At 32.9% G+C, this 144179-nt stretch overlaps 3 protein-coding genes and 2 long non-coding RNA genes across 6 annotated transcripts in view; 3 read left to right on the top strand and 2 right to left on the bottom strand.

Annotated features, from left to right (window-relative positions):
* Positions 1 to 10519, top strand: part of LOC127728186 (uncharacterized) — a 13772-nt gene extending 3253 nt beyond the window's left edge. Inside the window, exons 4-5 of the long non-coding RNA XR_007994023.1 lie at positions 6388 to 6557; positions 10329 to 10519. This is a non-coding gene — a long non-coding RNA (uncharacterized LOC127728186). The remainder of the gene's footprint in view (positions 1 to 6387; positions 6558 to 10328) is intronic.
* A 34432-nt stretch (positions 10520 to 44951) lies between these two features.
* On the bottom strand, positions 44952 to 46786 carry LOC127728192 (uncharacterized). Its single transcript, XR_007994031.1, has 3 exons — positions 46640 to 46786; positions 45745 to 45861; positions 44952 to 45257 (listed from the first exon to the last, which is right to left on the bottom strand). It is a non-coding gene; the product is annotated as an uncharacterized LOC127728192 (long non-coding RNA).
* Positions 46787 to 59781: 12995 nt separating this feature from the next.
* LOC127728129 (juxtaposed with another zinc finger protein 1-like) lies at positions 59782 to 73430 on the bottom strand. 2 transcript variants are annotated; one of them, XM_052235369.1, is made up of 6 exons: positions 73236 to 73430; positions 66007 to 66079; positions 65074 to 65153; positions 63150 to 63246; positions 61362 to 61490; positions 59782 to 61082 (listed from the first exon to the last, which is right to left on the bottom strand). In XM_052235369.1, exons 1-6 carry the CDS (start codon positions 73333 to 73335, stop codon positions 60659 to 60661), a joined length of 903 nt encoding a protein of 300 aa, XP_052091329.1. In that variant the 5' UTR covers positions 73336 to 73430; the 3' UTR covers positions 59782 to 60658. The 2 variants fall into 2 exon arrangements, with proteins under 2 accessions (XP_052091329.1, XP_052091330.1); XM_052235370.1 differs by lacking the exon at positions 73236 to 73430 and adding an exon at positions 72888 to 73227.
* Positions 73431 to 73483: 53 nt separating this feature from the next.
* On the top strand, positions 73484 to 79838 carry LOC127728152 (ATP synthase lipid-binding protein, mitochondrial-like). The gene is made up of 6 exons (XM_052235402.1): positions 73484 to 73574; positions 73781 to 73855; positions 74883 to 74942; positions 76887 to 76979; positions 78077 to 78173; positions 79505 to 79838. Exons 2-6 carry the CDS (start codon positions 73814 to 73816, stop codon positions 79666 to 79668), a joined length of 456 nt encoding a protein of 151 aa, XP_052091362.1. The 5' UTR covers positions 73484 to 73574; positions 73781 to 73813; the 3' UTR covers positions 79669 to 79838.
* A 19112-nt stretch (positions 79839 to 98950) lies between these two features.
* LOC127728077 (cyclic AMP-dependent transcription factor ATF-2-like) lies at positions 98951 to 133767 on the top strand. The gene is made up of 11 exons (XM_052235278.1): positions 98951 to 99017; positions 106427 to 106495; positions 107008 to 107134; positions 109474 to 109604; positions 117932 to 118209; positions 119851 to 120109; positions 121647 to 121861; positions 122713 to 122790; positions 124385 to 124481; positions 127594 to 127702; positions 132120 to 133767. Exons 2-11 carry the CDS (start codon positions 106448 to 106450, stop codon positions 132365 to 132367), a joined length of 1590 nt encoding a protein of 529 aa, XP_052091238.1. The 5' UTR covers positions 98951 to 99017; positions 106427 to 106447; the 3' UTR covers positions 132368 to 133767.
* Positions 133768 to 144179: the final 10412 nt, after the last annotated feature.

Genomic DNA, 144179 nt, shown 5'->3' with positions numbered 1-144179 from the left:
AAGAGACAAAATTGGAACGGGTTAAAATTTCCCGTCAGTCGATGTAGGTATTTTTTAAAATTCAACTCCTATTTAATAATTCAAGGATGGGAAGGCCATTAGACGTGACTTCACCGTTATCAGATTCTGCATTTAAAGTGAAACTGTGCACAATGGATAGCACATTGAGTTTAACACAAAGAAAATGCAAATGTCCGATTTTAAGTCCAATGAGTCCAGTTTTCAAAAACTGAAATATTTTAAATTATCGTATTTCTCTATGTGTATATCAGTTCTTCAGATAATCCATGATCACGGTTCGTCAAGTTGAGAAGTTGAATTAACGATAGAGTATACGACGCCATACTGTATTGATTGGACGATATTAAATTTAGACCCGAAGCAATAGCGAAGGTTCAAAAATATTTAAAAGAACTATGTTACGGGTCAAGAAAAAGCTGAAATCAACGCTATAAACAAATTAACAACTTTTAATTCATAGATATTGTAAAGTATCAGTCGCTCAACATAATTTTAAATAAATATGTTCGCTGCACTCACTCTTAAAAAATCTTAACGTAGGACTAACCGCAGATATCATACCCAGAAAGCCTAAAATTTATTGATATCATCTTCTCGACACAAAATCAATCAAATTTCACTTACCAAAATAGCTTTATATTGTTGATTTGCGGCTGATATTTTAACAATATCTACATTGTAAAAAAACCCAAAGAGTTGACAGATGTATAGACATATGGTCATCCTCGGACTTCCAGTGTGACAATCTGACGCCGCATAAAATTGTGTGTGCCAAACTCTCTTCACGTTAAAAGAAGACTGAAATAACTCTCTGAGGTGTCTGTATGTAACCAGTTACAAGGCAAACTTACCGCTTCTATCCAACATACCCTTATTTGTCAGTGGCAGTCAAAATTTCTCGCCCTTCAGTTCGGGCGGCTCACATTGCAGAAGCTGAATCTACCTTCTGTATGAATATTAATTTGTTCTCGTCCTGATTATTCACGAAATAATTCCCTTTAGATGTTAACAAGCAGCTCTCAATCATGTAAAATATCGGACTATTTAAAAATAAAATTAGCAACAACAATAAATTTGGTAAAAAATGTGAATAAATATGGTTAAGGCTGTCACAGAGACAAATTTGGCCGCCTTTGAAATAAACTAACACAGATTTTTAATTTATAAAATCAACAAAATGAAGCTGCGCTTAAAGTTTGATACAGCTATTCTAACGTCAAAATAAAACCATTTCCTATGGAACTGTTGCATTATGGAAAGTTGACATAATGTATGGGTTCCAGAATCGACTAATAATACCTAACTGTAAAATGAAAGCATATGAAAAAATGCATTGAGTGGAAGAATTAGTGAATACACATGGAATAAACTGTGTAGTGGATATTGAATTTGTCTTTCTTTAATTTTGTATTTTCTTAAAAATGCATCAAATATTTGGTAGTGGATGTTCTGCAAACAGCAGCGGCGGAGCTACACTTTTAGATATATCGTGTCTTTGATATGAAGCAAGAGTAATTTTATAATTTCTAAATACAAATATTACTTTTGCTACTCTATTGCAAGTGGATTGATAGTTGCCGATGATACCATCCACCTAAAAAAAATGCGCTTTTGGTACTTCATTTGAATGATTAAACCATACATTTTTATTGAAACTTCACTAAATAAAATTATGTAATGAATTGAAATAAAACTTAGTTACAACCATGAACTATGACGCTATTAGCTATTCTGCTTAGGTCCCGTTTTGATTTTTATCCTCCCAAATGTAATGATCTGGCTAAAGAAACTTTTGTCTTTAGTTTACATTAGAGTTTACATTATGAAAAAAATATTATAGATACACATGTCGTGTGTATGTAATTAAAGCGGTACAGGTATCATTCGTACATAATGATACCTTGTACGCATCAGAGACAAACTGAGCACTTTACTGTTTAAGCGAATTATTGTTTCTTAAAAGATAGGATGTGCTCATTTAATAAGATGAAGGAATAGAGCGTAGTGAATTTGAGAAGTATTGCGTACATTTAAACATTACTCCGAAAGTAATAATGTTGCAGAACAATCCGGGATATTTGGTCAAAACTTTATATGGTCCGATAAAAATGTTAGGAACTATAATTAGTTTATATACTTTATGACATTTAGGACAGTATGAAATTTTGAATTGTTGTTTGAATATTTATTTTAACTTTTTTACTTGCTGCTGTTCTTTAGGTTCTAGTAAACTCTGAATTCAATATAAGCAACTAAATGCTATGCCATAAGAAAAGGTTGCAAGGAAGCTATTGAACCACGAGTTCCAAATGGTAAAGTTAAAATCATCCCTTCGAAAATTTTACGGACGCCATCACGAGTTGGTTATGGAAAAGCTGTTTCACAGATGACGACGGATATGTTCAGATTGTTGTAACCACAATCCCTTCCTCCTTTCCTCGAATGTGACCTTCCGAATTAGACTTATCACCAGGTTTAAACTTACATGAGCATTACGACGGGTACCACATGTGGAGCAGAATCTGCTCATCCTTATGGCGCACCCGAGATCACCCCGGTTTTTGGTGGGGTTCGTGTTGCTTAGTCTTTAGTTTTCTATGTTGTGTTTTGTGTACTGTTGTTTGTCTTTTCGTCGTTTTTCGTTTTTTGCCATGGCATTGTCAGTTTGTATTCGACTTATGAGTTTGAATATCCCTTTGGTATCTTTTGCACTTTTAAAAACTGTATCCGGCGGCGTAAGTTGCAACGCGCAAATTCTATTCAACGTTGCATGTGATTACTACGAGCTGTTGTTCATTCCCCAAACCAGTACGATTTTTAGCTCACCTTGCCGAAAATGCCATGAAGCTGTTGCCATCACTTGGCGTCCATTTGTCCGTTCTCGTAAACTATTAATAAATCTTCGCCTCGAAACTACTAGACCAAAATGTTACCCAACTTAACCTGGATGTTCTTTAGGGTATCTAGTTTAAAAACTGTATCTAGGGATTTGATCCATACACACTCATGGCCACTGTTTCTAAAAATAGAACAGGTGGAAAATTCAAAGTTTTGGGCTTATATCTCAAAAACTAAAGCAGTTACAGAAAATCTGACATAGTATAAGATTGATCAGCAGGTCAAGGACTAGGTCTTGCAAAATTTCGAGAAAAATCGGACAATCAATTTTGGAGTTATTGTCTCTGAAATATTATTTTTTTCAAATTTGGAAAATTTTGGTTATTATCTTCAAAACTATAACAAATATAGAGATTTTTTAAACAATAAAAACGACCACAACCATAAGATCTACATTAAATCATATTAGGCAGAAATCGTCAAATGACCCTAAAAACGAGTTATTGCCTTTAAATAATTATTTTTACCCTTTTGTAGAAAGTGTCTGTATTGTTTATTTTCATTGTTTTACTGTATTATATGTATATCATGTATAATGTTTGTAAGCCATTGGCCCATATGGGCGTAAAGTGCCTTTTCAATAAAGAATAAAGAATAAAACTCTAGCTGATCGAGATAATCTTTTGACAGTAAAAATGTTCAACAATATATGATATACAAGTCAACATGGAAGAATTCTTGGTACTGAAGTTGTGTATCTTTGTACATTTGTATTTACAAACAGTTTTCCCTTTATTTGTATTCGTGCTATTATGTTCCTTTTGGTAGAATAATTCCTTGCGTGACTCTCGGTATTTATACATCCAGCTATCGGGTTTTTACTTTGGGCGTTCCTGATGCAAGTGGGTCCTGAGGTGAGATTTAGACGCAAAATGATTTTACAGTGTTGTTTCCATTTTTTCCCCTTGCATTTATATTTCTTTATCGAGAAAGTGTATACTATATGTGGATTGTACTATCAACTACAAATTTTTTTTATTGGCGTCTGTATCAATTTACTATCAACTAAAAAAACCTTTTTGTTGGCGTCTTTGTCAGATTTACTATCAACTACATGTTTGTTTGAATTTTTTAGTCAGTTGTGTTGTATGTCTGTGATGTATGTTTACAATCTTTAGTTTTTCTATGTTAAGTTTTGTATATTGATGTTTGTCTTTTGGTCTTTTTATTTTTTTGCCATTAAGTTGTCAGTTTATTTTCGACTTATGAGTTTGAATGTCCCAATTATTATCACATTAACTTATTATGCCTGTTTGGGTTGCTCAACCAATGTTGTCAAAAAAACGGAACTATAAACAAATGGCATACAAGTAGAAAGTTTAGCTAGATATAAAACCAGGTTTAATCAACCATTTTCTTCGGAAAATGCCTGTGCCATGTCTATAATATGAAAGTTGTTTTCCATTCGTTCCGTTGGTTGATAACGTTTGATTTTGTCAGTTTGTATGGACTTCCCCTTTGATTTTTTTTATACTTTTGTTTACCCCATATACGAGTTATTGTCATTGTTTGTGTTTTTTACAGAAACTGTAAGTACACTCATCAGAGATACCAGGCTTAAAATTTGAACCAAAGAAGCGCGTTTCGTCTACAAAAGATTTATCAGTGATGCTCGAACCAAAACGATTTAAAAAGCCAAATAAAGTACGAAGTTGAAGAGCATTGAGGACACAAAATTCCGAAAGGTTTTGCCAAATACAGCTAAGGTTGTCTTTCATGGGGTAGAACATTCCTTGTATTTCGAAAAATTCAATGTTTTGTAAACAGTTAATTTTTAAATTTTGACCATAACAATGATAATTCATATCAACACAGAAGTGCTGACTACTGGGCTGATGATACCTTCGGGGAGGAAACCTCCACCAGCATTGGCATCGACCCAGTGGTTGTAAATAAACTCATCATATATACCATCATCTTGGCCAAAATTGTCAAATGACCGCTTATAGCAGTTATTGCTCTTGAAAAATGGTTTTATCTTTTGCAGAAGCCATTATAGATATAATTAACGAAAATCTAAAGCACAATAAAATCTACAATTAAGTCAACATGGCCGAAATTGCCAACCTACTCATATTTTAAAAGTGTTATTGCCTTTGAATGACCATTTTTACCAATTTAGGAAATTTTTTTCACAAACAAAGATAGATAGAGAGCAACAATATATAGCAAACATGTTCAGCAAAATAAGATCTCTATAAATAAGTCAACATGTTCGAAATAGTCAATTAACACGGAGAGGAGTTATTGCCCTTAACAGATGATTTTCCCCATTTTTGTAGTTTCAGCACAAACTATTATCAGTCGTTATGACCGAAATTGTCATTCGACTCCTTATGGAAGTTATTTCTTCTGAATGATGATTTTTATCACTTTTTGCATTTTTGTCAAAAACTATGAAAGTAAGAGAGAAACTTTAAAAAGCAAAACAGAACAGCCAACATGGTCAAATTGTCACGTACACTAGTTATAGGATTTATTGCCATTAGATGACGTCTTTCGTATCCCAAAAACTTCAAAAGACTTTAAACTGTAAACAGTAAAAATGATTATCAATACTAGACTTACAAAAATGCCATTAAATAAGATCAACAAATAAGCAAACATAACTGATTGCAATGAAGGAAAACAATAAATATAAAAATGGCATATTTTGTACCAGGTGAGCGATTCAGGCTCTTGGGAGCTTCTTGTTCTTACACAGGCGTACAAGGTATCATCACTATGTGAACTATTTTAAGAAATTAAGGACTGTTATTCTAGAATAAAGAGTAATTATACAATATAAGTCACAACTATTTTATATATCAGGCTGTTTTGGCTATTAAAATACCCAAAGAGTTATCTGGGGGTATAGCAATATGACAAACATTTTTCCCATTTGGCAGTACAACTCAACTAAAGTCCGTTTGGTTGTGCAGAATGTATAAAAACACAGCCATGTCCTTTCAAAATTAGGCGTTTTAATTGTATCATTGTGTAAAGAGAGAATGTTACACTCTCTGCATGTTTAACGTTCGTCGGTGACCTGTTGTAAGGCAATATTTCTGTCAGTTTCCAAAAGATATCTTGGGTTTTCCAAAGGCAGTCGAAATTTCCGTCCTTCATCCAGATCGACCATAATTCAAAACCTACCTATAAAATGTTTTGTTCTAGTCCAGCATGAAATATTTGCCACTTATTTGCGTTAATTAAAACAACAGTCAAAATGGCTGATTGTTCCTGTAAATTAAAAATTTTGGCGTTAACGATTTAATATTTAAAAACGATTTGGCATATTCTCAAAGTTGTGCCTTAAAATATTCGTATTATATAGTTATCATAAATACAGGTTGATTTGCCTTGTACATTTTCTGCAAAGTAATATGCTTTCTCAATTGACATTTAAAATTTTATTTCGATTGATGTATACATTTAAAAAGTATATCATGACTATTTTAATTTACTATTCTATCATTTTATGTCCAGAATTCCATAAAAATTGTGCTCGTGGATGGCTTTTAAATAGTGAAAAGGAAAGATGCTGTCTTTGTCGTTCCTCCATAAGTTCATTTACGAATTTCGAACTAACAGACGCCAAGAAAGAAGAAAAGAGTTTCATTCAGTCGAATTCAAACACATGTCGACCAGCAATACAGGTCAGTGTATAATATGTTGAGCTACTAATCCCTTTTGGGGTTCTGTGTCCGGAGCTATTTTCTGAGTTGGCCACCCTCAGAATCCCTTATCAAGCCCTATCAAGTATATTCGTGAAAATTTTTGAAAACTACCTCATCTCGAACCGATGCCTTTTACGCCTACTGCACCATTCCGTACACTCGAAGTAGGTAAGTTTAAGGTAGTTATAGATATAGGGCTTAGTTAGAATCAGTAAAGCAACATAGACAATGAAAATTTGATCAAATCGATTCCAGTGTTAATCGATGTTGTCGGAAGGGATAATTGTGCCAAATGTAGAAAGTCCTTGAAATGATATTTTTACACTTTATAAATTTCGTGCGTCCGAACCGCGGTACTTGATTCATTTTCACCAGGAACGCTCAAACCCAAACATTTGAAAGCCAATTATGTATAATCACTATGAAATATTAGGCGCTATACTTCCAAAAGTGACATAACAAGAATAGCCAAGAAAAAGGAGTTGAACCTTAAGATTCTTAGTAATTTCATAACGGGGAAGTTCTAGAAAAGTATATAATACCTCATGTCAGTGCCGAAGCACTGACTACTGGGCTGACAACACACTGTCCCCAAACAGTGCTATCGACCCAGTGCTGGTAAATGAAAATAAAACTTTTTAAATTTCGTGCGTCCGCATCTCCAAATGGTGAAGTTGAAATCATCCCTTCGTAAATTTTACATATGAGGCCTTTAACCTCAAAGATGTGAAATCTAAGCCTCCGGATTGCTCATGTGCATCGTCGCAATACAATTATAGTCCAGCGGGTCATGTTATTACTGGCGACCTTGGCATCGTTACCAATGAACAACTAAGAGAGTTGTTAGCCAAGGGACCAAAATATAGAATTCCCCAGCCCATCAACTGGAAAAAGAACTTCAGGTTACTGATAGATGCAGTTGAGGACTATGCAAGAAAATGGGTAAAGCGCGAACCAGACGAACCAGAACTGGACACTTTGTCTGAATGGATCAAAGCTATTCTATCATGCATTCAGAAGCGCATTCAAAAACTACGATGTACTATGAGCACAAGAGTTACTAACCCTTTCAAGAATCCGGATGTTGTGGATGCTTTATCCTCTTTGCATGACAAATATGTCGTTGTTCCAGCAGATAATATTGTCTTCATATGTAAAAACCATTATTTGCAATGTCTCACAACAGAGCTTGGAATAAATAGAACTACTGGTAATCCTACATTTTCTTTAACATCATTTACCAAGGACGAAATTTTACAAAATCACAAATCTGTGCTTCTTTCTTTTGGTATCAACTTCAAAGAAAAGGAAGAAAATTTACCATCATTATACTGGATACCTAAACTTCACAAAACTCCATATAAAGAACGCTACATAGCTGGTTCATCAAAATGTTCGACTAAACATCTTTCTAAAGTACTGACTACTATTCTTTCTACAGTTAAAGATGGGCTTCAAAAATATTGTGATGAGATATATTCTACCAGTGGTGTTAACCAGATGTGGATTCTCAAAGATTCGAAAGATCTACTGCTTAATCTTCGATCACAGTCTTTGCAATTTTGCAGCAACATGAAGACTTTTGATTTTTCTACTCTTTACACTACTATTCCACATGCTCAATTGAAAGATCGACTTCACCATCTCATTAAACAGAGCCTTTTCTATAAAAATGGGAGTCGTAGATACAAATTTCTTGTTTTGGGTTACAATAATTCATATTTTGTGAAGAACCACACTGAATCTACCAGAAAATATACTGAAGATATTATCAAAATGCTCATTTTTGATCGACAATATATTTGTTGAGTTTGGAGGATTTATTTATATTTCAACAGACAGTCGGTATTCCAATGGGTACTAATTGTGCACCCCTACTGGCCGATTTGTTTTTGTACTCGTATGAAGCAGAATTCATTCAGTCTGCTTGGAAATAATATATAATTTGGATGAAGTTCAAGATTTTTACAAAATTGGTAGTTGACCATCAGGTTCTAAAGTGTGGAGTTGGTGGATTCAAAAATTCCTCATTGAGCTGCAAAAGTTTCTTATCATCTACATCCGATTTCACCTGGATAGATACACGCTTGATAAAGCTAGTTAGGCTAGCGAAATATTGCGTTTATTTTCATCATTTTGTAAATATTTTAAACATTCTTATATTTACATACTAAATAGTGTGTTAAAATTACATTGTTAGGCAATCTATATATTTATATAAACAAGTTTAAATTGAAAACAACGTTCAATCCTATGATTGCGTTTGATAAAAACCGCAATTTTTATACGTGTGCATGCAAAACAAATTTCTTGGTAGAGGAGTCTAAATACAGCACAAACAACATTTTCCAAAAGACCAAAAAAGTGAAAAAGTATATTTTAACAAAACGCATTTGACCAGCAGGTCCAACAACTGATGTTCTTAAACCCTGCTGACTGCCATTGGCGATTGCCAAATAAACGGATAACCAGATGTAACAAAATGGATCTTATAATAATTTATTACCAAACAGAAAACAATAAACCTGCGGAAAAGATGGTATACCGCAAACATGAGGTGCAAAAATTTGTACACCATATCCGGATTTCGACAATTAATGTCTCTTCAGTGATGGTAGGAATCGAAACGGTATTTGGAAGGCCATATAATTTACCTCAATTTAGGATAGACTCTTGAATTTTGAAAGAGTCGAAATAGGGTGAACGGATCATATAAACCCGAAGGCAAATACAAGCCCAAACGAAAAAATATAAACAAGTCTAAATTGAATACAACGTTCAAACCTATGATTGCGTTGGATAAAAACCGCAATTTTTATACGTGTGCATGCAAAACAAATTTCTTGGTTGAGGGGTCTGAATACAGCACCAACAACATTTTCCAAAAGACAAAAAAAGTGAAAAAGTATATTTTAACAAAACGCATTTGACTATATATATATACCTCTAAACATGTGACAACTTTATGACAGACATTCTCCATCGGATAACACGTGGTTATACAGGGCTAACATCATAATATATATATAATTCGTCTAAAATTTAGCCCAATAATGTTAGATCTTTAAATTTGCGTTAGCAAATTTTTGTTTTTCCCTCAGCGGGATTCGAACCCATGCTTCTGTGACATCGTGGCAACACCGCCTGTACCTTGTCCAGCGCCCAAGACCACCCGACAGGCTAGGTGGTCGAGTGGTGCAAGGTTCGAATCCCGCTGAGGGAAGAACAAACATTGTTGGGCTAAATTTGATACGAATTATATATATAATGGCCGAAACGTATGGAAAATTGTGTTATAGTTTTTATTATATATATATATATATATATAGAGAGAGAGCGAGAGAATAAACTATATGATTGCCAATGAGACAACTACCCATAAGGACAAAGCAAATACAGGTCACGTACGGCATTCAATAATGGACCAAAACAACTAATAGTAAGCTGTGAGAGGTCACAGTATGACAAAATGTGAAATAATTCAAGAGAAAACCAACGACCTGATTTAAGCTAAAAACAATAAACGAAAAAAATATATGGCAAATTGCAATCTACGACAATCACTTATTTACAGGCTATTGGCTAAGGAACGGGGACATACGAATCTTGCGTGGTTAAACATGTTTGTGAGCGGTAAACCAGTCCCCTTACCTAGAAGTTGTGTGACAGCACAACACAAGAATTATTTATTTTATACGCCTTAAATTATTCTAGTATAGTACTCTTTATTTTTTTTAATTATTGTTGCAGATCAGTTAAATACTGACAAATTATAGTTGTCAAGTTGGGTTAAAAAGAGTTTGACTAGGAATCATTGATGGCTGCGCACTTGACAAAAAACTTGATGTTGAAAAGGCCTACATGAGTGCCATTTGTTGCCGTTGATATCAGAGTATAAACAAGTTTTGAAGATTGTTAATGGTAGTGACTGGATTCGGTAGTGAAAGAAAATGAAAACATAAGATTGTGAGATGGTTATATCTTGAAGCGTTTATATAGTTTTTCTATATAGTGTCGATTTCTGACAGAAAAACTTAAATGTACACCATGGAATTGTTAACTGTGCATAACAGAAACAATAAATACTAATGTTATAGATAGAAAAAGGAAATAGTTGTCATGGAGGGAAATTTCTTTCATTTATTTTATTAACTTTGTTATATGTTTCATTTATACTTTCTGTTATGAAATACCATTTTACATACTAGTAGTTATCGATCATACCCTAATGGATACACATTGCACTGCATAATGACGCCTTAATATCTTTCATATATTAATGTTAACCATATAGATTAGGTCACTACCGTGTGTTCCAGAATTCACTTTGACTGACTACTCATGGTTATATTTAGCTTAAACTTATGTTATCGCTAGAAACTATCAAGTGAATGAGTCGCAAACAATTCGATTTGGTTGCTGCGCAATAGTGTAGTTCATGCAAGGCAAGTAATACGAAAATAAATCTCGATAACTGTAGAGCGTCCGAAAAAGTCATCTAGATTTAACTTATTAGGAACACTCAAACCTAAGAATGGGAAAGCCACGGATGTATAAGTACGTAGAAACGTTACGAGCTATATCACCAAAGGACCATAAAAAGAATAGCCTGAGGTTGGAACTATTCTTTAAGAGCACCTTTTGATATCACTTTCATGTATTGGTATCCTTTAATTTCCTAAGCTTTTTGGTATATCTGAAGTTTCAACTGTATTGTAGCTACGTTGATTTTGATTTGCCTAATTAATGTATTGTTCCCTGGATTTCTGTTTCCGGTCTAACGCAGTTAGTTTTGACAGCTTACCTAGATGATTTACAAACATATATGGCAAATAAAGTGATTCGTTATTTTATGTCCGACTCGTCTAGACTCAGTCCACATGTTTTTTTTAATGTATACCAATTGATATAGAGGACAATAGCAACTCTGTACGTTGGATTGTTTACAGTTCATCAGAATATTAAGAAACATTAAATGAGTTATCAAATGAAGGCAACATTAGGTCATAAATCGATTTAACTGAAACAAATCCGGGTAACAAACCAAAATCGAGGGAAACACATCAACTATAAGAGAAAAACAACGGAACAACATAAACACTGAAGCATACATAGAAACGGACTATTTGATAACAACTGCCATATTCCTGAATTGGTACAGGACATTTTAAGATAATTTCAGGAATATGGCAGTTGTTATCAAATGGTGGATTGAACCTGGTTTTATGGCTAGCCAAAATGCTAAAATGACAACATTACGTGACAGGAATACATTAGAACTAAACGCAAGAACACTCAGGACAGAGACATAAAATAAATAATATAATAGTACATTACAACATGTAAACCACAGAATAACAACGAACACCTCTCATTTACACCACAATAGAATTATGAACTGTGCGTCACACGAATGTATCAACGCCACAAAAAGTGACGTCTCAGGTAAATTTCTGAAAATAGAATATAAAATTGGGATTAAGTTTGTAACGGTGTTATTTTATGTATTTTCTAACCATTACAAGAATATTAATATAGAATTGTGTTAGTAATGGTGTAATTATTTGTATTTTTTAACCATGTCGGTTTTTCTTCTAAATCAAAACTGTAAAAACAAATTAATCCTGTGCATATAGTAGCTTTAAACTATAAATCCTATAAATGAACTAGCTGATTAATTATCTTAACTTTTATATACATGTAGAAAATAAAAATAGAATTCAAACCAAAAACGATAAGACATAAAATAATATCCAACCAGAATTACAAACGAAACATCGTAACTAAATACATGAATGTTGGATGCATAAATACCGAGACACGTCTAATAGCAATGCGAATTCACACTCGGGGAAAACAGTCATATTCGGGAATAGGTCACGTTCGGTACTTAGCAACCAGACGACGTAGATGGTAAACCACAATCTAAGGCGTAGTAAAAATGTCGTTAGTTAGTTTAGACACAACCACATCGTATAGATTAATCAATTCGTGATGGTGTCCGTAAAATTTACGGAGTGTCATTTTTAATCTTTCCTCCTCATAACTCTGTTTGAGCAGTTTTTACGTAAGGAGCACACTCCTGTATATGCAGTCCTTATAGTGTGAACATGCACGAGCATAACGTATCAACTGAGATTTATAAACACCATGCGATGGGACAGAAGGTATGCTACTGATGAGAAATGGGAAATTGATAATTGGGAAGTTGAAATCGTCCCGTTTGTCATAGATTTTCGTGTGAAGTCGTCCATCTGTGTCAATTTTGAGGAAGAGATCAAGGTATGAAGCAGTCCTTCTAGTATCAGTAGTATCCTTAATTATATATGATATGAGATGTAAGTACTGACTGATATATGGGTTATTCAGTGATAGGACATCATCAATATATCTGAAAGTAAAATTAAAGAATTTCGCAAGGTGCTTTTTCTTTTCGTCTTTTAGAAGGTTCTGAATGAATTCTGCTTCATACGAGTACAAAAATAAATCGGCCAGTAGGGGTGCACAATTAGCACCCATTGGAATACCGACTGTCTGTTGAAATATCAATCCTCCAATCCAATAATATCATCTTCAGTATATTTTCTGATAGAATCAGTGAGGTTCTTCACAAAATAAGAATTACTATAACCCAAAACAAGAAATTTATATCTACGATTCCCATTTTTATAGAAAAGGCTGTGTTTGGTGAGATGGTGAAGTCGATTTTTCAATTGAGCATGGGGAATAGTAGTATAAAGGGTAGAAAAATCAAAAGTTTTAATGTTGCTGCAAAATTGCAGAGATTGTGATCTAAGATTTAGGAGTAGATCTTTAGAATTTTTAAAAATCCACATCTGATTGACACCACTGGTTGAATATATTTCATCACAATATTTTTGAAGGTCATCTTTTACTGTAGAAAGACTAGTAGTCAGCACTTTAGACAGATGTTGAGTAGAACATCTTGATTATCCAGCTATGTATCGTTCTTTATAAGGAGTTTTGTGAAGTTTTGGTATCCAGTATAATGACGGTAGATTTTCTTCGTTTTCTTTGATATTAATACCAAAAGAAAGAAGGACAAATTGGTGATTTTGTAAAATTTCATCTTTTGTAGATAATGTTAAAGAATATGTAGGATTACCAGTTTTGCTGTTTATTCCAAGCTCTTTATTGAGACATTCCAAATAATGGTTTTTACATATGAAGACAATATTTATTGGAGGCTTTATCTGCTGGAACAACAACATATTTGTTATGCAAATAACGCATCCACAACCTCCGGGTTCTTGAATGGGTTAGAAAACCTTGTGCTCATAGTACATCGTAGTTTCTGAATGCATGATCGAATAGCTTTGATCCATTCAGACAAAGTGTCCAGTTCTGGTGCATCTGGCTTCCGCTTTACCCATTTTCTGGCATAGTCTTCAACTGCATCCATCAGTAACCTGAAGTTCTCTTTCCAGTTGATGGGCTGGGGAATTCTATATTTTGGTCCCTTGGATAACAACTCTCTTAGTTGTTCATTGGTTACGATGCCAAGCTCGCCAGTAATAACATGACCAGTTGGACTAAATGACAAAATGACAGCAAACCGGGTTTTTTTAATCTTGAAGGTAAGAAGGTTGAACTTAAGAGGGCACCTAGTACATATCGCCGTTCTAGAAAATGATAAACTGTACCAAAGCCACTGTATGTAATGACCAAAGAAGTTTGTCATTTCTTTTGTTTCGCTATTTACGCTCGAATATATTTGCCAACCCAATCAAAATTTTCTAGATTAAAGGCGGTTCCGTAGTGAAATTGTAGTAAATAAAAATACAAATTTCTTTCATTCAAAACGCTTTTCTGGAGTTACCTTCATCAGAAAAAAAAACAAAACATTTGAAGACCTGGGCTCTCGGTCATGAAACTTTACTCAGTACTCGGAGTACAAAATTTGTGCTTGAAACACCAAATCCAGGATTTTGATTGGTTGATTTCTGAGTATGAGTACGAAAATCGTGATGGAAAGTTTTTTATGACCGCAAGGCCAGGGATGTATAAATACGTAGAAACGTTATGATCTATACAGTCCGCCAAGAGTTAAGCACCACCGAAATATAACTGGCAATATTTTTTTAACTATTGCGAAAAAATTATTAATGTTTGGTGTTATGAATTGCCTTTAACATGCACTAAGAAAATGCATTACGACCAAAAAGATTGAACTCTGATAAACCCGACAAGGAACTTTTTATTAAAGGTCTTCTGAACTTTTACAAATACACTGTTTCGATACCTTTAAATCATCTTCCTACTGTTCCGCGTACAGGTGAAATTTGACCTTCATCAAGTCATTGTGTAATATGGTAAGGCGTAAGTTATCTGTGGCTGAACGTTGGCAAGCAATTGGCATGTCAAATGCCGGTAGGAGCACTAGGAGCATAGGTTACAATTTTAATGTTAATCACACCGTCATTGTCAGACTTTTACAACGTCATGTTGACACAGGAACTGTAAATGATAGACCAAGGTCCGGAAGACCCGTTTAACCACCCGTCGTGATGACAGACTGCTTATTCGTCGTGCTAAAGCCAACCCATTTACTCCTGACCCACGGCTTAGACACCACTGGCTTCCGGGTGGTCGTGTTAGTGTTCGAACATTGGTCAGTCGACTTCTTAGAGGCAACCTAAGAGCACGTCATGTTGTCAAGAGACCTGCCCTAACAGTCAGGAACCGTATAATCAGGTTTCAATGGGCTAATGACCATCGACGCTGGAACATGAGAAGCTGGCAAAAAAATCATTGGTCAGATGAGAGTCGGTTTCTGTTACGACCAGTAGACGGCATAATACGAGTTTGGCGGGAAAATAAAACTACCTATGACCAAAACAATATTTGCCCAACGACTGCATTTGGTGCTGGTGGTGTTACAGTATGGGGTTGCTTCTCATACCGTTGTAAGCTGGGTATGCATATTTTGCAGGGAAACATGAACGGACAGACATACAGGGATGTGGTGCTTAGAAACATTGTAGTCCCTCATTTTGATAATCACCCACTTTCGTAAAGACCCTTGTACATGGACGACAACGCTAGACCACACAGGGCAAGGATTGTAACCGAGTAAAAAGAGTAAGAAGCCATTGACAATATCTTTTAGCCTTCAATGTCTCCAGACATGAACCCTATCGAACATGTCTGGGATGCCATCGGCAGAAATCTCAATCGCAGAGATCCACCTTTGCAAAATCTTGACGATTTAAGAGTGGCAATTGTTGATGAATGGAGTATATTTCTTCAACTAAAGTTCAGAAGGCTTGTACAGAGTATGTGACGCCGTGTTATGGAACTGTACCGGAAGAGAGGTGGTTACACATCCTATTGACTCAAATATTGACATTAAATTTGCCGAACACACCAAAGATTATTTGTAGATAATTTTAATAATGTTGTGATTAATTGTTGTAAAAAAAATAAAATCACAGTGAAACTTAAATTCCGTTTTTGATTTGTGTAATTTGCACTATTTCTATGAACGCAAAATTTAAATGCATAGAACCTGCATAAGTGAACAATCTTTAGTTTATGGTTTGTTTATGGTATATGTTAGCAAAATTGCTACATGAATGTTTTCTCTTTTTCGAGGAATAACTGATTTTTTTAAATGTAAACATTTTCGATACAATAAAAGTAGGTGGTGCTTAACGTTTGGCGGACTGTATATATGACCAAAAAGGACATAAAGAAGAACTTTTTAGTATTGTCGTCTGGATGAAAATTCAGAAAATGACAGGTTTTGGATGAAAAGTTTGAGGGATTTTTACAAAGTGACAGGCTTAGACAACTGGGAATTAGATACAAATACTTAATCAAAGATACCAGGCTGATAATGTTTACGCTAGACGCACGTTTCATCTACAAAAGACTCATCAATGACGCTCGATTCAAAATTGTTAAACTGCCAAAATCAAGTACGAAGTTGAAAAGCATTGAGGACACAAAAGAGAGGCGAAGGATACCAAAGGGACATTCAAATTCATAATTCGAAAATAAACTGACAACGCCATCGCTAAAAACGAAAAAGACAAACAACAGTACACAAAACACAACATAGAAAACCAGAGACTGAGCAACACGAACCAATCCAAAAACTGGGGGTGATCTCAGGTGCTCCGGAAGGGTTAGCTGATCCTGTTCCACATGTGGCACCCGTCGTGTCGCTCATGTTAGTATTAACCCGATGATAAGTCTAATTTGGTAGGTCACATTCGGGGAAGGGAGGGGGGCGGGATTGTATTTACGACAATTGGAACATATCCGTTGTCATTCTTCCTTGTGAGCAGCAACCCTATATCAAGAAAATCATGATAGGAAATACAAGCTTTGGAATATCGTATCAACTTGGAGATATTTACTCCGTATGCAGGCGCTGCTGGAATTCACATAGAAATGGAAAGTACACAATTGGGAAGCTGAAATGATCTCTTTTGTCGTAATGTTTTGTTTTCAACCGACCAGCATTGTCAATTTCTAAACGTAAGCTATGATATGAGGCAGACTTAACTGTATCTGTTGTATCCTTTATCTGCGTTCAACAGTCACCAAAGTTTGAATTATTTAGTGAGAGAACATCATCTACATAGCGGAAAGTGAAATTAAAGGATACTGCTAACTTTTTTCTTTCTTTTCCTCAGAAGTTCCTGTATGAAGTCAGCCTCATACGAATAAAGGAACAAGTCGGCAAGAAGATGATCACAGTTGGTTCCCATGGGAATGCCGATTGTTTGTTGAAAAACACGTCCTCCAAACGTAACAAATATGTTGTCAAATTCCGAAAGGTATTGCCTAATACAGTTAAGGTAATCGATTTCTGGCGTAGAAAATCCTTAGTATTTCGAAGAATTTAAAAGTTCTGTAAGTTAATTTATAAATATGACCATATCAATGTATCAGTAGAGCTGACTTCTGGGTTGGTGATATCTTTACCAGCAGTGGCATCGACCCAGTAGTTGTAAAAAACTTAAAGATACGCTTATAATTCTGTACACGACGCGCGTTCCTCAACAAAAGACGCACCAATGACGCTCGAATCAAAAATGTTAAACGGCAAAATCAAGTTCAAAGTTGAAGAGCAGTGATGACCCAAAATTCCGAAAGGCTTTTGCCAAAAAACAGTTAATGTAATCTCTTCCTTGGGTAAAAAATCTTTAGACAATTAAAAGTGACAAAGACTTTTTTATGACAATAACCCACTACTGATGAGGCCGGTACTACTGAAGCTGATGGATGCCACGACAATTTTAGACATAATGAAAGGAGGTTGACAATTGTTTCTTCCTCGGTGGAATACAAGTTTTCGTTTTATAAAAGGTCGTAAATCGTGAAAAATTACCGTGTTTTCGTTACGCGACGGTTTCACAATTACGATTAACGATACTAATTAGTCGCAAATTATCAACTCGGTCATAGCAGTCGTAATTCGGAAACTTGAATAAAGCGGGGAAAATACGCGTAATTTTTTGCAAACATATTACATGGTGGATCATGTATACCAGAGTACTATGCTACGAACAGCAAGAGTTACTCGATGTGAATCTTTTCGTAACAAAACAATTATAACTTTGACATTTTGTTTTTCCCTTCCACTTGTCACCTGAATATAAAGAGAAAAAAATTCTCAGACACGTATTGAATGGGATCCCTATTAAATTAACATTGCAATATTAATGTTTAATTCGTTATGCACTTGAATGGATTGACATTATACACTCTTGTCTTGATCACCATTATTTTAAACTTTCAGTACAATTTATTTCTTTTATTTTTCCATTCTTCGCCATTTACATTAAAGGTACCAAATTAAATGCACCAGATGCGCATTTCGACAACTGATTTCTCTTGTGAACAGTAAGACACCACGCCAAATATAAAATATCTGAAAATCCAGAATTAATTTTTAACGTTGCAGAGCTGATAAAACTGAAAAAAAAAATCCAAGTTATAGCAAAATCCCGCATAGAAATCCCAGCTTTCCATGAGGTAGATATATTCCTCAATGTTTTGTTCATGTAACTACAAACCCGTTGATAAGTCCAGATATGAGACAGACTTAATTGTATCTGTTGTATCCTTTATTTAAAGTTCGAAGGGCTAGATACGTTAAACATAGTCCCCAAATTATTTAGAGAGGACATCATCTTCAAGCGGAAAGTGAAGTTTCTTATCAATCTTACTAAGGAACTCCTGTATAGTGCAAAATTCATATGAAGAAAGAATCAAGTCGGCAATAAGAGGAGCATAATTGGTTCTCATGGGAATGTCGATTGTTGAAAAAACACGTCTAACGTTCCAGAGAAGTTTTTGTTTGATGAGTGAATTTTACAAAGTAAGACTTATCACTCTCTAAGACAAGATACTTGTACCTACGTTGGTCAGTTTTTTTATGAAACAAAGCATGACCAATTCTTTCGATGTGTCATTTAGTTTGTAACGGGGAATATTTGTGTAAAGGGAAGAACAGTCAAATGTTTTAATACTATACTATTGCAAGATGAACGATTGTATGTACTTTAACAGATCTATGGAATTTTAATGATCCACATCTGATTCACGCCGCCCCTAGAATACGTAGTTTCAAAACAGCTTTGAAACCCGGCTTTTATTGCTGATACAATTGAGGACACTTATGTAAATCAGGTACTAGTGCTATCAAGTAAGTGTAACCAAAAATTCGATTCAGGCAGATTGATTGTTGCTTGCGTAACGTGCAGAGGCTATTGGGCTAAACATTTTAGGACGAGTTTCGATTTAACATTGAATCTAATAGCTAGGATCAGCAATATGGGTCGACATGGAAATATAGGCTACCACTGGAAACGGTATGTAAGAGAGAAAAAAATATTGTTGCCCTGCAACAGGCTATTGATGGACCCCTCAAACAATTGTTGCTGCAAGGGCTTTTAATACGTGCATAGATGTGATACTCTTAACTACGCCAGATATTGGATGTGACGTCCCATTCCGACCGGATGTAACTGTGTATTCATATATCCCGTACAGCTAAAGGAGATTAAACAATTCTCAATAATGGTGATAAAGACGGAATGTCTGATATAAATTGTCGACACAATCTTGGGCATTAAGGATTCCATCTTTCGAAAATATTTCCAGTTTCATCCAAAGAAACAATTCAGACACGCTGTAATTGACGTGAAAACATTAATGTTTCAATGTTATCTAAGTAGACCTATTACTGTTCGAGGGATTGTTTTTCCCTTTTTATATGTGGTTAGTAGTAATGAAAATAAAATACTGATTCTAATTGTTAATTGCATTGCAGTGCAAAAAACCAAACGCTCAAATGGATTGGAAAAAGGGTGAAGATGAAGTCATTACGAGTTGGTTGACTTCATATAGTTCCTTCACTACTATCAAAGAACTTATCACGAACTTTTGTAATAAAACATATGAAAGTAGTGGAATTAACTATGTTTGGAGTATAAAACAGTCTTGGGTGTTTTAGATAAATTACGTGCCTTTGATGGTCCTTTTGATTCTGTTAACAGTTTTGACTTTTCAACTCTTTACACTACACTTCATACAATTTTATCAAACAAAAGTTTTCCTATTTAATTCAATGTTCGTTTGATAAATCTGATTGCAAAGATATTTGCTGCAGCTCATTTAAAGCCTTCTTCTCTAATGAGAAAGGTAAATATGCTAGATATACTTACTGGAGGTGTGATGAGATGATTGAAGCTGTTAATTTTCTCCCTGATACATTTATGTACGTTTCGGCAATAAAGTTTATCGACAGGTTGTAGGTATTCCTAAGGGCACCAATTGCGCCCCTTAAATAGCAGACTTGTTCTTGTACTGTTATGAATCAGTTTATGACCAAAATCAGTAAAGACTCGTTCAAATTGCATTTAATTGATAAATTCAACACATCAAAATTAAACTGTAATAACTGTCATTTCCCAGATTTAGATATTTCAGTTTTACACGGGAAACGCTACACAATATTTACGACAAAAGGGACGATTTTTCGTTTCGTATTGTTAATTTTCCTTTTTTGGACGGTGATGTTCCTTTGGCAACATCTTACGGTGTTTTTATATCACAACTCGTTCGCTATGCCCGTATGTATTACTGGTAAATAATTTTTACGGAGATGTTGTTTACCGAGCCCGGAAATTTAGATACGATCCGGGTACACTTATCGATCCTTTAAATACACTTATCGATCCTATAAACAAAATTATCGATCCTTTAAATAATTTTAATCTAAAAGGTTACCAATTCAACGCTGTAATTAGATCTTTGGATATTGTTTCTATTGGTATAAATAATGATTTTGTTATCAGTCAATTAAAATCATATTATATATTATTTTTATGTACATATGCACATTCATGGCTCTACAATCTTTCGATACCTGCATCTAGGCATTGCACAAAAGTCATGTTTTCTGTGACTGTTAATGACGCCTTTACATTAAATCCATAGGATGTTGGATGTGTACTGATTGATATTTTAGTTTTAGATGCATGATTTTTTTTATCAGTGTTATTGGCTTTAAACTAGCTGTCAGTAACGGCGAGTACTCTCAGATCTGTACTTAAAGAGTCTTTTTTGTTGTGGGGATGTATAAATACCCTGCCACGTTCGGTCTGTGTGTCCGTCAGATGTTTTTCTGCTTTGTATCGATCTGATGAGTTAAGCCCTTTTCAACTAATTTTTATAGTTTTTTCTTATGTTGTACTTATACACGACTGTCACAGGTTAGCGGGAGGGTTTGGTGCCAACAAACTGTTTAACCCCGGCATATTCTCTATGAGCCTGTACCAAGTCAGGAGTCTGTTATTCAGTGGTTGTCGCTGTATATCATATTTGTTTTTCGTTCATTATTTTGTACATAAATCAGGCCGTTAGTTTTCTCGTTTGAATTGTTTTACATTTGTCATTATCACCGGGTTTGTACTTGTATGAGCAACACGACGTGTGTCACATGTGGAGCAGGATCTTCGTACCCTTCCGGAGCACCCAAGATTATCCCCGGTTTTTTTGGTAAGGTTCGTGTTGCTCTGTCTTTAGTTTTCTATGTTGTGTTTTCTATATTGTTGTTTTTCTTTTGGTCTTTATTTCATTTTTTGCCATGGACATTGTCAGTTTATATTTAGTCTTATAAGTTTGAATGTCCCTTTAATATCTGTCGCCTCTCTTTTACCTGATCAGTGCAGTATGATAGCTGGTAAAGTCTCGTTCTTTCCTTATATGGCCGAAAAAGTCAATTTATTTGTTATATGAAATAAAGAGCGCAACTTCCGACCATTGTGGAATTCATGAGAGAATTATCTAGGTTAGAGCTATGCCACTACTTAAATCTATGTGGTCAAAGGTTATGGTTCTTACGAATCTCCCAAAATCTACAGGGGAGGTAATGACTTTGCTATAACGTGAAATGTAATTTTTCGCGACGCCAAACTATGTCATATCGAGGTTTTAGGTAACAATACACAGTTAGGAGTTTGGTGAATTTTATGAATATGAGAGTTATTGTGCAATAAAACTGATTTTTAGATAGCATAAGAATAATATAGCTTTCAAAGTGGGTTTATATGAACATCAAGATTGATTTTTGCATGTTTAATAGGCCAATTTCTGTTTGAGTCCGTATTTTCACATCCGTACCGAAATTATTGTATTTTTTTTTCAACAAATATTTGCCGCTCGAACTTTTCAATTCAATTTTATGGAAAAATGCGGTGAAATGCATATAATTTTTTTTGGACCTCTTGATAGATAAATGTCAATGGAAAAGATATCACTCTACAGGATTGAAATTCTACTTTGGACCAAATTTTGGGAACTTTTGTGACATTTTTACCCCCCTTTTTGCAATATTTTGTATCAAATGAATGCAGATTGCTGCCATGGTTACACCAAAAAGATATTATATTTTACCATTTTAACTATTGGATATCAAATCTATGGGAGATGCTGTTTCTATACATATGCACATACATAACACAATTATTAAGCCTTATTTGTTAGAAAGCAAGGGAAAGAGGGTAGTTAAAATTATGAGTGTTAATTTATGTTTTTTTCCCAACTGTGTATTGCTTCCTTCATCATTAGCTTAAAAACGAGTACACGAACCCCTCTATTTAAAACTGACAGATTATTTGTACCAATTTTTATGAACAAACCACAGATGAAATTTGTTTAAACTAGATAAAGATACAGCAAAAATGCCGTTTTTTCCATAAAATCATGACAATTTAATCAAATTGATTTATTTCCAAAGAATTGTTACACAACTTTAGAGCATAGTTATGCAAAGAAGACATTCCAAATGCTTTTTACCAAAATCCGCTTGCGTTTATCTTTTGAAACAAAACAGTTAGGTATATATGTCTGTCCAAGGAACCGAAATTTGAGTAAATGTCTAATATTTCGATCCAATTTATCTCGAAAAGTAGCACATGAAGGTATATTTTGTATTACATATTTGAATTGACTAGGTGAAAAAAAATTATAGCTTGTATGCAAATTTTCGTCAAAAATTCACCTTGGGATCAAAACTGTATTGTATGCCCTTAAAGAATGCAACAACATGCTAACAGAAATTAAACCGATGAGTCGAGTATCATTTTGTTATTCGATACTCGGTACTGCCGAGCTATACTTGAGTACTCGTTGATATCCCTAAATGAATAGAATGATAATTATATGTTTTGACATCGACAAAAACAGTAATCTTGAAAAAGATACTAATTACTGCAATGAAATGACCGAGGCTGGCACATACTCTTGGGTTTAACTGATGTCCGTAACATCCGAAGGTGATAGATGGAAAATTATCATGCAGAAAGATGAAAGGAAACACAGCGATAAAATCTATTGATCGCCATTTTCTATAAAAAAAAAGCGTAAATGACATGGCTTATGACGTCATTATGTTGTCACTCTTCAGACGAGTTGCTTGAGATGGTAAATATATATGAAAGCAAAATTTAAGAAAAAAGCGATAAAAAGTATATCTTATGTCAGTTGCAGTGATTGTTGTACACGTAAATTATCTATGGTTATGAAACAAGAGAGAGTTTCTTTAGTTGAAAGACAAAACTAATACTTGTTTATCACTAGGCCACTCAAATTAATGGCGTTGGCTAATGACATCAAGTTCTCATTGTACCAAACAGATGAACCATTTCAGTTGAGTAGATTGTGATGGAAAATGACCACACAACAATATCTATTTTATATATTGTAATATATATTTAATTTCAGTATCACTGTTTTCTACACTTTCTTACAGGTATACTTACATGTAAAATGGCTGAACTTGGACATATAGCATTTAGTTGTACTTCAGGATGGTCCATTTAAAAGCAGATGCCCTTTGGAGAACGGGTTATCTCTCATATACTTGTCAGACCAGGAGGGAGTGATAAGGAGAATGAGAATATAAAGGAAGAAATTTCTTTCAATAAACATGAAATGCTAAGGCAGTATTACCAGCTGGACTGTCCAACCTAACAGAAAATTCAATCATGAATGAAACAGATTTGAGGTCTCTGAGCTGAAAGAAATGTATTCAGATTTGTAAGAGCATATTAAAAATGACAGTTCACTTTGTTTCCATTGTCTCAACTTCCATCAAGAAATATAGAGATTTTAACTTTATGAAGTTGATTGCAAAAAAAGTGGACACACAGTATGCTTTCTGATTTGGAAATTGACCTGATGCAGAAAGCTTGAGTTAGATACAGGATATAACATAAAAACAGGCAGATTGAAAAAAGCGACAGAAGACACCAATCATTTCGTCTTTTTCCATGGCGTCAGTTATTCTTCCGACTTGTGGGTTTGGAATTTCCCTTGGTATCTTCCGCCTCTTAACCATACCACTACAGTAGCGAACATAGGCTACATTATCGTATCTACCCGAGGGAAAACTGGGGTAAAGAAATATGGTTACCTGATTTATCCCATTCAGTAGTAAATCCGTGTTGCAGATGGGCATCCGTTTTGCCTTTCGGGATGCTTAAATACACAGCCACGTCTAGTCGGAACAGGACGCTAATTACGATGTCGTGCTCTAAGCACTTGCAAGAACTCGAGCAACAATTCTTTGAGGATTTCTTAAATGGCCTGTTGCAAGTCACAATTTCTGTCATATCACATTTCCCTCATTTCTAGTAGCATTCTTGATTTCCTGCTTTTGTCTCGATCGATACACATTGTAGAACCTATACATATTGATTTATTTGTGAATTTGTTCTCGCCCTGCCTATGCATTTAAAATATTTGCTACTTGACGTTAGGTTTACAAAAATCAACCTTTGAAGAGAAAATGCATTCATATCCCAAGATTAAATTGTAGTTTACTAGTAGTCTAGATGTTCTAAAAATCTATGTTTTCGAATATTGAATTATGATAGACATAATTATGAACTTCAAAGTATTCTACATTTATTTTGTCTACCGTCGGAACCTATACTGGAAATAATGTAAAAGCAAGAAGAAAATAAAATAAATATTGCAATGTTTAGTTAACTAAGATAAGGGCACCTATCTCACTTCCAAAAGATGAGCATTTAAATAGGCAGTGAAGTTCGTCTCCTACGTTTTCAGGTATTTGGCTTTCAATTTTTTTGGTTTGAGCGTTCCTAATGAAGGTAAATAAAACTAGAGGCTCTCAAGAGCCTGTGTCGCTCACCTGACTCTACTTTGGTTTTAGAAATCATGTAAAGATAGATAAAAATCATAACAGATACCCAAATAATGATTGAGGCCAAATTTTGATTAATATTGGTCCCGTTATTTAATAAAATATCCTGGTGGCCATCTTGAACAGTAAATCGGCAACAAAGTAGCAACACTTGGTCAGCACTTCATAAGGAACATTCATGCCATGTTTGGTTTCATTCCATTCAGTGGTACTCTAAAAGAAGACATTTGTATGTATTTCCCATAGGGTCCTATGTTAAACTAAGCCCCCCCCCCTAAGCGGCCATCTTGGATGATGGATCGACTGCAAAGTAACAACACTTGGTCAGCAACTCATAAGGAACATTCATGCCATGTTTGGTTCAATTCCATTCAGTGGTTCTCTAAAAGAAGACAATTGTATGTATTTCCCATAGGGTCCTATGTTAAACTAAGTCCCCCGCTGTCGGCCATCTTGGATGATGGATCGGCTGCAAAGTAACAACACTTGGTCAACATCTCATAAGGAACATTCATGCCATGTTTGGTTCCATTCCATTTATTGGTTCTCTAAAAGAAGACATTTTTATGTATTTCCCAAAGGGTCCTATGTAAAACTAAGTCCCCCGCTGGGGGCCATCTTGGATGATGGATCCGCTACAAAGTAACAACACTTGGTCAGCATCTCATAAGGAAGATTCATGCCATGTTTGGTTTCATTCCATTCAGTGGTTCACTAAAAGAAGACATTTGTATGTATTTCCCATAGGGTCCTATGTTCAACTAAGTCCCCCGCTGGCGGCCATCTTGGATGATGGATCGGCTACAAAGTAACAACACTTGGTCAGAACCTCATAAGGAACATTCATGCCATGTTTGGTTTCATTCCATTCAGTGGTTCTCTAAAAGAAGACATTTGTATGTATTTCCCATAGGGTCCTATGTTCAACTAAGTCCCCCGCTGGCGGCCATCTTGGATGATGGATCGACTGCAAAGTAACAACACTTGGTCAGCATCTCATACGGAACATTCATGCCATGTTTGGTTCCATTCCATTCAGTGGTTCTCTAAAAGAAGACATTTGTATGTATTTCCCATAGGGTCCTATGTTAAACTAAGTCCCCCGCTGGCGGCCATCTTGGATGATGGATCGGCTACAAAGTAACAACACTTGGTCAGCACCTCATAAGGAACATTCATGCCATGTTTGGTTTCATTCCATTCAGTGGTTCTCTAAAAGAAGACATTTGTATGTATTTCCCATAGGGTCCTATGTTAAACTAAGTTCCCCGATGGCGGCCATCTTAGATGATGGATCGGCTACAAAGTTACAACACATGGTCAACACCTCATAAGGAACATTCATGCCATGTTTGGTTTTATTCCATTCAGTGGTTCTCTAAAAGAAGTCATTTGTATGCATTTCCCATAGGGTCCTATGTTAAACTAAGTCCCCCGCTGGCTGCCATCTTGGATGATGGATCGGCTACAAAGTAACAACACTTGGTGAGCACCTCATAAGGAACATTCATGCCATGTTATGTTTTATTCCATTCAGTGGTTCTCTAAAAGAAGTCATTTGTATGCATTTCCCATAGGGTCCTATGTTAAACTTAGTCCCCCGCTGGCGGCCATCTTGGATGATGGATCGGCTACAAAGTAACAACACTTGGTCAGCACCTCATAAGGAACATTCATGCCATGTTTGGTTTCATTCCATTCAGTGGTTCTCTAGAAGAAGTTCAAAATGTAAAAAGTTAACGCCGACGACGGACGACGACGGACGACGCCGGACGACGACGGACGACGGACGCCAAGTGATGAGAAAAGCTCACTTGGCCCTTCGGGCCAGGTGAGCTAAAAAGGCACGTCGGACGAACGAATTTCCCAACGTGTTATTGTCATCCCCTCCCCCCTTTATTTTACAATACCCTGACTTGATACAGGCTAAAAACTATTGTAGGGTTAATGGTTTACCCGAGGTTCAAATCTCATAAAGCGATTAAAAAGAGACAAATGAAGGTAACAAACAAAATCGAATTTAACGTTAGTCTCTATGCTGACCGGACGTTGCTGCGTACTTGTGCATCCCGCTGAACCAAAAGGACACACCACTTTGACAAGGGGTTTACTGCCGGTTGGAAGACCAAGAGTTGCCATATATCTATTCCGCGTTACCTTTGGGGTGCGAGACCGCAAGCCTCGATAAGGTATATTTCCTTGGCTATGCATGCATCTATGCGAATTGACACACAATCGAAATATCACAGGTTAAATAAAATTAGACGACTTAATTAGGACCTAAAGATCTCAGACTGCGAAAACATGCAAATGAGATGATACACCGACTTATCGTGTAGGCCAACCGATTCGTGATGGTGACCATAAAACTTGTGAAGTATCGATTTCAGTCATTCTTCCTCATAACTATTTTGGTGCAGTGTTTGTGTATGGAGCACATCCAAATTCTGACTGAACATTAAACCAGTAGAATAGTATTGTCTTTAATTTATAAATGTTTAGCTGAAAAGTGGGGAAATAGGCTGTAATGGAGGGGCTACCGTTATCTTTCAAGAGTTCCATAACAACTCCCTCTTAAAATTACCCAATAACATGACATTGAAACAAAATCATTTTTTATTATTTATACATAACTGGTATATTGATATTTATTTATAATGCTTATTTCTTCATGTTATGATAAATTTATTAATATTAGACGTTTCATTTTATCTACAGCTAAAATTAATATTTGAGGGTAACGTCGATGGACCTTGACATGTAAGACAAATTAAAGACCTGTCTATTGCAGTTTTTTCTCATTGTTGCATTTTGTTTCAACATATTTTTCTTATTTGTTGGAAACGAATGAACAAAACGATGCAAAAGTAATCACCTTTGAATGTGTGTGGTTTTCTGTTGACAGAATGGCGTAATGTGTACTATAATATCAATTTAAGCACCCAATGGTAACATGGTATTTTTTCAAATATGTTGAAAATGGATTTCTACAAATCGGCAGTAAAATGCATAATAAAAAGAATAAGAGTCTGTTTGGCTGTGCGGGATGTATAAATACGCAGCCACGTCGGGTTGGAATATAGATGTGTATATACGTCGTTTACGGAGAGTGCCACATTCTACACCCATTAAGGAGATCTTGCAATTCTGATTATGTATTCGATGAAATCTCTATAATATGTTTAAATATTACATCCACGAATATCGATTCTTTGAAAGTTAAGTCTGGGACTATTATACTATAATATCAACTATTTCGGGTGTCCGTAGGTGACCTGTTGCAAGGGAGGTAAAAGGTATTAACAAAAATACCGAACTCCAAGGTAAATTTGAAAATGGGGAAGTCCTTAAAATCTGACAAAATCAACTACTCGACTATATCAAATAACGGATGGAATGGAAAACAACTGTTTTATTCATGACTTGGAACACGTTTTTTGTAATAAATTGTCATATCTCGATGAATATTATATTTTTATTCAAATTTCCAACATCATGCCAATAAACGTTCCTTTCAGCAGCTGCAATCTATCTCAATTGTTCTCGTGAAGATCTGTATAATTTTGACATTGCAGATAACTGGAAACTACACGTAACTTTTAAAAGAAAATAATGCGTCTGAAGCGTAAGATTTGTTATTGATTTCCTTTTACATATTTATAATTTACAAAATCGCCTTAGTTGTTAAAAAATGTGCCCAGATCATTTTATAAACAAAGATTGGAAATATTGTTTGAATCACTTAGTAATTAGTACTTTTACATGCTTATTTTTACATCTATTACGATGCGTTTCCTTTAATCAAAGGTATCGATCGAATAAGACTAGTCCAAATTAGATACTTATTTTCTCTTATATATATATATATAAACAAGTCTTAATTGAAAACAACGTTCAAACCTATTATTGCGTTGGATAAAAACCGCAATTTTTATACGTGTGCATGCGAAACAAATTTCTTGGTAGAGGGGTCTAAATACAGCACAAACAACATTTTCCAAAAGACCAATGAGTGAAAAAGTATATTTTAACAAAACGCATTTGACTAGCAGGTCGAACAACTGATGTTCTTAAACCCTGCTGACTGCCATTGGCGATTGCCAAATAAACGGATCACAAGATGTAACAAAATAGATCTTATCATTAATTTATTACCAAACAGAAAACAATAAACGTGAGGAAAAGATGGTATACCGCAAACATGAGGTGCAAAAATTTGTACACCATATCCGGATTTCGACAATAAATGTCTCTTCAGTGATGTTAGGAATCGAAACGGTTTTTGGAAGGCCATATAATTTACCTCAATTTAGGATAGACTCTTGAATTTTGAAAAAGTCAAAATAGGATGAACGGATCATATAAACCCGAAGGCAAATATAATACAAGCCCAAACGAAAAATATAAACAAGTATAAATTGAAAACAACGTTCAAACCTGTTATTGCGTTGGATAAAAACCGCAATTTTTATACGTGTGCATGCAAAACAAATTTCTTGGTAGAGGGGTCTAAATACAGCACAAACAACATTTTCCAAAAGACCAAATGAGTGAAAAAGTATATGTTAACAAAACGCATTTGACTAGCAGGTCGAACAACTGATGTTCTATATATATTTAAATTTATCCCTTTTTATACATATTGAAACCTAGTGTAAGCTTTTTTATGTTCGGTTGATTGTTTTGACAACAGCGTAGCCTAGCTGTTGTCAATCAAAAGGTTTCGGTATAGTATTACAGAATAAAAGGTTTATTCCAATATTCCAACATCTCAGTAGGAATAGGAACCAAGTTCACAGGAAACCAATCCATTGCCTGTGAAGGAATTCTCTTAATCTTTATTGTTATATTGAACCCATTGGACAAATATAGAGTAAATGAAAATAACACTTTAATTATAGATTTCGTATGTCCGAAGCGCTTTTCTGGATTAACCTTCATCAGAGACGCTGAAACCTAAATTTTTTTAAACCCAGGGATGTAAAAATACGCAAGACCAACCGGCATTAAAACCCTTGAAAGTGAGGCGTCCGATATGAATGGTGACGTTAAATCCGATGTATCGGATAAAGAGAGTGCCACTCTCTTTGCACGTCAAGAACCACCCTTACAACAACTCTTTGAGAGATCTGCAGGTGGACTGTTTGAAGGCAAATATTCTGTCCTTAACCAATGAATCCTCATATTCTCGTCCTGAACATGCATGAAATAATTGCCACTGAGCAACCATCATTCAATTAATCCTAAACGAGGCACCGGAATTAAATTCCACATTCCGAACGTGGCTGTGTTTTTATACATCCCGAACACACCCAAACTCAAGTCAGCCAATATTGCATTCATTACTCAATATAAGACAAGAAATTAAATTTGTGAAATAATCAAATACTGATTTGTAATAAAGAAACAAGAATGAATTTTGAAAACAGGTAAATAACAATCCTATTTATTCTTGGAATACTAATTTATTCGAAACCTTACGAAAAAATGTTTTCACGCAAAACAAATATCAAAATATAGTGATTCTTTTTAATGTGACTACGAATTTTCTGTAAATGGTCATATCTTTCTGAATATCATATTTTAAATTCATTGTGATCTTGTTACCAACATTCTAACTCCGTTCTTTCAAAAGATAAATAGCGGTCACATGTTTGCCTCGTAGAATCTTAACAGCTCTTTTTCCTGTTAAATAACACTCTATATCTTTACCCGGGGTCTGAGTAAAACTTGTTGCTTTTTAGGGCCACTTAAATGTTCCACCTTCCTGTCAATTCTTCTTATCAGCACCTACAATATGTTTTTTTTAACTTGTTCTTGTCAATACCTGCATGCATGTCACTGCAGGTAACAGGAAATACGCAACTACAGCAGCTCATACACGAAAGTAACACCTAAAAATTGTGTGTATAAGATTCGTAATTTTTAAAAAAAAAAATTTTATAAATAGTCATTATTTACAGAATCACCTCAGTCGAAATAAAATGTGTCCATATAATTATATAAACAAAGAATGAAAATATTGTTTGAAATGCATAGTAAAATAGTACTTGTGTATACCTATCGTCTTTTCCTCATCTTTCTATTCCATTGTCTTTATTCTTTTATGAGCATCTTTGAATAAATACTCGATCCCTGTCTTTTTGTCTTTTCTTTCATTTCTCTCGTTATTTTGAATCAAAGCAGTTTGTCTCTGGAAAGACAAATACGAACAGTAAAAACTATTTTGATGCGAGTTCACATCAAAAACAAGAGAAGTAAGTTACCACGAAGGAATAAACAGATCTTAATTCGAATGCAAAGTCCGTTTTATTATTCGGTGGCCAAAGACGGTATAAGTCCATCAGTGAGGATAGTATTTAAATACTAGTTTGGAGTGGTTTTTTTTCAGTATTTAAGACAAAAACACTATGATGTGATAGAATATAATTGATTTTTATTCCATTTTGAGAAAGATAATAACTAAACATGTAAAAGATGTATGAAACAATGTTGTAGAAACAAAAATAACTTGTCCAAATAATGAGCAGAAACGCGGAAACTATCTTCATTTTAAATATATCTTTATTTCATTGGATACCTTAAAAGCTGTTTTTAATCCATGTAGGTTCTTCCCTTTGATGGACGTTATCTATACAGAATTGGGATCGGCAAACAATCAAATAAAAAACATTCTGAATTATTAAAATCTACAAATTTCAGATAAAGACAATGATTTTTTTAATTCCGTTAAACCCCACATTGCTTGGTGTTTAATGAATACATTTGACTTAGAAAAAAAAACAAAGTGTCGGCAGTCCACGTGGCACACTCAAAGCACTAATTCTCTTTTACATTCTACACTATCCGAAACAAAACCATGATTGCTGTAAAAATAGTAATAACTTTTCTAGATCGATTTATGAATTGTCTCATTTGACTGTTGGTTAATCAACTTCCTGTGGCATATATTTTTAACATATTCTGGAAGATGAATTGAAAAAATACATTTTGTCTTTTATTAAGCTTCACTAGTCTAATTCTTATTCTTCTCTACTTTTTCACCTTGTGTTAAAAGAAATTGCTCACCGGCCGTCGTTTTTTTAATAAATTGTTACATTTTAATAAAAGGTAACCTCTTAACTACAAAAAGTATGTCTAGAATCATTGGCCATTCTATCTCTTATCAGACATACCTCTGTAAATATACTTTAATCCGATTGTTCTTGCTGAATTTGTTGTTTTGTATTCTTCAGAGATGATTTTGTCAAATGTAGATTGTAGTACATTTGGTTCATGAAATTTTCCTACTTCATTGTTGCTTGTACTCATTAACGATATGCTGCAAAAAGTAAAATAACAAAAATACCGACCTCCAAGGAAAATTCAAAACGGAAAGTCCCTTATCATATGGCAAAATCAAAAGCTCAAACACATCAAACGAATGGAAAACAACTGTCAGGTTCCTGACTTCGTACAGGCATTTCAAATTTCTCTTGAAGAAGTGAAGCTGATATTGTCAGCTGTTATTGTCGAGCTCTGGATTTTGGCTTCCAGTGAATTCAACAGTTCTTCATCATATATCGGTCATGTATTGCTGGATCTGTATTTGTTCCGCTTCCTCTTCCACAACTGGTTTCTATGTTTGTTCCAAAAATATCTTTCATTTCAAATAATCAATATAAATAATATGAAATGCCGAAACTTGTAGTAATTACGGAAAATCTTTAAAATTAACCACCCAATGGTTGATTTGGTGATAGAAATATGGTCAAAATGGATTTCTCCAAACCAGCAGTAAAATCCGTTTTGCTGTGTGGGATGGATAAATACGCAGGCACGTCCGGTTGGAATATAGGGAAAACGGCAGTATTAATTTTGATTTAATTACATTTACTAAATTTACCACTTTTTATAATAAAAACATGGACAAAACTGTTATGGGTGATAAAAGTACTTGTGTTAGAAATTGAAGTTAAATGGTAGCATGACCATCTTCGCTCTAAGCTAGTTAATGCCCACCGTCATTATACATCAAATTTATGAAAATTGTGAAGCCTTTTCGAATAATTATCAAGAAAATATTTCAATGTGTTACAAAGTTTATATTGTTAATAAACACACTGCAGTTATTCATAAATAAATTAAAAAATATATTATACCCTTACATCTACCTTGGGTACACACAAGGCCAACTTAAATAAAAGTTAACATCCAGTAACTCTTTCTTTGGTAGCGTGGTACTCTGTAATTCCTGGTATTGTTGGTTCCTCTGGTAAAGTAATACAATAAAAGGAAAATATATTTTTGGGGGTAAACAATTTGACCTGACCAACTTTGACAGTCCTGACCGTTATCATGACCAGGGAAAATGACTATATACCTATTTATATGTAATAGGATTTGCTTCAAATTTACAGAAACATTAATTTTATCAAATAAAAAAAAAACTAGAAAAAAACTTGACCTGACCAGTGTTCCCAATGTTCAACTTGTCCAGACTAATCTAATTATATCAGTTTATTGTAATTAGATTACTGGCTTCATCAATCCAATTATGATCAATGGACATCTAATAGAGACTTCAAGCCAAAGTAACGTTTAATTCAAATCTCAAATTTGTTTATAACCTAATACTGATTCTGTAGCATAATTCAAACTTTAATTGTATAGATCACAATAAAAAACTACGTCAATGTTTGAAAGTATAAGAAAGCAAAATTATGTAATAGAAATTATTTTACCTATAAGAATAGCTGAAAGGTAATGCATGTAAACGATTATCCAACATGTTAATAAACGATAAATTTATTGACTTTCGGGAAAATTTAAAACTAAAAAATATATCCTGCACAAGGCTCGGTCATACCTCAAGTAGTCCACGAAAATGTTTATTTATTTTTATGAAAATATTTATAACTACCAAGTTATCCTGCACAAGGCTCGGGCATACCTCAAGTAGTCCGCGAAAATGTTTATTTACTTTTATAGAAATATTTTAAACTACCAAGATATCCTGCACAATGCTCGGGCATACCTCAAGCATAATCCGCGAAAATAATTATTTACTTTTATGAAAATATTTAAAAAAAAAAACTATATATGTTGTTAATTACAGTAGTCACAAACTATATTGGGTTTATCAACTTATTTATGGCTTATTTCACACCTTTTGTTTGTTACTTTATAATTGTGATCAAACGTGTCAAATCATGACAGGTAGTGGCATCAATTTAATGGCGTCTTTAACCAATGCCCACATTTGATCTTATTAAATATGGATCAAAATTTAACAATTTAAAAATTTCGATGTTGGTCAGGTCAATGTCAACGTTGGTCAGGTCAAATTTTTCTTTACTTATTGAAACTCAATTCTTTCTCCGGTTTTGTCTATACAATTTACAGCCACCATATTGCCATGTATAATCTGACATGCTTATTAGTTTCGTTGAACGAAAACATTTAAATGAAAAAAAAAAATTTCCCGATTATTTTCATAAAATCATATTAATTATGGATCAAAATTTAACGATTTAAATTTTTTAAAAATAAAATAACAAAGAAAGTAGGACTTTTCATTGGTCAGGTCATTTTCAACTTTGGTCAGGTCACGTTTTCGCAAACTTTGAATATCTTTTTTTTTCATATTTTTCCCTAATATCTAATATTTATGTATTAAATGATGAAATCTTATTATATTTCAAACTTGAGATAATTCCTTTGTAAAAATAAAAAAGATATTTGCAATTCCATTTGGTCCTGTCATTGCCGATGTTGGTCAGGTCATTGTCAACGTTGGTCAGGTCACGTTTTCGCAAGCTTTTAATATTTTTGGGGTTTTTTTTTCCTTATATATATGTATTGAATGATGAAATCTTATTATATTTCAAATTTGAGATAAATACTTAGAGAAATAAAAAAGTTATTAGCATTTCTCATTTGGACCTGTCATTGTCCTGTCAACGGTCCAGTCATTAGTGTAAACCATATTTAGATAATACTTTGTAAGAAAGTTTTTGATTGGTTGACAAAATTGCAAAACTTACGGTATGGAATGAAAAACTTACGGTATAGAATTGAAAACCAATTGAAAGTGAAAACCAACGCGTTGGAAGTAAAAACCAACGCGTTGAAAGTGAAAACCAACGCGTTGAAAGTGAAACCCAACGCGTTGAAAGTGAAACCCAACGCGTTGAAAGTAAAAACCAACGCGTTGAAAATTTCATACGGTATGTTTATACCGCCAATGACACGAACGGCCATTCATAGTGTTCTTGCTGAATTTGTTGTTTTGTATTCTTCGGAGATGATTTTGTCAAATGCTGATAGTAGTACATTTGTTTCATGTAATTTTCCTTCTTCATTGTTGCGTGTACTCACGATATGCTGCAAGTTTCTCTGGAAGAAGTTAAGCTAATATTGTCAGCTGTTATTGTCGAGCTCGAGATCTGGATTTTGGCTTCCAGTGATCTCAACGGTTCTTCTTCATATATCGGTCATGTATTGCTGGATCTGTATTTGTTCCGCGTCCTCTTCTACAACTGTTTCTATGTTTGTTTCAAAAATACCTTTCACTTCAAATAATCAATATGAGAAATTTGAACTGCCGAAACTTGTAGTAATTACGGAAAATCATTTTTAAATATTTTTTATTATGCAATAAAGAGGTATTATTTCATTGAAAACATTTTCGACAGAACATAATTCATTTGAAATAATTTGTCGTTTGGAAATACGCTTTTCTGCTTTAGTTTATATTGTGCCTACAGAAATTGTCACGAAAAGAAACATCTCCGCTTTGAATCGTATTTTCTTTTCTTTCCACTTGTTAAGTTTAAAATGGTACAAAACAAATGGAAGTACGATGATTCTAGTGATTGTCAGTGACAAATCTAATTGGGGCTTTGTCAGCTTTTGCCATCACTTGTCGTCCATCATCGTTATCCGTTAGCATCCGTTAATTTTTACAGATTATCTTTTTCTGAAACTACTTTAAAAATTAATCAAATTTGGCCACAATTATCATTGGGGTATCAAGCTAGGTAGGTAGTAAGTTAGGGCAGCAGTCCTCTTTCAAGGAAATCAAGATAATAGGAAACGCAAATTGTGTGAAGTAAATTTATTTTGACATAAATGTAAGAGAAGTATTTATTCATAGTTATCAAGATTTTTCTTTCATAGACGGGAACGAAATCATATTACATAACCAATCAAGGTTTGCTCTATTGGAAGTAAAGTGATGGATTTAGTTTTTCTAAAGTTCCAGATTGAAAAAAAAGCGGCTGAAGACACCATTTCTTTTTTTGTTGTTGCTATGGCGTCAGTTATTTTTCAAACTTGTGGGTTTGGAATTATCCTTGGTATCTTCCGCCTCTTAATCATATCGATAGAGTTGCGGCTACAGGCCATGTAATCGTAGCTACCTAAGGGAGGACTGGGGTATAGAAATATGGTTACCTGAATTTATCCCAATCAGTAGTAAATCCATGTTGCAGAAGGGTATCCGTTTTGCCTTGCGGGATGTATAAATACACAGCCACGTCCAATCTGAAGGGGACGTTAATTCCTGTCTTACGTGTAGTGTTGTGACACTCTCTATACACGAGACGTCGGATTTAACGTTCCCAGTCTAACCGGACGTGGCTGCGTACTTGTACATCCCACAGAGCCAAACGGACAAGGTTTTACTCCCGGTCGGAAGACCAATAGTGGCCATATTTCTATTCCCCAATCATCATTGGGGGTTGCGATACCGCAAGCGTCCACAGGGTAAACGTCTCTGGCTGCATGCGACTTCTCCCACAGTCGAAATGTTAGAGGCTAAATTAGATCAGACGACTACACTGGTACCTAAAGATCTTAGACCGCGAAAACTTGCAAAAGTGTTGAGACACCGACACATCGTATTGGCCAACCGATTCGTGATGATGACAGTGTAAAACTTGTGTAGTGACGATTTCAGTCTTTCTTCGTCAGAACTATATTATTTGGTGCAGTTTAAGTGTAAGGAGCACATCCAAATTCTGATCGGACATTAAACCAGTTAAAATTATTGCCTTTATAAATGTTTAATTGAAAAGTGTGGATATGGGCTGCAATTTGGGGGAGGGGTCTACCATTATCTTTCAACTCCCTTTCAAAATATATCTAATAACATGACATAAAACAAAATCATTTTTTATGTTTACACTTTACTGTTGATATTTATTTATGATGCTTATTTCTTCATGTTATGAATTCTTAATTAATAATAGAAGATTCATTTTATCTATAGAACAGTTAAAATTGCTATTTCATGGTGATGTCGGTGGACCTTAACACTTAAGATCATCAAAACACCTGTTTTCTGCAGTGTATTCTCTTGGTTGCAGTTTGTGTGTAAATACTTTTCTTATTAGGTTGTTGGAAACGAATAAACAACAAGGGTTAAAAAGTAATAAACTTTGAATGTGTGTTGTTTTTTTGTTGTTGCAGTTAAATGTTGACAGAATTTTTACTATAGTATCAATTTATGCTTCCAATGGTTGAATTAGTTTTAAAAATATGGTCTTGAGTGAATTTCTCTAAACTGGCAGTAACAGAAGCTTCCGTTTGGCTGTGCGGGATGTATAATTACGCAGCCACGTCCAGTCGGAATGTAGTTGTCTATGTGCGTCGTGTATATACATTAAGGAGATCTTGCAACAACTCGTTTGGGTGTCCGTAGGTGACCTGTTGCAAAGAAGGCAAAAGGTATTAAGAACTCTAAGGTAAAGTCGAAAATGGGAAAGTCCATAAAACCTGACAAAATCAAACGCTCGACTACATCAACCAACAGAGCAATTGGAAAACAACTGTCATATTCCTCACTTGGTACATGAACATGGTGGGTTATATATAATTTGATAGCTAGCTGAACATCCCACTGGTATGGCAGTTGTTCATAGTTCTATTGTTTTTGGCAAAATTTGAGCTATCTAACATCTGGGCTAGCTCACTTTTGTAGAACCTTACTATTTTATTTTTACTATTAATTTGTTTTCGTCATATTTGCAACTGGAAGTTAAGCAAGCAAAAGTCCATCGATTATAATCTTAGGGGAACTTTGTGTGATGTCATATTACCAAATCCCAATATTTCGAATCCATACAACCACGACTCGCCTAAACCATTTTATCGAATAAATCCAGATGAAATTTTATGGAAACTTTTTTTGAACGCTCATACATTGCTTTTAAAGCAGCTCCTGTTAATCTTTTCTTTTTCACACTAAAATTGCACGTTTTTGTAAAAATTGTTTCAAAGATAACTTTTAGTCTTTACAAACTGAATATTGTCGCTGTAGAAAGTAAAATTGTGATCATTCGATATTCTACAAAGGCAAAACACGTTTTCTTCAAACGTGTTAACATTAACTTTATATTCCACTTTTTACAGTACTGAAATCATTCAATCTGCAAGGCAAGTGGTTATCTGCCTTTCTATATAATATGTATACCATATAATAAGAATCTTGCTAAAAGGTCGGGGTTTATTTTGAGACCATAAATATTTTTATTAATAAATATCTTCCTAATGATTTAAAAATAAGGATAATAAAAGAGAAGCATTTTCTTTTTGTCTGACACCATTTAAACATGCAAACTATTCGAATATTAAGGTATTGTAAGATTTAGTATAACATCATGTTTGAAATGACCGTATAAATTTTCCTATTTATTTGGTCCGCCAATATCTTGTATAAATATGAAACTTCTCAACACGGTGCCTTCCAAAAATCTATGAATGCACAAAATGTTTTTTTTTTTCAAGTTTTAAGGCTTTTAAAGGTAAGTATAAAGTGAACATATTATCAATAGTAGAGTATTGTAGTTTGAACTTCCCTTGATTTATTTTTGATTATTTGAAAATCTTCGGAGAATGTATAAAGTTTGACGTTCATAGCATTAATTTATTTTCAAAAAATAACTAAGAGTAGTAATGTGTCTATATTTTTTGGCACGGCAGTACCATTTATTGTCATATACGGCTATAATTGGGTCCTATGGATAGATGTGCGTGAAAGGGCCTTTATAAAAGATTCAGATACAAAATTACCATGAAAAAACTTAAATTATTGATGTGGACCTAATAAACTCTTGTATTAGCTCGTCCTCTCTGTTTTGGGTTTGCCTTTGTGGGATGTATAAATATGCAGGCACGTCTGGTCGCAAAAGGGGACGTTTCTTTCGATGTTTCGTGTAAGGGGAGTGGTACTCGATTTCTTTTTGCACGGACAACTTTTATCTTTATCAATTATGCCTTAATTTTCCAGTGGTAGTACAAGTTGTCTGTCTTTTTCCTGGTCTACCCACTTCGCTGAGTTTACATATTGCATTAGTTGTTAATTTATGTTGTCTCGCTCATTATTGCATTAAATATTTGTCAAAAGACTCTCTAAGTTAACAACAACCACAATCAATTTAAGCAAATACAACTTAATTATATTAAACAACGTGATTGACAGATAAATGAAAGATAAAAGGTAAAGCGTCATTTTCGTATTTGTTTTCGACTTTTTATGTCACGCGTTTATAATCATTATAATTGACCTTAATTTACTGTGTTTCTTAGATGTTAATGGACTATTCAACACTAAAAATTATTTTGCTTTTAGAGATTTTTTTATGTGACGTTCCTCTTGTATATAATCGATGATCACTTTGACACCACTCGTAATTCAAATGCAACATGTAACATGTTCAACATTATGATTCGATGTTAGAGGCAATCTTGTAAAGTATATCGTTCAGAACGACATTTAAAATATTTTAGATGACGAAGTCCTAATAACAGTAGAAAACTAAATGTTAAAATCAATAAACTATACATGACAGCTGGTGAATCCAAAATATTTCTTAAGTTATGTCTAATATACTTCGTTCTATTTCACAGGAAACACTTGCCTCGTATTATTTTGGTAACAATGAAATACTGTAGCGAGCTCAGGGTTCCAACTTCCGATTGTGGAGGGGTTGTATGACTGATTAATTTATATGCCTGAAAACAGGTCTTGGGTTGCGTCTTCAGTGGATTGCTTTGTGAATTTGTTAGTGTAACACCCCACGAATCTGTAATCAGTATCGAAATTGAGTCTTGACGGGCATTTATAAAATTATACAGAAAAAAGTTAATTATTTATTAACCACAACAATTACTAGTTTATACAGGCTGAACAATATATATGTATAAATATAGTATACACAATTAAAACAATATTGGCTACTATCGTTATATTATCTGATCCTAAGACTCGAGAGACAAAAGGGACTAATAAAAGGCTTTTCTGGCATTCATGATAGTTATACGTTGTAAGCTCTGGTATCAATATCAGCATTTCTCTAACTCGACATACCTTTTTTCCGTAGGTTTAATTGAAGCGTCCCAATATCAACTTTTTTTTAGTTTATGGATATTTGAGATGATAAGTTTAATCATCTTAAATTTTTTTACGTAACAACCACACACTAGGTATAGTGTCCGGCTGGGATTGTGCTTTTACGAGTGATTTGATCGGGTTTTTTTTAGTGTGACCGTTTTGTTCGAGTGAATATGATCAAAATTGATCAAAATTGTAAACACCCAGACTTCCGTTTTGGTGAGACGTAAAAAAAAGGATGCTAGAACCTTAAATACAAGATCATATATAGAAGGTAAATTAGTATTATGGATAAAAATATATTATCAACCCTACATTATTTTGTTTTAAAAACGTTTAATTTAGCCTTACAATGCTTTATTCCAAAATATAGATTGAAGCAATTTTCACATACCAATTGCAAATGTCAACGGAAATGCATACATGGAATCTATATATACTTAGATATACAGACACTGTACAAAAATTCTTGTTTTTGCATTGAATAGGACACTGTTGAGAGTAAATTCATTTTTATATGTCCCTGTTTTATCGAGTGAAAAAAATTCCTTTGACTTAAAATGTAATATGTAAATGCATTTACGTTTAAAAAGCAACGAAAAGGTTCAAATAAAGAACTTTTCAAAGGCACGATACAATGCTTTAAACCAGTTTGATAATGCTGTATTAACACGTACATTTCATAAAAAGGCATCGTTCATTTGTATTCAGAAATCTTTATGTTAGTGTATCGATATAGATTTCATACAATAAATATTTCGTGATGTAAACAATCTTTATGTGAGCTCAGACATGTTGGATTGAAACGTACGTACACATAGTGTGTAAAGCGGGTAAATGTGTTTTTTTTTAGGCAGAAAACACATTCTCAATGTTTCATTTACTATTTGTCTTGATTGTAATATGTTTTATGGTTCTTGGAATGGAAATCAAGAAAATGTTCAAATGATCCTACTGTGAAGAGGAGTCTGATCAAGCGTATGATATGCTTATACACACAGAAATAAAGCACCATCATAGCTTCATTTCCATCAGAAATTAAAAGAATAAAAACTGACAATGTATATTTGTAAGGTGTTCGCATATTATATACACATTTTGGTTTTTTTTTTTTTTATTATTTCAAAAGGATCGTATTAAAGCTTACAGATTATTTATTTCGTTGTGTATCAAATACATTGGATAAGTCCCCGAGCTTAACATCAGCACAGTAGTCAGTCCTTTGGTACTGACATGATTTATAGCACACCTTTCTAAAATTGTTTATCTCCAAGGGGGACTGGGGAATAGAAATATTGTCACTTAGGTCCTCTTCCGACCGGCAGTAAAACCCTTGTCAAAGTGGGGTGTCCGTTTGGCTGGGCGAGATGTTACAGTACGCAGGCACGTCCGGTCAGAATGGGGCGTGAAGATATAATGCCAGGCTCACTACAACAGCTCTTTGAGGGGTCCATAGGTGGCCTGTTGCAATGCAAAATTTCTGTCCATATCCACTATACCCTCATTTTCAGTGACAGTCTAATTTTCCCGAACGTCCTCTATTACATGACTTACCTATTGGATTAATTGTTAATTTGTTCTCGTCCTGAACATGCATGAAACATTTGACACTGGACGTTCAGCAACCAACAACCAATCATTCAAAATGTCTGTTTTTAAATTCAAGAATTATTAAGAAAATTAAGGTTTCAACTCCATCAGTCAAAGTTGACTTTAGATGGATTAGGCTATTTTCTACCAATTTGAATTGTAATATTGAACCCAGTGTACAAATATAGAGTAAATGAAAATACACTTTATAAATTTCGTGTGTCCAGAGCGCTTTTCAGAAAGAAAAAATATACAATATTGCTATCATTATGCAACACAAGACAAAAAAATAAAATTTGTTGTATAATCGAGTATTGTTTTGTAATAAAGAAACAAGACTGGTTAACAACTGAACGCAATAGGAAAGATTTTATAAAACACAAAAAGTAACACGCTATAGTAAAGGTATCTGTTGAAGAGTTATTTAGTAACTTTCTTTGGTCTGTGAAAACAGGAAAATAACGATCCCATGAACTCTCGGAATACCGATTTCTTCACTTGATGGGATCCATCTGAAAATACATACGAAACATTACGAAAAAGATATTTCCAAGCAAAACAAATATAAACAAAAATATGTGATACTTTGTTTCGAATTACATAGTAATTAGTACTTTCATATACCTATTTTCTTTTTCTTGTCTTTCTTTGCCTTCGTCTTCGTTCTTTCATGAGCATTATTGAATAAATTATGTATCACTGTCTTCTTGTCTTTTCTGTCCTTTTCTATAATTTCTTTCTCGTTATTTTGCAGCAAAGTTAGTTCAGTTTGTCTCTGTAAAATCAGGAATGTCATATACATCGAGTTCTTTGATTACATTACATTAAAAATATATAAAAAGCGATCTGTTTTGACAATATGTAAATATCAATCATATTTTGCTTGTATATATATACATATGTATAATGAGCATTTTTAATGTTAGCAAATAAAATATATAAATCACCTAACAAAATTGTTGAAATGGGAGATCAAAATCGAAAACAAAGGGAAGAATACAAATGCTCAAAATGCAAAAATCAACATTGATGATACACATAGACTGAAACACAAGCAAAGACCAATACGAACAAACAAACACTTGAAGCAATATTGATTGGACGAGAGTTATATTAAAGGTCAGATATATGCTTTGAATGTGAAACCTGGATAACATTTAAGTGGTCAATGAATGTAATAATTCATGCAGCGAGAATACTACTTTAATACTAGTTTGGTGCATTATTTTTTTGGTATATTTAATGATAACACTATGTAATTTATTCTTGTTCCCTTTTGAGATGGTTTTTTAAGACAGATTTACTATAAGATTATAATAAAAGATGAATGATACAATGTTGATTTTTTTTGGTCACTTGGTCAATATGATTAAAATTCTGATCTATCTGAACTCGCGTGCTCGCATATATAAGAGGATAACGAAATCGGAGATCTATATTTTAATTTTATTGAATTTTTTGTCTGTTGGAAAAACCTGTCCAGTTTATGAGAAGTAACTCGGAAGTTATTCTCATTTTATATATATGTAGATTTTATTTTATATATATGTATATTTTATTTTATATATATGTATATTTTATTTGATACCTTTAAAGCTTCTGCTATCCATGTAGGCTTTTCCTTTTGACGGACGTTATCTACAGAGTGGGGACCTGCAAACAATCACGTATAAAACATTCATAAATATCAAAATATACAGATTAAGGATAAAGACAATCATTTTAATCCCGATACACCCCACCTTGCATGATATTTGATATATACATATGAATTAGAAAAAAAAGCAAAGTTTGTAAATTGTCTAATTTGATTGTTGTTTAATCAACTTCCAGTGGCATATATTTCATACATATTCCGAACGATCAATTTTAAAAATGAGTTCATTTCGTCTGGTATTTAGCTTTTCTGGTCTAACCTTATTCTTATCTTCACTGTTTTTGGTTTATTCTTAAGATCGCTGAGTGAAATGCAGTATGGGTATTAAAAATATCTGTTACGGAAACAGGAAACTTAACTTGAGAGACTAGCCATTTTTTTCTTTTTGTAATCTTTGCAATTTTACTTTCAAGACAACGAAAGCAGCTGACAAAATTATTTTTGTTCTTTTGCTATTGGCACATCCATTTTACTTATGTATCCATACTATAAACAAAAGAGACATAAGACACCAACAGGACTTAAAAAACATGAGTCGAAGAAAAATCATACAATACCATGGCAAAAAAGACACACAACAGTCTACAAAACACCACCATAGAAAACTATGAACCTAGCAACATGAACGCACCAAAACCTCTTTTTTCATGTTTTTTGGGGGAAGGGGTCTCCGTACTCCGGACGTGTTGGCGAGCAGATCCAGACACTTTACTATGGTAACATAACATATAATTCGTCTATATGTCTGTGTCTGCGTTTGTATGGGTGGTTTCTAACTAAAATTCTACTTTTTCATCTTGTTAAAAAAAAATTGCTCGTCTTCCGTCTGTTTTTTAATAAATTGATATACTTTAGGAAGGAATATGGCAGTTGTTTTTCACTTTTTCCGTTGATTAATAGCGTTTGATTTTGTCAGTTTTTTTATGGACTTCCCCTTTTGGAATTTGGTATTTAAAGTCATCCACCTTCCTATCAAAAAGTATGTCGAGCGTCATTGGTCAATTTATCTCATAACAAACTTACCTCTGTAAATATACCGAAGTCCATGTGTTATGGCGGAATTTGTTGTTATGATTTTTTCAAACGGAGATTGGAGTACAAGTGTTCCTACTTCATGGTTACTCGCACTCGTACACGATATGCTGCAATTTTCGGTGGAGGAATTTATGCTCATATTGTCCGCTGTTATTGACAAGCTCTGGATCTTTGCTTCCAGTGTTCTCCACAGTTCTTCGTCAAATTCGATGACAGCTTCGTCAATTAAATCGGACATGTATTGCTGGATCTGTTTTAGTTCATTTTCTTCTTCCCTAGCTGATCTAATGGTTGTCCCAAAAATATCTTTCACTTAAAATAATTAATGGAAATAATATGAACTGCTGAAAATGACAATTACACGGAAAATCATTTTGGTAAATTTGATTATGAATTTCATTCCAAATATTTTCGATAGGACATCCTCCCTTTGAAATAATTTGTCGTTTGGAAATAATCTTTTAAGCTTTTTGCCTCTACTGTGCCTAAATAATTTGTTACAAAATAGGACATCACTACTTGGTTTCGCATATTTTTTTCTTTTCAATCATTTTTGTAAAGTTATAAAACGATGCGAAATACAACGATTCTAGTCATGGTCAGTGACAAGAGTTATTAGATTTTTCTTCGTAAACATAGTAATCTATTTCAGGAGTTTTTCAGCAAACTTGTACCTCGCCAACGTCAGTTCTGAATCTATTTGACATTAACACAAAATTAAATATGTATTCTACTATGTGAGAATGAAAAAATTTACAGGAATTCCGCTTACTTCGTGATGATAACGTGAAAAACTTACCAACTGTTCTTTGAGTGATGTCCTGTGTAATCATTTTAGTCTCTTCTTTATCGTCCTGTTTGAGTAATATACTATCCATTTGTTTTCCAATACCAGCCAAGTCATCAATAACTTCATCTAAAATGAACATATTACTACTGTCAAAAAAGGAGTCCCTTTAAAGTGAGCAACGAAACATAACGAAACCGAACGAAACGAAACAAAATATTTATAGTGAGAAACGAAACATAAAAACGAAAAGAAACAAAATCAGTATTTTAAGGAACGACTTATGGAAAATAAAAATCAGTTGCAAATGCCTTATCTCAAAAGATATATACGAGACAAAAAAAAAAACAACTACTAGTAACATAAATACAATAGACATAAATCACCGATATAAAAGTACTCACATTTATTGAAATCTAGTTCAAAGCGAATTACAACTAATAGATCAATCATGTTCTCACAGACTAAAGTATCAATCAGCAAACATCCAATGGATTTAGTATAAAGACTTCAGAAATAGTCTTCGAAAACTATGACTGTGTGCGAAATTGGTATACACCATGCCTAATTGACTATTCATTTTGAATATGGTTAAAAGTGATTCTGATTTCTCGTTTCGTTTCGTCCGGTTTCGGAACGACTTATAAAAAATCAAAATATTACCAAATAAAGAAACAATACTAGTTATTTTAGAATTCCCGATAATTTTAGAGTGCTTATTAAGTCACTCTTTTCTAAATAAGACTGCACATGATGGGTCATCGTATATTTTAAATGACTATAACATCTAAATATTTTACTTATTCACTTATTTTCTTAGATTTATTCTATTTAATTTCTTTTTACTTTCTTCTTTCCTTTTTTGTTGGTGTACTTATTGTATTCTGCGTATATCAATAAGACCAACCTATCAACTGATGTTCTTTTTGTCCTGGTTTTCGATAATCCCTCATCTCCTCGATTTCAATCAAATATTCCAATTCTGCAGCTGTTGTTTACACCCTTTTGAAGTCAGAAATGGCCATCCTTGTCTCAGCTTCGATAAACGCAAAGGGATGTTCAACGTCCAGCACTACAATAGAGCATTAAATAGATTTTTTGTATATTGAGTGCGAATAGAAACCCAAACTCTACGTGTATTTTCCATTTTAAAAAATCAAACCGAAGTTAAGCAATTATCAATATAAGATTTTGAAGACGTTATTTCTCGACACTTTTAGATATTTTCGATTTTCAGATTCAGTGTTCAGATTTTGACGTTAACAAATTCAACGTTTTTATATAAAATAAAATTTACTTTGGATGGCAAATTACCGACATAAAGAACCCATACAGCAAAGGTTATCAATAAGTAATGCAGATTAACATTTTCCTTTGCATTTGATCCAGTTTGTTCACATTTGGAAGAAAACTTATTGAATTTGACCCCTATCTGACTAATCACAAGTACCTAAACAGAAAAAGTTCTATGCGAGACCTAACTGTTAGAGGAGCACTTAGAAAAATGTTCGCGGAATATATTGCAGGAACATTTTAGTACTTTTATTCAAGAGGGAACCAAAGTACGCCTATCATATGGTGTGTTGCGTATCTATAGACACTTGTCATAGATATCTTTTGCTTACTGTTTTGTCTTCCTGTATTTGATTGTATTTAAAAGGGGTCATTGCGGTCTTCAAATTCTATGTGGCTGTGTATTTAAGCCTTTTTTTATTATTGGTTCACTGTATTACTTTTAAACATGGTGAATCTGTGTCCTTTTTCTTCTTCTTTTTCTTTCTTTTTTTTTTTACATTTGCTTATATAACTCATCTTTACTTGTGTGTACACTATACGAAAACAAACCTATCAAATGGTCTCCAGAGTCTTTTCTTGACCCTTGACTGCCATGATCTCCTCTGATCTTCTCAATTCCAATCCAGAAGTTCAATTCCTCAATTGTTGTTGCTTCTTTTTTGAAGTTGGCAAGCAGTTTCTTCACTGGCGCTTCAATCAGCGCAAAGGGATTTTCCAGTTCTTCAAGCGCGAAAACAATCAACTGATTAATTTGTTTTACAAAATTAATAACCGAGCACAATTTCATGTCTGATAAATATTTAACAAAACAAACAAAAATAAAGGAAAAATCAGTAAAAATTTCAGAAAAATATAGGGATATACAAATAAATAAGAAGCAAAGAGAATGTTAAACTTGTACTTTCCAGGGTCGTCAATTCAGTTTTGCAAGCTTGTGGACAAGCTTTCAGTAACTGCGCGATAAATCTTAGATTTGTAACTTTTTTTGTATCATTTGTTTTGTGCTAAGTACTAGTAATATCAGATAAGTCAACGAGACAACTATCCACAAGAGAACAAAGGGCGTGAAGGTAAACACTAAAGGTCAACGGGCGGTATTTTATAAATGAGCAAAACCTGGTGGTTCAAAAGAAGTAAAATAAATGTGAAATGATAACGAACATATAATGAACGATGGACATCAACAGTTACTAATGACACCAAAAACTGTTGAATCAACTATAACTACAATTTCACAGATATAAACCGATAAAATTAAGTAACATCAGACAATGCAAGAATGTTTTTTAATAATTGCGATTTCAATGAAACTTTTGTCCTGACAAAAGATAATTTCTAAAAGGGGCCATATTGGTAAAATATGGGGGGGGGGGGGGGGGGGAGGTCATCGATCAATTACATCGGAGCCTAGAATTGCATACCTGATTCGTTATACAAATCTCTAAGTACTGGTTTATCAAACTGCTCTCTGAGTTTTTCCGTTTTTGTCTAAAACTGTAATTCATCACTTGTTGTAGATGCCTTCTTGAACTGAGAAATTAATTTCTTTTTTTCTGCTTCTAACAATTCGTAAGGATGACTAAAGTCTGCCATCTATCAAAAATATTAGCAAAAAATTATGAGGTGATGACTTTTCCCTTTTTTTTCGTATTATTAGACATAGAAGAAATTTATACTCTGAAACCTCATAACGCTTGTGAAACTTGTCGAGATTTAATTTTTAGTAATGTTTTAGTAAATATTTTAATAATCAGTTCCAAATTGTTGATTGAAGTTTGCTTAACGTCCTGTGGTAAATATTTCATGCATTTTCAGGATGATCAGTTCCAAGCAGAACAAGACAATTGTAACAATTCGAATAAAAGGCTAAATTTCCTGTGAAACTTTCCTGCAATGGCCACATATGATCGTTATTCTTTTATTCATTTAGCAAAAACATGTGCATTTTCCACCCATTTTTCATGTCGACAAATTTCACGGTCGCGTGCAAGACATTATTGAGTTGCATTAAAAAAATATTAGCTGTAAGTGTGTTTTGAAGTGTTTTCCTATTGTATATAGTAACTTATTTATTGTTGGAGACAATATATTGACCTCTAGATGTCGTGTATTTTGTATTGTTCGGTTGCTGTCTCATTGATTATTTTTGTTTTTTCAGTGATTTTTTTTGTGAGGTGGGAGAATAATATTATGATGATTATTATTGTCATTGCTATTCTGTTTGTTTTTATGAGTGGAAGTGTATAAGAAGTAAAAGTGTCTTATAAACAAACGTTTTGGGATATTCAATTATAACGAAGTTGTTTCTGGTGACGCGAAATAAACTTTGAATAAAAAATAAGTTAATTTACGACAAATGCTACTTTAAAAGGAATTACTTTCTTACCTTTGATATGCGTTTTGTTCAGGTGAGGATTTACCAATTATTTCTAAAAAGCTGTTGTATTCTTCGAAAAACTTTATGGCGGCCTGCTTTGAATCAAGGAACGACAACGTTGATAGCGATATTACTGTGACGTTTTTTGTGTATTGTTGTGTATTGTCTGTCGGGGGTAAAATATATGTAACGTTGCACGACAGTTTGTCACAGTCATAGTAAAAAAAGAAAATGCATTTTTTTCGGGAAACATTTGCGATTTTACACGTATTCCAAAGATCATGATGATGATGATTATTCCTCACCCAATATAAATAGTATACAGTTTATAGTTTAGCTAAAATTCGTATTATGTTTATACAGAGAAAATTAAAAGCATTATCAAATTTAATTTTACTTTATCAATGTAAAAAGTTAAGCCATCATTGCAAATAAGTTCTGAAAAATTGCACATGGCCACACCCTTCCAAATCTGTTTTCAATAATATGCGTAACAACACAAATAACGCACTCGTACATTTTACCATAGTGTCACAATTTCTTGTTATGGCTACAAATTTGTAGAAATCTATTATATTTTAAGAATATACTTGAACTTATAAATGCAGAGTTTACAGAGAAATTTTCGTTAAAGTGGTGACAATAAAGATTTCAATCACAAAAGTCAAAAATCAAAAGTCTGAGATAAGCCAATTTCAAATTGGTCATTAGACAATAACTCGATAAAGAAACTGAAAATCAAAGTCATTTTCGTTGCTTTCGGGTGAGAAGGTACATACTTTTTTTTGTTAAAAATGTGTTTTTGAGATGTCAACATTGAAATCAATAAAATTCTCATTTTCACAGAATTTGATGTTTATTGACGTTGTGCAACAAATTTGGACCTAATTCAATCATTTTTTGCTTATATGCTATCGAAATTTCTTGTCATCTTGTCATCGCAACTCCTCTGAAATAACATAACAGAATTTCATGAAACTTTGTAGATAATAAGGACATAACTTATATATGTGCATATCAGCAGGAAATTATGATTCAGTTTGTTTTCTAGGAGTTAAGCCACTTTGAACTTAGAATTTTGACCTAAATATACTACTACAACAGTTTGTCAGCGCAACTCCTCTGAAACCACACAACAAAATTTCATGAATCTTCGTAGTTAATGAGGACAAAATATGTAGATGTGCAATAGTCTTTTGCTTATAGTATCTGAGATACAGACCTTATCACGAAAACTTAACGTTGACAAAAGAACCATGAAAATGAGGCCAAGGTCAGATTAGAGTACACTGTTGAAATTCTTAAAGGTAAGGGGTTTTTCTACAAATATCTTATAAACTTTACATAATAATCCATGATAATAAGGTCAAGGTCAGATAAACCTTGCCAGACAGACATGTACGTCTTTATCATCACTCCATACACTGATTATAGATAACCTATTGTTTATAGTATTTAAGAAACAGAGTTAACCAGGAAAACTTAACATTGACCAATGAACCATGAACATGAGGTCAAGGTCAGATGACTTCTACCAGACTAACATGTACACCTTATAATCATTCAATACACCACATTAAGTTGAACTTTTGCTTATTATATGTGAGAAATGGACCTAATAATATAACTCTAACCTTGATAAACCGATCCATGAAATGAGGGCAAGGTCAGGTGAATTCTGTCTGAGAGACATGTAGACATTGTCAGGAACCCATATATAATTATCCTATTACTAATAATAAGTAAGAAATTCACATGACTAAAAACCTATACATGTTTTTAAGTACTGAACCATGAAAATAAGGTCGAGGACAATGGACATAAGAGGAGACGTTGTAACATAAGGCATCTCTATACAAAGTATGAAGCATCCAGGTCTTCTACCCTCTGAAATATAAAACTTTGTACAGAATGTTTTGCACACTTTAGAATCATTGTGTGCATCAAATATGGTGACCTATTGCTTTCATGTCTGAGAAACGGACCTACCATATTGATCACTTATCAATGAAATGAGGTCAAAGTCTGGTTAACCCAGTCTGACGAATATATATACCTTGCAATGATTCTATATACCAAATTTAGTTTACAGATTATTGATAATATGTGAGGAAATATGTTGATGAACAAATTATTCTGTTTTTTTAAAGTCACTGAACCACAAAAATGAGGTCAAGGACAACAAATATGTCAAACGGAAACTTAAAAATAAAACGAATCTGTATACAAAATATATAAAATATCCAGGCCATTCAGTCATAAACTTTACTCACTCAGAAAAATATGTGCTTGAAACACCAAATCCAGTATTTTTATTTATTGATTTTCGATAATTGTACTCCAAAGTCTTTAAGCTTGTAAGCACAGACACTTGTCTAAGAAAAAAAAATGCATATATAACTTAATTAAGGTGATTGAAAGGCATGGTTTTGTACCTTTTAACAAAAATAACTTACATTGGTACTACAAATAGAGCAGGAAATACTTTCTCTTCCAGATAACCTCACATCATTCCATTTTTATTAGGTATTTATTTTGCTTTTTAGTTTTCTATGTAATATTTTGAAGAGTCTATTTGTCTTTTATTGTCATTGTTAAGGTGAATAGAATGATTTAAAAGAGTTGAGTAGCATTTTTATACTACTTGCTTTAATACTTGGATTTTGCCCCATTTATATGGTGTATTATATTGACCCATAGCCCACATCAGATTTTTTCGATGGACACATGCTGCATTATCTGGGTTATTACTGATTGTTCAGAGTATCAACAGGAAGATGCTGACACTGCTGCTGTTGCTATCTTATGTCAATGTATATGAAAAATGTCAATGAATACACTGATACTAGGATCACCATCTTAATAATAATGTTAAGTTTTTTGAAAAATGCACAAGACATACTTGAGTAAGTGTGTGACAAGGTATACCATACTGTATATAATGTATATAGATATAAGAAGATGTGGTATGAGTGCCAATGAGACAACTCTCCATCCAAGTCACAATTTGTTATAGTAAACCATTATAGGTCAAAGTACGGCCTTCAGTGTCTATATAGTGACCAGCTTGAAAACAAATTCAAAATCGGATAAATAATATAAACATACAAAATGACCAACATTTTATTTTAATTGTACAACCAGGATAACGTAATAGTTGCATGCGCTATCATGCTAAGAAATTGTCTCTCCTATAAAGTTTTACAAAAGTAAACAACTGAGTATTACTGCAATAGAAAATATCAAAAAATTACAAATATTATTTGCAACCACAGATCTACAAAGAGTATGAATTTGTATCATTTAGAATGTGACTTTTCACTGAAAAAAAAACATCATGTTATAATGAATGTTATTTTTAAAACTATTATGCATAGTATATAATAAACCATTTACACAGAGATATGTCTGCCCTATAAGATGCTAAATAGTATAATGCAAATGCTGAAATTAAAATTTTAACACTTTAATATGAAAATTCTGGGGCAGGGCAAAATGATTTCCATGGAAATTGCATGTGCCAATGGTAATACAACTGCTTACCGAATATCATTGGCTTACCATGAGTGGTTCCCCTTAATCTGACCTAATTGAAAATTTAAAAAAAATAAATGGGGAATGTGTCCATGGGACACAGATGATGCCCCTGCTTGCATATCATATAAAGTTATAAAGGGACACAACAGAAGAACGGTAAGAGTGACGCTACCCAAATTTCTAATTGATCTGAGTTTTGTGGTAATAAGCATTGTGTATAAGTTTCATAACATTTGGTTGAGGCTAACTTAAGTTAGAGAACGGAAACGAAAAATTCAGCAATTTTTCCATTTGTAAAGGGACATAACTCTAGAACGGTAAAAGTGACACCACCAAAATTCAAACTTGATCTGTATTTTGTGGTAGTACGCATAGTGTATAAGTTTCATAACAATTGGTTAAGGCAAACTAAAGTTAGAGAACGGAAACGAAAAATTCAGCAATTTTTCCATTTGTAAAGGGCATAACTCTAGAACGGTTAAAGTGACGCCACCAAAATTCAAATTTGATCTGTGTTTTGTGGTAATAAGCATCGTGTATAAGTTTCATAAAATTTGGTTGAGGCAAACTTAAGTTAGAGAACGGAAACCAACTTTGGGACGTACGGACGGACAAGGGTAAAACTTAATGCCCCCTCCGCTACGGCGGGGGCATAAAAATGCTGAAAACAGCATGCCTAGGTCTGGCCTCTTCCTATTTTTTTAAGTGAGATAAAATAGTTACAATTAACTGATTCCTTAAAGATAATAGTACTGTATGTAAGCAAACAGGGTTGATATTGCATTTAATCAAAACATTTATAAATATTTTATTTTTCAAATCCATATTGGACATTCTTTGTATAAGCTATCAATGAAAAAATATCTCTGCAAGTTATCTAAACATTGTCAATATAAGTTTGGCTTTTTAATATTTAATAAAATGATTTCTAATTTAAACTTAAATATCCCTTTTCATTTCCCTTCTGTTAAATTTGAAGAAGAAAAAAAATGGTTGTTTCTGCAAGCTTATCCTCTTTGTTGTAAAATATTTTATACTGATTTAAAATTCACCAGTTTTGTATTTACTGATATACAAACGACATGAACATGTTTTCAGAACTCTACTTTCTAGTTTCATTCTTGTACAAAGAAATTTTTCTGGTAAGGAATTTAACTGAAATTAACTTATATATATATAGAAATGCAATTAAAAACATATTCATCATTCTATTTTTTTTAGTAATACCTATTTATTTTTTAGCAATATAAAAAATATTGAAATATGATTCAAAAGGAGAGGTTACTTAGATAACTTAAATGCACTGTACATTCCCCCCCCCCTTTTTTTTTATCTTTATGTCGAAAGAAAATAAGAAAAGTAAATACTAATTTACTTTAATTTCCTTAAAGTATCCATAATTGGCAATAAAGGCACTCATTTCTGAAAAATGTTCTTTCTTTTCACTTAATCAAGTTTACTTCCCTGTATTCCTTACATTAATACTGTAATTGTATAAAAAAAAAATGTAGCTTAAAATAAGCCAGGCAACATAATCCCCTCCCTTTTAAAATTGTTTTAAACAGCAGAGTATAAACAACATTCTGGTGAAATATGAAACTAATATTGTTTTAATTTACACGCCTCTGCTATTTTTTTAGTCTGTTTCAAAACAATAGCTCTTCCTAAAATTTTCTTATTAAAATAACATTCTGATAAATCATATGACCATTTTTTCTCAATAGATATTTTATGAAAAGGGCTACAGACTCTCACTCCTCTGAAATCTATTTCACCAAATAAATACTTATGTAATTATGCTTTAAAACAGATCAATCATCATGTATTAACAAATAAACAAAAAACCACTACATACAAAAGTAAAATATATACACAACCTGATATGTCATAAAAATTGCAAAATTTCCAACCCATTAATTACATGAGTTTACTATAGTATTTCCACACTTATCCTTTCTTGAATACAGTATAAGCAATTAAAATTAATTAGATTCTGATAAATTAATTTTTCAAAGCTAAACTTTTCGTGTATTTTTACAGTAAAAAATATGTCACATTTCTGGTCATGAAAAAGCACTAAAACTGAAATGCAAAAAAAATTTCATTAATTTTGTGATTATGGGATGTAAAAAAAATATACCATATACTAAGCTAGACCAAAGGTAAACCAAATAGTCTTAGAGAAACAGCACCATTTAAACATCATAAAGAGCACCAATAATACTTGAGATTACTGAATATTTATGCATCTTGTCCTGTACTTTATAATTGTATTCAATAAAAGAATGGACGGATACCTATCTACTGACTAGATAACATATCTACAATAAATATACAAAATAGAATCTTGTTCTGTGGCAAAATGTTTCATTTACATTAAGTCATAGAGCAGATCTAAATGTGCTTCATAACAGAAGTTACTCAAACACTACATATAGGTCATGGTTACCAAAATATTCTGTTTTATTTAAATCTAATTGATTAAATTTTACTATAAAAATTATCTGTTGCATTGTAATATCATCACAAATGGTTTTTGAGGTGTTGACCTAAATGCAAAATTTTAGTAAACTCAACTCTGGTGATCCAAATGTTTTTGAAATGTATTACATTGTGTTAGAGCATTGTGACCTCATTATAATAGAATTGTATTGCATTGAATAAGGAATGTAGCATACAATATTACATTACATATCAACAAATGCATGTACATCATCATTGAACACATCAACAAACACAGGTACATCACCACTGAACATATCAACAAACACATATACATTATTATTGAACATGTCAACAAACACATGTACATCATCATTGAACATGTCAAAAACACTTGAACATCATCATTGAACATGTCATTAAACACAGGTACATCATCATTGAACACATCAACAAAACCATTTACATCATCATTAAAACACGTCAACAAACACACATACATCATCATTGAACATGTTAACAAACACATGTACATCATCATTAGAAGACATTATTACATGACAATAGTTAAATTAAAAATACAAAATAAAGTTTTTTTAATGTATAAAGTATATTTAAGTGCATGCAACCACTTCAAAGAGGAAATTTTGCGAAGACCTTGCATATGTATTTTGACTAGCAATAGTAATATAATTGGAACACACCTTTTCAAAAGACATCTTTAAAATATTAACATATGTGAATTGAGAATAAATAAATGTGGATGAAGAACGGTAAAAGTGACGCTACCCAAATTTGAACTTGATCTGAGTTTTGTGGTAATAAGCATTGTGTGTAAGTCTCATAATATTTGGTTGAGGCTAACTTAAGTAGAGAACAGAAACTAAAAATTCATCAATTTTTCTATTTGTAAACACGCATAACTCTAGAACGGTTGTGTATAAGTTTTATAACATTTGGTTGAGACAAACTAAAGTTAGAGAGCGGAAACTAAAAATTCAGCAATATTTATGTTTATAAAGGGACATAACTCAAGAATGGTAAAAGTGTCGCCACCAAATTTCGTACTTAATCTGTATTATGTAGTAATAAGCATTGTGTATAAGTTTCATAACATTTGGTTGAGGCAAACTAAAGTTAGAAAACGGAAACAAAAAATTTGTACTTGATCTTAGTTTTGAGGTAATGAATATTGTGTATAGGTTTCATAATGTTTGGTTGGGGCAAACTTAAGTTACAGAATGGAAACTAAAAATTTTGCAATCTTTCGATTTATAAAGGGGCATAACTCAATAATGGTTAAAGTGACACTACCCAAATTAAACTGTGTTTTATCAGTGGAAGTCAAAATTAAACATTGCATTGTATAAAGCATTGATTGTAGTTGATTCAACTATAATCATGGATAAAGGAAGATAACTCCAATTTTAAAAATAACTTGATATTGAGAAGAAAATAAAAATTTTGCAATTTTTCCATTTATAAAGGGGCATAACTCTAGAACAGTTAAAGTGACGCCACCAAAATTCAAACTTGATCTGTGTTTTGTGGTAATAAGCATTGTGTGTAAGTTTCATAACATTTGGTTGAGGCAAACTTAAGTAAGAGAACGGAAACTAAAAATTTTGCAATTTTTCCATTTATAAAGGGGCATAACTCAAGAACGGTTAAAGTGACGCCACCAAAATTCAAACTTGATCTGTGTTTTGTGGTAATAAGCATTGTGTATAAGTTTCATAACATTTGGTTGAGGCAAACTTAAGTTAGAGAACGGAAACTAAACATTTTGCAATTTTTCCATTTATAAAGGAGCATAACTCTCAAATGGTTAAAGTGTCGCCACCAAAATTCAACCTTGATCTGTATTTTGTGGTAATAAGCATTGTGTATAAGTTTGATAACATTTAGTTGAGGCAAACTAAAGTAAAAGAACGGAAACGAAAAATTCAGCAATTTTTCCATTTGTAAAGGGGCGTAACTCTAGAACGGTTAAAGTGATGCCACCAAAATTCAAACTTGATCTGTGTTTTGAGATAATAAGCATTGTGTATATGTTTCATAACATTTGGTTGAGGCAAACTTAAGTTAAAGAACGGAAACTAAAAATTTTGCAATTTTTCCATTTATAAAGGGGCATAACTCTAGAACGATTAAAGTGACGCCACCAAAAATCAAACTTGATCTGTATTTTGTGGTAATAAGCATTGAGAATAAGTTTCATAACATTTTTTGAGGCAAACTTAAGTTAGAGAATGGAAACTCAACATTTTGCAATTTTTCCATTTATAAAGGGGCATAACTCTAGAACGGTTAAAGTGACGCCACCAAAATTCAAATTTGATCTGTGTTTTGAGGTAATAAGCATTGTGTATAAGTTTCATAACATTTGGTTGAGGCAAACTCAAGTTAGAGAACGGAAACCAATTATGGGATGTACATACGTACGTACAGACGGACAAGGGTAAAACTTAATGCCCCCACCGCTACGGCGGGGGCATAAAAATATTAAGAGAGGAGGGCAAAGAATCAATGTAGATCATGACGACTCATTTGTTCTTGTTACAGAAATGTATTATACATGTACTGTGGTAACAAACCAATATCACTGAGTCATAACACAAAATTGTACAAGTCATTGATGCATGATATATAAATATAGAACATGAAGAAAGTAATAGTCAAATATCATTAATAATTCATCACAGGTTCCTGACAAAAAAATCTTGGATACATAACAAGACCAGACCAATGCATGAGAACAAACAAAGATAAATATGTTTCGAAACATATTCAGAGCAGGTCAAAATAAAGATGACCAAACTTTGTTATTTTCTATCATATTATAATAAACTGCTTCGCTAAGCGCAGCTGGATACGCCCGCAGAGGTCCAACCCTGAATAGTTGGGGCAAAAATGGACACAATATTCAAGCTTGAAACAGGTCTGAATTTGGATTGTAATTAAAAATTTGACATATTATAGGTTTCTGAAAAAAATGTAGTCAAAGAACTTGAAATTGGTTATATGAATTGAATTTATATTCAATTAAAGATTTCTTGCTGTTGTGCAATACACTGTGCTGCTGCGCAATACTTAGTAAATCTGTTGTCAGACTATAAACAAATAAAGTTCAATTTTTTCTCAATGTCATATTTGAAGTTCATGAAAATCAATAGGGAGATTACATCAATAGCTATAAATAATTCACCAAAGTTTCTTAAGAACTGCTGAAAGCATTTTTGAGTTATTGTGCAAAAACTGGAAAATTACCACCTTTTTAATGAATAAAACCCCATAACTCAGAAATGTAAAATCTAAAATTTATAAAATTCTAAAGGGAGCTTACATCAACAGATATAAACAATTCACCAAAGTTTCATGAGAACTGCTGAAAGCATTTTTTAGTTATTGTCCGAAAACTGGAAAACCCCCCTTTTTTTATGAATAAAACCCTGTAACTTAGTAACTTTAAATCTAAAATTTATAAAAATCCACAAGGGAGCTCATGTCAATAGATATAAACAATTCACCAAAATTTCTTGCAAGTTGGTGAAAGCATTCTTGAGTTATTGTCAGAAAACTGGAAAATCCCCCCTTTTTTAATGAATAAAACCCCAAAACTCGGAAACGGTAAATCTGAAATTTATAAAAAACGAAAGGGAGCTCATGTCAATAGATATAAACAATTCACCAAAGTTTCATGCATATTGGTTAAAGCTTTTTTGAGTTAATGTCCGACATGTTGACGACAGACAGACGGACAGACGGTCAACGGTATACCATAATACGTCCTGTAAACGGACGTATAAAAATTCTAGCACCGATGCACATAACTGAACAATAAAACAATATAAACATATGTATTAAACAACAAAATAACAAAAAACTTTTTTTTAAATATTGCACTTTTATGAGTTTTTTTTTTATATTTTATTATCTTAATATTACCATTGCAAACTGTGGATCTAATTATATTCACAGATACTACATGTAGTTTTGGGTCTTCGGCAAAATTAGAAGTTTCAAAGATATTTAATTCTATAGTTAAAAATTCATACTTTTTCTACTATCAGAACAATTGTTCACTTGTATTTTGCCGAGTACATAACAATGTGTGGTCTTCCCTTAAACAGGAAAGACATAAAAATTAACATCAACATATTTCAATAATGATAAAAAATCCACAGTATGCTCATTTCAAATTAAAATACTTTAATATCAGATATACAGCATCAAAACAACACACATTGCTATCTATATTTCTTTAAACTTGCTTCAGCTAATCATATTTTTTATAAACATAATTCAAAAGATGTAATCTAACTTTCATTCTTATGGGCAACACATGGCAGCAGACCTTTACAAAACGCTCATATGTCTGGCTTTTTTCAAAAAAAAATTTTGATTTTAATTATCTCCCTCCCTTTAATAATTTTTTTCTCTCTATTTTTTGCAGGTAAAATAAATTGTTTGTGATTTAAACAAATCAGCAAAAAGAATCTCTAGTCTTAAGTGATTTCTAGGGAGGGATTTTTCAATGAAAGCTTGTGATCGTGGATGATTCACTATGAATATGTATATTCAGCATACAGTATAAGACATGTTGTAACCCTAAAGCACCCTGTTTCAACAGTGATTCATTCAACAACTGCATGAGAGATTTTTAACTGATTCAGCATGTGTGAACTGGAGCTCATTTTGTTCTTAGACAAATATTAATGTTTATTACATGTATATTGCAAAAACTGTGAAATACCTAAATGTTATTATTAACAGAATGGAATGGTGTAAATATAACTGTCAAACATTGGAATGAATCAATATAATCAATTTTTCATTGTATTTAATAATATACATAACTAAGGGATTTCATAAGTTTTTACTATTTGAATTTCCTTAGAAATTTCTAAAATATAAGAAAATAAAGATGAGAATTTTACATGTAACATTTTGACTGAATAAATAAACTGATGATACTGACATTTGACCAGAATAAACAAAAAATGAAAATAAAGTTATCTTGTGTTAATAATGAACTAAAAATGTAATGATTAAATGTAAATAAATGAAATGACTAATTTTTGCTGAATAAATGATCTGATATGCACTTAATGAAAATGAAAAAGTTTGGCACTTTGGTTTTACATAAATTGTTTGAAAGACATATTATATTTTAAGATTACCCTTGATATCAAATCTTTGATTTACACCTGAGATGTGACAAATACTGCAATGAAACTTATACAATGGTAATCAGCATTTCAAAATGTAAATTCACTGGAATCTAGCTTGTTCTGATGTAATAAAAGACTGACTTTCTTCATCCAGGAATGACGTTTCCATGACATCTACATGTACATCTTCCGAAGTCAGCATTGAATTCATACTAAGAACAGGAGATTTCAATTTTTCATGACTGATATCTTTGTTCAACTTTAAGATATTTGTAAACTGACAAGAAGTTGATGTCTGTCTTATGATATTCGGTGCCATGCTGACATGTTTAATTGCAGGTTCTTTTTTCAAGACCCTTGGTGCAAATATCTGTGTTGCTATAAGCATGTCCTTTGTTTTGGTCAATGTCACAGATTTCATTGTCAATGAATCACAGGAGTGCAAATTTGAGTTGTGGTTTTTCAGCCCATGTAATGTCTTGTAATTTTTACCACATTCACATTTATATGCCTTCTGAATGAATCTGAAAAAAGGGAAGTAATGACTTTTAAAAGACAAACTAAAACTTGATACCAATTTATTATACTTATGTTGAAATATTTACTTTGAACTGTGCATGTCAAATATTTCACTTTTTTAATTCATAACTTTTTTATGGAATATAATTTTAGCAGAATTACTACTTTATAATGAAAAATTTGTAGAAATTTAAATACCTTCACTGTTTGTATCAATGCAAATAAATCTGATATGAAAACTTAATTTGGACAAATTTGGACAAATTTGTCCATATTAAACATACCCTATATCTTTTTTATGGCCATTCCTCGCATGGTACTTCATTCCATTAATGTTTTTGTAGCTCTTTTTACAACCTGGTATAGGACAAACAATAGGTTTATCACATTCTCCTGGATTTCTGGTCAACATACTGCAATTCAACAAAAAAAAATTTAGTTAAACAATGAAGAGATAACCCAGAGATGTATCTGCAGTAAAAAAAAACTTAGCATCTCTGCGTGGTTTTCAATAAAGAAGAGTGAACTGAAATCATACAGACCAAAGGTTAAATAAACAAGATGAAAAACTATATTATACCAAAAAACAAATGCAATTACATGACAAAATACAACTAATATAACCACCTAATGTCTAATTACTGACTTTTGCACAGGCCCACATCAGCACTGCCACTACATGTACTTAATTGTCAGACCTGTGTATCTCAACTTGTTCGGCTCACTCGTGTATGTAACAACATATTTGATTTCAACGAAAGAAATCTCTGTATTACTGAAAAATTATAACACCAGGGTTTTAGATATCACAAACTAGTCAAAACATTTACTAAATTTTTATCATCGGTACAAGGACATCATTGGTAAATATACATCAACATGCAGACATCTTATACGTTCGGGTATTTCACATCTAATATTTTATGGTAATATTCTTTACAAAGCACAAAAATGTCAGCATTCACCTCAAAAGCTAACCAAACCTTTAAACAGACTTATTCGGAAAGGATATAGTTACGATACTGGTGTCAAGTCATTAAGGCTTGCATATTACAGTAATATTGATTCACTCATAGGGTCTTTACATCGGAAATAAACACATTTATTCTAAAACCAGTTATTGGCATGATATGGGTTATGTTCTTCTCATATATTTTATGATGGTATGATACTAAACCCCTTACGGGAGGGACTGTACTTGATTTTCATATGATGAAGACATAATCTTTCAATCAGTTTAATTGAGGTCTGGAGCTGGCATGTCAGTTACTGCTAGTAGTCCTTTGTTTTTTATGTATCATTGTCATTTTGCTTAGATTCTTTTGTTACCTCTCTGACTTCTGACTTGAACTTCTTTTGAACTGAGTTTTACTGTGCGTATTGCTATGTGTTTCTTTATTCTACATTGGCTAGAGGTATAGGGGGAGGGTTGAGATCTCACAAAACATGTTTAACCCCGCCGCATTTTTGCGCTTGTCCCAAGTCAGGAGCCTCTGGCCTTTGTTAGCTATATAGTCTTGTATGTTTTTTAAATTTTAGTTCATTCATATGTTTTGGAGTTTAGTGTGACGTCCATTTTCACTGAACTAAAACACAATTTTATTTAGGGGCCAGCTGAGGACCACCTCTGGGTGCGGGATTTTCTTGCTGCGTTGAAGACCCATTGGTGGTCTTCGGCTGTTGTCTGCTCTTTGGTCGGGTTGTTGTCTCTTTGACATATTCCCCATTTCCATTCTCAATTTTATCTTCCCTGTTTTTGGTGGTCAGGACCAGGACCAATGGTTTTCCAGAACTCGAATTCAAAAACTATTTCTCAAGACAAATTTTTATGTTATGAATGGACAAAAACTCTGATGATAAAGATATGTAAATAAAAGAATGATCTACAAGAAAGAAATTAACTATCATGTAATTACTGTCATAACAAAAAATATGGAATCATCTGAATAATTCCTCCATTTGTATTTTCATTCTTTTCTATTGCATAATACGACAGGATTTTCTGGACTTATGCTTTTATTAACATTGGTTCATCAATTAACAAGGTGATGATATTTCTGTATAATTTGTACCTTAGTATTAGTGGGGCAGTTAATTCCTGACTTGATGACACAGAATCATCACTTTCATACCCGTCCGTCTGCAAATCTTCTTCATCAAGTTCACTTCCTGAAACAGATTTGTCAATCTTATTTTAGTTCACAGTATTCATAAAACTTTCTTTTTTTCTGCCTTCTACCTCAGTAAGAAAATTTCATAGGCAGTTAGATTTTTAACAAGGACATGACTTACACCTTAAAATACTAATCTGTAACATGATTAAATAATCTAATTTTGGATGTAACCTGTCTTCTGATTGGCTGAAATTTTTTTTGTCTATCAATTTATAGACATAATTAGGTCATGTGAAAGTGACATCATCAATGTTTTCATGATTTACCCCTTAAAAACGGAAATTAGAATTGAATTATAAGCATGATAAGGAATGACTGTAATATTTTTTCTGTCTTTTCCAAATAACCTCAAAAATATTGTGCACACTTTTAAATAACCCGCTACACTGGTTATTTAGTGTGCACCAAATTTCTTCATTGACAGAAAAAATATAAAGGTCATTCAAAACTTTAATCAACATATTATTTATATGCAAATGTGGCAGAAGATAGAAATATTTTTTCTGCTAGAGGTCACTTTTACAATTTCTTTTTAATTCTGTTTTACTAGTCCAGTACTTTATTATCACACAGTTTATTTTCAAATTATGAACTAATATTAGAATAGAATTTATTTCAATCCATGTAAACTTATATTATGAATGCAAGTTTCAAACTAAAAACCAAAATAAACTTATAACTAACTTCTAACAGAGATGAATGTGTGTGTTTTTAAAATCTGCATTTATGAGTCATGATTTTCAACAAGATAATTGTACTAAAACAAGTAATTTAAGTCATAGTCAAACATTTTTGTTTCCTCTCACAATGCTCAGATAATACTCTGGTAGTATTGGTCTGTTAATATCTACTTACATATAGGTGTTCTAGATCTACTCCTGAGAGAGGATGATCTACTTACCCATAGGTGTACTACTCCTGAGAGAGGAGGATCTTCTTGCCTATAGGTGTACTTCTCCTGAGAGAGGAGGATATTCTTGACTATAGGTGTACTTCTCCTGAGAGAGGAGGATCTTCTTGCCTATCATGCCTATAGGTGTACTATTCCTGAGAGAGGATCTACTTACCTATTGGTGTACTACTCCTGAGAAGGATCTACATTTGTACTTACCTATAGGTGAACTACTCCTGAGAGAGGAGGATCTACTTACCTACAGGTGTACTACTGAGAAAGGAGGATCTACTTACCTATAGGTGCACTACTCCTGAGAGGAGGATCTACTTACCTATAGGTGTACTACTCCTGAGAGAGGAGGATCTACATTTGTACTTACCTATAGGTGTACTACTACTGAGAGAGGAGGATCTACATTTGTACTTACCTATAGGTGTACTACTACTGAGAGAGGAGGATCTACATTTGTATTTACCTATAGGTGTACTACTAACAGAAGAGGATTTACTTACCTATAGGTGTACTACTCCTGAGAGAGGAGGATCTACATTTGTACTTACCTATAGGTGTACTACTACTGAGAGAGGAGGATCTACATTTGTATTTACCTATAGGTGTACTACTAACAGAAGAGGATCTACTTACCTATAGGTGTACTACTCCTGAGAGAGGAGGATCTACATTTGTACTTACCTATAGGTGTACTACTCATGAGAGAGGAGGATCTACATTTGTACTTACCTATAGGTGTATTACTCCTGAGAGAGGAGGATCTACATTTGTACTTACCTATTGGTGTACTACTGAGAGAGGAGGATCTACATTTGTACTTACCTATTGGTGTACTACTGAGAGAGGAGGATCTACATTTGTACTTACCTATTGGTGTACTACTACTGAGAGAGGAGGATCTACATTTGTACTTACCTATAGGTGTACTACTCCTGAGAGAGGAGGATGGAGATACTGGTCTCACTTTGCACTTTAGATCAGCATCTGTGTAAAATCTGTCAATATACAAATATGTTTGCAAATTCTCAATAAAACAAATTGATAATTTCTATTAGAGCTATATGTAAATATATGCTATTACAAAATTACTGTTCCTTTTAGTTTTTCTTGATCTAGCCATAACCTATTCTTATCTATAACCAAAATTATGTGTTTTTTTCTACAATCCAATAAGAATTGTTTCTATTTTGATAATTTTCACGGAATGAAATATAATACGAATAGGAATACAAATACAAATTCTTTATTAAATCCAATTAAAGGGCCTATTTCTGAGCATATATATATATATGATAAAGTATATAATAATACATGTATTATCAGGGGTGGATCCAGCCATTTAAAAAAGGGGGGTTCCCAACCCAGGATAAAGGGGGGGAGGGGTTTCCAACCATGTCCCCATTCAAATGCATTGATCATCTGAATAAAAAGGGGGGTTCCAACCCCCGGAACCCTCACCCTGGATCTGCCACTGATTACATTACCAATTAAAAAAGGTTGGTTTTTCGCAACAATTGAATACAACTGGCAATGTTTCTGTTAACACTTTACTTCTGCTTTGATCTTTAATTTTTTGTACAGCCAAATTAATCAATGAATGATTGTTATTTTTTAAAAGGAACATGGATGAACTCCACAGAGAACAGTAGCTATTGTATTTATTCAATGGGGCAATTCACTTTGCAAAAATTTTAATAACCAAATGAACAGGTACTGATTCAAGGAAGGTATGATTTCCTTATAGACACATAATATGTAAGATTATGTAAGTGAAGTATTTGAGCACCTCATAATTGATTTTTCAAATGTCTTAAACATATGTTTATCTAAATATTCTATGAAACATACCTAAGTATATAACTAGGAGCTAATGATTGGGGTTGTTCTAGTTCTTGATGCTCTAATTGTGAGGGATCTGTTTCTATAAATAAAACAATAATTAATTACTGTGTAATTTTGGAAATAAGAAAAGAAAAAAATGTAAAGGATAAGAGGATGATGAAAGTTAGAGAAAGATGTTGAAGTACCAAATTATTTTCAAATACCAAATTTACAAATTTCACTATTGTAGTTAAGCTTACATACATGTAGATATGAAAAATTTAATATTTCACTGAAAAATTCTTTCCAAATGTTTCATATGGTATTTTTGCAATCTTTGGTTCACATGGTTTCATGGGAGTAGACTAAAATATGAAAATTTAATAGTTGACGGATGATGGATGGCATATTCTCCTCCATTTGAAAAGAAGAATGACACATTCAGCAACACATTTTTGGCCGTACTGAATTTTTAGCCAAGATGCTATATGAAATAATGCTAAAATGTGATCAATAAAATATTTGAAGAATTCTAGAGAATGTATATTAATTATGTTCTGGTGAAATATGAGACTATTATCTGATCAAATTGTAAATGGAAATGAATATAAACTATCATCAATATATCAATAAAGTATTAGCTTCATAAAGATTAGCAGATTTGAACAAGAAAATCCTTTTCTTGCTACCGGTACATGTATCTTTCATTGAATGCCTTGCCAGGGTACATCTACATATAGCTACATGTACATGATCAGTAAATATTTCAATTGTTTATTTGTCTCAGAATTAATTTAATTGGTAAAACAGATACAGGTCAGACATATCTGCAAATATGAAACTAAGTTTTTACACTACAATCATGACAATAAAACCGAATAATTCTCGAATGAAATGGACATACATTTATTCTGGTAAAACATAAAAGGATAACAGGAATTGCTATTGGGCATTTCTTTAAAAACAAATTAAATGCTCAGCTGGGCGCAGCTTGATACAACCGCAGAGGTTGAACCCTGAACAGTTGGGGCAAGTATGGACACAACATTAAAGCTTGATACAGCACTGAATTTGGATTGTGATTAAATATTTGACACAGCATAGGTTTCTGACACAGAATGAATGTGGTCTAAGAACTTAAGGATTTTTAATTTACCTACTTAAACCATATCATTATTATTTGCTTTTATATATAAATCAGAAATAACCAATTTAAAATGGAAAATTTTAAATAAAAAAAAAGGAAACCCCCCCCCCCAAATTTTTGAACCTCCTTATGATTCATCACCCATCCCAGCCTTCCCTTTGTGGTATGGTACTTTGCAGTACAATTTCAGAGAGATCCATACACTTACACACAAGTTATTGTCCTGAAACTAGAAAAGTGCTTGTTTTTTGCCCCTTTTTGGCCCATAATTCCTATAATTTTGAGGGAATTACCCCAAAAATCAACCCCAGCCTTCCCTTTGTGGTATGGTACCTTGCAGTACAATTTCAGAGAGATCCATACACTTGAACACAAGTTATTGTCTGGAAACTAGAAAAATGCTTGTTTTTTGGCCCCTTATTCCTAAACGTTTTGGGCAATTACCCCCAAACTCAATTCCAGCTTTCCCTTTGTGATATGGAACCTTGTAGTACAATTTCATAAAGATCCATACACTTACACACAAGTTATTGTCATGAAACTAGAAAAATGCTTGTTTTTTTCCCCTTTTTTGGCCCCTAATTCCTAAAGTTTTGAGGCAATTACCCCCAGAATCAATCCCAGCATTCCCTTTGTGATATGGAACCTTGTGGTACAATGTCAGAGAGATCCATACACTAACACACAAGTTATGTCTGGAAGTTACAAAAATGCTTATTTGTGGCCACTTATTCCTTAACTGTTGGTACCATAACCCCCAAAATCAATCCCAACCTTCCTTTTGTGGTATTGAACCTTATGGTAAAATTTCATAGAGATCCATTCACTTAAACTAAAGTTAGAGTGCGAAAACCAATGTGTCTTCGGACGACGACGACGACGCCAACGTCATACCAATATACGACCACAAAATTTTTTGCGGTCGTATAAAAATCAATAATTGAATTTTTGACAATAAATTATGTTAAAAGATTTGTTTAAATGTATAGTTATAATAGACTAAATGACGACGCCAACGTCATACCAATATACGACCACAAAATTTTTTGCGGTCGTATAAAAATCAGTAATTGAATTTTTGACAATAAATTATGTTAAAAGATTTGTTTAAATGTATAATTATAATAGACTAGTTTAAGAATAATACAAAAATTCTGTTAAAAAAAAAGTCTTTTTCTTATCAAAGACAAAGTTCTGTCAAAATTTAATTGTGACTTTTTGTCCAGCATTCAATTACTGTTGGTACTAGTCGTGAAATACATGTACATATTATGATTTATGAAAGTGTTCAAGTCAATATTAGCCATTATTTGTAAAATACAAAAAGTAAGAATATGTGGTATGATTGCCATATCTCATTGGCAATCATACCTGTACACATCTTCTTATTTTTATAACTTTCTAACAGAGACCAAATGACATAGAAGTTAGCAACTACAGGTCTATATGTTCTCTTTTCTTATAATAAGGGAAATTCTACATGGCCACAAGATGGACAATGCTATTCTATATAAAATACTTGAGTAAAAGATAAAACAGAAGCAGTGTGTTAGCTAGGATTTAAGAACAGAGGGGGACCAGTTTAAAGATGACGGACACAATAGCACAGTTTCGAGTCTGAAAAGTGACATCTCTATCATGCTTATAGATAGAAAATTGAATTAACATAATAAATATGTTTGATTTATAGTATTTTGGCGTTACAAAAACTGTTTTCCAGTGAGTGGTTAAAATGATTTTTTTGTTTGTTTCATGAGTATTTACATGTATCTCTTTCAGAAAACAAAGATGCAAAGGCATTGACTATACTTGCAGAGGGGTGCACAGAAAGTGGAAGGGAACTGGACACAAATAGAGCAGAGGGGAGTACAGAAATGACAGGGGGAGCCTGCTCCCTATATTTTGGGCTAGCTGGGACACTGAGAAGATTATAGATTCTTCAAACTTTCTATTTTCAGCTGCATTAGATTTTAATCAAACTGTTGAAAATACAGGAAATAATTGATTGCTTAAAAAAACACTTTTATTACATGTAGTTCTCCTCCCCTGTTTACATGTAAATGTATGTGATTTGATTTTTGATTTTTGGTGTTTTTACGCCACTTTTAAGCACCGCTTTTGGGCTATTTCGTGGCGGCCAGTTTTTATTGGTGGAGGAAGCCGGAGTGCACGGAGAAAACCACCGACCTTCGATAGGAAAACTGACAATCCTAGTCAATTAAGATTGGAGTCGAGTGCACCTGCACGAGCGGGGTTCGAACTCACAACCTCAGTGTTGACTGGCTAGTGATTGCAGTAGTAACTACTTAGACCACTCGCCCACCGAGGTCCTTAAATGTATGTGATTGGTATGCTGATGTTTTAGTGATTAAATTTTAATACCTAAATGTAGACCTAGCATACTCTCATTGGCAATCATGCCACATCTCCTTATTTTTATATTGACAATAAATGTAATAGATAAAATGGCACATATTTTTTTACCTTTAAAAATCATATATTTTACAGAAAAGTTATGATTTATAAATGTTGAAATAATCAATGTCAATTATATTTATCTTAAGTATGCATTACCAGAGACATATTTAGTATACATGTCTCTCAGGCATTACCAATTTCAAGTTTTTGGTGAATAAGTTAACCTGAGGTTAACTGGCATATTTAAATGACGTTATTGAACAATTGACTCTTATAGTGACAAAATAAGCATTGTGATATTGGTAATGTACAGGAAAATGTGTAACAGCCACTATGTTCCGTCAGTTACTTTGTTCTGGCGGAACTTTTCAACTAGCTATTTCGTTATGATGGAACTTTCCAACTAGTTGTTTTATTCCGAGTGCAGTCGAAAAGTTCCGGAAAAAAGTAGCTAGTTCAAAAGTCCCGGAACAATGTAGCTAGTTGAATAGTTCTGGCAGAACAGAACAACTAGTTACATCATTCCGAATATACCATATTTCATCCTTTTTGTAGAAAGAGGGGGAAGAATGAGTATCAGTATATATAAGAGCAAATCATTAATTTACAAGAATACCCAACACACTGAAAGGGGTTTCTTTGGGGACAAATATGCAAAATTTAAGTTGTATTTCATAGCTCACATAAAACGGAATAAGTTGCATTATCATGCAAATTTAGTATCCATAGTACCCTCAAGAGAGGGAAGAATACCCCCCTCCTCATGTGGTTCTTTGCATCAATTCTCCAAATGGAACTTTGTGACTGGTTGATAAGTTCCTTTTGACTTTAGTAATCAGTATCTTGGTTTCCCTTTGAAATGTTCAAATATAATATGTTGCACTTTTACTTTGCATCAATTCTCCAAATGGAAACTTTCTGCATGGTTGATAAATTCCGTTGGAACTTTTGGGCTAGTTTTTTAGTTCGGGTTTTGACTAATTTGACAAAAAGGAACTTTCTAACTAGTTGATGTGTTCCCTTGGAACTTTTCAACTAGTCACTTTGTTCCGGTGGAACTTTTAAACCAGAGGAAGAACAAAGTAACTAGTTAATAAGTTCCTCCGGAACTTTTCGGCTAGTTAGTTCTTTCCAACGTCGGAACAAAAGAGCATTTACAAATGCACATATGTGATAGTACACATATGTGATAGTAGTCTATATAACTATGTGGTAATAAGTGAGAGTCTTGGTGGGGTTTACAGAATAGATAATATTGGGATAAAAAAATTAGAATGGAGAAAAACAGGCCAAAATAATAAAGAATAATGGGGTCACGGGTGTTAAAATATAAAAAAAATAGAGAATAATGGGCAAAAGATATAAAAAAAAAAAGGAGAAAAATGGCGTAGAAAAATTAATACAGAATAATTGAGGGATACACCTGACCCTCGTAAATGAGCTAATCCATGGATATACACCTTATCGCTATTTAGTCCAATCTGGAAAAAACAGTCATTTAGACAACTTCCTGTTTGGGTCAACAGGCCCTGAACAGGTAAACAACAAAGGTCATCAGTAACATGCTGAGGGAGGGAAAAATTTAGAAAGCAAACAATACAAAACTTTGATAGATTATGATCCACTTTTTCGAAAGTCAAATTATAGTCAAATAAATGTGGATAGTGTCCACATGTGGACACAGATGATGCCCCCGCTTGCATATCATATAGTTATAAAGGGACATAACTGAAGAACGGTAAAAGTGACGCTACCCAAATTTGAACTTGATCTGAGTTTTGTGGTAATAAGCATTGTGTGTAAGTCTCATAACATTTGGTTGAGGCTAACTTAAGTAGAGAACAGAAACTAAAAATTCAGCAATTTTTCTATTTGTAAACACGCATAACTCTAGAACAGTTGTGTATAAGTTTTACAACATTTGGTTGAGACAAACTAATAAATTCAGCAATTTTTATGTTTATAAAGGGACATAACTCTAGAATGGTAAAAGTGTTGCCACCTAATTTCGTACTTAATCTGTATTACCGGTATGTAGTAATAAGCATTGTGTATAAGTTTCATAACATTTGGTTGAGGCAAACTAAAGTTAGAAAACGGAAACAAAAAATTTGTACTTGATCTTAGTTTTGTGGTAATGAATATTGTGTACAGGTTTCATGTTTGGCTGGAGAAAACTTCAGTTACAGAATGGAAACTAAAAATTTTGCAATCTTTCGATTTATAAAGGGGCATAACTCAATAATGGTTAACGTGACACTACCCAAATTCAACTTGATCTGTGTTTTGTCAGTAGAAGTCAAAATTAAACATTGCATTGTATAAAGCATTGATTGTAGTTGATTCAACTATAATCATGGTCAAAGGAAGATAACGCCAATTCAAAAAATATATTATAAACTTGATATTTAGAAGAAAATAAAAATTTTGCAATTTTTCCATTTATAAAGGGACATAACTCTAGAACAGTTAAAGTGATGCCACCAAAATTCATACTTGATCTGTGTTTTGTGGTAATAAGCATTGTGTATCAGTTTCATAACATTTGGTTGAGGCAAACTAAAGTTAGAGAACGGAAACTAAAAATTTTGCAATTTTTCCTTTTAGAAAGGGGCATAACTCTAGATCGGTTAAAGTGACGCCACCAAAATTCAAACTTGATCTGTGTTTTGTGGTAATAAGCATTGTGTATAAGTTTCATAACATTTGGTTAAGGCAAACTTAAGTTAGAGAACGGAAACTAAAAATTTTGCAATTTTTCTTTTTATAAAGGGCACAACTCTAGATTGGTTGAAGTGATGCCACCAAAATTCAAACTTGATCTGTGTTTTGTGGTAATAAGCATTGTGTATAAGTTTCATAACATTTGGTTGAGGCAAACTTAAGTTAAAGAACGGAAACTAAATATTTTGCAATATTTCCTTTTATAAAGGGGCATAACTCTAGATCGGTTAGAGTGACGCCACCAAAATTCAAACTTGATCTGTGTTTTGTGGTAATAAGCATTGTGTATAAGTTTCATATCATTTGGTTGAGGCAAACTCAAGTTAGAGAACGGAAACCAATTTCCGGATGTAAGGACGGACGTACATACAGACGGACAAGGGTAAAACTTAATGCCCCCTCTGCTAAGGCGGGGGCATAAAAATATTTTGTTTGAACATGTTGAAGTATTTTCGATGTTTTAAACAGATCTCATTAAAAAGTATCATGCATGATGGCATTGATGCATTGTTTAAACAGGGCCCAAGATAGCTTCAACTGGATGAAAAAGTTGTGTAATTTTAGAACTTATCCGGAATGGAATAAATAGCGATTAGGTGTATACAATGACAATGTATACCTGGAAGATGCATGTAAGATCGTTGTGGGGCTCATACATGTATGGAAGGATCTGATTTCAACGTTTTATTTCCTTTTAATGTACCAAAAAGGCTATTTATTCAACGTCCCTGCAGTCTGGTAAATGTTATAGATTAACATGATCAGATGTCATGCCTTCGAATAGACTGTAACTTCAGTGTAACACAGTTTCATTGCACTGATCAGCTGATAGTAGTGGGGATTTCCAGATTTAGAGTGACGTCACTGACATTTTCCCGCACTTCCAAGGTGTAAACAAATACCCGTGAAAAGCGTCTCGACATATTTTATATAGATCATGCATAAAAAACGAAGAACAACAATATACCAATATGCGTGTCTTCTATATGGCGAATCAAGTCTCCTAACGACTGGAATTCCAGTCCACAGCCCAAATATTTACACTCGTTAATCAGGAAGACCGCCATCTGCGCAGTAGAGTAAAAATGTGATCGGTTGACCTTTCATCTAATTTGCATAATCCGAAAATATCCGAATATTTCTTACCATTAACGATAAAATTATTGAAAAACGATTTTCTAACTAAAACCAAAGCAAAATATGGCTAACAAAAACCGCCCTAACACCAATAAATAATGAAAAAAGTGTAGTTTACCGGAAATAGCAAGGAGCATGCGCAATGGTAACCTCCTCTGCCGGACGACGGGTAAGCTATTGTAGAAATCTCACTGCTTATTGAATCTCTTTCATCCTGTTTATGACAGCGCTTTAAATTTTCAAGTTGATAATTTATTAGAGGAAAAACATATTTTTAATTCTATATAGCATTGTTTTACAGTTGCAAAAATCGTACTTCATTTACCTAGCGATACTTAAATTTGACATTGAAATATACCGGTAATTTTTTTGCAGATACATATATAGGTAAACAGCCGAACAACAAACATGTACTGTACAAAGTTGATGACACCGGCCAGTAGATGCATGGTATGTTTTAATATGCTAAGTAGGGAATGAATCAAATATGAATGCAAGGAAATATTGTGGTCATTTGTGTATATTTTCATGTTTTAACAAGCGTTTATACAAGTTTATGGCTGCAACTGAACCAGTTTTATTTGGGAGTTTGATTTAAATTTGCCAGTGTAAGGTTTGATTTTACAAATCAAGAGCAACATTTAGTGAATTTTAAACTTCTTAAACAACTACGAATTTATCATAAAATCAACATGGGAGTTTAGAAAAAAGGTATATTTATAATGTCATTGTGGCGACCTTTGACCTGTCATTTCCAAAAATGAATTGATTACTGTTATAAATGAGCATATTTCAAAGTTGTATATTATGCAAAAATGTTTGATAAGTCTTGCAATTAAATCCCTTAATAAATAGTGGGAAACTTCAGATTTTCCATAGACTTATCACTATCAATGATGCATTTGTCCTTCAAGGACATTGAATTCAGAGGTGCACACAAATTATAAACAAGATTAGTGTGGTACATTAGAAGATTAGCACCCATGGCTAAATTACTGAAGACCTAAAATTCATTAAAAAAGCTCTTCAAATTTTCAAGGTTGTTGTGAAGGTCTCCTTGGCCAAACCAAATTCTTTTGTTTATTGCAGATATTTTATAATTCAATACTTTTAATTGATGTACTTGAAGGCTTAAAATATATATATTTGATTCCTGTCTCTTGGCAGAAAAATAAATGGGGGAAGGTACATGTATGAAGGTAGTTTTTTTTTATTTTACATGACAATACAGAGAAATGTACTGTAAAAGTGTACAACTATAAATGTGTTTTGAGTAGGAATAAAAATTAAGGGTAGGTAGTGAGGCAAGAAACACGATTATTTTTTTAAGATGGAGCACTCAGCATTGAAATCTGTTCTTGTGTTATATTCATTTGTTTATGAATTCATACTAAATTTTGATTTGCAGTAATCCTATCTAGAACAATGTCTTCAAAGTCTGATAAGATATTATAGTGTGAAACTTTTCATTTTACAGGTTGCAGGTCGCGTTTTAGCCAGACCTTTAAGCAGTGCAGCCGTTTCACAAAACCAGGAGGTATGTTGTTAAATGTAGATGCATATATATGTATATCTGGTGACTGAACTATTTTATTTGTGGATTACCTTGAACAAAAAATATAAAAGATTTGGGATATACATCAATGAGAGGTAACCAAATGTCATAAATAACCCAAGACATTCAGAGGGTGACATAGTTTTCATCAATATACTTATCACTTGATATGTCTTTTCCTGATTAAGAATGCTTTTTTTGTTTAGATGTGATGTCTTTTGTCATAACTTTGACTATTACCAAGTTTCATGAAAATTTGCAGAATTGTACACTACAGGAAGGGAAACTACAACCAATAATTTAGTAGCCACCTGGGTCCCTATCTTAAAATATATATGGACCCATGGTCATGGTTGAAAAAACTGAAATATCTTGTCTGGGACTAATATCATGACTGGATTTGACATTTCTAGTAGTAGTAAACATTATCTTTATTTTTAGCTCACCTGGCCCATAGGCCAATTCAAATCTGATTTGATTTATATTTTGGGGTTTTACTACCTAATATGTCCTAACTTGTGACCTACAACCAATTTAACAATAATTTCTAATATGCTCAACAGATATTGTCAAAATTGGAACACTAAATCGTTGATGTATTGTAAATTCACCTTATCGCTATTTATTCCAATCCCGATAAGTTCTGAAATTACACAACTTTTTCAACCAGTTCAAGCTATCTGGGACCCTGTTTAAACAATTATTGTGCATAAAACTTCTTAAAACCACCGTAAACACTTCAAAGCATTTTTATTACTTGAATTTGTGTTTAAAAAAGTGGATCATAATCTATCAAAGTTTCAAACTGTTCTCTTTCTAAACTTTTTTCTCCCTCAGCTCCTTACTGATGACCTTTGTTTTTGCAACCTTTGACCCAAACAGAAAGTTGACTAAGTGACTGTTTTCTGGATTGGACTAAATAGCCATAAGGTGTATATCACCTGAATATCCCAATTTACTATATTCCTTTGGCAATATTTCCATGAGTTAACATGGGTTTTGATCAATTTGTCCGCATAGTTTGATAAAATAACTTGGTGGATATAACAATTGATTATATTGTGTCCATGAAAGATTTTGAAGAAATTCTCATAAAAACCATAGCTCAAACAAGGGTTGGTCAGAAAAAGATGGTAACCAGCTTCCTGTTGTTCCATAATTAGTTGTTGTCGTAGTCTCCATGGTTTGGGATTACCTAAAATGTTGACTTTATAGCAAACAAACAAAAAATTATTTTCTTAACTTTTAAATTACCACTTGCTGTTCCTTATTTATTATATGGGGAATCTCTAGTTTTATGACTTATTCCTAACCTTATGTTACTTTTCGTTTGCTCTTGACTATCAAAAGAACCAACTTAGTTATAAAGCATGTTAAAAAATTCATCTAACAATTTTATTTGAAGGTTTAAGCCAGTGTTTAACTTAGTTTGTATAACAGTTGTAATGTTCATCTTTTATTTGTTATGCCCCCACCATAGTGGAGGGGGGCATAAGTTTTACCCTGGTCCCTCTACGTCCGTCCCAAAATTGGTTTCTGTTCTCCAACTTTAGTTTGCCTCAACCAAATACTATGAAACTTATACACAATGCTAATTACCACAAAACACAGATCAAGTTTGAATTTGGGTGGCGTCACTTTTACCGTTCTAGAGTTATGTCCCTTTACAAATGGAAAAATTGCTGAATTTTTCATTTCCATTCTCTAACTTAAGTTTGCCTCAACCAAATGTTGTGAAACTTATACTCCATGCTTATTACCACAAAACTCAGATTAAGATCAAATTTGGGTTGCGTCACTTTTACTGTTCTTGAGTTGTGTCCCTTTATAATGTTATATGCAAGCGGGGGAATCATCTGTGTCTCATGGACACATTCCCCATTTATTTTAGTTTATTTCTTTCTTACTGTTTATTTTATTTTACAGGTAGCCCCAAGGAGTAGTCTATCTGCCTATAGTGGTTTGTCTGGTCAAAGTATTGTTCCAGTGAACTCAAATTTTTCACCAATTATTAATCAGGTAATTATATGTGTTAGGTAGTAACTTGTACAAAAACGTCTTGTTTAGTTAGGAATTTATTTTAAGAGTGGTGTACATGTACATTTTACCCTTTAACAAGAAGTTTTCAACATCAACAATGTGAAATCTTATGATTAGGTCAAATTAAGGGGAGCCTCTGATGGGAGGATAATGATATTTGGTATGTGTTTGTATTTAGCATCTGCACATCTCATTTCCATGAAGATTATTTTGCTCCACCCTCAGTCATTATCTATTGACTGAAATTTTTTTTTTAATAGTTAACATGGTTTGTGATTAGGTCAGATTAAGGAGAACCTCAAATTGTAAGTCTGATATTTGTGTGGCAGTTTCATTAGCGCATCTCATATCCATGTTGATTATTTTGCCCCCACCCATCATTCAGGGGCTATTGACTTTGGATGTTTTTTTTTATTTTACATGTTGGTTTGCTTAAAGGTTAGGTCAAAATGAAGCACTAATGGTATAAAGTCAGTGATATTTGGATTACAGTTGAATTGACATTTGCACTTCTCATTTCAATGGAGATTTTATGGCCCAGCCACTCAATCATGGATCATTGATTTTAAAATGTTTACATGTTAGTTTGTGTTTAGGAACCACTTATTACAAGTCAATGATTTTGTCATGTTTCATTTCAGTCTGAGATTTGCCCCTCACCCTTTATTCATGGTTGATTGGCTTTGAATGATTTGCATAGTTTACACATTAAAGTATTGCCATTTAATTTCAACACTTCCACTTACATGTTACAAAAATTTGGGTTAGTAAGCAAACAGTTTTAGTTTTCCAATTTTTATTGACCAATTAAACGAGTGAAAGAGTCTTGACTTTCTAGTGCTTTTTCAGAAATGACAAAACAATCTGTAGGGTTGATAATGTTAGCAGAAACATAAGTATTTTTTTAGGCCTAATTGAGTTAATTCTTTGTGGTGGTCACAAAATAAATTTATCCAGTAACTCCCAAGTCCTTAAATTTATTTGAAAATGGAACAACAGTATTTTTCAAAAAGTGAAAATGTTTTGCAAGAATTTATGTAACTATGAATTAATGTGTTTTTGAATTTCAATTTCAGATTAGAAATTTCCAAACTAGTGCATCACGAAAAGATATTGATCAGGCTGCCAAATATATAGGTGCTGGAGCTGCCACAGTAGGAGCAGCAGGCTCAGGTAATAATTGTATTTTGTAGTTTTAATAGGTGATTTAAGTTTAAAATTCTGAATCTTAGTGCACTATCTTAAAGATGAAAACATGTATGTTTGAGCTCTGTAATTTGGATTATCATGTAGACTATTAGAATATTGTTTAAGAATTATTACAATAAAAATCACAAGCATCTTAAAAATATTTAGGTGAATAAATGGTCAAATTCTCAAAAAGGCAGGTTTGGGCTCTGTAATTTGGATTATCATGTAGACTTTTAGAATGTTGATTAAGAAACAAGTCATGTTGACTATTGAAATATGGTCTAAGAATTGTTATGAAAATCACAAGCATCTGAAAAATATTGAGGTGGATAATTGGTCAAATTCTCAGTTTAACATTACATTACATTCAAATTAATGCTAGACAGATTTTTATGAAGCCTTGCACAGTTGTAGAACATTACCTGAGGATGCACATTTTTGAATATAATCTTGGTCCAACATGGTGATGGGGAGATAATCAAGTTTATTTAACTCTAATATACTAATAGTATTGAAGGATGAGGGGGGAGGGGTATTCTTCTGTGAATCGAGTCGCAGGGTTAATTTTTCACTACAGTAGAAGTTGATATCTTCCACTGTACATTTTTATGCCCCCGTCGTAGTGGAGAGGGCATTAAGTCTTGCCCTTGTCCGTCCGTACGTCCAAAAATTGGTTTCTGTTCTCTAACTTGAGTTTGCCTCAACCAAATGTTATGAAACTTATACACAATGCTTATTACCACAAAATACAGATCAAGTTTGAATTTTGGTAGCGTCACTCTAACTGATCTAAACTTGTGACCCTTTATAAATGGAAAAATTACAAAATTTTTAGTTTCCTTTCTCTACCTTAAGTTGCCTCAACCAAATGTTATGAAACCTTTACACAATACTTATTACCACAAAACTTAGATCAAGTACAAATTTGGGTAGCATCACTTTTATTGTTCTTGAGTTATGTCCCTTTATAATGTATGCAAGCAGGGGCATCATCTGTGTCGATGGGGACACATTCTCCATTTATTTTTTATTGATTTCAAAATTGAAAAAAGCCAATGCAATTAGGGTTATTCCAGAAAAAGGTGTCTCCTGGGGTAGAATGTCCATGAAATTCAGGGGTACTACCAACACATTAAAACTAAGGTGCAATATTTGTTTCACATTGAAAATTTTGAACTTTCACCCCCCACCAACATAATGATTATATTAATGGCACTCTGCCCCCTAGTGACACTTTTTTTTCAGGAATAGCCCTTATTCATTTGATGCCAAGTATGATTGTAATGAATACATAAATATTTTTTTTATTTCAGGGGCAGGAATTGGAAATGTATTTGGAGCATTGGTAGTAGGATATGCAAGAAACCCATCACTGAAACAGGCATTGTTTTCCTATGCTATTTTAGGATTTGCTTTGTCTGAAGCTATGGGACTTTTCTGTATTATGGTAGCCTTCATGATCTTATTTGCTCTTTAATGTAGACTTTGGCATAAGAGTGTTTGTTGATATAAAAAAAAAATAGATTGAAAAAATATTGTTGAGTGCTATCATTGATCTTTTGATCAAAACATCATGTACAAATGTACAAGGAGACCAATTGCCACTCAGTGGAACAAGTTTTGTAAATTATTAAATCTTAAAACTTATTTTGATATTTTGTTAGTGGTTGTACTTAAATAAACTGTCAGGGATTTTGTAGTCATCAGCAGAAATGTTTTGGTCATTTGAATACTTTTATTGCCTGAATCGAGTCCTATTGAGACTGATATTGCATTTATGATGACAAAACTTTGTCATGAATTTCATAGATTTTATCCTTCAGTCTCTGGGTATATAACTTGTAACTGCCAGTAATTACCCTGTCCCATCACAAATTTTCTCTAATGAAAGTTTTTGTGTTGAAATCTAAATCCAAGCTTCAAAAATTGTCTTTCATATACATTAACCTAGTGCTGTTTGATGTCCTTATTTATAGTATAAGACAAAGCCGTCATTACAGAAGAAAAATCAATATTTGAAATCACTCAATATTCTATTTTCTGTCTTTTTGCATATGTGCATTAACCCTTAATACCAGTTTAATCCATATAATCTTGTACATTGTATGTTTCCATGCCAACTGGTGTCAAGATTTTTGGAAGCATACTATTTTTTGTGAATTTATATCCATTACCAAAAAAAATCTAATGGCAATGATAGAAGTCTCTGTCTGTTTCATCTGTCTCTATGATTTGGTTTCTCCTAGGATATTAAGCTTAGAGAAGATCCTGTATATGAACATTGATATTACCGGTAATAAAAGATGATGATGATTATAAATTAGTGAGTCAGCGATTCAACAACAAAAATAACCTAACAACATCTAGATGGCAACAGTCTTCAAAAATAGATGTGTTTATAAAACAAGTCGAGCTCTAAGCCCTAAGTCTATAAATGAAGGGAATACATTAAACAAACTATCAAATGATGTTTTACTCGCAAATGTTTATGCATGGGTAAAAGTCTTTATTGTCTGGAGTATCGGTTAATGTGTGAAAAATTAAATTCCTATTAAACATGACTAATTTTGAATTATGAAAATTGCATTATTTTCAATTGAAAAGGTATTGGATTGGAAACCAGAAATTCTAAATCTGCTATGTTCACAAGGTTTAAACACTCTCTAATTAGTTGACTTTAGGTTTGCACTCTTGTCGGTTGGTTCATCTGTCAGTCCTCAAATCAGTTATCCACACTTTTTTTCTTCGTGTTTGAAGATATTGATTTGATATTTGGTGTATTGTTTTATCATGACAAGTTACAGATCAAGTTTGAATTTTGTTCCGGTCTGACGATTTTGTACATAGTTATGGTCCTTGAACTTAGAAAATTCGCTCAAATAATCAGTTTTCCTCACTTTTTTTCGTCATGCTTGAAAGTTTTATCGTGACAAGTTTCAGATCAAATTCGAATTTTGGTCTGGTCTAATGATTTTGTTCAGAGTTATGGTCCTTGGACTTAGAAAAATCACTCAAATAATCCGTTTTCGTCATGCTTGAAGATCTTGATTTGATAATTGGTATATAGTTTTATGACAAGTTACAGATCAAGTTCTGGTCTGATGATTTGTGCAGAATTGTGGTCCTTGGACTTAAAATAATTCACTCAAATAATCAATTTTTGCACATTTTTTTCCGTCATGCTTGAAGATATTGACTTGATATTTGTTATATAGTTTACATCATGACAAGTTATAGATCAAGTTAGCATTTTGTTCCAGTACCAGTTCCAGTACAATGCATTTTTAACCGGTAGGGGACTAAGTATTGCTAGGCAATACTCACAGAATGCTTCTTGTCAATATTTCTGTGTTGTGTCATCCAAACTGAAAATCAAGAAATGCAAACTTTAATCTCAAATGAAGTTATGCATTGTACATGAACAGTCATGGTAAACGTTTTTGAGGCCCTACCCAATAGTTCATGGTCCCAGTGACTTTGAATCAATTAGCAATGTTGCTGTCCATCAGATTGTCTTTTTATATGACTGCAAAAAATTTGCGTTCGTATATTGCTATCATGTCGTGGTCCAAAGACATTTGTTTTCTGAACAATAACTTTAGTATATATGAATGGATCTTTATGAAATTTAACCGCAAGGTTCAATAGCACAAAAGGAAGGTTGGGATTGATTTTTGTCGAGCCTTCGACTTTAGTCGAAAAAGCGAGACATAGCGATCCTACATTCCGTCGGCGTCGTCGTCGTCGTCGTAGTCGTCGGCGGCGTCCACAAATATTCACTCTGTGGTTAAAGTTTTTGAAATTTTAATAACTTTCTTAAACTATCCTGGATTTCTACCAGACTTGGACAGAAGCTTGTTTATGATCATAAGATAGTATCCAGAAGTAAATTTTGTAAAAATAAAATTCCATTTTTTCCGTATTTTACTTATAAATGAACTTAGTTTTTCTGCCGGGAAATATTACATTCACTCTGTGGTTAAAGTTTTTAAAATTTTAATAACTTTCTTAAACTATCCTGGGTTTGTACCAAACTTGGACGGAAGCTTGTTCATGATCATAAGATAGTATCTAGAAGTAAATTTTGTAAAAAAATAAATTCATTTTTTCCTTATTTTACTTTTAAATGGACTTATATTTTCTGCCAGGAAACAACACATTCAATCTGTGGTTAAAGTTTTTAAAATTTTAATAACTTTCTTATACTAATTTGGATTTGTAACAAACTTGGACAGAAGCTTGTTTATGATTAAAAGCTAGTATCTAGAAGGAAATTTTGTAAAAAAATAAATCCATTTTTTCCGTATTTTACTTTTAAATGGACTTAGATTTTCTGCCAGGAAACAACATATTCACTCTGTGGTTAAAGTTTTTATAAAATTTTAATAACTTTCTTATACTATTTTGGATTTGTACCAAACTTTGACAGAAGCTTCTTTATGATCAAATGCTAGTATCTAGAAGGAAATTTTGTTTTCCTCCAGTTAACATTACATTCAGTCTGCAGTTAAAGTTTTTAAACATTTATTAGATTCATAAACTATCCTGGATTTTTACCAAACTTGGACAGTAGCTTCTTAAAATCAAAAGATAGTATCAAGAGGAATATTTTTATTGATTTACTTCCTCATTTTTGTTGAGCCTGCGATTAACAGAAAAAGTAGGCGAGACACTGGGTTCCGCGGAACCCTTACGAATTTTTGGTGTTATGGTCCAAACTAATTAGGAATGAATGGCCAAAAAAAGCATTTTCTAGTTTCTGGACAATAACTTGTGTATAAGTGTATTGATCTCAATGAAATTGTACCACAAGGTTCCATACCACAAAGGGAAGGTTGGGATTGACTTTGGGGGGTATGGCCCAAATCTTTCAGGAATTATGGGAACAACAAGGGTTTTTCTGGTTTATGGACAATTACTTAGTAAGTATTAGTCTTTGGAAGTCTTGAAATGTTTGAAGTTTTTATACGACCGCAAACATTTTTTTGCGTCGTATAATGCTATGGTGTCGTCGGCGTCGTCCGAAGACACATTTGGTTTCCAGACAATAACTTTAAAGTGAATGGATCTCTTAAGAAATTTTACCAGAAGGTTCAATACCACAAAGGTAGGTTGGGATTGATTTTGGGGGTTATGGTACCAACAGTTTAGGAATTAAGGGCCAAAAACAAGCATTTTTGTAGTTTCCGGACAATAACTTGTGTGTTAGTGTACAGATCTCTCAGAAATTGTACCACAAGGTTCCATATCACTAAGGGAAGGCTGTGATTGAGTTTGGGGGTATATTGCCCCAACGGTTCAGAAATAAGGGGCCAAAAACGAGCATTTTTCTAGTTTCCAGACGGTAACTTGTGTTTAAGTGTATGGATCTCTAAAATTATACTACAAGGTTCCATACCACAAAGGGTAGGCTGGGGGTAATTACTCCAAGGGGAAGGGGGTTCAAAAAGTTTTGGGAGGATTTTTTTGGTGTTTCATATTTTTTTCTTCGAAATTTTTGAAATTTCAAATGATTGCGCAATAGCAAGAAATCTTTAATTGCACAGCATTGGGCAATAGCAAGAAATCTTCAATTGCACAGTTTTGCGCAATACCCGGTAGCACAGTATTGGGCAATAGCAAGAAATCTTCAATTACACAGTATTGCGCAATAGCAAGAAATCTTCAATTGCACAGTATTGCGCAATAGCAATAAATCTTCAATTGTACAGTATTGCGCAATAGTAAGAAATCTTCAAATGCGCAATAGCACAGTATTGCGCAATAGCAAGAAATCTTTAATTGCACAGCATTGGGCAATAGCAAGAAATCTTCAATTGCACAGTTTTGCGCAATACCCGGTAGCACAGTATTGGGCAATAGCAAGAAATCTTCAATTACACAGTATTGCGCAATAGCAAGAAATCTTCAATTGCACAGTATTGCCAGAGACATATATATATATGTCTCTGGCTAAACTTAGCAAAATAGCGATAATTGCTTCTTTTGTAGTTCGAGTGTTAGATACATGTATTATCTTTCGCACTTTTAACTGCCATCGGATTAAGTTGTAAAATAGTAAATCTATAATCTCTTTGAATATTTGAAATAAAGAATTTATATTTAAGAATAAAGAAACATTTAAAACAAGAAATATTCAACTTAAAACTAAAATGAGAAATATTCAATTTGAAACGAGAGTTCATATATATATATTCAATTCAAAATGAGAGTTCATATAAATATTCAAATCAAAACGAGAGTTCATATAAAGCACTTTGCAAATTAAAGTAAAAGTTCCTAACGTCACGTTTCTTCCGGTTATACTTTCTTTAAAAAAAGAAAAGCAATACGTGAACTTAAGACCGCTGACTGGTCACCAAAAGATTGTTGCTGAATTTTTGTTTGCTTTTGAATTAAAATAATTGACTGTGAATAGAAGGAGATAATGATGATGTTAAACTACCTTTATTAAAAATATGTAATAGTGTGTACATTCTTGCACAAGTCAGTTGAAAGCAATGTTGGATAGGTGTGAATAGAAAAGTGTATATACATGCAGCTACTATTTGAATATCATTTTAAAGCTCGACTATTTCATTTATTACTTGGGATTGTACATCATTTTTTTATAATCCTATTGCAAATCCCAGTTTCTACAAACCGAATGTATAATGCAAATTGCACAAAACCAATCGCAATATAAATTTAAGCACTCAGTTTGCTTTATAATCTGGATGCATTTATTTTATCTATCACATCTTTATATTTTATATTTATATTTATATCGGCAGACGCGGGTTGAGTCTACGAAGAATCATCAGTGACGCTCGAATAAAAGTAGTTTAAAAGGCCAAAATAAGGTACGAAGTTAAGTAATCTATTCCTTGGGTAGAAAATCCTTGGCATTTCGAAAGTGTCAAAGTTTATAAAAGGACAGTAACTCTAAAAAGAAAACAAAAGAGAAACAGCTAGAGGTCAGAATACCATAAGCAATGATGACCGTGCTTGAAAGTCACATGGCAAGCTCTTATTGCCGTGTCCTGAATTTAGATAAGAAAAGCGAAAATTCGCATTCGCGAGTGAAATTAATATTTATGCATGAACGTGGTATTTTTGCGCAAGAAATAGTAAATAGAAAGCATACGCACTGATACTCTGGATAAGAATACGCATTTGCGTCATCACATATATTAATCTAATAGTTGAATTCGGATGTAAAACTACCTACCTCAAGTGTTTTGACTCCGGATTCATTGACATTTTATCCGGAATTTTTGTGAACGCAAACCGATAGTGCGCGTGTGAACAGGGTGATGTATAATGTGAATGAATCAAGACGTGTAGGATAGCTGACCAACACAATGAATACAATTTTCAAAACCGTACCATAGTACAAATATTTAGATGCTATAAGGTTGAACTAATAAAAGACAAAAAATAATTAACAGTATGATAGTAATTAAATTTTGTTATGATTTTTGTAAAATATTAATTACGTTTTTTGTGAGATGCAAGGATTTAAAATCCTTGTGAATTGAAACCACGCAAGTATTTTTTCATTCACGACCGTTTAAAATTTAGATATTTAGCTAACTTTGTTTACGCATCCCTGCTCATTGGTGCTCATACGTTACATATAATTTTCATTAATTATTATAAATGTAATGACTGATCAAACCTGTGAGACATAATGCACGTATACATTACAATTTCAATTATATTCTATAATTATTACGAATAAATTCAGTCTCAGTCTCACCTTAACAATGAATATTCTCTTAGTCTGGTAGTATCTATTAATGAAATTAGATATTTTTCAGGGGCGGATCCAGAACCTCGATGTCTGGGGGGGCACCAAAAAACCAAAATTAAAGATTTGTTTAGATATGTATATATGCGAGTGTGGGTGGTGATGGTGTCACGTATTGGGGGTGATGGTGTCACGTATTGGGGATGATGGTGGTCGTGTGTGTGTATGTGGGGGTGGGGGGGGGGGGGTCGGGTCTTCATTTCTATATCTTTTCATTATTTTAAGCAATTATAGACAACAATATGAAACAATTCAATTGAGAAAACCAAAGGCCATATTCATAACAAAACAATTTACGAAAAAAAATATGACAGACATGAACCAACGACAACCACTGAACTACGGGCTCTTGACTGAGGACAAGCACATAAAGAATGTGGCGGCGTTAAACAGGTTTGTGAGCCTCAACCCTTCCCCTAACCTGGGACAGTGGTGTAACAGTATAACATAAGAACAAACTATAAAAATCAGTTAAAAAAGACTCAACTCATCAGATTGTTCATCACACATTTAATCTGTTTTCTACATTTTTTTGGACCCATTTTTTTCTAGTCTTTACTTTTTGACCATTATTCTCTAATCTGTAAATCCCGTTCATACCTTCGTTCACGGTAAACCATTCATACCCTCATTCACGGTAACCTATTCATATCCTCATACATGGTAATTGAAACAAGAAAAAATATACACATATTACTGTACTATAAGTAGGTTTTCTAAAAAAACAATATCATGTTATTAATGATTATATATAAGGCACAGACCTTTCATGTTTTGTGGCGGGGAAAGGTTTTTTTAAAGACAAATCGTTGGTTTCCATAAAAAAAAGTAAGGGGAAAAGAAACACGACATTCAGTTTAAAAAAATGCTGTATGCATTGAAAAAAATCGTTTGTTGTTTAATAAAGTCCGAAAAAGACTGTTCTGAGAAAGACACATTCCCCAGAAACCGTATACAATGTGAGTGCTGTGGTAATAAAGACGTATCTCATATTGATACTAACATTCTTGACACTTAACATCTATTTTTACATGTTCTTTTAAGAACGATTTTAGTTGGTGATTTCTTTCCTGATCTGAAGATTTCACTTGTTATTCGATCTTGATCCTGTAATATTTATTAAAAACCAATAAATATTTTAAAATATTAAAAATATTAATTCCAATCAGCATGTGCATGTACATGTAATTTACATAAATGCTTTTGGATATAGACATTACACAAAGGTGTCAATATTTACACACCCTTTGATAAGTTGTCATAAATCACGCATGTTGAAGCTGGGGTTAATTAACGACCAATTTCGATCTAGATAAGCAGATACAGTAACAATAAAACTATGTTAGAAAATTATTTAGTGACCCCGACTGGGGGGGGGGGGGGGGGGGGGGCACGTGCCCCCTGTGCCCCCCCGGTAAATCCGCCACTGTTTTTTTACAGAAAAATCCTTTTGTTTGATTATCTTTCTGCTTTCCGACCACTTTGTTTCCGACCTTAGATGAATATTTTTAACAGAAATATCGTTTTCTTAATTTTCTTCATTCTTTCCGACATTTTCTCATGCTATGATTGAAATACTAAATATCAAATGAAAAATGTTAAGAAATAATCAGTTTATTCTGGGTCATTGTATATCAATAAACTATTCCCAGGTTTATCAAATACAACACACAACGCGTAGAGGGACCATCTCAAAGCATGAATTATATAATTGCGTTATCATTTGATTGATATTTAATAAACATTCACATTATTAAAAATGTTTGTCGGATTGTTGAAATATACAATGTCACGTTGTAGCCTATCCATAAAGGGACAGTATCAAAGACATAAATAACTACCTACTAGTATATAAATGATGGAAAATTTTCGAGACGTTCCGAGAATCGTGATTCCGAGGATATCGAGTGCACTGTAAATCTAAGTGTTAATAAATAGAACATTGCTTGAACGCTTTTTTGTAACACTTTTTGAACGTGTAATGGTGTTCCAAATGTGTACACTAGTGTTCATCAATTGAATGTGTGGTGTTCAGTTTTTAATGCCTTTGTGTTTCATTTTTGAACACTTGATGTTAGAGTTCTTAACACTTAGTATTCAACGATTTAACGTGTCCGAATGTTCAAAATCTTAATACGTCGACGCGTTCAACAGCCATGTAACACTTTTTGAACACATAGAATATGTTTAAAGCCAAAGTGTTAAGATTCAGAACACCAGACGTTAACTTTCAGAACAGTTGACATAAGTGTTCAAAGTGATGGTGTTCAAATGTGGAACATGTTCTATTTTCAAGCGTGCATAATTTTCCATAAGTACTCAACTTAAATAAACTGTTATAAAAACTATATTCAATCAGGCAAAATATAACAATAAAACATATTTTAACAAGTAATTCTTTATGTAATCAAATGAGCATATTATATGTAAGAAAAGTACACCAGATACCTTATGATATCACAAGTAACAGTCAGTGAAATCACATAAATAATGTTTTTAAACTGAATTAATATATATCATAAATAATGATTTTCCCCTACATGACTAGATAGTTGCAACATCATTTGTATCCTAACCAAAAAAGCATGTCAATGTGATAATTAGATAGTTTATGATATAGATATTTGTCACAATGAAAGTTTAAAAGTTTGCAAATTCAAACAGTTCTTGTACGATCACATACAATGTACGCTCCACTTTTCAGTGCATCTTTACTTAAAGCTATCAACTGGGTGGCATTTTATGTGTTGTTATCAACTTCCAATGTCAAAATCCTCCACAACAAGGAATGTCTATGAGCTTATATATCCTGCAAAATAAAATTAAAAATTAATAGAAGAATGTTTTTCATAAAGCATCAAATTATGCAATGCTTGTTATGCTTTAATGTCGATATATACTAGTGTACAAATTGATATTCTTTAGCAATGAAATGCAAGTTTTGACATTATAAATTACAAAAGTCGATTTCTTGACCTAAGGTGAACAGATAGAAATGATACACCCACATAAGCTATTAATATACATATATTGTCATACCTTTTTTCGACATCTTTCTTTTTTCCACCACTTTATAGCATGCAGAAATGACCTTTTTGGGATTATTGGCTACCGGTTCCTAATTCAAACATTTTAATCTAACGATTCCTGCAAATAAAAAAACAAATGCATTTTCTAAGTCAAAAATGGTGTTCCAAATGTTTGCACTAGTGTTCATCAATTGAATGTGTGGTGTTCAGTTTTTAATGCCTTTGTGTTTCATTTTTGAACACTTGATGTTAGATTTCTTAACACTTAGTGTTCATCAATTGAATGTGTGGTGTTCAGTTTTAATGCCTTTGTGTTTCATTTTTGAACACTTGATGTTAGAGTTCTTAACACTAAGTGTTCATCAATTGAATGTGTGGTGTTCAGTTTTTAATGCCTTTGTGTTTCATTTTTTAACACTTGATGTTAGAGTTCTTAACACTTACTGACTTAGTGTTCAGCTAATGTATGTGGATGTCGAAAATCATCATTTATTCTGTATTACAGACAGACTTCTATTCATCAGTTTAGGAAATCATCAGAACAAAGCTGACAGTTATTTACGTTTATATCTAAAGCCCGTTTTTTAATTCGTCTTTTATGTTGAATATTGAAAATTTGGATATAACAGTTATGAATATTTGACAAATATATATCTGGCATGAGAAAATAACAAGGAAGCCATCGAAATACCTATGGAGATTATTCTAACTTGTTACTTACTTCTTTCGTGTTCATATGGGATAGAAGTCCCTTCTCCAGTTCTCTTTCTTATGTGTATCCATTCTTCGTTTAACCGCCTAAATCGCCAGCCGATATCTGTTTCCGGTATTTGGTATCCTGGTATATTTTTTTTAACACGAGGTGTTCAAAATTTCGAGCGATTTGAACACTGATTGAACATGTAATGTTAATAAAATGAACGGATCATGAAATAAGATAAACATCGACATATTTTTATTACGATATTATCATATATGCATAATTATGTCACTTATAAGTAAAACTAGTACATATAAATAAATAATAAAATAAATTCATAAACTATACATATATGCCAGCTTGGAAGTTTAATATTTCACAATTACTAAAATATTAGCCAAAAATTCACAAGATCATCATCCTGCGTATACATTCATATTTTTTAAAGAATTTCTTTTTGAATTTGCCAATTGGAAGGATAGCAAATCGGACAAACGACTATCTTCTTTTTTAGATCAGAATTTGAACACCGGTGTTCACTGCGACTGAACACACATGTTAATATTTTTAACACAAACGTTAAAACTTTGAACACGTCTCTAAGCATGAACATATGACGTTAAAATATTGAACATTCGGTGTACAAATTTTGAACGCGTCCGGACGCGTCAGGCGTCAGGTGTATTTACAGTGTGGCCCATAGACACTTCCAAAACTCGCCAATATATAAGCGTGAATCCCTCAGGGGGTTCACGCAAAAAATAAGATGTGGTATGATAACCAATGAGACAACTATCCACAAGAGTCCAAATGACGTGGATATAGGCCACCATACGGCCTTCAACAATGAGCTACTACCGTCAGCTTACTTTAGATGTAGGTTAGGTTCGTTGTAAAGGTATTATGGACTTGTCCTCAATTTCACTCGGTGGTCAGGTTAAAAATTCAGGACAAGGTCAGTTCCTCAAAAATAAAAAAATGATGGGTCAACATTATTGGGTCGCCTAACAACGTCTCTTTTCTATCGTGTTGCCTTGAAAACGGCTGGACAGAATTCCACCAAACTTGCACAGATTACGAGACATGCAGATGTGCACCTGAAATTTGATTTTTTCAAGTTTGTCTGTGTACTTTATGATCACCCACTGACAAATTCAAAGTTCAATCAACCGATATAGCAAATGGTCGTCCCTTTATTACTGCATGAAGAAGGAACTGTCACTGATGAGTTTTATGTAGACGAAACGCGATTTTGGCATACCAAATGAAAAGCCTGGCATCTTTAATGAGTTTTTACCCATTCAGAGCACATAATTATATATATATAATATCTAAAAATAGCAACAATCAACATCCAATCTATTTAGGCGTGGATCAGCTTGTGAAAATAAACTGATACAGTTACTGAATTAAAATTATATAAATGTCTAAGAATATAACTTAAACGCGCTAATTGATACATTAAAAAGTTCTATTACTCAATATTTCGCTAGACAAACTAGCTTCATCAGGCGTGTGCATCTATCAGGTGAAATCGGATGCATGCCAAAACATATTTTTGTAGCAAGTTAAACTAAAAATTAGAATAAAAGTTTAACATATTTATTGATATTCTATATATTGTATGATTTCAAGATTATTATTTTTATTTGATTTTAAATCTTTTCTCGTCTCTCTCATTGAGTCCATCAGGTTCAAGAGTCCGTAACTGGTGCTTCCAAAATCTCTCTTTTGTCTTCCTTGCGTGTCAAAATTTTGGTTTTTCTCAATGATTTCAAATGTGACGTTTTCAAAATCATGCCCTTCTCTTAAAAGAGGTCTTGTGATTGGGCAGTTTCTTTCTTTTGTATAAAATGACCGATGGTTATACAGTCGGATGTTGAATGGTGTTTCTGTTTCACCAACATATTGCAACTTGCAAGTTCCACACGTTAGAACATAAATACAATTTTGCGTTTTGCAACTGGATGTTATAAATATGTTGTATTTATTTGTTGTGACTGTGCTGACGAATTGGGTTTCAATGATGACGACTTTGCAGCACTTACAATTGCCTCTTCCGCATGGTTTATAACCTCCTATTGTCGATGTCTCTTGTTTGGATACTTTAGATGTAACTAGAATATCTTTGAGGTTTTCCGGTCTGCGGAAAGCCATGACGGGAGGTGATGGAAAAATCTCTTTTAAGGAAGGATCATTTTCAATAAGACGCCAGTGTTTGTGAACAATAGATGAAAGATTTGTCAGGTCATGATGAAAGCTGACAACAAATGGAATTTTTATTTGTCTGGGCCGTCTTTTCTTTGTATTCAAGTAGGTTTGTTCTGTCTTTTTCTTTTGCTTTACCGAAAGCTTCTGAAATGTTTTTGTTCTTATAACCTCTTGATTTAATTTGTTGACGGAGTTGTCCCAAACTGTGGTTTAATTTCGATTCCGATGAGCAAATCCACTTTAACCTGATAGCTTGGCTGTACAGAATGCTTCGGGAAGAGTGTTTTGGGTGACAACTCATCGGAGAGAGAAATTGGTGTTTGTCAGTTTTTTTGGTGTGAAGGTCGGTTGTCATGACTCCGTTTTCTAAATCTAAGGTGGTATATATATATATATATATATATCTTTGACTTTCAAATGTTTTGGTTTGGGTGTTTCTGATGAAGGTAATCAAGAAACAAAAAGCGCTGCGGACGCACGAACTTATGTAAATGTTTTTATTACATTTGCAACAACTCTTTTCGAGATTCATGTAGCATGTTGCAGGATAAGATACCAGATTTATAATTGGGTACAGCAGCAGACGCACGTTTCGTCTACACAAGAATCATCAGTGGTCCCGAATCAAAACAGTTGGAATGCCAAATGAATTACAAATTACTTTTTTTAATTTTTGGTATACATGTAGTGCATTTAAAACCAAGTACAATGAATTCAAAATAATTGTGCCAAATCTGGTACCCGAATTTATTCAAAATTTGTAAAAAAAAACAACTTATAAGTCTAGTTTCAGAATCAGAATGGATTGTCTTTGTTGTCTATTGAGTTTACTGGATTTTTCCACAATGCATCAGATTCTGAAACTGATAATTGAGGAATGTGTTGGTAGACTTACCGTAGCTACGGGTACGTTGCCATATTTCGCCGTTGCCTGCACTCATAACGGTTATGAAAAAAATCAAAGTTGACCATTTCAACATGTTCGAATGTAAGTCATTTATTCAACCCAGTAGGATGAATAAAAGGATATGTGGTTTATACATCAGTAGGACAGCAGCCAAGTGACAAGATAACCAAAAGACAACTAGAGGGCAACATAAGTCTTCAACAATAAACATGTGTCTTTACAACATGCCAAGTTGTAGATACTCCCTCCTTTTTCTGTACTAACCCTAGCTGGCGCTATCGACGTATCGATGTGTTCTCAGTGGACATTCTACAAGAACCATTGCATAATTATGCATCTGTTTAGGAGAATTTGCATGTTCAAGTTATTTCATCAATGCATACTCACCAATGCAGTTTTTTGTTGAGAAGGGCGATGTTTATAATATTAAAATGTCCATTTCCTTATTTACTGAAATTTAATACACAATTGGATACGTATTTGCATCGAAGAACCGGCTTTGATATTGTTTGCAAATGAAATTTATTAACATTTAACTACCCATATGCTAATAGAGAATGGACCCACCTTTTTTCTATAAGATAAGATAAGATAAGAATTTTATTAATCTAATCAAGAACCCATAAAGGGCATCATTTACAACAATATTAAGCACAATATGATTGGAAAAAAGAAAAACTATATCCTAATATAATACTATCATATATTGGACAGGATCAGAGCCTAACACATCATGTGTCTTACATAACATTAACAATAATTGCATAATAATTTTATATATTTTGTATCCACCTGGATCTTATTTCTAAACACTTAATTATATAATTGCCTAGGCACATAAGAGTTGGTAAATGCTCATTTGTGAACAGCCAGAATATATTTTATATATTTTAGTGTTTTCAGTGTAAAATCGTATGGATAAGAGCAAGAACGCATTAGATAAGTGAAAACGTTGATATATTTAGAATATTTACTAAAATAAATTAAAACCCTAAAATTTATAATAATTATATATATAACTACCGAGTATTGTGATATCGTATATTTCCAGAATAGTACATCATCGGAAGAATTTTGAATTTTAAAGTGCATATGCAAATAAATGCGAAGAAAGATTGTATAAAAATAAGAAGATGTGGTATGATTAATGAGACATCTCTCACCAAATGACGTAGAAGTTATAACAAATATAGGTCAACGTCCGGCTGTCAACAATGAGCAAAACCCATACCGCATAGCAAGTTATGTCTGTAAGAGGAAGTATCCAATTGAGAGAACAACCTTTACAATATTATCTTTGTTTTCCTTATGAGCTACTCGTTTTCCTGAAAATTGAAAAATGTGTTCCTCAGTATTGTAGATGCAAAGCTACATGTACCATGTCAAAATTCAAGACCGTCGGAAATCTTTTTTAGAAAAAGGAGCTACTTGTAAATGACCGGTTTTAGACAAACGTATTGTGATGGGTAATATAATTTGGCATTTCAAAAATTGAGGTATCTTCAGAAGAATTTTATATTTTTTTTGTTAAGAATATACACTAGTACAGGAGTGTAGTATAGAATATAGAATATTTTTATTCACCAAAGTAGGGCCCCAGGACTGAGGGCATTAGCACATAAACAATATCATTATAAACAATAACATATGCAATACAATCCAGACAAAATATAGATATGTAATAAAAAAAAAGAGAAACGTACGTACCAAAACAACAACACCATATCATAATTCAATTAATATTATGTTGACATTGACTCAAGTGCACCAGGTAAGTGTGTTTTGACTATTAAACAATCAGAAGGCTTAAGTTGCTTAATTGTGTCTTATGGAGAAATTTCTAAAAAAAACACACATACAGAGAAATTTCCAAAAAAAAAACATACGAGAAAACACCCACACATTTAAGGTAGATCATAGGTATATATTTCTTGAGATAGAATTTTCTTATACTTTGCCAAAATGAAGATTTTACTATGCTTTTTTCAAAAATATAATAAAAAGTATGGGTCACCGTGCTATTTTCCAACCTATGAGTCGTTGAAAATTGCCTAAATTTGGTTAGATTGTTCATGAAAAAACACATTTGTGTGCATAAAAAAAAATCTATGAGATAGAATTTTGAAATAAATTGTGAGAAGATAGGTTTTATAATATGTTTTAAGAAAATAAAAAGAAAAAATGGTGTCACCGAACTTGTTTTCTTGCTACAAGTAAAAATTAGAACTTTCCCTATCAGTCCATTATATATTTTTTACTAAAAGAGTTATCTCCCCTTAAATGGCTTATTTGAAAAAAAATGATTCTAAAAACACAAAATTTGATATTTGTTTGAATATTTTGAGTTATACAATAAATCACCAAGATTTCTTTAAATAAATAAAAGTCTAACCAAAAAATTGCAAATCTTCCTTCACATTTGCAGATTTGGGCAAATAACTAGACCGATTTTGCACTGGGATTGTACAATCCAAGATGGCGGTATACCATGATTCTACCTTAACTATGATGTATACTGTATAAATAACTGAATAATGGACTGCAGTAAGCACCTAGAATCGATGCATAAAGGGAAATTCCTACTTGTACTTCAATAATCATGCACTGATGAGTCAAACTCCTTTTTAAAATAGGCAGGGCTATTTTGCCGGCTCCGGTAAAATATCGATTTATATAGAGTTTCGCTATTTTGTCGGTCTTAATTCAGATTTTCAGTATATTGATTAAGAATAGAAAGACATATAGAAACATACACTTTAATAAGAAATCTTAAAAAAGTGTGTCTTCTTTAAAACATTTATACAAAAGCAAAGCATGCATATATGCATATTAAAATTAATATTTTAATTAAAAATATCCCATGAGTTTTGAAATTAGAAGTTACTTTAAAAAGAAGGTGTGGTATGATTGCCAATGAGACAACTCTCCACCAGAGACCAAAATAATTAATGACGTAGATGTGTCACCGTAGGGCTTTCAATGATGAACAAAACCCAAACCGCATAGTAAGCTATAAAAGGCCCCGAAGTGACAAATGTAAAATAATTCAAACGAGAAAACTAACGGCCTCATTTGTGTACAAAACAATAAACGAAAACAAATATGATATACAGCAACAAACGACAACCACTGAATTCTAACTTGGGACAGGCACATACAGAATGTGGCGGGGTTAAACATGTTTGCTGACGCCAAACCCTCCCCCTAACCTGGGACAGTGGTGGAAAAGAATAAACTATAACTATCAAATGAAAAAGGCTTAAACTCATCAGATCGAAACAATGCACAAAAGACACGAAGTACAGATCTGAGAGTACTCGCAGTTACTAAAAGCTAGTTCAAAGCTAGTTGGAAAAATCTATGTTATCTTGTGTATGTACTTAGAACATCTCGAAGTTTGAAGATGTATCTTCATGGGGATAACAAAACTTTTGAAGAATGTGCATGTACAAATGGATGATTCTACCATAACTTTACCTTCTTTACTTTCTGCACACCAACGTTGTCCACCTGTCTCGTCCTTTTCCTTCTTCAACACGACATCGCTACGGTTTGAAATCCGTTTCAATACATATAACTCACTTGTAAGTGCAGAGTGTATACCAAGTTTGGTTTAAATCGATTGAATGATGTTGATGAACAATTTTGCAAGTTTTGACAATGTTAGTTTCTGTACATGTCGGCTGCTTGTCATCTTAAATACGAGCCGCCATTCATAAATGTATATATGGTTGTATGATAAAAATGAAGATAAATGTACATGTAATGATGAAACACCTTGATGTAATAGTGGATGAAGGTTTGTGGTCTTTGTCGCCATGAACTCAACAAACTTTATTGTACCATAGACTAGACCGTTATTACAGTTTTTGTTTGGTGCTCTAGTTTCAGTCATAAATTTTATAGCCCTTGCATCCCGGTTCCACATGAAGTTGCACACATATATATAGTTGTCCTTTTTAACATGCTACAAACAGTGACCTGCTTTAGCTCTTCATATGAGTCGAACTTAGCCTTTAGTTAAAAAAAAAATTGACAACTAAGTGTCGTCTTTAATTTCCGAACGTCAATGTTTAACAGAAATTTAAGGTATTTACCGTGGCTGCTACATGTACATGTAATTTCATGAGTGAAGTTCACCAAAAGTGAATAAACCAGAGCCGGCAAAATAGCACTAAGGAGGCTGTTTCGTCGGAGTCGGTAAAGTAGCATCTAAAAAGCCGCTGCCTTTAAAATAATAGTGCACGGTCTACGTTTAGCCAGCAATGATCATCATGGGACGTTGCCACGGAATATATATTCTTCGTATGATCAGTGCAGGCTTAACAGAGTATCCAAACGCATATTAAAGAATAAAATGGGGATAAGTTATTTCAGATTATGTTTTCCTTTAATTATTAGTATCATTTATATATTTATAAAAAAATTTAATTGCAATGATAGTACAGTGGGAACTTCATTATTCATTATCCAAATTATTCTGTTGTCAGAATTTAAATATTGTAATTTTTGACATGATTTTAATATACTTTGCATCATTCCTCTCATTTTAATAAATGGGTGTCACATTTAAATAATTAATGAACTCCACCGTCAACCTAACCCGAGGTGTACCTGAGACAAATTCGGTTTTGTCGAAGAATGGTATCTGCCCTATTCAATTTGCAATTTGTGAGCACATATTCTTAATCTAGTAATACATTTAATTTTGCTCATAAAGTCGTATTTATTGACAAATAATTTTCAAATCTAAAACTACACTTGAATGTTATATGATGTTCAGAATCACTAAAATCCAAAGTTTTTGACGGAAATGCAACGAACTCGAAAGTTGTCTATTAACTTTGAAGTAAGTTTATCATCTTTAAGGAGCTACAATTTGATTTTAAGGGGGAGGCTAGGATGAAAAATTTTGTCCTGCATTTTATTTTTTAGTTGCAATCTCTGTCCTGCACTTTTATTTTTCACTCTATTCGGTCCTGCCTTTTTTTTATTAGTTTATCCTGACTTTTTTTTTTACATAAATTGTCATCCTGCCTTTTTTTTTGCCAAGCTGCTCATCCTGCCTTTTTTTTTTAACTCAAAACTACTGTCCTGCCTTTTTTTCAAATATACAAGCCCCCTCCTAGAAATCAAATGGTAGCTCCCTTATGTATATCTAGCTGGTTTTTTCCCACAATGCAGTGTTATATACCTTAATACTCTGACCACAGTGTAAACTTATTTAAATATTGAATATTTTGCTGGTATATGGTTTTCTTTATCTTTTTTTTTTTTTATTTCAAACAGCTTTTTTTAACAATCGTGCAGCTTTTAACAAGGGAAATGAGGAACCAATATTTTCTAAATGATGCCAATATCCTAAAAAGTATAACATTTAAAACATTTTTTAAAAAGTGTCATTTTTTAAATTAAAGTTAATCAGAGACATATATACACATATGTATATGAGCCTCCTCATGGGTTTTTTTTTATTATGTGATTACTTGGCCGTTTTTAGTGACTATTTGATTATCAGGGAGCTACCATTTGATTTTTAAGAGGGGCTAGGATGAAATTTGAAAAAAGGCAGGACAGGAGTTTTGAGTAAAAAAAAAAGGCAGGATGAGCAACTTGGCAAAAAAACAAGGGCAGGATGACAATTTATGTAAAAAAAAGTCAGGACCGAATAGAGTGAAAACTAAAAAGGCAGGACCGAATAGAATGAAAAATAAAAAGGCAGGACAGAGATTACAACTACAAAAATGCAGGACAAAATTTTTCATCCTAGCCCCCCCCCCTCCCCATAAAAATCAAATGGTAGCTCCCTTGTGTGATTATATTGGCGAAACATTTGTGATTATGTGATTACTTGGACACCCCCATGAGGGGCCTCTTATATATGTCTCTGAGTTAATCAACATTAATTAGCACAGGTAACAGACATCCTTAAAGTGACAAAGAAATTAACAAAAAAAATAAAAGGGATTGACAATTCAGTTGATAAGGGTCTCTGACCCTAGGCCTTTACATCATAACTCTACTAGTAGTTTTTGGGAAGGTCGAAGTTGACGAGAAAAAACATATCAATATGCCTTTTCAGATGACCCGGAAGTAAACACTGATGTATTGACCTTTTGTGTGTATTCCGCCATAGCTGTCATCAAAAAATTAACCTGACGAAAGAAACCGATAAATATCAGTATTTGTAAGTTTTAGTCGGGGAAAATATTACACGAAATGAAATCTGTTACACATTGATGTAAATTTTTATCATTTATTATGTTATAAATTGATAGATATTTGTTAAACACTTCATTTAAACGGAACAGGTGCCCGCTGATGCTGTCGGTTGTTTATCAAAACGAAAATGAAAGAGAGCCGAGTGTAATATATAATTTGTCTTTGTATATGCACTATGGTTAGATGTCGAAAACATGATTGTCGAGATTATGAACTCCTTTTTACAGGTTTGTCACAACCCGAAAACAGGTTTGGGCCAGTCAAATGAATAATTACTAGGCTTCATATAAAACTAAAAGAGACCATATATCAAAGAGTTAAATGATATTTATTTTTAAACAACCCAATACATAAAAAAATAACATACATATTAAGAACAAATATAGGTACAGCTACTAATAAGAAGTAGGTGTTACCTATCTTGCGATCAATATTTCTTTATTTATAGAATGTAAGCTGTATCTTTATTTTGCAAATCTGAGGAGATAAAAGAGAAAAATGATTAATTCAGAGTATTCCTTTATTTGTTGATACATTTTGTACTTCAATCATTGATCTATCTTTAATTGAACATGGGGCCTAGGTGGCTGAGTGGTCTAAGTAGTAGTCGAACTACTGTATCACTAACCAGTTAACACTGAGGTTGTTAGTTCGAAACCCGCACAGGGCAGGTGCACTCAACTCCAATCTTAATTGACTAGGATTGTCAGTTTTCCTACAGAAGGTCGGTGGTTCTCTCCGGGCACTCTGGCTTCCTCCACCAATAAAAACTGACCGCCAAGAAATAACACATTAGTGTTGAAAGTGGCGTTAAAACACCAATCAATCAATCAATCAATCAATTGAACGCAATTAAACATATTGAAAAACAAAATGGATTGATTGTGTAACAAAATTGAATTGATCCGACAATCAAGCCATTCAAAAAAAAAAAACCCAAGAGATGCCACACTATCTTTATAAAGTAAATGTCACCCTCTCCATAACAAGTATATTTGTACAAGTTTGATATTCAAAAATGTTGATTTACTGTCAGTTGATTGTCAGAAGAGAAGCCTATATCGTAAAACCGAAATTCATTTATAATTCATAATCAACTTGAAACCTTCTGATTTACATTCTTTTCTCAAAATCAAAAGTAGCATGATTTATTCCAAAGGAATTTTGAATTTGAAGTTATTTTGATAACTTTCATAGCAGTATTAAACTCTTGCATTCAACAAATGATTCTAAAACATTTTTACAAATACTGATAAAAAAATTTATTCAGTTCGTGCAGCAAACTGTAGATGCATGTCATTTATGTCTTGACGTCTTTTATGAATTTGACAGTTTGAAATAAGGAACTTTCAACAACATTACTGAAATCGCATGAAAAAAATTCCGGACTCTTTGATTGTTGCAGGTCTGTTTCGCGTTATATTATTTCATAGAAACTTTATTTGCTATCACAAGGCAGAAAATGCAGAAATAATCAGCCTAAGGACAACAGCCATTTTTGTTGAGCCTTCGACTTTTGTCGAAAAAGCGAGACATAGCGATCCTACATTCCGTCGTCGTCCTCGGCGGCGTCCACAAATATTCACTCTGTGGTTAAAGTTTTTGAAATTTTAATAACTTTCTTAAACTATCCTGGATTTCTACCAAACTTGGACAGAAGCTTGTTTATGATCATAAGATTATATTCAAAAGTAAATTTTGTAAAAAAAAATTTTTCATTTTTTCCATATTTTACTTATGAGTGGACTTAGTTTTTCTGCCAGGACACATTACATTCACTCTGTGGTTAAAGTTTTTGAAATTTTAATAACTTTCTTAAACTATCCTGGATTTCTACCAAACTTGGAAAGAAGCTTGTTTATGATCATAAGATAGTATCCAGAAGTAAATTTTGTAAAAAAAAAATTCCATTTTTTTCCGTATTTTACTTATAAATGGACTTAGTTTTTCTGCCAGTTAACATTACATTCACTCTGTGGTTAAAGTTTTTAAAATTTTAACAACTTTCTTAAACTATCCTGGATTTGTACCACACTTGGACAGAAGCTTGTTTATGATCAAAAGCTAGTATCTAGAAGGAAATTTTGATAAAATTTTGTTCCATTTTTTCCTTATTTTACTTATAAATGGACTTCGTTTTTCTTCCAGTCAACATTAAATACATTCTGCAGTTTAAGTTTTTAAAACATTTATTAGATTCATAAATTATCCTGGATTTTTACCAAACTTGGACAGAAGCTACTTACAATCAAAAGATAGTATAGAGAGGAATAATTTATTAATTTTTTTCCTCATTTTTGTTGAGCCTGCGATTAACACCAAAAGTAGGCAAGACACTGGGTTCTGCGGAACCCTTACGAATTTTTTATTTATGTTCCAGACCCATATGAGTATTTGGACCATAAGTGTATGGTCATGACCATATTGGTATACTCATATACTCGTTTTGTTATTAATGGGCTGGATCATATAAGTATTATAAGTAATTTTTATACGACCGCAAACAAATTTTTGTGGTCGTATATTGGTATGACGTTGGCGTCGTCGTCGTCGTCAGAAGAAGACACATTGGTTTTCGCACTCTAACTTTAGTTTAAGTGAATGGATCTCAATGAAATTTTACCATAAGGTTCAATACCACAAAAGGTGGGGATTGATTTTTGGGGTAATTGCCTCCAAATTTTAGGAATTAGGGGCCAAAAAGGGGCAAAAAACAAGCATTTTTCTAGTTTCATGACAATAACTTGTGTGTAAGTGTATGGATCTTTATGAAATTGTACTACAAGGTTCCATATCACAAAGGGAAAGCTGGAATTGAGTTTGGGGGTTATTGCCCAAAAAGTTTAGGAATAAGGGGCCAAAATGGGCCAAAAATAAGCATTTTTCTAGTTTCCAGACAATAACTTGTGTTCAAGGGTATGGATCTCTCTGAAATTATACTGCAAGGTACCATACCACAAAGGGAGGCTGGGATTGATTTTGGGGATAATTCCCTCAAAATTTTAGGAATTATGAGCCATAAAAGGGCAAAAAAACAAGCATTTTTCTAGTTTCAGGACAATAACTTGTGTGTAAGTGTATGGATCTTTATGAAATTGTACTGCAAGGTTCCATATCACAAAGGGAAAGCTGGGTTTGAGTTTGGGGGTAATTGCCTTAAGTGTTTAGGAATTTGGGGCCAAAAAGGGGCCAAAAAACAAGCATTTTTCTAGTTTCCAGACAATAACTTGTGTTCAAGTGTATGGATCTCTCTGAAATTATACTGCAAGGTACCATACCACAAAGGGAAGGCTGGGATTGAGTTTGGGGATGGTGAATCATAAGGGGGTTCAAAAAATTTGGGGGGGGGGATTTTTTTTTCCTTTTTTTTCTTTAAAATTTTCCATTTTAAATTGGTTATTTCTGATTTCTGATTTATATATAAAAGCAAATAATAATGATATGGTTTGAATAGGTAAATTAAAATTTTTTAAGTTCTTTCATTCTGTGTCAGAAACCTATGTTGTGTCAAATATTTAATTACAATCCAAATTCAGTGCTGTATCAAGCTTGAATGTTGTGTCCATACTTGCCCCAACTGTTCAGGGTTCGAGCTCTGTGGTCGTATCAAGCTGCTCCCCAGCGGAGCATTTTTTTTAATATATTCTAACTTCTTTAGCAGGAACACAAAACTTGTTTTCCGAACCATAATCAGCACAAGTTACTCTCTGAAATCCTTTATCTTTGACAAAGTGTGTCTGAATCTTGGTGCAACTGTTATCTTACCTTGGCTAGAGGTAATTTAATGTGCATGTATCCTGTCGATGTTTTTGCAAGTGAAACCACAGGCACTCTTTTCTTTTGTCTTTGATGATATTACGATTAGTTTTTTTCGGTTGTCTCTCTTCTTATTTTCAAGGTAAGAATAGATGGACAGCATGTATAAACTTCTGCTATTATAAGATCGTTTGAAAAGGCACAGGAACACATTAAATAACTAAACATAATTTGAAATGTTTTAAGAACCATTGAGTAGAATCAAATTTAAAAACCAAAATAAAGAGAGAAAACTGAGGTTTCAATGCGAAAAGTGTCTGTGGGTAAAACGCTTAAACCTCTTGTTCAACAAATTATTTAGATATTTCTTGAAGTTGTTTTCCCAAGTAGACATATTGTGTTCCAGAGGAAAATCAATAATGACCAAATAAAAAATGTGTTTTCCAAAATTTCAACTTGTGAGTAAAAGTAACATTATTTAATTGATCATGTGATAATGATATAATTTTACCATATGATTAAATAAGTCAAAATTTCATTTTTTGAAGCTCTTTATATATGACACATCAAAGGGTCACACATTAGGCCAATTACAACAAAAGTAACATTTCAACATTGTGTTTATAACCCTGACCATATGCATATGGTCAGACCATATGAGTATATACATGTATGCATACGGTCATTATCATATTCGTATGGTCCAAATACTTAAATGGTCCTGAACATTTATATATATCATTGTTACCCCTAAATGCCTTAATTGTTAAAATAACGTTCAAATCCATTTTATTTTAAAATATACATGCAGTAAATTCAATTTAATGATAACACTCTGTTACATACATGTAGAGTTAATGTAGTTTAATTTCTTATTTGATTATTTTTTAAACGTTAATACTTATACTATTGGACTTGAAAAACGTTGCAGTTTTTATACGACCGCAAAAAAATTTTGTGTTTGTATATTCGTATGACGTTGGCATTGTCGTCGTCGTCGTCAGAAGACACATTGGTTTTCGCACTCTAACTTTAGTTTAAGTGAATGGATCTCTATGAAATTTTACCATAAGGTTCAATACCACCAAAGGAAGGTTGGGATTGATTTTGGGGGTTATGGTACCAACAGTTCAGGAATTAGGGGCCAAAAAGGAGCCAAAAATAAGCATTTTTGTAACTTCCAGACATAACTTGTGTGTTAGTGTATGGATCTCTCTGACATTGTACCACAAGGTTCCATATCACAAAGGGAATGCTTGGATTGATTTTGGGGGTAATTGCCTCAAAATTTAAGAATTAGGGGGCAAAAAACAAGCATTTTTCTAGTTTCATGACAATAACTTGTGTGTAAGTGTATGGATCTTTCTGAAATTGTACTACAAGGTTCCATATCACAAAGGGAAAGCTGGAATTGAGTTTGGGGGTAATTGCCCAAAACTTTAAGGAATACGGGGCCAAAAATAAGCATTTTTCTAGTTTCCAGACAATAACTTGTGTTCAAGTGTATGGATCTCTCTGAAATTGTACAGCAAGGTACCATACCGCAAAGGAAAGGCTGGGATTGATTTTGGGGGTAATAGCCTTGAAATTTTAGGAATTAGGGCCAAAAAGGGGCAAAAAAAAAAGCATTTTTCTAGTTTCATGACAATAACTTGTGTGTAAGTGTATGGATCTTTCTGAGATTGTACTACAAGGTTCCATATCACAAAGGGAAAGCTGGGTTTGAGTTTGGGGGTAATTGCCCTAAATGTTTAGGAATTTGGGGCCAAAAAGGGGCCAAAAAACAAGCATTTTTCTAGTTTCCAGACAATAACTTGTGTTCAAGTGTATGGATCTCTCAGAAATTGTACTGCAAGGTACCATACCACAAAGGGAAGGCTGGAACTGAGTTTAGGGTGATGAATCATAAGGGGGTTCAAAAAAATTTTGGGGGGGGGATTTTTTTTTCCTTTTTTTTCTTTAAAATTTTCCATTTTAAATTGGTTATTTCTGATTTATATATAAAAGCAAATAATAATGATATGGTTTGAATAGGTAAATTAAAAATTTTTAAGTTCTTAGACCACATTTATTTTGTGTCAGAAACCTATGCTGTGTCAAATATTTAATCACAATCCAAATTCAGTGCTGTATCAAGCTTGAATGTTGTGTCCATACTTGCCCCAACTGTTCAGTGTTCGACCTCTGCGGTCGTATCAAGCTGCGCCCAGCGGAGCATTTTATTTCTGTTTAAAAAAAGTATTTTGATATGGTTTGAAAATCATAACAATGCTGAATATATAAAATCATTAATGATAGTTGATAAACCTCACTACAACAAAAAATAATTGTGATGTGATGCATGAAAAGTTCAACATAACCATCATGACAGAATGCATACATGTAATTAGAAATGTCAGTACATGGTAGACTCAAATTCTATAAATTGTAAATAAATCAGAAAAAGAAGGTTTTTTTTAATGTATTATACTACCAAAGTGTGCATGATCTTAGAACGGTTTTTTTCCAGCAGTGATATTGACTGTTTGACTTTCCCAATTGTAAAATACACCACTCACAGATTTTTGAGTGCTGAACAATTAACATTATTATACTACACGTCATAATGCCAGATTTTGATTGGATAATACGAGGGAGATAATTTACTCTATCCCATGACTCAGCGGGAGACAATTTTTGAATGTCACCCTCTCTTGCAGACCAAACAAAAATTGATAATTTAAAGGACAATGAATTGAATTTACATCAATAAATTAAAGACAATGCTCATGAATGGTCTCTGTTATGGCATCAGAAGAACTAGTTCCTAGACTGTCAGAATAAAAAGAAATTATCTTGCTTCCATTCTGTTCTTATTCTAATGACTGTTACGTTGTTATGTGCGTGACGTCATATATTTAAAATTTAACAGTAAAAAACAATAATGATAGAACATTCAGTATAATAAATTGAATAACACATAGCTGAGAGGGTGATAGAGCAGAATGGTACCCCTCGAAAAAGCATTGTCAACTGAGGCGAAGTTTTCTCAGGATAACAATCGGCTTTATCACCCTCTCAGCTATGTGTTATTTATATATTGTAATTTTATATGTGTTATTTGCTTTGTTAAACGAATAAAGTAGTTTGCATTCAATCAAAGGTATTCAACAATGTTTTTCAGCTTTTCAACACATCTAAATCCCCCTCCCCCTCTCCCCCTCCCTCAACTAGCATTGTTGAGATATTTCATGATATTGGCACCCTGAAATGCTACAATTGAATGTTTTTTTCCTAACTGTCCAGCAGAGTCTATGCCCTCATAGTCTGATTATTGGAATTGAAACCTCCACTTGTGCCTAAAATCGCAAGAAATTAACCACTACTTCGTTCATTTTAATATTTTTTGCTTAATTCTTTTGTAGAACTACTTTTAAGTAATATCTGGATATCAGTATTGAACAGAAGTTTTTCTTTGTGTATTGGTTGAAAATCTTACATATTTTAATTTTTTGCAACCAAAAGACATCTAGAGAGAACATACCGTCTTCAACAATAGACAGGTGTCTAAACAATATGTCAAGCTCTAAATCATCAGTGTATATATGTAACTGATACTTGTGTGTTTCATTTTTATAGGTTTTTCCCAAAGAGGGAGAAATGGATGATGACAAACCATTTGTATGTATTGAACATGGATGTGGTCAGGTATAGTAATTTGTTTTATATCTAGTTTGATTAAACCTCATGCAGTGTGGTTTTTCTACACAAATAAGAATTAAAAAATCCAAAAAGTAAATCTATCAAATATTTTGTCAAACATATTTTAATGTTGGTAAATTAATATTTGGGGTAAGGCCTTGGCCCATATTAAATTTTGACAATAAGTATAAGTAATATGGCCGTCTTAGGTCAAACTTGTCAATTTTTACATTTTTGTGAAATCATAGTGGCATTACAATTGCCATTTTCTGCACTAAAGTGTTTAGATTATACCATCTATTTTATCTTTATGATTATTAAAAATTAAACAAAATTTTATATGAAACAGTAATGTTCAAATGTATATCTTATCATATCAGCAGCCCTTAGTAAAATTGCTTCAGTTGGATAGAGTATCTACAAAACATATGTATATATATATAGAGTAATGTAGTTAAATACATGCTTGTGTTTAACCACAGATGGATGCATTTCTATCTTTTGAATATCATTTTCAGAGGTTCACTAATGAAGACCATCTTTCAGTTCATATGAGAAAACATGAAATGTCACTGGCATTGAATCCTGGAATCAGTTTATCTTCCACTGGTATATCTCCTTCCAGAATGGGAGGCTTAATATTAGGTAAGTTTGTTATGTGCTGGCATTCAAAATAAGTATATGCTTCATTAATTTGTACATTCAAAATGTAATGTGTGTACATAAATGAAAGGAGATGAGTGGTATACATCAGTGAGACAGCAACCTAATGACACAAAAACCAATAAACATTGCGAGTTCAACATTGTGGGTTTCAGTGCTAATATTTATCCTGTCAATTTTTTACATTTAAAAAAAAAACAATATTGCATTGATTTATGAATCTCATAACAATTGATATTTATTTGATGAGAAGTTTAATAATAGGCATGCTTAGTACGAGAATACCATTACAAATGAAATACTAGTGTAAAGTCAAAGATTGATTCTGTATTTGTGGCTTTTAAGCACCTTAGCATTCTATTGCATGAAAGTGTAAGAACTAGTACCTGTAAGAAATAAAATTATTTTTATGCCCCTGCCGTAGCGGAGGGAGCATTAAGTTTTACCCTTGTCCGTCTGTACGTCCGTACATCCCAAAATTGGTAACGTTCTCTAACTTTAGTTTGCCATAACCAAATGTTATGAAACTTATACATAATGCTAATAACCACAAAACACAGATCGAATTTTGGTGGCGTCACTTTTACTGTTCTAGAGTTATGCCCCTTTACAAATGGAAAAATTGCTGAATTTTCATTTCCGTTCTCTCACTTAAGTTTGCCTCAACCAAATGTTATGAATCTCAAACACAATGCTTATTACCACAAAACACACATCAAGTTTGAATTTTGGTGGCATCACTTGTACTGTTCTTGAGTTATTCCCCTTTACAAATGGAAAAATTGCTAAATTTTCGTTTCCGTTCTCTTACTTTAGTTTGCCTCAACCAAATGTTATGAATCTTATACACAATGCTTATTACCACAAAACTCAGATCAAGTACAAATTTGGGTAGCGTCATCTTTACTGTTCTTAGTTATGTCCCTTTATAACATTATAGTCATCATTGTTACTGTTAGTTCTTCCAATTGTTTATACCACCACACACCTCCTTAAAACTTGGATTTTAAATCAATGTCACTTACACATTATCTTTCTTGCACATGTTAACATATATCAATTAAATATAAATCTATTTTGGTTAGAAGAATATCATATGAATGTGTAACTTTCTTTTATAAGACCTCAAAAAATTTGCATTCGTATATTGCTATCATGTCATCGTCGTCGTCCGAAGACATTTGGTTTCTGGACAATAACTTTAGTATAAGTGAATGTATCTCTATGAAATTTAATCACAAGGTTCAATAGCACAAAGGTTGGGGTCAATTTTGGGGGTTATGGTCCCAACTGTTTAGGAATTAGGGGCCAAAAAAGGCATTTTTCTAGTTTCCAGACAATAATTTGTGTATAAGTGTATGGATCTCTATGAAACTGCACCACAAGGTTCCATACCACAAAGGGAAGGTTGGGATTGACTTTGGGGGTTATGGCCCAAACCGTTCAGGAAGTAGGGGCAAAAAAGGGGGGGGGGGGAAACAAGGTTTTTCTGGTTAATGGACAATTAATTAAGTATTAGTCTATGGATCCCTATGAAATTGAAACACAAAGTTCCATACAACAAAGGAAAGGTTGGGTTTGACTTTGGGGGTTATGGCTCAAACCGTTCAGGAATAAGGGGCAAAAAGGGCGGGGGGAGGAACAAGGTTATTCTGGTTTCCGGACAAATACTTAAGTATTAGTCTATGGATCTCTATGAAATATTGCACAACAGCAAGAAATCTTCAATTGAAAATAAATACAAATCTTTTAACCAATTTCAATGAGGATCAATTTAAATTTTTGAATGGTTTGAGGTTTTTACCATGTATTACAATATTAGATATTTGGACATTTTTATATAGGTCTACATTGAGGTCCAAAGGGTCCAAAATTAGAATTTGTTTGATTTCATCAAAAACTGAATTCTTGTGGTTCTATGATATGCTGAATCTATCTGTGCATTTAGATTTTTAATTTTGGGCCCTGTTTTCAAATTAGTCCATATTAAGGTCCAAAGGGTCCAAAATTAAACTTTGTTTGAATTCATGTTTTTTTTCATATGCTGAATCTAACCATGGAATTAGATTTTGGATATGGGACCATTAAGTAGATTAAATGTCCCATTTCAAATTTTTAAGTTATCTGACCACATTTATTCTGTGTCAGAAATCTATAATGTGTCAAATATTTAATCACTATCCAAATTCAGAGCTGTATCAAGCTTGAATATTGTGTCCATACTTGCCCCAACTGTTCAGAGTTCGACCTCTTCAGTCGTATCCAGCTGCTCCAGGCGGAGCACATTTTTTCTAAATAATTTTTCTTGTTTTGAATTATAGATCAAACACCGACTCCTACAAAGTTTCTGAAAAATTGTGAAGAGATTGGACTGTTTCAGGAATTAAACAAAAATCCTTTTGAGGAAGCATTCAAAAAAGCACTTGACAACGATGGTGACCAAGGTGTTCCTGTGAGTATTGTAACATTAAAGTTTTTGTTTACTTAAAAGTTTCCACAGTTTTGCTCATATGTTAAAGACTACAAAGCTTTACTTTTGCGCAATTATTTGTGCAAGTTTTCATTCATTCATCCAGATTTAAGATTTTGAACTAATGCTTGAAATGCACATGATGCAGAATGTTTAATACTTACTGATCATGCAGGATATTAGGATAATTTATAAGATATGACAAGGCCCCTTTTTGACTTCTCATTGACTTGTATTGTGTAGACACTGGATGATAAGCAAACATCATTTAATCAATGTAATGTGTAGTTAGTGGGTCCAAAATTTGGTTTCTACATTTGAAATCCTAAGTTGAGATTTTTAGCTCTCAAAATAGTTTTTTTCTTCTTTCCTCATTTCCATGCTGTAGTCATTTCTGTTCTTTGATCATCTGAAGTGAATATAAGTATATTGTAATAAACAAATTTGTTAATTAGCTTTCCTGAAATCAACTTGGGGATCACTGAAATTAGATTGTTTTTGACAGAATAGAAATTAAGCATTAAATGATTTTTATAACATGACAGAAATTTTTTAACATTGATTTGATGAAAAAAGAGTGAAAATAAGAAAACAAGATGCTAATAGGCACCAGAACACCCACAAAAATATAAGATTAATGGCAAAAGTAGCCGCTATCTTTCACACACTCAATAAGATTGTGACAAGGTTTGTTGGATCATCTTAGAGAATTTAAAAAAAAACAAACAAAAAATCAAGTCTTTTGAGGACAATTTATACCACTAATAATTAGCTTTATTTTCTTGTAAATTTTGTCCTTCTGATAACTTTTGCTTTTACCAGTTTCTCATTACATGTATCTAAAATCAGTTTCAAAACCTGTAAAAAAGCATTAGAATTGATCCAAAATTGACATTTTGGGGCAGTAACTTCTATAATAAGTCGATCCACAAAGAGAGTTATTTTCACCTATTTGTTGATCTTACAAAAAATGCATCTTGCTGATCATTTTGCAATTCAATTTCTCATTATCAATCATGTCAATTATGGTATCAATAAAGTTTTCAAGATAATAAAAAAACACAAAAAGAGTAAAAAATCATCATTTCAGGGCAATAACATTCTGTAAAGTGTCAGTTGGCATTTTCTGTTATTTATGGAATGACTGTAATATTTTTTCTGTCTATGAAGAAATAACATCAAAAATGTGGTCCACACTGAATAACCCGCGTGGCAGGTTATTGAAAGTGTGGACCACATTTTTATACGACCGCAAAAAAATTTTTGTGGTCGTATATTGGTATGACGTTGGCGTCGTCGTCGTCGTCAACGTCGTCTTCCGAAGACACATTGGTTTTCGCACTCTAACTTTAGTTTAAGTGAATGGATCTTTATGAAATTTTACCACAAGGTTCAATACCACAAAAGAAAGGTTGGGATTGATTTTGGGGGTTATGGTAATAACAGTAAAGGAATTAGGGGCCAAAAAGGGGCCAAAAATAAGCATTTTTGTAACTTCCAGACATAACTTGTGTGTTAGTGTATGGATCTCTCTGACATTGTACCACAAGGTTCTATATCACTAAAGGAATGCTGGGATTGATTTTGGGGGTAATTGCCTCCAAATTTTAGGAATTAGGGGCCAAAAAAGGGGCAAAAAACAAGCATTTTTCTAGTTTCATGACAATAACTTGTGTGTAAGTGTATGGATCTTTCTGAAATTGTACTACAAGGTTCCATATCACAAAGGGAAAGCTGGGTTTGAGTTTGGGGGTAATTGCCCTAAACGTTTAGGAATTTGGGGCCAAAAAGGGGCCAAAAAACACATTTTTTTCTAGTTTCCAGACAATAACTTGTGTTCAAGTGTATGGATCTCTCTGAAATTGTATTGCAAGGTACCATACCACAAAGGGAAGGCTGGGATTGAGTTTGGGGGTGATGAATCATAATGGGGGTTCAAAAAATTTTGGGGGGGGATTTATTTTTTTTTCCTTTTTTTTCTTTTTTTCCTTTTTTGTTTCTTTAAAATTTTCCATTTTAAGTTGGTTATTTCTGATTTATATTTAAAATCAAATAATAATGATATGGTAGGAGATACACACCAAACAGGATGTGTAAATTATTATATAATAAGTATTGTGCAATAGCAAGAAATTTTCAATTGCACAGTATTGCACAATAGCAAGAAATCTTCAATTGCACAGTATTGCGCAATAGCAAGAAATCTTCAATTGCACAGTATTGCGCAATAGCAAGAAATATCCAATAGCACAATATTGCGCAATAGCAAGAAATTGTCAATTGTACAGTATTGCGCAATAGCAAGAAATATTTAATAGCACAGGATTGTGCAAAAGAAGATACTTCCTATAAATTGCTTATTTCTTGACCAATTTCAATGGGGTTTTATTCTTGATTTCATGGGGTTCTTTAATATGCTGAATCTAACCGTGTATTTAGTTTTTGGATTTTGGGCCCCGTTTTTAAATTGGTCCACATTGAGGTCCAAAGGGTCCAAAATTAAACTTTGTTTGATTTCATCAAAAATTGAATTATTGGGGTTCTTTGATATGCCGAATCTAACTGTGTATTTAGATTCTTAAATTTTGGTTCCGTTTTCAAATTGGTCTACTTAAGGTCCAAAGGGTCCAAAATTAAACTTAGTTTGATTTTAACAAAAATTGAATTCTTAGGGTTCTTTGATATGCTGAATCTAAAAATGTATTTAGATTTTTGATTATGGGCCCAGTTTTCAAGTTGGTCCAAATCGGGGTCCAAAATTAAACTTTGTTTTATTTCAACAAAAATTGAATATATGGGGTTCTTTGATATGCTGAATCTAACCATGTATTTAGATTTTTGATTTTTGGGCCCCGTTATCAACTTTGTCCACATTGAGGTCAAAAGGTTCCAAAATTAAACTTTGTTTGATTTCATCAAAAATTGAATTCTTGGGGTTCTTTGATATGCTGAATCTAACCATGTATTTAGATTTTGGATATTGGACCATAATAGGTGAATGTCCAATTTAAAATTTTTAAGTTCTTAGACCACATTCAATCTGTGTTAGAAACCTATGCTGTGTCAAATATTTAATCACAATCCAAATCCAAAGCTGTATCAAGCTTGAATGTTGTGTCCATACTTCCCCCAACTGTTCAGGGTTCGACCTCTGCGGTCGTATCAAGCTGCGCCCTGCGGAGCATTTTATTTATGTTATTTCGAATAAGCAGAAAAAATATTACAGTCATTTCTTATAATTTAATTCTTAATTCCATTTTAAACCGGAGTAAATCATGAACAAACATTGATGACATCATATGCATGGTCACATGACAAAATTATGTCTATGAGCTGATAAACAAAACGACGTCAGCCAATCAGAAGACGCATTACATCCAAAATTAAATTATGTTGATTTATGCATACTTTTTTTTCCGTTTTAAATTAGAATAAAATGTTGTTTGTAAGTGAAATTGTCCAAAAATTCACCTCTGAGAAATTGGTAGAAGAACCAAATTTACTTTCATTTATTTACTGCAACATTTTCATTTTAACTCGCATGGCCCTAAGGGTAGAAATAATACAGAATGTTATTGCCCTGAAATGATGATTTTTTACCCTTGTATTTTTAAGGGCCATGTTAGATTATGCCATAACATGAGGTCCATAGTTGTTGACAAATAAAACAAAATGGAAAAGAAATGTTGATAATTTTTATGCCCTGCCTACAATATCAGAGGGGCAGTATATTTTCCGGTCTGTTCATCTGTCACATATCATGTTGAAGTTTTGACTTAATTTGGTTTGTGGTCACTTCATTAACTTTAAACTTAGCACATATCTTCATTATAAAGTAAACTGAATAATATATACTGAGCATGTCTAGTTAGAGTTTTTAAACTGGGAACACTAAATTTGGAAATGTGATCATTGATCATTAGAGTGGTGTACAGAGTTGTATGGACAGCTATTTTTACCTTTCTGTCTATACAACTCTGTGCAAAACTTTAAAATTGCTGAGTGGATAATAAACAAGGCAAGTAATTCTCGAAAGTCACACACACCATTTTGCAAGTGGCAATATAATAATTGTTACAGTCTGTTTTTTTGTTTGTTTGAATTGAAGCATTTCATTACATGACTTGAAATGTATAGGAAGATTTAGATGTCTACCATACCATCATAGAATGTATTTACATCAATATTTATCAATATTATTTAGAACAGGCTATTATTTGAACTTGGAATTATTTTTAATTATGGAATTTGCATAATTTCATGTGTTTGAAATTTTTGATAAGTTCCATGTTTATTAAGAATTATTATGTTTTGAGCGGTGCATAACACTTTCCACACAATGTATTTTGTATAGATAGTGTTGTGCGCGGCACTGTACATTCTATTGAAAATATGCTATCTTCTTTGTAATAGAAAGTGTTGTGCGTAGCACAGAATATTATAATACAGAATAAACATGGAATTCATTAAAAATTTCAAGCACAAGAAATAATGCAAATTCCATAATTAAAAATAATTCCAAGTTCAAATAATAGCCTGTTTTAGCTGCTTATATATATTGATTTGTCCAGATAAATGGACTTTGACCTCACTTATTTATCCACATGTAAATTTTGATAAATACATTTGTACATATATTTTTGCATTGTCATTGTGACTGTGTTATTATCACTTTTAATCATATTTAATTAAATAATATACAGTGTCATATATATATAGATTTTAATTCAGTATGATAAAATATTTATGAAATATGAACACTAAAAGAGTTCACAAAATATTAGTGATTATCAGAGAACATATCAGTTTGTTGTATCTATGGTGTAATGGTTAGATCATTGCAATTGGCAATAAGATAATACATAAGAGGAAAAACTTAAGAGTTCAAATCTAGGTACTTAATTACCCCAGGCAAATTGAATTTAAACGTTATCTCAAGAAGAATAATGGAAAAAAAAACAAAAGAAAAGATGGAAAAGTGTAAGGAAACAAATGGCTTAAAGTTTTTGAATTAACAAGAGAAACGTTCTGGACAAGTCTTTAAGTAACTAAAATATAAGGTATTGGTATGAAGTCCATCTTTCTGAGATTTCTTTTTGGGCCAATCTTTTTAACACAGTACGAATGTACTTTTAATAACAACAAAAAATGTATCTTTTATTAGTATCAGTAATGTAATTGTGCATCCTTTAGTTTTTTTACTCCCACTTTCAAAAGCAGCAGTATTTGTAGATTGTTGTGTTTGTCTGTCCTTTCATTTTTGTCTCGCCTTGACAGAGTCAAAAAAGGAGACATAGGTATGCTGTTTCCGGTGGCGGCGTCAGCGGTGGTGTCTACAATGTATTAGTTTGTTATTAGGTCTAGTTTATGGTGAACTACTAGTGGTAGGTCAATGATATTTGGTACGCAGTTGTATTAGCACTGGCACTTCTCATTACCATGGAGATTATTTGGCCCTGCCCCCTCAGTCATGCTCTATTGATTTTGAAATTTTGCTTAGTTTACATGTATTAGTTTGTGATTAGGTCAGTTTATGGGGAACCACTAGTGGTAGATCAAGGATATTTGGTATGCAGTTGTATAAGCATTGGCATATCTCATTTCCATGAAGATTATTTGGCCCCGCCCCCTCAGTCATGCTCTATTGACTGAAACTTTTGCTTAGTTTTCATGTATTAGTTTGTGTTTAGGTCAGTTTAAGGGGAACCATTCGGGGTAGGTCAATGATAATTGGTATGCAGTTGTATAAGCATTAGCACATCTCATTTCCATGGAGAATATTTGGTCCTTACCCCTCAGTCATGGTCTTTTGACTTTGAAATGTTTGCTTAGTTTACATGTATTAGTTTGTGATTAGGTCAGTTAAAGATGAACCTCTAATGTTAAGTCAATGATATTTGATATGCAAATGTATTGGAATTTGCAAGTTTCATTTCCATGGAGATTATATAACCCCACCCCCTCATTATGGTTCATCGACTTTTACATAGTTTACAAGTTAATGTTTGTGTTTAGCTTTGTTTAAAGGGAACAACTTATGAAAAGTCAATGGTATTTGGTATGCAGTTGTATTAGCATTGGCACATCTTATTTCTATGGAGATGTTTAGCCCTGTAACTTCAGTCATGGTTCATTGACTTTGAATATTTGCATAACTAACATGTTAAAGTATTGCTATTTTAAATTCAACATTTGCATTATCAAAATAACAAATAGGTGAGACATATCTCTGTGTTAACAGTTTATTGTCGAGCCTGCGACTTTTGTCGCAGAAAGCTCGACATAGGGATAGTGATCCGGCGGCGGCGGCGGCGTTAGCTAACTTCTTAAAAGCTTTATATTTTAGAAGGTGGAAGGTCTGGATGCTTCATACTTTGTATATGGATGCCTCATGTTACGAAGTTTCCGTCAGTCACATGTCCAATGTCCTTGACCTCATTTTCATGGTTCAGTGACTACTTGAAAAAAGAGTTAAGATTTTTTGTAATGTTAGATTCTCTCTTATTATAAGTAATAGGATAACTTTATTTGGTATGTGCGTACCTTGCAAGGTCCTCATGCCCATCAGACAGTTTTCACTTGACCTCGACCTCATTTCATGGATCAGTGAACAAGGTTAAGTTTTGGTGGTCAAGTCCATATCTCAGATACTATAAGCAATAGGTCTAGTATATTCGGTGTATGGAAGGACTGTAAGGTGTACATGTCCAACTGGCAGGTGTCATCTGACCTTGACCTCATTTTCATGGTTCAGTGGTTATAGTTAAGTTTTTGTGTTTTTGTCTGTTTTTCTTATACTGTATGCCATAGGTCTACTATATTTGGTGTATGGAATGATTGTAAGGTGTACATGTCTAGCGGGCAGGTGTCATTTGACCTTGACCTCATTTTCATGGTTCAGTGGTCAAAGTTAAGTTTTTGAGTTTTGGTCTTTTTTTCTAATACTATGTGCAATAGTTCAACTATATTTGGTATGTGCGTACCTTGCAAGGTCCTCATGCCGGGCAGACAGTTTTCACTTGACCTCGACCTCATTTCATGGATCAATGAACAAGGTTAAGTTTTGGTGGTCAAGTCCATATCTCAGATACTATAAGCAATAGGTCTAGTATATTCGGTGTATGGAAGGACTGTAAGGTGTACATGTCCAACTGGCAGGTGTCATCTGACCTTGACCTCATTTTCATGGTTCAGTGGTTATAGTTAAGTTTTTGTGTTTTTGTCTGTTTTTCTTATACTGTATGCAATAGTTCAACTATATTTGGTGTATGGAAATATTTTATGATCTATTTGGCAGTCACGCAGGTTTTATTTGACCTTGACCTCATTTTCAAGGTTCATTGCTCAGTGTTAAGTTTTTGTGTTTTGGTCTGTTTTTCTTAAACTATAAGCAATAGGTCAACTCTATTTGTTGTATGGAAGAATTGTTAGCTGTACATGCCTGCCTAGCATGGTTCATCTGACCTTGACCTCATTTTCATGGTTCATTGGTCAATGTTTAGTTTACTTGGTTAATGTTAAGTTTATGTGACAGTTGTAATAAAGCTTTATATTTAGGACTATCAACATAATATCAATGATTAGTAAAGAAGGTGAGACATTTCAGCATGTGCACTCTTGTTATATTCTTTATTGATTCCACACTATTTGAAATTTTTACAAAATCTTTAGTATCTAATGGCATTTTGCATCTCCTATTTTATTCTTTTATCCTAATGATTTTTGGGGTTTCCAATAGCTAATCGTGAACTTTGCTGTATCTACAGAAGGGGTAGTATCTGTATCTCCTTGTAAAACAAATACTTTATTTCAGCCAAATTTTCATCGAAACTTTCTTACATAATGCCATTGTCCATTTTCTATTCTTTTTTTTTTCAATCCAAATAATTTTTTATGTTTTAGACAGCAAAACATACACTTGGCCATATCTATACAAAAAAGGGAGTGGGCTATGAACTTGTGAGCTTTGCCAACAGTTTTGCTAGTGAGACATTTAAGATTTTTAAGACAAGATTTTGGTTGGAATCAAATTAAAAGATACCCTTATAAAGTAATGTATATGCAATCTAAAGCAAATGAGTAGATATAAGGCAAAGTTGAATCTCTCCTCCCTTATATGCATTGTAGTTGTGTAATTTTTCATTTTCTCTGCATTTAAATTCTATAAATGAACTTTATTTAGATGTCAAGTGAATATTTAAGGAGGACTGTTGTAATAACTGAAATAATTGAAAATAAGTGAGCTCTATAAAGTTACTTTAATTTTATTTAAATAATTGTTTGAAATTTTAATACTGCAATTTTTGTAGGGGATACCATTGCCAGGACCGTCTGGAAATGATAATGAATTGAACACCCCTGTACCACATATTCCAAGGTCATTGTCAGAGATCAGTCCTTTAACAAAGTTTAGACGTAGCACAACTGAGAAGCTTTCACTGAAACCTGAACCTAAAACACCGGATGATGATCAAGAGATAATTGTGACAGACAAAGAAGTCTGTTTTGTTACGCCATTTTCAAGGTCACAGGTTGTCATGTCAACCACAACATTGATTACTGCTGCACATTCCACAACTCAGTCTCCGTAAGATTTCTTAGAATTTATTTACGATGTATGCACAGTAAAAGGAAATATATTTACTTAAAGAAAAGAGATTCCATAAACAGAATTATTGCATGAAACTGTTACCAATGATATATTTAGAAAATTTAGAGATTTGATATTCTGAAACCACTGTGTTATACAGGACCAGTTTTTGCCGTAATTACCTAATTTATTGAAGGTACTGGTATATTCAAGACTTATGATTTGAGACCATGCTACAAGAAATAAAACATAGTGGTAAAATAAAAAATAAAAGTCAAATCAAATCATGTAACTTGCTATTTGCTAATACTTTATTATGTTGCAGCCTGGACATATAAATAAGGATATTCTACATTGTATTATTATAAGGTAATCAGGGATTGACCAGGCACATGTATAAAGTTAAAATAAAATTTCTTTTTTTTTTTTATGGATACTGATTTTTTATGCCCCGCTAACGGAGGGGGCATTTAGTTTTACCCTTGTCCATCTGTACGTACGTACGTACGTACGTATGTACGTCCCAAAGTCGGTTTCTGTTCTCTAACTTTAGTTTGCCTCAACCAAATGTTATGAAACTTACACACAATGCTTATTACCACAAAACACAGATCAAGTTTGAATTTTGGTGGCATCACTTTAACCGTTCTAGAGTTATGCCCCTTTACAAATGGAAAAATTGCCGAATTTTTCGTTTCCGTTCTTTCACTTTAGTTTACCTCAACCAAATGTTATGAAACATATACACAATGCTTATTACATGTACCACAAAATACAGATCAAGTTTTAATTTTGGTGGTGTCACTATAATCGTTCTATAGTTATGCCCCTTTACAAATGGAAAAATTGCTGAATTTTTTGTTTCTGTTCTCTAACTTCAGTTTGCCTTAACTAAATTTTATGAAACTTATACACAATACTTATTACCACAAAACTCAGATCAAGTACAAATTTGGGTAGCATCACTTTGACTGTTCTTCAGTTATGTCCCTTTATAACTTTATATGATATGCAAGTGGGGGCATCATCTGTGTCCCATGGACACATTCCCCATTTATTTGGAAAAAAAAGTTTCACTGTCTACAAGATTTGTCTTTTTTATAAGTAAAACATTAAGTTACATGACTTCACAACATTACTAGAATTTAAAAAAAAAAATTACCAAAATAGGATCTATATGAAATTTTTACACAAATTTTGGTTTTATAAAGACATGATCCCTTTGGGATTTCCAAATAATCATTCCAGAATTATTGAACTTTATTTGTGCAAAATTTGTACATCCTGTTTGGTTCCATGAATACAAGATTCTTTTCAATTTTGAAGTTTTTTCAGTGTTGTGGGACTTTAAAAAATAAATTACAGATATGAGCATTGAGCATGTCTATTATGGTAATATGGTAAGTTTAAGGGAACCAATCTATGTGATTTTTTACGAAGTATGAAGTATTGTGACCGTTAAAATTTTTTTATAAAGCAGTCTAAAAAATTCAATGATTTAATATTAAAAAAAAAATAATGTCAAATTGACAATTAAGCACAATATAGAAAAAGAAAAAATGAAATTTTATACATATTAACATTCTTATAGACAAATTGATTTGATTATTGTTTTAGCTACATTAATTATATTTTCAGACCCAAAACCACAGTTGCCCAACTATCAATGATGCCAGTTGTACAACAGTCCCAATGTACCATGCAGATCTTTTTACAACTTCCAAATGGTACAACAGTCCCAGTTCAGATACCAGCATCCATTCCAAGCGTACCTGTGATCCAGGCTGCACAGCAGCAGGCAAAATCAAATGTCATCAGTCAGACGAGTCTTCTGCAATCTCCTCCCCAACAGACTATAGCATCTCCACAAAAATCTCAAACATCTCTCACCAAACAGGCAAGAATTTGTTTTTTGTTTGCAATAAACATCAACCAACTGAGATTTACAGCTTCTATTGTTCAGCTTACAAGTCTATTAAAACATAACGGGTAACAACATTTTATTAAATGAAAAAGGAGTGATATACCTTGCATTAAGTTTAAGAGAGTAATTTTATAATCCTATCTCTGAGTGAAAATCATTTTTTTCTCGGCTGCGGCAAATGTCACAGAGTGCGAGACATAAGGATGCTGATCCTGTGATGATGTAAACTTATATAAAACGTTATATTTTAGAAGGTAGAAGTTTGTGATACTTCATATCTTGTATACAGATAGATGTCTTATCCTCTGAAGTATTGATATGAATTATGTCTGTTGTTCTTGACTAAATTTTCATGGTTCATCGACTTAAAAAAAAAAATTATTACATTATTTAGTAAATATGAGTAATAGGACATCATTTTTGGTAAATAAAAATATTGCAAGATATACATGTCTGTCAGACAGGAATAATTTGACCATGACCTCATTTCATGGATCATAGATTAACATTAAGTTTTTTTAGTAATAGTCAATGTTAAGTTTTTGTGATTAAGTTTGTTTTTCACATGTTATAAGCAAAAGGTCATTTATATTTGGTTAATGGAATGATTGTAAGGTATACATGCTGTTAGGCAGGTTTCATCTAACCTTGACCTAAGAAAAGTATTTTTTTTTTTCCAATTTACCTTACATAGCAGGAGGGCGAACGTGTCTGCCAACAGTTTCCATGCAATAACTTATGAACTGTTCAACCAATACTTTTCAAATTTAAATATGTAGTTACTGATGACAAAATGGAGGTCAAGTTCGATATTGACGATTTTCAATTATGCTGTTCTGGAGTTATGATATTTGATAGATTGTAAAATGGCACTTTAAGTCGTTTCCATGAAATAATTTATGAATCATTCTACCAATGCTTTTCAAATTTCAATATGTTATTATTGATGACTAAATGAAGATCAAGTTAGATATTGATGATTTTTGCTTTTGCCGTCCAGGACTTAAATTCCTTGATAGATTGGAAAATTGCACTTTAGGTCGTTTTTGTGCTATAACTTATGAATTATTTGAACAAAGCTTTTCAAATTTCAATATGTTGTTACTGATGATAAAATGGGTATCACTTTCAATATTGACCTTTTTTTTACTTTTGCTGTTCTGGAATTATGGTCCTTGAAAGATTGGCAAAAGGCACTTTATGTTGTTTCCATGCAATAACTTATGAAGTATTCAGCCAATGCTTTTCAAATTTTGATATGTTGTTACTGATGGCAAAATAGGGGTCAAGTTACATATTGACTATTTTCACTTTTACTACTCAGGACATATGAAACTTGATAGATTGGAAAATAGGCACAGAAAATGGCAGGTCAACCAATACATTAGAATACAACAATTTCATTCCTATTAGCTGACCTCAAGTTCAGCAATGGTTACATTCAAAATACTAAAAACCTGGCAGCTCATTTCTTGTATTTAATTAAATCATTTTTTAATTCTGGTTGTAGAAATTGAAACAAGCCATACAGCAACAGACATTACCATCACCAAGTTCACGATCAAACACACAGATAATACAAGTTTCACCGGATGGGTCCATTAGTAGTAGTTCATCTTTTGCTGCTAATATTTCCCATAATTCACCTTTATCAATGGAGCAGTCATTTTTATCTGATACAGCATCATCACCAGATACAGTGGATTCCACACAGGGGACCTCATTGTGAGTGTTTAATGTATCTTTAAAAGAATTGAGGGAAATTAAGACATAGATATTGCTTATCTGATACCTTTTGCATCAAAAGGATCCATGCTTGTAGATTGTGTCCTTTGATTTTTTAAAGTACCGATATGGCCTTTTGAATTATAGACATTTAAACTGCCTTTTTCACAGTGAAACTAAGTACACTAGATTTGTATTATACAGATGTTTATGTTCAGTTTTGTTGAGGTTTTCTTAAAGGAAGGTGATAGTCACACACATTAATATTTTTAGTTGATTTTTAAAGGCAGGGGAGTCATACCTAAACTTTTCACATAAAGTGACATGAAAAGGTGCAGTGGGATGAACTCATAAAAGTGGTTATTTACACCAGAAACTAAATTTTGATAATGCTGTGCATGCCATCATAGTTTTCTGGTCACAGTAGTGAGGATTAGGTGTCAGAAGATAAGGAATGATCTTAATAGATACATCATGGGAACAGATACAAAATTTTGGAATAATGTAAAGAAAAGATTAGGAACAGGAACCAACTGATCATGAAACAAATGCTTAATTTATCAGACATTTAAGTCATAAAAAATGAATAACTGAACCTCACTTGTAAGCAAAACTAAAATGGAACATGTTGTTCAGCAAGACTTCCAAGTCAGACATTTGTCAAGACAATAGTCTTTACACTACATACTTAAATATTTGAAAAAATGTTACTCTTAGATACTTTCAGTAGAATCAGTACATCATTTAAGAAACTATTGTGATTCAATTCATGTTTTTTTAAAGATAGTTAAGTTTCTTTTTTTTCATTTTACCTTTTTAAGTACATGTACCTTGATTTAATTTTTTATAAGCTCAAACAAAAGAATGAGAGGAGATGATGATGACGACCCAATGGATGGAAGACGAAAGAAATTCTTGGAAAGGAATAGGTATTTTTAGTCTTTGATATTGTCCAATACTATAAATATAAAAGTAAGATACTAATGTCAGTGGGCATGACATAGAATAACCATCAGTAGGCATGACCTTCTTGATTAACCTTCAACAGACATGACCTTCTTGATTAATCTTCAACAGACATGACCTTCTGGAATAACCTTCAACAGGCATGACCTCCTGGAAAAAACCTTAGACAGACATGACATGCTGGAAAACCTTCAACAGACATGACCTTCTGGAATAACCTTCAACAGGCATGACCTTCTGGAGAAGCCTTCAACTGGCATGCTCTAAACCAAAAGTTTGTAATTCAAAATTCCAAGATAAAATTCAGAAAGAAGGTCCAAAACCATCTGTCTTAAGGTTAACATTTTCTAAGATAATGACAATATAGAAATAAGGAGATGTGGTATGATTGCCAATGAGACAACTATCAGCTAAAGTACAAATGAAGTGGATGTAAGCAATTATAGGCAACCGTACGGCCTCCCAACAATGAGAAAAACCCATACCATATAGTCAGCTATAAAAGCTTATTTAAAGTACGATTCTTCAATTTTATAAACTATGAAACAAACATTGTATCAATTACTGGCTCCAGATTCAGAAATGGAGTATTATTAATAACATTATACAGATGTCACTGATTGGACAAAGTGTTATTTGCCAGCATACTGAGACTGTGCAAAATGATTTTTAAGGATCTGTGTATTTGGACCTTCCACACATTTCTTCTGTCATGTTTTGTTTATTTTAATTGGTAAAAACAATTTGTGTTGGTAGATTTTCCTGACCTAATTGGCCAGTTTTAATTTGTTCCTTTCAAATTAAATGGCCAATTGTTTCCAAACTTTATAGAAATGATGATAAAGAGATTCTGCAGAGATTCTTCATATTTTGCTGACTTGTCTTTTTTTACTGAAATGATACTACATGGATGTGCCTTTGAGGGAGCGCATCTTTATTTCTTTTATGAAACTAGTTTGTTAGCATGAACTAAAGAAGGATGAGTTAATGGAAAGAAAATCCTCATTTATTTCTTGTTAGATGAAAAACATGGCCCAAAGATGCAATTCTTAATTCAGGTTGTTCAGTTTTCAAATTGTTTTAAAAGAAAATGCACCAAATTTATTTTTAAAAATCCTGTAACCAGTCAACTGCTTTTCACATATCTGGACTATAATTAAAGTGGCAGTCAAATATTCATAATTTTGAAAAAACAGTATGCAATTTATTTAATTTCTCTTGCACAAATGTAATGATTTACGAGTTTGAAAAAATATTAGAACATGTTTAAAACGTCAGTATTCCAAACTTTTCCAGTTTATGACCTAATCATTTTGTTTTGCTTACATAGAATATCCTTGTCATTTGAAACAAAGATATTGTCAATAATAGTCTGGATACCTTAAACTCAAGGAGGCAGAATACTCTATTGGGCTGGATAGTGGCTGTTCTAGACATTAGGAAGAAAATACAGTCCTTTTTAGAGCCTCTATAGTTAACATTTAATGTATACTGATTTTTATATATTTTTTCATTTATAGCTATGATAAAATGATTTTTAATTTGACTTTTAAACAGAGCTGCTGCAGCAAGATGTCGTATGAAAAGGAAAAACTGGATAATGAACTTAGAGAAAAGGGGTTCTGATTTACAACAAAACAACAACAAATTGCAGGTTGGTGTAAATGATATTCTTTTAAAATATTATAATTTTTATTCCAAAAAATCTCATAGCTCATTTATTTTCAATACATCTTTCTGGAAAATACAAAATCAAAATTTAATAAAATTTACGGTACACCATCCTTTCAAAAAACATCTTGTCATCCATATCAAAATAATAAATGCAGTTTTTTTTTGGAAAAAAATAATTTAAAAAACAACACGCCTTCTTAAAAACAAGACATTTTGAGTTTGTTTAACTTTCAATTACATTTTATTTGAAAAAAATCTTTAAAAAAATGTGAAATTATCAATTTTTGTTTCCATGGTTAACACCCTTGGCAACAATTCCCCCAAGAATTGTATTGTGTATACATTATATTGAAAATAGGATTTTTCTCCTTATTGGAAAGTATAATGTCCTATTCCAATATGGATGTATAAGTTTGCTTTACTTCCTTAAAAATTGTCTAAATTGGGTATTTCTAACAGCTGTTGGACCCTACCATGTTTCCATGATTTGTTAGGGTTGTTCCAATCATACTCCCACGTCATATGCTTATTATGAATGAGTTACCCAATGTCAATTGGTGTAAATGAGGCCATTGAATGATGACGTAAGAATATATATAAGCATTCTACAGCAAAATTCACGAATGAGAAACTGAACATCCTCTAAACATGGAAAAATAAACAAACGATGTAAGAATTTGTTGAAAACCAATTTTCTAAAAATAAAAGTAAGATAATCATTTAACTTCTCCAACCCTGTCTAAGTATGTTATGGTAAATTTGTTTAAGCATGTCATTCAATCAGTTTTCTTTGTCTTTTACACCAATATTAGTATTGGGTTCAATTACAGGAACAGCAAATATTTGCCTTCACCTAAAACACTTTGATCCAAAAGAATTGCTGTCTGTTCTATTAGAATAAAAAAAATTCGTAAGGGTTCCGCGGAACCCGGTGTCTCGCCTACTTTTGCTGTTAGTCGCAGACTAAACAAAAATGGGGAACAAATTATTAAAAATTTCCTCTAGATACTATCTTTTGATTGTAAGAAGCTTCTATCCAAGTTTGATAAAAATCCAGGATAGTTTAAGAAATTTATTAATATTTTAAAAACTTTAACCACAGAGTGAATGTAATGTTAACTGGCAGAAAAACTAAGTCCATTTATAAGTAAAATACTGATAAACAGGATTTTTTTTTACCAAATTTACTACTGGATACTATCTTATGATCATAAACAAGCTTCTGTCCAAGTTTGGTAGAAATCCAGGATAGTTTAAGAAAGTAATTAAAATTTCAAAAACTTTAACCACAGAGTGAATATTTGTGGATGCCGACGACGGAATGTAGGATCGCTATGTCTTGCTATTGCGACAAAAGTCGCAGGCTTGACAATAATTGATAGGGGCTTGAATTTATATTGATCTTACCATGGGTTGGCCCTTTATGCGGATATTTTACCCCTCACTATCGCTTGTGGTTAAATATTAAATTTGAGTTGACTTTAAATTCAGATTTAAATGGTATTAATATATATCATTGGCATTTAAACAATGACAGTGGTATTTTAAAGGATATAGATGCCTGAAGTTCACCTATTTCATAGTGGAAAAAGAGAATTTTTGGATGGGAAAATAAAATAATATGTTGCCCTGGCATCTGTGGTCAGTAGCAACCATATGATTATTATTTTTCTATTTATTTATCAAAGTGTGATAACTGACAAAATTTGAAGCTCATCTGAGACTAGGCTTGCCACACCCTATATCTGACATTCATTCGTCTCTAATGATACACAAAATCAAAATGTAACATTAATGTCCCGATTAAATGTAAATTGTGTCATTAAATGGCAAGATTCAAAAGTATTTAGTCATCGTACTTACAGAAAATTTCCTGCTAAAATCAGCATATCCTACCGTAGTCTATAATCGGTCATAGCGTTGGTTCGTTCGGATTTTGTTATTGTACTTATCATACGGGAAAACTCCGCATTGACGTCACTACGCTAATACCAGCGTATAAAATTAGTGCAGAATACATTTTTTCTACACTTCTAAATAAAATGATATTTCTAAAGATATGTTTTCATTATTATTCTTAAGTATTGTACAAAAATGCAGATTTTCTAATGGCCATTTCAAACCTGACTTCCGAATGCCTAAAAACATTTCAGAACTTAAGAAAACCCCTCTTCCGGCCTCCATTGCTTTGTTTACATTCCATTGAGCGTCATCAATCTTAATGGCAAACCAAACAGGCCAAGCAAATCGTATTTTTAAGAATTTCAAAATGGTAAGCACCTTACGTCTTACGCGATTTTCCCGCGAAAAAAACCATCCAAATTGAATGAAAAACTTTGGGAAACAAACGATAATCATGCCATATTTTTGTTCAGGAGTATAGAGTAGGTTAGTAAAAAACAATATACATATATTTTTCATAAAAAAAATTTTTGGTTTAATATAAAGAGATCGATATTCTGACCATAAGTAAATCATATAAAATTCCATTGATGTTAAATTTCATGGCTTATTATGAGGTTTCATATTGAATAAACCCCCAATTTATTGCAAACTATTTCAAAGCAATATCATACAAACAAATAATATAATTGACTTGTACTAAAAAATCACCTAATAGACAGTAGAGCAATTTGATTGGATATAACGATTCAATGTGTTATGTGGTTTTGAAGCCATTAGAATTTGAATGTAAACAAACCGGGTCAGCTGCTCCAGTATGGAACAACATCGTACATTCAGTGACTGAAAAACAATTATGAGTAACCAAGCTTGACAATACACAGTAATAAAAAAACAAAGCTAAGTCTACAGAAAAATAAAATAAAAAATGTCCTTAAGTGCACGACTTACCACCATTGCGGGATACTAGTATCCTATTTTTTAATCATTCATAAGAGGAATTAAATCCAAGTATATGGTGCTTAACATTACTTTTGGTTACCCTTTTTATGTTAAAAGAATATTGTTTAAGAGGAGTCCTGTTAAGAATTATTTGAAAAAACTGTGTATTTCTGATGGTAACTAGTACTCGACCAGTACTGATGATATAAACTGTAAACAATACATAACTATAAATATTGGTGTTTTAGGGGGAGATAACTTCATTAAGAACAGAAGTAGCACAGCTGAAGACCTTATTGTTGGCTCATAAAGATTGTCCTGTTACACATGCCATGCAGAAACAAGGATTACAATTTGGTAAGATATATAGAAACAGAAATCTTGTCTAAATTAGACAATAGAAAATAACTTTCTAATTACCAACAAAAGTTTGTTCATGTAGTAATCAGTGCAATACAAAATTGTGGAATACATTATAAAAATAATTTATAATAAATGAATTAAGAAAGATGTGAAGAATATAACAATTTACTAGTCTATTAGCCAATTACTGATTTGATTCTTTTATCACACACTTTTAACACACACTGTTTCCTTTGCAATTGTAAACTGGTTCTAAACAGGTCAAAGCTTGATAAGTTGAAAATTTTACAAACTTAATTGAAAAATAACTATTGATATCAAAAGTTTTTAGCTTAACAAAAGATCCAATGTAATTGAATTAGATTTGAAAAACTTAGATTACACACAGATAAATTTGTTATTTCTGCTTGTTCTTCATTGGCAATGAAATGTATGTCCCTCGTAAGGGAAATAAAATGCTCCGCTGGGCGCAGCTTGATATGACCGCAGAGGTCGAACCCTGAACAGTTGGGGCAAGTATGGACACAACATTCAAGCTTGTTACAGCACTAAATTTAGATTGTAATTAAATATTTGACACAGCATAGGTTTCTGACACAGAATGAAAGAACTTAAAAAATTTTAATTTACCTATTCAAACCATATCATTATTATTTGCTTTTATATATAAATCAGAAATAACCAATTTAAAATGGAAAATTTTAAAGAAAAAAAAAGGAAAAAAAAATCCCCCCCCCTAATTTTTTGAACCCCCTTATGATTCATCACCCCCAAACTCAATCCCAGCCTTCACTTTGTGGAATGGTACCTTGCAGTACAATTTCAGAGAGATCCATACACTTGAACACAAGTTATTGTCTGGAAACTAGAAAAATGCTTGTTTTTTGGCCCCAAATTCCTAAACGTTTAGGGCAATTACCCCCAAATTCAAACCCAGCTTTCCCTTTGTGACATGGAACCTTGTAGTACAATTTCATAAAGATCCATACACTTACACACAAGTTATTGTCCTGAAACTAGAAAAATGCTTGTTTTTTTGCCCCTTTTTGGCCCCTAATTCCTAAAATTTTGAAGCAATTACCCCCAAATCAATCCCAGCCTTCCCATTGTGGTATGGTACCTTGCAGTACAATTTCAGAGAGATCCATACACTTGAACACAAGTTATTGTCTGGAAACTAGAAAAATGCTTATTTTTTTTGCTCCTTTTTGGCCCCTTATTCCTAAACGTTTTGGGCAATTACCCCCAAACTCAATTCCAGCTTTTCCTTTGTGATATGGAACCTTGTAGTACAATTTCAGAAAGATCCATACACTTACACACAAGTTATTGTCATGAAACTAGAAAAATGCTTGTTTTTTGCCCCTTTTTTGGCCCCTAATTCCTAAAATTTTGAGGCAATTACCCCCAAAATCAATCCCAGCATTCCCTTTGTGATATGGAACCTTGTGGTACAATGTTAGAGAGATCCATACACTAACACACAAGTTATGTCTGGAAGTTACAAAAATGCTTATTTTTGGCTCCTTTTTGGCCCCTAATTCCTTAACTGTTGGTACCATAACCCCCAAAATCAATCCCCATCTTCCTTTTGTGGTATTGAACCTTATGGTAAAATTTCATAGAGATCCATTCACTTAAACTAAACTAGAGTGCGAAAACCAATGTGTCTTCGGACGACAATGACGCCGGCTGACGATGACGACGCCAACGTCATACCAATATACGACCGCAAATTTTTTTTACGGTCATAATAAAACTAGTACATATGGATCTCTAATTACAGAGTCAATTGTGGAATTGGCAAATAGGCTATTGATTGACATTGAGTTCTGTATTTATTATTATACCCCGCTTTAAAAAAGTGGGGGTAGACTTTTTACCTCTGTCTGTCCGTCCATCCATCCATCCGTCAGTTCCTCCGTCAGTCCATCCGTCTGTTCCATGAATATTTTTCTCAGGAACTACATTACAAGGATTTCTGAAATTTGGTTTCAGGGTTTAAATGAGTCAGCTATACCGTGTGATGCATTTTCAGATTCATCACTCAACAACTTCCTGTTTACCGAACACTTACAGTGACATCCAAGTAGTTGAAAATTTTCGTCGCATTTATCTCAGGAACTACATTACAAGGATTTCTGAAATTTGGTTTCAGGGTTTATATGAGTCAGCTGTACCGTGTGATGCGTTTTCAGATTCATCACTCAACAACTTCCTGTTTACCGAAATATTTGGGCAGGGGTATCATCAGTGAGCAGTAGCTCACAGTTTCACTTGTTTTTTATGCACTGCAAAAATATATAATACATGTATATCAGAAACATTTTATCTTTATGATGACTTGCCTAGATTTTATATTTTGCAATTTTAAAACATTATAAATTCAATATTATGGTTCTAATTCTCTGTCCACTAATATGTGTTATTTTGATTAAAATTAAAACATTATTAGCTCAGCCAAAACTAGGCTTTTATAGTTGGTTGATATTTAGAGGTCTTTATACAGTCTTCTGAACCATTGAAGAAAAAAAAGGTGCATTGAACTAAACTTAGCTAGTGTTATTTTAGTTGGTAAATAGATAAACAGATTTTTTTTTAATAAATGATAAGGGGAACCTTAAATTCTTCAGACTGAAATCCATAAAAAGGTCCCTTAAATGTTTTTTATACGACCGCAAAAAAATTTGCGGTTTTATATTGGTATCACATCGGTGGCGTCGTCGTTGTCAGCAGCGTCATCTGAAGACATTTGGTTTCTGGACAATAAATTTAGTAAATGTAAATAGAAATCTATGAAATTTAAACACAAGGTTTATAACCACAAAAGGAAGGTTGGGATTTTGGGGGTTATAGTCCTAACAGTTTAGCAATTAGAGGCCAAAAAGGGGCCCAAATAAGCATTTTTCTAGTTTCCAGACAATAACTTGTGGAACGGTGTATGGATCTCTCTGAAATTAGACCACAAGTTTCCATACCACAAAGGGATGGTTAGGATTGGCTTTGGGGGGTTATGGCTCAAACTGTTCAGGAATTAGGGGGAAAAACAAGGGTTTCCTGGTTATTGGACAATTAAAAAAAAGTACAATGTTAAATTTGGATTACCTCCCTTACACTGCTTTTGAATTATGTATAAAGAAATGTTGTATTGTCTTGAGGTGATTAGCTGTCAATTTATTTTTAAAAGTTACTATTTAGAAATGCTGATTAAGGAATATTTAATATATTAATTTTAGCCATGATTATGTTTGTCATTTTCTATTTTAAGACTTTTATGATGTATTTAAATGGGTAATTATGGTTGCAAACTTCATTGGAAATTTGAATTGAGATTATTTTTTTGGAAAAGGGGGGGGGGGGGGGGGAGTAAAAAAGAAATTGTGAGGGGGGGAACAATTTTTTCTCGTTTCAGATTTCAGAAATTAAAAAGAAAATTTCTTCAAATATTTTTTTTTTTTTAAATAAAAAGGGGGGGGGGGGGGGGGGGGGTCAATTCGCAACAGCAGCAAAAAATTGAATATAAATTCAAATCATATAACCAATTCTAAGTTCTTTGACTACAGTTATTCTGTGTCAGAAACCTATTATGTGTCAAATATTTAATTACAATCCAAATTCAGACCTGTATCAAGCACGAATATTGTGTCCATTTTTGCCCCAACTGTTCAGGGTTGGAGCTCTGCGGTTGTATCCAGCTGCGCTCGGCGAAGCAATTTATTACACCGTATGATTGAAGTAGTACCTAAAGAAAATTCCATTCATGTGGTCAATTATATTTTAATTTGATCCAAAGCTATACTAAAGATGCTGTAACCAAAATTGCTGTTGTGGAAGTTTGTTAAATCTAATGTAGAGTCATCTGAAGCCAAGCTGTTTCACTTGAGTGTTATTGACTTTGATACATCATAATTGTTTAAGAGGGTACCCAACACTTTTACCAAATAGATTTGGCTTGCTTAAATTTCATAAAATTTTGTCCAAATATTTACTTTGACCTGTTGACAAAAATATGGAAAATTCAAGAAATTTGAACCACACAATTTACAGGAAAAATTTCATTGAATATATAGCAGTTTGACAAACACTAATTTTGATCATTGAGAAGCTTGATTTCTCTTTACTAATAGTATGTGATTAAAAGGTTCAGCTGATTTTTAAAGAGTTAACTCCCATAGGTGTTCTATGCCCCCATAATAACTCCACATCTATTGAAATTGATCTGACCATTTGCCAAAAAAGATTGGTAGATACCTGTATGTATTATTAAGAGACAGCAGTTGGTAGTCTTGAACTTACTTTTGCATAAAAGTTCTACCCAAACATGATAGATGTAATTTGATAGACTAGTATCAGCATCTGAAAATTATTTTGTTACGTTTTGTCTCTGATATTTTTTTTATATTTATTATAGTGACAGAATCTGAAGTTGTTGATGACACACCCATAAACCTTAAACAGGAAAACAATACTGCAGTTACATCATTTACTCACATTTTACCCGATCAAACTTATTCAACTTTATCAACCATAGCTTCTTCGTCAGGGGAGAGAACTATAACCATACCTACCCTCATTGGAAACACAGTGGAACACAAGACAATTAGAATAGTTCCTGCTGTTATGACTCAAGAAAATTTAAAACCAGTCAGAAAGAAATGACAGAGAAGAATTTAGTTAGATATTATTTAAATCACTTATTTTTAATTGTGGCAGCCATTTTTGTTAAATTTGTTAATTTATGATATTTTTGCTTCATTAGATATTTTTAGGTGTTTTAAGAAAATTGACTTCTACTATTAATAATTAAATTTTTTTTTTTTCCTGGTTGATTTATATTTTGAGTTTATTTAATACAACTTTTATAGAAGAACCAAGTTCATATTATATATGATTTATATACTGTAAAATCTGTCAGATTTGTTTTCTGAATGTCCGTCTGGTATTTCCTCCCCACTCCCCCATGTACAATGAAATTTGCACTACATGTATTTAAACAATGTTGTCTGTAAAACATGGCAGTTTTGCATTTTATTCACAACACATCAATCATCTCAACTTCAGCAAACTCATATGAAACAAGGAAATACCACATCATTTTTTCTCAATTTGATACTTTACTTATATTATTTGAACAAATCAGCAAAAATGTCAATGTAAAGATTGATTATTGGTGTTTAAAGCAACTTTCAGCACACTTGGCTATATTGTGTCAGCTATTTTTAATTGGTTGAGGAAGCTGGAATACCCAGAGAGATCTACCAGCCCTCAGCAGGAAAACTAGCGATCCTACTCAAGATTATAGTTCATTATTCATGCCACGAGTGGGGTTCGAAATTCCACTTCAATTGTTAACAGGTTAGTGTAGATGAACTTCTTAGACTACTCCACCCCTCAATAAATTTAAGAAGTAAATGGGACCAATTGCTTTAAACATGAAATACATCAATACCAAATGATAAATACCCATAATTATTTTGTGAGTGCTGCTAGTATGTTAATAGTTTTATCAGAATTACTGCAAAAATTTAATTAGATTAATGAAGAAATGGTTATTTTATATTTAACATTTACATTTGTACAGAATTAGATCGATAAGTCACGTTATTAAAAGCTTACTCTAATAAAAGGGGGAGCTTTTTTCCTAACTTCTAATATTTCAGTGTTTAGTTTTATAATTATGCATGTTTTATAAATTTAGGTATGCATTTTTAGTCTTTTTCAAGGAAATATATATTTTTTAAGGCATTATATATATTCTCATAAAGAAGTTTAAACAATTGGTAGTGTGACTGGAAAAAAAATTGATCCTAACCACTCAGTAATTATTTTCATTTGAATATTTATAATACTATAAATAAAATTGATTTGATATAATGTGGGCAATATTTTTGGACTATTTTACCTGCCAATTTGGTGATAAAGATAAAATTAGACAAATATGCCCCAGCATTAATCTGAACTTCAAGGTAGATCAGAATCAGAGACCGGTAACACATGAAAAAAGTCTCAAGAATAGTTTGGGCTTATGTAATTTGCCAAAATTACCCCCCCCCCCCCCCCTCCAAAAAAACCCCCCCAAAAAACACAAAAAAACAAACTAAAAACCACTTAACAGTACTTTCAAAAATAGTCATCCATGTGGATGATTGCTTCATTTTTGCTTTTGGAAGCTTCATTAATGTCATATGATATTTTTTTAACAATATAGTAAGCAATAGATTTTTTACACTGGAAAATTATTGTAGCATTTTCAATAGGTTAAAGCAGGGACTTTCTATACTAACGGGACTCGTCTCTATTGATTTTAATTAAATAACTACGCCTTCCGTATAAAGCTTCAAATCCAACAATAAACTTAGTTTCGTACCTCTGATATACGATACTAGTAGTTTATTTGCGTATTTCAAAGTACATTGTAATTTAATATTTTTTAATATAAAATCTGATTAATAGCCATTTACCATGACAAAAAATATAAGATTTTAAAAGAATGTTAGATTATTAAACTGAGACATATCGTTTTGAAGAACACTCCAGTCGTGCAAAAGGGGTTACATATTGAACAAGATGGCGGCCACTCGAAATTTACTAACAAAATACCTCAAAGTTCAAAGGTCTATATTTTAAAAACTATCCGAGAAATCTTTTCAAAAACAGCATTTTGCAATGACAAAGTGTATAAAATTTCATAAAAATGTTACTTCATTAAACTTGAACATATAGTTATATAGAATACTTCGTAAATATGAAATGATTTGCTATGAAGTCATGTGCCATCAGCGACGGCACAGTTCTGTCTGCAAATTTGTACAGACATTGTTATAATCGACCAGTCCCGTTAGTATAGACTGTCCCTGGTTAAAGCTAAAGTATTTTTTTAAATTATTTTCAATGTTCAAGGTTAGTTTTGCACATTGTTGTGTAAATTATGTGTTTGAAATAAATTAAGAATAAATAATATGACAGAAATATGAAATAAAACTGCATAATTGTACACACAAGAATTTCTTTAATTTTGGTTGAAAGGGAATATTGTGTTGATATCATATGTGTATGTATACTGATAGTCTTGTGATATTATAGAAAAATGTTTTATATGCTTTTGTTAAAAAGTCACAATAAATATAGCTTATTTCCAGATTTTATAAATTTCATTTAGACTGTGAGAAATTGGGCAAGCTTCATACTCATTAAATTATGCAAATTTTCAAATTCACAAGTTGTACTGAAACATGAGCTCTTACAAGTTTAGGATATTGTATCGACCAAAGAAAAAAGACAAACCAAATACATTCACATTTTCCCAGATGTCCACACCTTCATATTTTTTTACCTCTTAAATGTAAGAAGGTACATTTGTCTTCTTCTTTACCTCTTGCCAGAAAGTCTGTACACCTATAATGTCGAGTGCAATGGAAGTAACATTTTCATAGGGCAATTATAAGGGTCTGTTTTATGACCTGTGTCCCCAAAATCGGAAGCAGGTCTAGTATCGGCTCGACTCCGTCCGCCCATCCAAAAGAAATGTTATGTCAAAAATTTCTTGGCTTCTATGAAAGGGAACAATATTGTGTCTGCAGCTTTATAATGTTGAGTTGTAGCAAGTAAGCTATTTTTATACGACCGCAAAAATTGAAAATTTTTTGGTCGTATATTGGTATGACGTTGGCGTCGTCGTCGTCGTCGTCGTCGTCCGGCGTCGTCTGGCGTCGTCCGAAGACACATTGGTTTTCGCACTCTAACTTTAGTTTAAGTGAATGGATCTCCATGAAATTTTACCATAAGGTTCAATACCATGAAAGGAAGGTTGGGATTGATTTTGGGGGTTATGGTACCAACAGTTAAGGAATTAGGGGCCAAAAAGGGGCCAACAATAAGCATTTTTGTAACTTCCAGACAATAACTTGTGTGTAAGTGTATGGATCTCTCTGACATTGTACCACAAGGTTCCATATCACAAAGGGAAGGCTGTAATTGATTTTGGGGGTAATTGCCTCAAAATGTTAGGAATTAGGGGCCAAAAAAGGGGCAAAAAACAAGCATTTTTCTAGTTTCATGACAATAACTTGTGTGTAAGTGTTTGGATATTTCTGAAATTGTACTACAAGGTTCCATATCACAAAGGGAAAGCTGGAATTGAGTTTGGGGGTAATTGCCCGAAACGTTTAGGAATTGGGGGCCAAAAAGGGGCCAAAAATAAGCATTTTTCTAGTTTCCAGACAATAACTTGTGTTCAAGTGTATGGATCTCTCTGAAATTGTACTGCAAGGTACCATACCACAAAGGGAAGGCTGAGATTGAGTTTGGGGGTGATGATTCATAAGGGGGTTCAAAAAAATTTGGGGGGGGGATTTTTTTTTTCTTTTTTTCCTTTTTTTTTTCTTTTAAAATTTTCCATTTTAAGTTGGTTATTTCTGATTTATATTTAAAAGCAAATAATAATGATATGGTAGGAGATACACACCAAACAGGATGTGTAAATTATTATATAATAAGTATTGTGCAGTAGCAAGAAATTTTCAATTGCACAGTATTGCACAATAGCAAGAAATCTTCAATTGCACAGTATTGCGCAATAGCAAGAAAATCTTCAATTGCACAGTATTGCGCAATAGCAAGAAATCTTCAATTGCACAGTATTGCGCAATAGCAAGAAATATCCAATAGCACAATATTGGGCAATAGCAAGAAATTGTCAATTGTACAGTATTGCGCAATAGCAAGAAATAATCAATTGCACAGTATTGTGCAAAAGAAGATACTTCGTATAAATTGCTTATTTCTTGATCAATTTCAATGGGGATTTATTCTTGAATTCTTGGGGTTCTTTAATATGCTGAATCTAACCGTGTATTAAGTTTTTGGATTTTGGGCCCCGTTTTTAAATTGGTCCACATTGAGGTCCAAAGGGTCCAAAATTTAACTTTGTTTGATTTCATCAAAAATTGAATTATTGGGGTTCTTTGATATGCCGAATCTAACCGTGTATTTAGATTCTTAATTTTTGGTTCTGTTTTCAAATTGGTCTACATAAAGGTCCAAAGGGTCCAAAATTAAACTTAGTTTGATTTCAACAAAAATTGAATATATGGGGTTCTTTGATATGCTGAATCTAACCATGTATTTAGATTTATTATTATGGGCCCAGTTTTCAAGTTGGTCCAAATCGGGGTCCAAAATTAAACTTTGTTTGATTTCAACAAAAATTGAATATATGGGGTTCTTTGATATGCTGAATCTAACCATGTATTTAGATTTTTGATTATGGGCCCAGTTTTCAAGTTGGTCCAAATCGAGGTCCAAAATTAAACTTTGTTTGATTTCAACAAAAATTGAATATATGGGGTTCTTTGATATGCTGAATCTAACCATGTATTTAGATTTTTGATTGTTGGGCCCCGTTATCAACTTTGTCCACATTGAGATCAAAAGGGTCCAAAATTAAACTTTGTTTGATTTCATCAAAAATTGAATATATGGGGTTCTTTGATATGCTGAATCTAACCATGTATTTAGATTTATGATTATGGGCCCAGTTGTCAAGTTGGTCCAAATCGGGGTCCAAAATTAAACTTTGTTTGATTTCAACAAAAATTGAATATATGGGGTTCTTTGATATGCTGAATCTAACCATGTATTTAGATTTTTGATTATGGGCCCAGTTTTCAAGTTGGTCCAAATCGGGGTCCAAAATTAAACTTTGTTTGATTTCAACAAAAATTGAATATATGGGGTTCTTTGATATGCTGAATCTAACCATGTATTTAGATTTTTGATTGTTGGGCCCCGTTACCAACTTTGTCCACATTGAGATCAAAAGGGTCCAAAATTAAACTTTGTTTGATTTCATCAAAAATTGAATATATGGGGTTCTTTGATATGCTGAATCTAACCATGTATTTAGATTTTTGATTATGGGCCCAGTTTTCAAGTTGGTCCAAATCGGGGTCCAAAATTAAACTTTGTTTGATTTCAACAAAAATTGAATATATGGGGTTCTTTGATATGCTGAATCTAACCATGTATTTAGATTTTTGATTATGGGCCCAGTTTTCAAGTTGGTCCAAATCGGGGTCCAAAATTAAACTTTGTTTGATTTCAACAAAAATTGAATATATGGGGTTCTTTGATATGCTGAATCTAACCATGTATTTAGATTTTTGATTTTTGGGCCCTGTTATCATTTTTGTCCACATTGAGATCAAAAGGGTCCAAAATTAAACTTTGTTTGATTTCATCAAAAATTGAATTCTTGGGGTTCTTTGATATGCTGAATCTAACCATGTATTTAGATTTTGGATATTGGACCATAATACGTGAATGTCCAATTTAAAATTTTTAAGTTCTTAGACCACATTCATTCTGTGTCAGAAACCTATGCTGTGTCAAATATTTAATCACAATCCAAATTCAGAGCTGTATCAAGCTTGAATGTTGTGTCCATACTTGCCCCAACTGTTCAGGGTTCGACCTCTGCGGTCGTATCAAGCTGCGCCCTGCGGAGCATTTTATTACATCTGCCATGTATCCACTTCCTGTTTGCCAATAGTTTGAAATTTTACAAAGCTCATTGTACAAGGAAAATTTTCATAAAGGTTTTCTTGGCTTCAGTGAAAAGGAATGATCAGTAATGCTGCAGTATACATGTGACATTGATCAATTGCATGCAGTGATGCAGGTCTAGACTAGGTATTGGTCTCTGTTTTCATTGCTGTTGACCCATCATTGAGTGTGAAGACAATTTTAATGCTATTTTGGTTTCTAAAATATGCTTTGTTTCAGTGAAGGTAGGGGGCTTTCTTTGGATATGCATACATTACTTTTAAAAAAATGTAGGAAAAAAAGAATCAAATATACAGTAGGTTATGAGAAAATGTTGATATCCAAAAATACAGTAATGTAAACCAAAAATGTATTCATTCAGACTTTTTTCTGGAACTTTATTTAATTCTGTATTCTCAGCACTTTGTTTGAAAATAGTTAATTTTAAGTTGAAGTCCTAACATAATCTTGAAATGTATTTTACTATGTTGTGTTTCATGGAGCAACAACAATTGGTCTAAGTAGTCAAATTAAAAATGTTGTCAGACTATCTGAATACATATATAATAACCTCAGGAAAGATGATTTACAGAGAAAGAAGAAAAATCTGTGATTCTGTAAATGCATTTATTGTGACTTGGTTTTGAATGCCTCTTGTTGTGTTATATATTAAAAGCATTAAGTGCAATCTTTGTTCATCCATTGCTTAGATATATATGTGTACTATATTGTTATTCATATTTGTTAATTTATTGTGTTTTTGTATGTTTAATTGTTAAAGTTGTGTAAAATGATTATGTTTTTCTTGTTAGAATATATCTTTGGAATTGACTTTTGAAGAAAACTAGTCAAAATATGAATAATTGAACAATGTGGAATTCATTTGTATAAGTTCTTTGTTTTTTTTATACACTAAACAATTTATACCCTGTGCAACTTACTGAGTAGAAAAAATATGTCTGGTTGTGGTTTTTTTTTTAGCTCACCTTGCCCCATAGTGCCAGTGTGAGCTTTTGCAATCACTTGGTGTCCGTAGTCTCTTGTCATCATCGTCTGTTAACTTTTACAAAGATCATCTCCTCTGAAACTACTGGGCTAAGTTTAACCAAAGTACGCCACAATCATCATGGGTATCTAGTTTTTGTAAAAACCAATATGGCCGACATGGCTTAAATAGAACATAGGGATAAAATGCAAGTTTTGTCTATTTTCTTGAAAATCGCTATTGATAGAAAAAAATCTGAAAGGGGCAAAAATGTTCATAATGACAATATCTATAAAAGATATATAGGTGAGCGACACAGCCTCTAGTTTTTAATTTTATGCACTTTAATTTTTTGCATACAGAAAAGGAACAAAAAGAAAATAAAATTTGTGCAAGTGTTACCTATTCTTAAATACATCTAACTCTGCCTGGAATGTAAATGGCCTGTAATACAACTTAAATATATCTAGCTGTACCTGGAATGTAAATGGCCTGTAATACAACTTAAATATATCTAACTGTGCCTGGAATGTAAATGGCCTGTAATAAAACTTAAATATATCTAACTGTGCCTGGAATGTAAATGGCCTGTAATACAACTGTCATTAAAGGTAAGCTTTCAAAACTGAATGATATATATGTTTCAATTATTTTTACTACAAGTCCCTCCTCCTAAAATTCTTCATTCAAAGCTTTATTAATAACTTCTATTCAAATTCAATTTGAAATTATTGATATACATCGTCCTAAAGGATTAAATTTACAAGTCTTCTTTCAAAAGAGTAAGGTAATCTTCAGCTATTAAACCAAGTTAAAATATAACAAGATTATAATTAGTTGCAATAGGTCCTATTTGGATCTTTTCTTATATAAATACATTAACAAAGTTACAAATTTTTGAGTGGGAGTTAAACACATCGATTAACATTTTGCAATTGCTCTACAATTTGATGCAGAAAAAAAGTTTTAATTGAAAAATATATAAATAAAGGTACAGGTATATATCCACATCTATTTCTATACAGGTAATATTTTTTAATGAACAAAAAATTTATTCAAAAGAAATTCATTGTTTGTGATGTAGATTATATAAACTATTCATATGGCTTTTCAAATATATACCTTATTTTGTATTGTTAAATTTATTATTTTTCTACTTATGAAATCATGGCATTATCAATATCATCCACTCATTTACTTCATGCAATGCTTATGACTGGTTTTACAATGTATAAAGGGCATCCTTTTACTTTTGAGTGTTGTGATACCATTTATAATAACAAAAAAGAGATGTAGGTAACACATTCATTAGACAGCAACCTAACAACACAAAACCAGAAACAATACAAATATGTTGGAAAATTGTTACGCAAGGCTGATAGACAAATCTGTAGATTTGTACAATGTTATGATGGTCTACGTTATTATAAGGTAGAGCAAAGCAGAGTGTCTTTGGGAAACTAAAGATTGTTTAAAAGTAACTGACAAACTCTTGTTTATTAATAGTATCTAGTGATCAATCAGCAGTTACATTTTTGAATCCAAAACACAGCAGAATGAAAATTCTCACCATGATGGTGAATGATCAATAGTTCCTGTATATCTTTGCAAATGTCCATAGTAAGATTAGAATGCTTTTTTAAATTGAGTAGATCGAAATATCCCGCACATTTTTGCAATTTGACAATAATTTGGATGAATTTGCTGAATGATGATTTGCTAATTTATTTTTTAATGAAGTAAGTCATCTATACGGTAAATTCAGAAATTATTGGGAGGTTTTTATTATTGCGAAGAATGCAACTGGGTGAGTATCTCTATAATAAGAAGTCGCATTCTGAAATCTGACACATATATTTGTATGCGGCTCTTCCTGTAATCTCAAAAATTATTCTCAAAATCGCAATCATAAATTCTCGCAATAATTTTTGAATTTACAGTACCGTAGTTAGATTTTGGATCAGTCCAAGACGACCAACTATAATGGCCAACAAGGACCATGCATAAATTTTGATCAGAAGTGAGTTATTGTACAGCAGTAGTTGCTTAAAAATTAAGAATAAAGTATGTGTTACTAATTGTTTGATATCTAAAGTGTGTGCAATTTTTTGGGTAAGACTTTTGATAGTAGTGTTACTTTTCAGGACCTTTTTGTTAATTGCTGAACCATTATATACATATAGAAATTGTCAAATTGAGTAATCTGTCATTCATCAGTTTTGTTAAATTAAACCATTGTATGTGATTATTTAAGTAGAAAACCAACCAAATCATTTTATACAGTGAAATTTCATTATAATGACACCTTGAAAAAGAATATTTTGTTTTATTTCACGACTTTTAAAGGGGCATTAGCTATCAAATTCATGTTCACCGATTTGACTCAAATTCTCATATTTGATTTATAACATACTGAAACGTATATCCAAATTACAAAAAGTCTAAAATAAACAACAACGCATACATGGACTCGATAATATGTATCAACATTTCGTACGTATTTTTGCCTGGACGTCATCTAATTAACCATCAAGATGACCTCCGAGGACTTCAAACAGTCATATAACCCAATATAAACATACCGGGTAAATTAAATACAAATAGATAGTGATCACGTGCAATTGGATTTTCTAGGTCTGTTTGATTTCATATTGTCTGTTAAAAAGTATGTTTATCATCGTTTTTACCTGTATAAGAATGATTTTTTTGTGGATCGTATCAATCAACCATATGGTTCATCCTTGTTTCACTTTCAAAAATATTGACATTCTTTTCAATAGCTGAATACATGCGTAACCCATGTCCAGCTAAGGGGTTAAATGGAAGGTCACATGAATACGGAATGCTAAAAGTGAATTATTATTTCACTATTTCACTTTCACTAATGATTGAACAAAAAAAATTCGTATTTTAATTTTTTGTATATCGAGTAGCTTATGCCCCTTTAAGCAAAAATTGCTTGCTCCACTGAAAATTTTAACATTCTCAACAATTTTTATTTCCTTTACATGTTTACTTAAATTTCACCAGACTACACTGTATTAATTTATTATGATCAAAGATTATACATGCACAACTTTATGTCAAAGATCTGAAAAATTTGTTTTCCCAAAAAATGATTGTATTAGTATTAGTTATTACTTTAAAAACAAACACTTCTCCAAAAATTCTCAAACATAATTGTTCATCTTCAGAAAATGAGTTTTGTTATTTCTATAGAAACATAGATGACATTGCCACACACTCCAAGCTATTGCCAATTTGCCACCCAATTCAAGATTTTGACAGTATTGATTCTTTGAATTTTATATATGCAATTTCTGAAGCTAAATGCAAGTGCATACTTTTCAACAACATAACAACCACCTCTTGAAGGATTTATGGTGGATATTCATGAGACAACAATCTCATGAAAACACAGAAAAAATAATATATCAAATGAACAAATCTTGATGCTTGATTAATGCTTGAAATTGAATGCTTTGCTTAAACTGCTGGTATTTAAATGATGAAATTTTACTGTATATGAACAATGTTTCATTTTTTTTTCCATTTCACTCATCGGTATTCAGCAAGTACATGTAGAGTAGTTATTTTGAAATAAGACAAACGTGTATCATTCACCAATTTATTTGTTTAAATGATGTCATTTTATACTTGTCATTATGTAAACTGTGGCACAATCTACAAAGACATAAAATTTAAATTCTATTCTTAGCTTTTCTTATTATTAAGTCCAGTTGAAACAAAGACTTCAGTATTTGTGTGAAATATGTATATAACTTAAATGAAATGTGCATGCCCCTTATTTCCTTTGCAGCGCAAACATGACATGAACACTAATAACCAGTATCTATTAAGTTTTATGTGTGTGGAAGCTTTAATCCTTGTATTAAGAGGTATTTTTTCACAAATTTTCCATCTGTCATATATCCATTGTCCTTGACCTCATTTTCATAGTTCTTTAACTGTTTAAAAAATCTGTATATAGATATAAGAAGATGTGGAATGAGTGCCAATGAGACAACTCTCTATTCAAGTCACAATTTGTAAAAGTAAACCATTAAAGTACAGCCTTCAACACAGAGCCTTGGCTCAAACCAAACAGCAAGCTATAAAGGGCCCCAAAAATGACTAGTGTAAAAGCATTATAACAGGAAAACCAATGGTCTAATCTATATAAAAAACGAGAAACAAGAAACACTTATGAACCACATCAACAAATGACAACCACTGAATATCAGATTCCTGACTTAGAACAGGTGCAAACAAATGTATAGCTCTTTTGTCATGTGAATTTCTCACTTATTCACTTATCAGTAATAAGATAAGTCTATTTGGTATAAATGGGATACTTTCAAGTAAACTTAGTTAACATATCTGTCAGATAGGGTTCAACTGGCCTTGACCATGACTTCATTTTCAAGGTTCATTGGTTAATGTTAAATTTTCTGGATAGGTCTGTTTCTCAGATTCTATAAGCAATGTGTCAACTTTATGAGGTAAGTGATGTACATCTCTGGGTCGCAGGTTTCATTTTACCTTGACCTCATTTTCATGGTTCATTCGTTAACTTTGTATTAATCGGGTAATATGTGTTGTTAGGTCAGGGGTTTTTACAGATTCATTCTGAAATTAATTTTTTTAAGACATAAAAATGTATAGAATTACTGTACTTCAGCTTTATTACAATATTTGTATTCTCCTCCTTAAATTTTTGTGCCAAACATTTTTTTCTGGCTGTTTTAAACACACAATTTATGTCATCGTCATTTAAGTTCATAATAAAGGGGATTTGCATTTACAGATGGGACATCAATGGTAATTTCACACAACATAAAATAAAAAATAGCTGTACGTTGCTTTCTATTTGCAAATTTTGCAAACACGTTGAACAAAAGTAACAGTTTATTACCAGCAAAGTAGACCAGTCGAATGTGAAGA

The sequence above is a fragment of the Mytilus californianus genome, unplaced genomic scaffold (assembly GCF_021869535.1).
Source record: "Mytilus californianus isolate M0D057914Y unplaced genomic scaffold, xbMytCali1.0.p SCAF_2, whole genome shotgun sequence".
NCBI lineage: Eukaryota > Metazoa > Mollusca > Bivalvia > Mytilida > Mytilidae > Mytilus > Mytilus californianus.
The sequence above is the reverse complement of the archived record's forward strand: the minus strand, read 5'-3'. Positions and strand labels throughout refer to the sequence as shown.

What these genes read in the sequence shown, in the direction of transcription:
- LOC127728129 (XM_052235369.1), bottom strand. Translation starts at nt 73,335, where the DNA reads ATGGCGGTCTTCCTGATTAACGAGTGTAAATATTTGGGCTGTGGACTG. An exon ending in GCTCCTAGTTATATACTTAG is followed by an intron (nt 65,154 to 66,006) that starts GTATGTTTCATA and finishes GTATATTGACAG; the next exon opens with ATTTTACACAGATGCTGATC. An exon ending in GGCCATAAAAAAGATATAGG is followed by an intron (nt 61,083 to 61,361) that starts GTATGTTTAATA and finishes CCCTTTTTTCAG; the next exon opens with ATTCATTCAGAAGGCATATA.
- LOC127728152 (XM_052235402.1), top strand. Translation starts at nt 73,814, where the DNA reads ATGTACTGTACAAAGTTGATGACACCGGCCAGTAGATGCATG. An exon ending in CACCGGCCAGTAGATGCATG is followed by an intron (nt 73,856 to 74,882) that starts GTATGTTTTAAT and finishes TTCATTTTACAG; the next exon opens with GTTGCAGGTCGCGTTTTAGC. An exon ending in TTTCACCAATTATTAATCAG is followed by an intron (nt 76,980 to 78,076) that starts GTAATTATATGT and finishes TTTCAATTTCAG; the next exon opens with ATTAGAAATTTCCAAACTAG.
- LOC127728077 (XM_052235278.1), top strand. Translation starts at nt 106,448, where the DNA reads ATGGATGATGACAAACCATTTGTATGTATTGAACATGGATGTGGTCAG. An exon ending in TTGAACATGGATGTGGTCAG is followed by an intron (nt 106,496 to 107,007) that starts GTATAGTAATTT and finishes TATCATTTTCAG; the next exon opens with AGGTTCACTAATGAAGACCA. An exon ending in GAAACAAGGATTACAATTTG is followed by an intron (nt 127,703 to 132,119) that starts GTAAGATATATA and finishes TATTTATTATAG; the next exon opens with TGACAGAATCTGAAGTTGTT.